Source organism: Carettochelys insculpta, chromosome 9, assembly GCF_033958435.1.
Source record: "Carettochelys insculpta isolate YL-2023 chromosome 9, ASM3395843v1, whole genome shotgun sequence".
Taxonomy (NCBI): Eukaryota; Metazoa; Chordata; order Testudines; family Carettochelyidae; genus Carettochelys; species Carettochelys insculpta.
Window position 1 is genome coordinate 62,955,149 of NC_134145.1, and position 143,325 is coordinate 63,098,473.

General features: G+C 48.2%; 2 protein-coding genes across 3 annotated transcripts in view; both read left to right on the forward strand.

The window, feature by feature from the left end:
• The first annotated feature begins 16,616 nt into the window (after positions 1-16,616).
• PRRX1 (paired related homeobox 1) lies at positions 16,617-80,078 on the forward strand. 2 transcript variants are annotated; one of them, XM_075003368.1, is made up of 5 exons: positions 16,617-17,127; positions 70,309-70,484; positions 72,255-72,436; positions 74,578-74,646; positions 79,171-79,307. In XM_075003368.1, the coding sequence occupies exons 1-4, from the start codon at positions 16,887-16,889 to the stop codon at positions 74,630-74,632; spliced, it is 654 nt and encodes a 217-aa protein (XP_074859469.1). In that variant the 5' UTR covers positions 16,617-16,886; the 3' UTR covers positions 74,633-74,646; positions 79,171-79,307. The 2 variants fall into 2 exon arrangements, with proteins under 2 accessions (XP_074859469.1, XP_074859468.1); XM_075003367.1 differs by lacking the exon at positions 74,578-74,646 and having other exon boundaries at positions 79,171-80,078.
• Positions 80,079-136,556: 56,478 nt separating this feature from the next.
• Positions 136,557-143,325, forward strand: part of LOC142017449 (flavin-containing monooxygenase 5-like) — a 9,427-nt gene continuing 2,658 nt past the window's right edge. Inside the window, exons 1-2 of the mRNA XM_075002305.1 lie at positions 136,557-136,688; positions 142,435-142,623. Of these exons, the coding sequence (XP_074858406.1) occupies positions 136,557-136,688; positions 142,435-142,623 (321 nt within the window). The remainder of the gene's footprint in view (positions 136,689-142,434; positions 142,624-143,325) is intronic.

Here is a 143,325-nt window from a genome sequence, read left to right on the forward strand (position 1 = left end):
GGGGAAAGACACAACCGGCTCCCGGCAGGACTCTCCTCTTTTATTTTAATTTTCTCCCCAGAGGAAGATTAAAAATTGCAGCCCTTGGCGGGAGGAAGGGGCACATGGCTGTGTCGTGCCGTAATACGCCGTGAGTGCTGAGAGAAATGTGGTTACATAACACCCTATTTTTTAATCCGCCTGACAGACTGTCTTGAGATTTAAGTGGCTTTTGACAGTTTTTATGCACCTGTTAATTCAAAGCTCTTAACATGTGCCAGTTAAAAGGAGCCAGGCACTAAAACATCCAGTGTTAGGATTGGAATGGGGCTCGGCGGCCGAGGCAGGCAGCTGGAGTGCAGAGACTGCATTCAAGATGGAAATCTGCTTGCCTCTACCCATCCAGAGGAATGAGCAGCGCTGACCCTCTGCACTTTCTGTATCTCTCTTCATGGTGTCTGATAGAGAAATCCACGTTTCTGCAGGATGAGCACCATGTTGTAGGACCCTAGTCCTGCCAGGGACGGCGTGATGTCTGGGCCTGAATGGAGCCAGGTGAATTTCCACAAGCCTCTTTGTGGGCACACACGGCAGTGAGCCTCTGGATTGCAGGAGCAGGGCCATATAAGTTGCAAGCCTTTTGGGGCAGAGAACATCTTCTGTGGTGCGTGTACAGAAGCTGGCATGCTGTGGCCCTGGTTGTGGATAGGTACTAACTATCAGTTGCAATTCAACCATCTGCTGGAAATGACTCTTGTGTGCTCCTGGTTAAAATTCCGCCACCTGTTTTAAGGAATGATCGGATAGTGTCTTTAACAGAGGCCCCTCCAGGTAATGCCATACTCTTGATCTTCTCTGACCAGAGGTGTCTGGGGTGTGAGGAAAGAAGGCAGGTGGCCACACCTGGTTTCAGATTCTGACCTCACTGACCACAGAGCTGAAGTGGTAGATCAAAGCCTTTGTGTGGGTGACCCCCAAGCACCTGTGGATCTGATGGGATCTATGGGGAGTCACCAGGCTTGGGAGTGGGTTCCAGGGGAGACTCCACAAGAGGGGAAGATTCTGCCACCCTTTGAAATGACTGAGGAGAACATAAGAATGGCCATACTGGAGCAAGCCCAGAACTCTCTCTCCTGACGGTAGCCAATGCCAGCTGCATCCCAGGGAATGCACTGGACAATCATTGAGTGATCTATCGCCTGTTGTTCAACCTTGGGCCATCAGAAAGGCTGGGGACACCCGGAGCACAGATCTGTGTCCCTGAGCAATTGGCTAATAGCCATTGATGGAGCTGTCTTTTGAAGACATGGAGGTGCCGGCAAACAGGAGCAGCACAGAGGGTTGCTCGGAGATGGAAGGTGGCAGACAGCCACAGAGTGAGGGGGAGGGTTTAATCAGATAAGCCACCTGCCCACAAAGCAGGTGCATGTACTTTTAGTGCAAGCTGCTCGCAACCCTCAGAGCCCGCTTGCAAGCTCTGGAGACCAGAGTGGCTGAACTGGAGGAACTAAGAAAAATGGAGCAGTACATGAAGAAACATTCAGGGTCACACGAAGTCCGACAAGTAATTCGAGACAGATTTTAGAAGTTCTTATACAAGAATGCAAGCAGTCTGAGTTGTCAGGTGGGCAGATTCGAGGGCAGATCCCTTTGTAACTCCTCAGTCAACTTTGGACTTGACTAGCTTTTACATCTGCAAATGTTGCCACCTCATTGTTCACCCTCTTTTCTAGGTCATTTATAAATATACAGAGAAGCACAGGTCCCAGTAGAGATCCTTGGGGAACATTTCTGTTTGCCTCTCTGTGTTTTTTAATATAATTTCAGCCAATTCTGCAATTATTTTCCTCTCCCAGCGAGATTATTGTAAAGGGGACAATCTTGCTTACTTTGTACTTGCCTGTTTCATTGAAGTGCGTGGACCAAACACCATTAGCAGTAGAGAAACTTGCCCCAAAGTGAGAAATATGGAGAATAGCAGGGAGCATTTTTAGCTTTATTCAGCTACTTCCAGAAAACAAACTTGCAGGAGTCCAGGACTTTCTTTTCAGACATTTTCTAATGTCTGAAAACACCACTGAAAGCAGTTAGGCGAGCTCCTCGCTCACATAGGGAAGAGAATTTTTTGCCAGTCCTGCATGGTTATGTGGCTGTTAAACTTCTAATCCCATCTCTTATATCCCACTGGTGAGAAAATTCATAAAAAAAACATGCATGCGAAGCCAAAAGACATTAATTAGTTGGGTTTTTAGAGGAATTTTCAGGGCATATAATATTTTATTTCACACTTTGCAATTTAAATGCTACAAAACTTACAGCTTTTGTGGAGGACCTCCAAAATCAAATAAAAATGGAAACCATTGGCCAGTTTACTGGAAAATGTCCTGGATCATGAAATTCTCATATTCCCTCCCCCTCCACCCTGGTACACACACACACACACACAACCATACTTGGTTTGACATTTATATCCACTACAATGTTTATGCACCTTAAGCTTTGTTTATTAAAGGATATGTAAATTGCAAAGTTGATTTTAATTAGACATGGTGGAATCTGTAAGGCACAGTACGACATTTGTTCTAATGGGCACTAAATCTCTTTAGCTCGTCTATATCAAAAACAGTCGTGTTTGGTGAGGAGGGGGCATGTGTGTGCATATAATATATTACAACAGGAAAAGCATTGCATCTGATTCTTTATTGCCCTACATTCATCATTTACATCAGTGGAAACTCTGACATCACAGTCCAAGGTCAGAGCCTCCTATAACAATCACTGAGGGATTTATCCATGTAACTGCCCCTTGAAATAGTGAGGAAAACCAAGGCAATTTTTTTTTCAAATGCTCAAGAGGCTTAGAAACCTCAGTTCCATTTTGAAAAGTGACGTAGGCTACGTGAATAGTACGAGATAAATTCATATTTACGGCAGTTAGCTCGATATTACCACATGACTGTCTTCACTATAAATACCATTAGCTCTGTTTAGGGAGCACTAATATCAATATCACAGTAGCATTGGTACCTGCTGAACGTAGCGTCAAGCTCGAATTCAAAAGTTCGATGAAAGGCCGGTGTGAAAGCACCGTGTCTTAAAATCGAATTTATGAGCCTCCAGTGGTGTCCTGTATGTAACCCACACTGCCCCTCACTGCTCCGCTCTGGCCGCTGCTGTCCAGGTGCACAGGAATTACGTAACAGGAAGTCTGTGAATTTCAAATCAGGACCAGGAAGCCTGAGGATGTGGGGTCATATTTGTATGAGAGCCTGAGAAATGTCTTTCTTTCTTTGCCATTAGTGCTGTGAATGCATCTACCCATTACAAATAGCCCCGGCAGGGAGTTCGTGGTTCTGTCTGTAGATGTGGTATTTTTTTCTGCACTGCCTGGTGCCAGCCACTGCCCTGCCGCACCATGTGGCAAAAAGGCTGTGGTGGGGGTTGTGCTCACATAAGAGGCTGACAAACTTCTTCTCAGCTGTTTACATTTGTGCGTGTCCCCCCCACCCCACAGGCACCATGCAGTCTGGGTCTTTCCCTCGTTCAGCCACATCCCATGGGTGGTCCCCGACCCAATAATGGACGTGTCTGCTGTTCGGTGCTGACCATGCTGCCAGGAAGCACCATGTCCTGGCTTGTGCAAAGTTAGGGCTCCAAGGGCGGGAAAGAATTTCAGGGGCTTGCGGCAGCTGGGGGATGTCTCCCCCTGGCCGCTAAGATTTTTGGGGGCCTGCTGCTGCATGGGGGGGACTACTTCAACTGGCCCCCCCACCAAAAATATTTTCAAGGCCTTTCTGCTACTGGGGGGAAGTCTCCCCAAGTGGCTGAGATATTTGGGGGCTTGCTGCTGCTGGGGGTTATTTGAGGGGAATACTTCAACTGACTTCCCCCCACTGAAACACCCCCACCCCAACAAGGACATGGGGGGGATGCTGCTGCCGGGGGGGGAGGGGAAGTCTCCCCTGGCAGCTAAGGTTTTCAGGGGTAGGGGAACATTTCAACCAGCTCTGCAGCCACAGACCACAGACACCCCCCCACTCCCGCCAAAAATATTTTCAGGGGCTTGCTGCCCATTGCAAGCACCTGCTGCTTTTTGCAAAATCTTTGATATTTCATTTATAAAATCTTTTTCCTAACCCTTCCTATCCTCTTTCTTCATGCTTTGGCTCCCCAGAAACACAGGGAACAGTGGGTGGAGGGCCAGCGGAGATTCCTGTTTCCATTATAAATTCAGGGTATGAGATTTCACTACTAAGATGTGTTGGAAAGACAATGTAGCAAATTCATATGGAGATATAGCTGTGTCATAGAACTAGAAGGGACCTCGAATGGGTGGGGGGTGGTCATTGAGTCCATTCCCCTGCACTCTCAACATTCCACTTCCAAGATTTTCAGGGGCCTTGCTGCCATCCCCCATGTTGGCAATTTCTGTGCAGTGAAGAGGGAAGCCACAAAGCTTTTTTTTCCCAGCCTTTTCTATCCTCTTTCTTCTAATTTCGCCCCCCTTCATGCAGGGAAGAGCAGGTGGAGGGCCAGTGGAGAATACACACTGTGGAAAGAAGCTGTATAATGAACTGGGGAGCCAAATACCCTCCCCTCAGCAACTTTCTTCTTTTCAAACCTTTATTATCAACTCTTTCTTCATGCTTTTCATTCTCCCTGTGTTATTTTCTGGGATCAGATGCAACCAAGGGAGAGGGGACACTCAGTGGATGGCTGCTTATGACACACACTTGCTGATATTTATGACATTGATAATTCAGTTGCAGAAGAAAGACATGTCTGATAACTTTGTCATCTTTGTTGATGCCCTATTTTTCCTTCCTTACAACTGGAAAAATGGATGTTTGTTTAATATGGGAGGGGAATGAAGGCAATGTGGTGCGGGAAGATGATGTCAAAGACAAGCAAATGTACCCAGAATTCTACAGGGATGAGGGAACTGTGGGAGCATGTAGGGAGGTGAGGACGGTCAAATTCGAATTTATAAAATCCAGCGTTACAAAGTTGATATTAATAAATTTGATTTTATCTTGTAGTGTAGACATAGCCTAAGACACCTAGAAGTCTGAATTCCATTTCACTGCAATGGTTCCTATGGCCCAGATTTTCAAAGGTATTTACAATCTAAATACCTTAAAAATGTGGTCCAAATTTCATTGCAAGCCAATGGGATTCAGGCTCCCAGTTGTCTAAGTCACTTTTGAAAATACTGTGCCACTTCCTAAATCCCTTATAGAAATGACTGCCACCAGCATGTAGGGTAAGGAAACGGATTATTTTCCCCATTTTTTGACAAAACTGAAAAATGTTCATTTTTTTTTCATTTTTCCAGTTTCTATTGTAAATCAAGAAATAGTCAGGTTTAAAAAGTTGCCAAAAGGTGGAGAACAAATTGTTTTCAGGTTTGGCCCTTTTACAGGACCCCAAAGCTTTTCAATGAAAAGGGAAACTGCCATCCGCAACTCATCAAAAAGCCTTTTACTAGTAGAAGGTCCCTCACTTTCCACTGAACTTCTCCTCAGTTGCCTCTGCTCTGCTCTGTACTCCAGTCAGTCGCCTTTGGAAACGTGCTAAGTTTTCAGATCAGATATCCAAGACCCCCTATTTCCCCCACCGCCGACAGATTTCTTCTTCTTCCCAATAATTTCCAGGTATAAAAATTCCCTGCAGGGGTAATGAATTCTTTGGGGGCGTGGGGAGTAGTGGAATCAGTTGCAGTGAGAATATTTGCACTTGTATGAAAGGCACTTGGAGAGAGGCAGTGAAATGAAACCTGGAAGTGCCTGATCAAGGAACTGAAAGGGGCAGCTGAATAATAAAGCACAGATTTACTCTAACAAACTCCAGCGCTTGGCAGGTTTTTTTTTTCCAGACATATGGAAGTCTAGTTAGAAAGAAAATTGCTTGCAGCAGCTAATAAAGACCTAATCCAAAGCTCATTGGAGTCAATGTTGTTGATTTCAGTGGGCTTTGAATTAGCTCCATATAGAAACCCAGGTGCCCATTCAGCATAGTACTCACGTACTAAATCAGGGTTCTCTGTCACCCCTTACTCAGTTGAATCACAGAATACCAGAACTGGAAGGGACCTCGAGAAGTCCAGTCCCCTGCGTTCATGGCAGGATAAGCACCACAGTTATCGTCCCTGTTAGACATTTATGCAACCTGTTCTTAACTCTCTCCAATGATTGAGATTCTACAACCACCCTAAGCAATTTATTCCAGTAATTAACCACCCTGACCGTCAGGAAATTTTTCCTAATGTCCAGCCTAAACCTCCCTTGCTCCCGTTGCTTCTTGTCCAAGCATGAGAGGCTAAGGAGAATACTGTTTTCCCTCCTCCTCATACCACCCTTTTAGATACTTGAAAGCTGCTACTATATCCTCTCTCAGCCTTCTCTTTTGCAAACTAAACAAACCCAACTCTTTCAATCTTCTCTTGTAGGTTATATTTTCTAGATCTTTAATCATTTTAGTTGCTCTTCTCTGGACCCTCGCCAATTTCCCCACATCTTTCCTCAACTATGGGGCCCAGAACTGGATACAGAACTTGAATTGAGGCCTAATTTGTGCAGAGCAGAGCAGAAGAATGACCCTCGTGTCTTGCTCACAACACTCCTGGTAGAGCCTCCCAGAAGCATGTTTGTCATGAGATGTCACTGTTGCCTGAGTACAGAAAACTCATCAGGAAAGGGCTGCAAGCTCTGACTCACTGCAGCCTGGACTAACAATAAAGCCCCAGCTCCTTCACAGTCTTTGGGCATCTCCCAGCACTTGCTTTCACTGCCGGTTCAGCATCGGAGCTCATGGCCCAATTCGACCCCTATTGTGACACGGATCAGCCCCTACAGCAAAGCTGCTCTCTCTCCTCCTTCCTTCCCTGTCATCCTCCCTCCCTCCTACCCATTTGGAAACTGTCTCCTTCGAGGGTGTGTCAGAGAAGCGAGTTACATCACTGTATGAACCACAGCACTTCCAGTCGCTTGGCTGCAAACCAGCTAACTAACACCTCCGGCCCCTCTGTTAAATGGAAATGTTATCTGGGTGCTCAGAGTCAAACGCAGTGTGCTAAGTGCCCCCCCTTGCCCCATGAAAAGCCTGAAAGAATGACCGCTTCTGTTCTGACAGCCAGGCTCCCTGCATGTTGCTGGCTCTAACTGCTAAACTTTCCCCAGGAAAGCTTGTGGTGCAATTGAACAGATTGGATGTGCTTATCTGGACATCAGCCCCCTGTTATTCAGTCTCTTCAGCACAGATGCTTGGCTATTGACAAACGCAGGCGACTGGGGGCTGGAGCAGACTGCTGGACTAGAGAGGCTGAACCTGTACCATAAAGTGACCACTGGATGCTTTGTACTATGTACTGTAATTGAAAGCCATATATTTGGAAACATAGAAGACAGCCACCAAAGTGAAAGGAATCTATGACTGTTTCCAATGTGATTAACACCACGAGTCATCACCATTATCTTTTCAATCTCGTGAATCATTACGATGACTTTTTTCCCCGATGATTTGACAGCCCTCGTCAATGCGCCCAGAAATGATAGAATTTCATGTGGCAGTGGGGGAAAGCTGGGTTTGCGCCTTGTAGGGAGATAGTCACAAGTGCAGAGATGGAGGCTGATGGGCAACTGGCCTTGAGAGGCAGGGGACCTGGAGTTTGTTCCAAACTTTGACACTGACTTGCTGGTTTGTCCTGGGCAAGTCACTTTCCCCATGTTTCCCTTCCTGCCCTTTCTCAGACTTGCTAATTTAGACTGTGAGGTCTTTCTGGAAGGCCTTATCTCTGACTCTGTGTGTGCATGTGCCTGTGTGTACGTGTGTGTACTGCCCCTTGCGCACCATGCTCCCACCCCAAACTTGGGTGGGATCTTTAGATGCGCCAGGAACAGCAACGTAGCTGTAATCTTCAGCATTAAGCCTTTTTCTCAGCAGTTTCCTACCTTTCCATAATGCTTGGTGTCTGATTGCTTTTTTTTTTCCCTCTGACCTCTCCGCAAATGTTGTGAAGTTTTTCCCTGCCCAGGCTGCACAAAGAGTGCGTTCATTAAAATGGAATTAAATTATCCACTTCGGAAATAAAGCGGCATGGTTTTATTTCCATTACAAAAACAAACAAGGTTGATATTTATTACACGACAAGGCAATTCAGCCAGGGTTACGTTGGAACTCTCATAAATGACTGAACAAACTTTGCAGCCGTAGCCCTAAAGATGGATTAGATTTCTGAAAGCCTGGGATACATTATTTGTTTCCTGTTTTATTATTTGAAAGATGAACCCCCAGCACTGAGCGTTGTTAAAGTTGTCAGTCCTGCTTTAACATACATTCATGCTTTTCATGTTCCTCCAGATCTGAAACAGTTAAAAGTTTCCGAATTAAAAACATACGTAATTATTAGTTAAAAAAATGGGCTGGATTTTCACCGGGCCCATTCTGATACTGCTGTTTCAGTCTCATTCAAAGCTGCCTCAAAATACAATGTGGCAGGTACTTCATCCAAATGCTGCTGCTTTTTGAAAACCACATTCACTTCCATATCAGTCAAATGTTAGCAATCTAAGGCTCTTATCCACAAAGTTTAATAAACCTTAACTTGAACCTCGTCAGTTGTCCCCTTAAGCATGGGGGGGCCGTGGGTTTAGTTGAGCAAGTTCACACATTTTCATAAATCAGGGCTTAAAATGCAGGTTTGTGCATCTGGCTCTGGGCCAGCAAAACACGCATGTGCTTAACATTAAGCACGTGCTGAAGTGTTTTCCTCGAGCATGGCCCCAGCATTTAAATATCTGCTTTCTAAAGAGCGCTAAATGCACTGGGGGGGAAAGAAAGTCCTCAATTCATTAATAGCTTGCAAATGACATCATTCATTTGCAAGATCCAAAGAAGCATTTAAAAGAGATTTTTAATTAAATTAGATGCTATTTTAATGGCCACTTACACAGGAGATTTATGGAGCAGCATAAACTCGCTCTCTGTAAGTGAAAACTGAGCTTCTAAGAATTACCTTCTTCTGTGTCCCTCCCCCGACTTGCAATATAATACCCCCAAATATTTGTAAGTTGTGACTAAACTCTGAGAGCTTAGGCCTCCATAGGAAAAAGAAAAAAAGTACTGGTGCCAATTTGTCTGCCCAGGCTCTGATTATGGGATACATTTTTTTGTCGGCAAGAGGGGTTTGGTGGGAAGGTTTCTTCCTTCAGGGTTAGCGATATCTGATATCCAGCCTGAACACCACCACCGGGCCGAGCGTTCATCTCCAACTGGGAAGGCCAGGGGAGGGGGAGAAATCCATGTGGATGAAATTCTTGGCTACATTTGCAGCTGGGTCTGTAGTTTGTGCTGAGCAATTACAGCTCTTTTAGAATTGCTGATTGTAAAGACCACTGATTTCTTTAACTATCTCGATGGCTTGGAGCAGGGGTTATGGGCCCTTATTTATTTATTTGCTTTCCCTCTCTGCTGCCCCTGTCTCCTGTCTGGAAGTGCTATCCAGTGACCCCTAGTGCTGATGAAAGTTTCTGGGTGACCCCTGAATGCTTTTGCTGTTCTGGCTGGTAATAAAACCCCTTTAAACAGGATGGGTTATCCAACTCTGCTTTCTGCTGAGGAAAGCTCCCAAGTAGTGTCAGGTCTCAGCCACCGGCACTAGGCAGAGCTGCCAGAGTGAAATAAGGACACGGGTGATTCTGCCTCAGTTTCTCACCGTGACTAGCACCTCGCTGTGGTGTCAACTCCTGGCGAAGTCGAGTACAACAACGCAAGTGAGGCTGGCAGAGTCAGGTGCTCCCAGCTCACCTGAATCAGAAATAGAAAATAAGGGTTGGAATTCGTCTCCCTTGCTAAGGTTGAGTAATAACTTACTATGGGTAAAACATCTCTAATTCGGAACGCTCTCATCCGGCAACATCCATAATCCGGCATGATTTTAGTTAGATGGGTGACCACTTATCATGAGTGTGGCCAAATTTCCAGTGGTCCCATAAAGTTTGTTTTCAGACACCAGTCCTGGCTCTCAGTGTTCTGTGCTGTCATTTAGCTGTAATTTACCCCTCAGTGTCGTCTAAGACCCCCGTAAGCAGCTAGAGTGTTAGTAATGTGCTAGAAAATATTGACTCTCCCCTTGATCCATCAAAGTCTCATGTCCTGTGCTGGTCTTGTGTAACCTGCGTCATTCTATGGGACCACTGTTCCCTGTAAGTTGAGCACTGGGGCAGCTGACCAGGAGAGATTCACGTGTCACCCATCTGAGTGACAGCGCCCACAGCCAGCAGCGTGTGTTTCTATTGGTGGTGCATATAATAAACCAGCAATTTGCAAAACCAGATGCTGCTGATTTGGTGGTGCATGAAGCCATTAGCCAAAGGACTGGGAAAGTAGGCTGGGAAATATGAGCAGAGGAGATGTGGCATGCCAGAGGGGAATGACTGAATGGAAAAGCCAGGAGAATGAGTCCTAGGTAGTGGCACAGCCAAATTTTGCAACCCAACACAGGGTGTGGTGAACACGTTCCATCAGTTCTGTAGGTATCAGACATGATAATCATAGCAGCAGTTACCGTAAAGCACAATTACTGTGCCATCAGTGTATGACATTAACAGCAATAGGGTCAAGAGAGAGAGAATGTCTCTACTTCGAAAGAGGGTACTTCAAAGTAGCACTCTAGTGTAGACATGCCATAGAGTGCCCGTTATTTCGAAAAACATTTTGAAATAATGGGCAAGTTTCATGGATATGAAGTAACTATTTTGGGATACCGAGGCATCGTGAAATAGCTCTGCCATGTAGACATAAACTGAAAGTGCGTTAGCTAAAGTCTGCAGTAACTGAAGAAATCTTTTCCAGCCAAGTGTAGGCACAGTTTTGTAGATGCACACATTTAAACACTAAGGAAGCCAGGTATTTCTAAGTGATTATCACACACCTCAGGTAGTGTCATAAAACAGGAGGGCTCACTTTTACTACTTGACAAAAGCACTGCCTGGAGTGTGTCTTATTGCTGGTGCGAAATGGAACTGATATCTATAAAAATACAGGAATTAAACCAGTCCCTGCATATGATAAACAGGCTGGCCATTAGCAAGGTCATAACAGTGAGGCAGCATGTGGTCAAAAAGTTCCAGCTGTGTGTTCCAGAACTGAGACAGACCCGTCTGACCCCATCTTCTGTAATGATATTATCATCACGCTACAAAGATTTCTACTTCCAGTCCAGCACTAGCTCCAGATCTGAAGAAGTGGGTCTGCCCCAGGAAAGCTCATCACCAAATACTTTATTTTGTTAGAATTTAAAGTGCTACAGGACTGCTTTTGTGTGTTGTGAAGATGCAGACTGGCAGGCCTGCCTCTCTGTTACAAAGATACGTAATTTAGAAAGGTGAAATCTAGTCCCTATGTTTTAAGCAGGGTAGATGGTGAGGGTGACTCAGGATGGAACAAGTATCAGAGAGATAGCTGTGTTAGTCTGTATCTTCGAGAACAAGAAGTCCTATGGCACCTTAAAGACTGACTGGGCAAAGACCCACTTCATCAGATGCAATCTGTTAGTCTATAAGGTGCTACGGGACTTCTTTTTGTTCAGGATGAAACAGTTCTTTGTGCTATAGTAACAGAGAGGGAGCTGTGCTAGTCTTATGTACTATCAAAATAAAAAGCAGTCAAGTAGCACTTTAAAGACTAGCAAAATCATTTATTAGGTGAACTTTCGTGGGACAGACCCACTTCTTCAGACCATAGCCAGACCAGAAAGACTGGTATTGAGTCTGTTCTGGTACGGCTATGGTCAGAAGAAGTGGGTCCGTCCCATGAAAGTTCACCTAATAAATTATTTTGCTAGTCTTTAAAGTGCTACTTGACTGCTTCTTCTTTGTGCTAGTTATTGATGGGCTCAGAGTTCACTCCAGGGAAGAGAGAAGGAGAGTCAGGAGCAAACTGCAGAAAAAATAAAAATAGTAAAAATACGAGCCAAGCCTCTGTGCACCTCTGATGTTTTCCATCTGGGGCAGAATATATTTATTTAAGTGCCTCTAAGCATGTGCAAATGTGCCCCACCAATAGAAATGCATGCTGCTTACTATGGGCAGCTGTGGGTGCTCTGCTAATGAGCTGGGTGGCACCTGAATCTTTTCTGGGCAGCCACCCAAGTGCCCTGCCACGTGTGACCCTTTTTGCCATGTGGCAATGCCCAGAGTGGGGAGCCAGGCTCAGCCCCATGAGACAGGAGTTGCCATTTCCAGGTGCTTGAAGGGCAGGGGGTAATGTTCGCCCTATTTTTTTATCCATGCGTGGAATACATTTTGTTATGGGCACTGGGGCATGTGTGATTGTGCACCACCAGTAGAAATGCATGCTGCTTACTCTGCTAATCATCTGGAAAGCACTTGACTCTCTCCTGGGTGGGTACCCAAACACTCAGCTTACAGGAAGCACTGAAGGGGCGCGGCCATGTGAAAATTGGTGTCTCGTGCCTCCTTTTGTCAATGGTACAATATGCTTGAAAAGCTCTGCCCCCTGTTTTAGGTGTTTTCTGGGAGAGATGGCAGCTGAGCACAAAGAGGGGAGCCATGTGTTCACCTTGAAGCAGCTAGTGATAAGTCAGTTAAGTGCTGAAGTCACAAGTTTGTGACCTAGCACGTGTTGAAACATGATATTTCTGCATGTTCTGTGTCATTGTTCAATTACACCACCTAAATCCTGTTGCATTATCCAGGGTGCAAGGGGAACAAAAGTCTTGTGGCTAAAGCGCAGGAGTCAAGCGAGCTGGAATCTGTTGCCACCTCTACTGTTTGCCCATTGATTCACTAAAGGCAAATCATCTTATTGCCCCGCCTCAGTTTCCCTCACCAGTACGGTCCAGATCCTGAAAGGTAAAAAGGCACCTAACTCCTATTGATTTTGGAATCCTGGTCCATAGTCCACTGGTGTTTTGTCCATTAATATTTGTAAAATGTGCTGATATTCTTGGGCCCAGACAGCAGCTTTATTCTGATGTGTTATGGAGAGCCTCAGCAGGATTCAATTTTGGTTTTTAAGAATTCTGACAGACAACCTTGATGTTTATTTTAAAGGGTATCTAATCCACTGTTCACAGCTCTGTGGAATTATAGATTTCAGGCTTTTTTAATTTTGTCCACTTAAATGTTCACAGTTGTGGGAAATGAGGGGAGGAGTCAGACAATGGATGAATCAGACAATTATTTAATGATTATGGAGGCAGAGATTCAAAAAGTTTAAGCTTGGACTGTTAAAACACAAACTGTCAACATCACGTATCAAAATGCTCAAAATAAATATCTTTAAATAAAACTCAAGGGGCATTTTTTTTCTTTGCTGGGCCTTAATCAATGGAACTATTTTTCTTTGATTTCCATAGGGTGGAACTGATATTTACTAATAAATAATTAATCAGCCAAAGCCTAATTATGGAGATCAATTGAGTGTTTGCTGCTGCTGTCTATTTGGTGATAATGTCTGGCAGCCCAATAGAAATCTGAGTCCCATGGTGTTACCTGCAAGAGAGAGTCCCTGCCCTAAAGAGTTTACATCTAAATAAGCAAGGCAGACTACTACTGGTCTGAAGAAGTGCGTCTGTCCCATGAAAGTTCACTTAATAAATTATTTTGCTCATCTTTAAAGTGTTACTTGACTGCTTTTGTTCTGACTACCTGTGTGATTGGTTCTGCAGGCTGAGGTTGCAAAGGTAAGGCTACCGAGCCCTCCTTAGGATCTATGGGGCCCTGCACAGTGCTGTTGAACTGGGGCCCCTGTGCCCAATGGCAGCTGGACGGGGGGGCAGGTGATTTTTTTTAGAGATGTGATTTTTACACACTTTAGCAACACACTAGTGACATATTTTAAAGCAAAGTTTAACCTCAGGCCCTGTCAATTAACACAGTAAACTCAGAAACTCATGTGCTGTACCTGGGCTTGGCAAATGCCTGTCCAAAGGCTCCATTACCACTCCAATGGCTCTTTCACAGCTTCAGTGTTGTGGGCTTTGGCACTGCTGAGATAACTGGACCCTCCCCAGAGGAAGCACGGCCACAGCACAGGGGTAGGAGGAGGTGGCTGGGTGGACATTAAGACTCAATGGTTGCCCTACACAGCTGCATATTTTGTGTATGGGTAAGGATGGCCATATAGGGCTTTGGGTGTCCCCTCCGGGCACAGAACTGGGCAGAAAGGCAGGCAGGAGTGGGGAGGAAATGGACCCAGCCCTGAAGGCAGCAAGAGCATTGGCTTCCACTTCATGCTGCACACACCCAGAAAGAAGCTGAAGCACAAATGGTTGAGCCCTGCAACCGGCGGGTGGTGAACAGGCCCCGAGAAGGAACTGGGTGAGGCTGTAGCTGCACAAATAACAAGCAGCCCTGTGGCACCACAGAGCCTAACACATTCATTGGGTCATGGGCGCCTGCGGGTAAGAACCACTTCTTCACATGAGAAAGGGGGAGGAACAGCAGAAGCCGGGTGTATATGGGGGGATTGTAAATGAAGTCCTCAACTGAAACTCTAAAGGGCGCGATCCATAGTCTGTGCAGACTGAAGGATGCCTGCTGCTGCTAGGGGGGATTCACTCACAGGCCCAGTTCATGAGGCGGGAAATCGCTCTGGTGATGGGTCAGATCTCTGTGTTCAGGCCAAGGTTAAACGTCCCCCGTTCCTAGCTGCCGTCCAGCGCAGGGCTGGGGCGGGGAGTGGAACTAGCCCCGGTGCAGCGGGGGTTCGGCCGGGTACGTGCTCCAGCGGGGCCCGGCGCTGCCCCCAGCTGCGCTGCGGGATGCCCCGGTTCTGTTCCCCGGGGCTCGGTCGGTTCCTCCCGTTAGGCTCTGAGCCGCCCGCCACGGGGAAAGGGCCGGGCGCGCCTCTCGCAGCCAGAGGGGGACATTCGCGGGGGGCCCCGCTGCAAGGCGACGGGGACATCCAGAGGGCCCGGGGACTGGGCCGTTCCCCTGCGGATCGTGGGGCATTGGACCAAGACCCCAAAGAGCAGCCCCGGCGCTCATTGCGGGCACGGGCATTTACTCTGCCCCCACCCCCGCCAGCCAAGGCTGTGCTGTGTCCGCGCCTGCAGCCGGAGGGGGGTGACCCGGGAGGTGCCAGACACGCGCGTGGGGTTGTCACAGTACCGCGGGGGGGTGATCTTGCAGGCTGGGCAGCCCGGCCCTGCACTTGACCCCCGCACGGGAGCGTGGGGGGAACCTGGGCGCGCGGGGCTGAGGCCCGAGCGGTTCGCTGGGGCTGGAGCTGGCTACCGTCCGGAGCGCTGCGCGCTGGAGACGGCGCACCGGGCCCGGGGCTCTCCGCGGAGCGCTGGGATCCATCCCACCGGCGAGGCCGGGGCAGCGCCTGGGGCCGCTCCCGCGTGGGAGGATTCGGTTCTGCGTGGCGTGGGAACTGGCTGGCTGGCTCTCAGGCCTGGGAGCGCCGCGTGGAACTGCGGAGCGGGGCGGCTCTGGGCCAGGGCGCAGGGACCGGGCAGCCGGACCATCACCGCAGAGACGATCCTGCTCCCCCTCCCCGCAGCCGCCGGCCCCCCACCCCCACGTGCGCCTCTCTGCAGCCCGCCGGATCCCTGCTGTGGAACTGCGTGGGGCAGAGCTCGGGGTGTCCCGCGTGGGGCGCTGGGGGGGTGCCCACGTACCTGGCTCCTTCCGGGCAGACTGGAGTAAGGGAGACGCAACCACTCGCCTAGCACAGGCGGGGACCCACGCGCGAAGCCCCCCGCCCCCCAAGACACCCACGCGCAACGCTAGTCACACCCGCTCCACGCGCTGGGGCACACGCTGATGTTCCCCCAGCCGGGGTTCGCCACCTGCTTCCGGACTGAGCCACGCGCGGATACCCCCCTCCGCGCTCCGGCGGGGCGCACATCTGCCCTCCAGCTGCGGGGCCCGCCTGGCCTGGAGAGCCCCCTCGCGGGAGCGCGGCCGGGCTCCGCTCCGCCCGGGGGCGCCGGCTGCCAGGGCGCGTCCTCCTTGGCCGGGCAGGGGTGGAGAGTGGCGGGGCCCTGCCGCGGCTCCGCGCTCGGAGTGCGGGGAGCGCAGGCGGGACGGGCCCGCGCCGGGCGCCCCCGGGGGAGCGAAGCGGGCAGGTGGACTCGTCCCGCGCGCCCTCCCAGGCCTCCATCCCAGCCTCCTGCCGAGAGCCCGGCCCGGCCCCGCGCTTCGCCCCGTCTCGCCGCAGCTCCCGCAGGCCCCCGCGGCTGAGCCCGCGGCGCGGAGCAGCGAAGCGACAGTCCCGCGGGCCGGGGCCGGTTCTACCCCCGCCGCCCCTCTTCGCGGAGCCTGAACTCGCCCTGCAGCCCCCGGCGCGCTGGGCCGGACCGTCCCGTCCCCCGCGCTCCAGCCGCGCCCCGTGCGCACCCACGCGCGGGCCGACCCCGTGGCTGGGCGCGGCTCCCAGGGGCTCCCCCGCGGCCGGCCGGGCCCGAGCCCGAGCCAGGGGGAGCTGGAGGGCGAAGCGAAGCCGGCCCCGCTGGCAGCGCCTCTGGCTGGGCCTGGGGGGGGGGGGGGGGGGGCTCCGAGCCAGCGCGGGGGGAGGGGCGGGGCGGGGCGGGGCGGGGGTCTGGGCAGCCTCAGGACCAGCCCCGCAGCCGCTGCCACGTAATTGCCGGCCCCGCTCGGCCTCCCCGCGCGATCCCTGCGGCGCCCCCCGCGCGCCCGGCTGCGCCCTTTGAAGTGCCAGAGCCGGAGGGGCGGGGGCGGGGGCGCCGCGCGGGGCGGGGGCCGGGGGGGGGGGGCCCTTTCCCGGCGCCTGAAAACCCTCCTCTGCCTGCCGCGCCCGGACTGCTGGCGAGTCCGCCCGCCCGGCACCAGCGCCCGGAGCGCACGGGGCGCGCACGGGAGACGCCTCCTGCCGCCGCGTGGCGGAGAGGGAGGCCGGGGCAGCCGGCGGGCAGCATGAGCTCCGGCTATGCGCACCTCCTGGAGCGCCAGGCCGCGCTCGCCGCCCGCCTGGACGGCCCCGGCAGCCTGGACACGCTGCAGGCCAAGAAGAACTTCTCGGTCAGTCACCTGCTGGATCTGGAGGAAGCCGGGGACATGGTGGCGGCGCAGGCGGACGAGGGCGTCGGGGAAGCCGGCCGGGGCTTGCTGGAGTCCCCGGGCCTCACCAGCGGCAGCGACACGCCGCAGCCGGAGAGTGAGTCGGGGCGCGGCGGGGAGGGACCGGCCTGGGGCCCAGCTCGCTCGGCAGCCGCGGGGGTCCGGCGGGGCAGCGGGGGCGGCTCGGCTCGGCCGGGCATCGCGCGGCTGCGTTGGGTACCTGGGAGCCAGCGCGGCCCCTGGGCGGCGGCCCATCGCCGGGGAGCCCGAGCGCCCGGCCCGGGGGACCCGCGCTCGCCCCGCCAGCCTCGGGCCACGTCGGGGACCAGCCTGGGGCTTCGCGGCGCTGGGCAGCCGCCTCCCTGCAGGCCGGGACTCGGGCACCGAGCGCGCTGCGCGGCGGGGCGGAGTCCGCCCCCGGCCCCGGGCGGGACCCAGCAGGGCCTCACCCCGGGGGCTTCGGGCGCGTAGACTAAGTCTTGGGGCGGCCCGACCGCGGGCTCGGGGGCTGCCGCGGGGCCCAGCCGGGTGCTTTCCGGAGGGAAGGGCACGGCCGCAGGCGGGGCCGCTCCGGGTGTGTCCGGCGCTGTACAGAGGCAGCCGCGGGGCCGGCCAGGCGTTGAGGCGGGAGAACCCGCTGGGGAGGGGGCAATAGCCCCTTCGTGCCCCCTTGGGGCACAGACCCGCTTTGCCCCGCACTCTGCTCCCCGCTGGCTCCCCGCCCCGCGGCGCGTTGGTTCTGCTGGGCCGGGGGCGGGGGGGGCGTCGCTCCTCGCTCCGGCTGGGACCTGGCACCGCGCGCCCGTTCCGCACCAGCCCCGAGTAACCGGCCCCGGTCGGCTCAGCCCGGCCAGCCCTGCGCCAGGCGCGTTTGCAGCGCGGCCCCGGCCCCGGCGCAGGGGCACAGCCGGCAGCGGGACCCAGCAGCCCGCATGGGGACGCGTGGCCGCGGCAGGCGGCCGGGAAGTCTCGGGGAGACGCGGCCGGAGAAGGCGGCTGCTCCGGGCCCGGACGGGAAAGCGGGGGGCGAAGCCGCGAGCCCCGGAGCCTCGGCCGCCGGAGGGGGCAGCTGCGTTCTTCGCCGCCCGCAGCCCCGGATCCCCGAGCCGGCCCGGGGCCCCACTCCCACGCGGGAAGGGCGGCGAAGCCCAGCTCCGGGGCCCCTCGCCGCCAGCCGGCCGCGCCTGGGGGGTCCTCATGCCCGGCCCACGGCGTCACGAAGCCGGGCGCGCCCCGGGGCCGCTCCCAGCCTGTCAGTGCCGGAGGGGCCGCAGGGCGCAGCCAGGCTCCGGCGGCAGCTCGGCGGGGAGCCGGGCCGATCCGGGCCTGGCCGCTGCGGGGCGGAGAGTCACGTACCAGCCCGGCCCCGAGCCCACGGGGGCGCAGCCCGGGGAGGACTCCGCGGTGGGTCTGCACGCGGGGCGGAGCGGGCCCGGGGGGGCCCGCGGGTCCCCCGGCGGCTCCGCAGCGGGGCTGCCGTTCCGGGGCCCCGAGCCGGCAAGCGGAGCTACCGAGTAGCCCAGCCGGTCTGCCGCCGAGCGAGCCCCGTGTGCACCAGCCCGGGAGCCCGGCGCGGGGCCGGGCCGGGGTCCTCCCTCGCCGGGCTCAGAGAGCCCCGGGAAGAGCCACCCCGGCCGGATCCATGGAGCCGCCCGCGGCGCTGCTCCGGGCAGCCCGAGGAGCGGCGAGAGCCGAGAGAAGCCCGGTCTCGCTGCGATCCGCCCGTCCTCGGGGGCTGCAGGGGGCCGGAGCTCTGGGCCAGATCCTGGGCCCAGCGGGGAGCTCCTGCCGGGCTTCCCTTCCGCGCTGCAGCCGGCCCGTGGGGTTTACCCCCAGGGGCTCCCAGTTAAACAGATCGACCTATCGGTATCTCGACCCCCCTCCTCCACCCCTTCGGCTAGCGATATATCGAGCTCTCTATCGAGAGAGCTGGCGAGTTCCCCTACCCACTCTGTTGATAGCTCTGTCGATTCCCCCACCTTCTCTATCGACAGGTTTGTCGAGTCCCCATCCCTCTCTCGAGTTCCTCCACCCTTCTATCGACAGATCTGTCGATTCCACACCCCCTCTATCGATAGCGCCAGTGAGACCCCCACGCTGCTTTCTTTCTGTCCAAGGCCTTCACTCCCTCCCAGCCTCCCGCGCCCGCCGGGCCCGTCTTTCTGCGGGGCAGGCCAGGGAGCGAAGCCCGCCGGGCACAGGGGGTCCGGCTGCGCGCCGCGCTGCCGCCTTGTCCAGCGCCGGAGCAGGGAGCTGGCCGCCCCAGCGCCAGTGGGGTTTAGCCGGGGCGCTTCGCGCGCCGGGGTCCGGCCGGCGCCTCCCGTGTGCGGGGAAGAAGCCGCGTCCCCGGGCCGGATCCCGCGGGCTCCGGAGGGGCCCCGCTGGAATCCCCCGGCCCGCCCGCAAGCTTCCCCCAGCCCGGTTAGAGGCATCCGGCGAGCCCGTCCCCGGCGGCTTTGCGCGGCCTTTAAACCGCGTCCCCAGGCGCGCGGTGCCGCGGGCCGGGCGGCTGCAGCCCCGGCTTCCCTGCAGGGGAGAGGGGACAGCGGCCAGCCCCGGGCCAGGCCCAGCCGGACGGCCAAGAGCTGCTCCCAAAGCGCGCGGGGGAAGCCGCAGCCACCCCCATCGGCTGGGGAGCCGCGGGCCGAGCTCCCGGCGGGGCTGGTAGCGGCGCAGGAGGGCGGGTGGGTTGTAGGAGAGGGAACCTCGATCTGCCCCTGCAGCGGCGAAATGATCCCGAAAGCAGCGTCCACCCCGCAGGCACGAAGCGGCCAGCGCAGAGGTGCAGAGCGCGTCAGCTGGCCGCACCGCCGATGTACAGCGGGGGGATATTCCCAGGGGTGCAGGGCCCAAGTTGCAATAGGCCGGCAAGTCCTGGCTCCCCTAGCTCAGGGCTCCCTTCAGCTCGCAAGGGGCCCAGGCCTGCCTGAGCGCATGGGGCGGGAGCTCCTGCCTGCCTTGTTTCCCTGAAGGCAGACACCCCAAGTGGGAGCAGCCAGCCTGGCTTCTCCGCAGGCTGCTGGTTTTCCGTGGAAAGCCAGAAATCGGCCAGCGGATATCCCGAGCCAGGCTGATCTTCCCCGCCCCAAGCCAAGCCAGTGCTGTTTATTTCTCAGCAGCAGGTCTCAAAAGCCAACACATAGAGACTGTCTCAGTGTTCCCCTGCCACAGGCAAGAACAAGCGCTGTGCTGCGTCACACCAGCTGGAGGGGAGGGGGATGCGGGGAAACAGGGAAAACCAGCCGTGGGGGCCTCTTCCCTTGAGGTTAAACGAACACAGCTGATAGGGACATTCTGAGCAGACCCTGGAGACCTGAGCTCACCTGCTGATGTCTCCTTGTTGGGTGTATGTGAGTGGGTGCTACTGGCTGAGGCCTGGCCTATGCCACAAAGTTAGATTGACGTGAGCCACCTTGCACTGATTGAGTTGGGCGTGTGTGTACGTTCAAATCCACCTCCCCCTACCCCCGGGGTGTGATGTAATGGGCACTGTCTCTGGGCGCTTTAGTAACACCATGTCCCTGAACTGAGTGATGTACCCTGGTTGATGCAGTAGGAGTATGGACAGTGTTATTACTTCTGCTTATCTGAACAGTCCTCCAGCTGCTGTCCCACAATGCCTGACAATGGCCACTCTGATCACAGTTGTGAACTCCACTGCCCCTGGCCACAGGGACCAGAAGGCCTTATTCCTGATTGTCCAGTTTGGGTAGCACAGCTAGCAGCTCTCCATAGCGTGAAGCTCTTCAGCCAATCATGCCAGCTCCAAGCTCCAGCCTAGACAGGAGTTATTGGCTCTCCGGAGCCTATGAGGAGAGCAAGCTGTGCAAGCACAGCAACAGACCAGCCGTCGGAACATGGACATCTGTGAGCATATCGTACAGGGGATCGACTACAACAGGGTGGTTGTGGTGCTGCATGAAAGCCAAGGAATTGTGGCAGGCATCTCCGAGGGCCTGGGAGGCAGTCAGGCTCCTGCTGAGCTGTCGACCTGCTGTTTTCACAAAGAGCCCTGGTGGTGACTCCACCACCACCACCCCATGCGCTGCCATGACTGCCTCCAAGGAGCCTGTTTCACAGGCCCCAGGCATGAAAATCGAGGATGAGGATGTGGATGAGGAAGTGGAAGAGCTCATAGGACATATGACTAGGGGGTCCAGCTGTGCCTCAAGCCAGGACTTACCTGAGATTTCAGCCCAGTCAGTCCTGGCAGCAATGCCTGGGCAAGCCAAGTGCAGAGGAAGGAACCTCCAGTATGTGTGTTGGGGTTGGACTGGGGATGAGCCAGTGAGATCTGCCACCAAGTGCTGTATGAGACCATGAACTAAGGTCCTTGAAGGTGAACATTGAAAGCTTTTTTTTGTTTTGTTACTGAATAACTTCTATTATTTGGAAAACAATGCATCTTTATTAGCTCACAACATATGCTGCAGAGTGCACAGCCGTTCTAAATGCAATCACTTCTTTGTTACTGAGCTGCGTGACACAACTCAGGATCAGTGAAAAATGCACTGTTGCACATGTGCAGCAAGCAGTGCAAAATTAATAGGCATATTCACAGATGTACTCCAGTCACCAAACAATTCCAAACAGGCTCCAGACAGCAGGGGCAGGTACAGCACAGTACATGACTGTGGTTCACTGTTAAAGTGCTCTTTCAAAGCATCCCAAAGAATATAGCTCTGCGCTGAGCTTTTGAAATAGCCCTTGTGCCTGCTTGTTCAAATTCAGCAGATTACTCTTACACCCTCCTCCATCTTAGCAGCAACCCTTCCTCCTAATGCTTCAAAAATATTATGCAGGCAGCTATAACTATTGCAGTTTTTTTTTACTGAGGTCCAGTCTTGTGAGTAAACAGCACCAACATCCCTTCAATCTACCAAAAGTGTATTAAACTGTCTTTTTGCACCTTCTGAGCCAAGAGCTGAATCACCCACCCCTTGGTGCTGTTGAGGTAGCTTGGGAAGCAAGGGGTCTGGGATCTTTGTCAGCATTTTAACATCACCAGTGGAAAGCTGCTGGTTGGCAAAGAAAGTACCTGCTTTCAGCTTTCTGAGCAGTTCCAGGTACACGTGCCTTTCAGGACCAGCCCGCACTGAGGTTAGTGATGCATTCTCTGTGATGCACCGATGCTTACTTAGCCATAGAAAACTAGCTCTTAAGGGTGACCTACTCTGCAGCAAGGTGGCCTAATGCCAAAATGAGGTATGCATACCATCCATCTATTGCTCCACCACAGTTGGCTGCTAATCTACCCACTAGGTCGGGCCCACCGCTGAACATCACAGTTCTGCATAGCAGATTATTAGTGGCTTTACATACGTGCATGACAATGGCCTCAACAGTGTAGTTTCCAACTCCAAAATTGTCACTGACAGACAGCAGTTTGGCAATGCGTGTTTCCACAGTGTGATCACCACTCATGTCTCCACCATCAGCCTAACTCTCCATTTGGTGTCCCTATCTTAGATAGCTAAGCTAAGCTTGGAATACAAGTCCAGGAATTTTGCCTTGCACATCCAAAACTTCTGCAGCTGCCGCTCCTCATCTCAAACCTGCATTACAATGCACTCCAACCAGTCAGTGCTTATTTCTGTGACCAGATGTGGTATGCCACCCTCTGCAGCTGCTCTGGGAACACACCACCACCACCACCAACCTTGAGTTGGTTCTCAAAATGTCCCACAGCAACATGGCCTCCAAGAAGCATCGTGTTCTGCGCTGCACTGGCAAGTTGTACGGCTCTGCAAATCCCCGGGGGATTGTGCACCCTGTGTTTGCAAAGTCTATGCCAATAATGCAGAACTGTGGAGGAGTCAGGCTTCTGTCAGAGTAGGGCCAAGCAGACTCATAGGGATTTTCTAAAAAGATGTGAAAATTATGGTTTAAAAATGACGTGACAGGATGGAGATGGTCACCTTCCCAGTATGCAACTCCTTGCTTCCAGTCACACTTGTGTGACTCTTTTCTGCTCCACTGTTCATTGCCAAAATGTCCCAAAGGGAAGTGCACTGAATGGTGGTGAGTTGCACACTTGGATACCCACCTATGGTGCTCCACACCGTGCAGTGACACAAGCAGTCCTGGTGAGTCTACACAGTGCTGGAGCAAGGTGCCGAGTCTGCCTGTGCTAAAGTGTTGCACCAAGCACGGCTGCTTTACGTTCCCCTAACTTGCAAAGTTTATAGCATAGACGTGGCCGGGGGCAGGGTTCGTGCATTTCACTAATGCTGGAGCATCCCCGGCTGCTGTGGTTGTCCTAGGTGCCAAACAGTGGGTCTCTTTAGGACTTTGGCAAATCCCATCTTTCAGCTCCTTGGTGTCTGACCCAGCTCCCATTTCAGTAAATGGAAAGACTGCTGGGAAAGTTGAATCAGACCCACCAAGAGGAAGGAACACGAAGGAGCAGAGGAGACCTTTCTCTCAGGGGCTGGGGCTGGGGCTGTGTCAACAGTAGAGTGAGTGAGTAATGGACTTCTTCTCTGAGACGCTGGGAATCCATGACATCTCCTCCCTAAAACATATCCCCTGACTAAAGGACACACAGAACACTTCTTCCTTCTGCAAATATGTATCTCCCTCACCCCCGCATCACAGCACCCATCACTGTTTTGCATTGATGGGGATTCTTTGTATTTCCCTCTCAAAAGACCCGGCACCTATAATTCCAATACACCAGTGATTTAATGTACAAAGTTGCAATTGCTACTGTTGCTTGGAATTTTTATTCCATCTGAGCAGGTAGTGGAACTAGAAGTGATTATGACGAATAATACAAGTAGGTTCTTTTGTTTTTGTTTCTTTAAGAAAAAAAGTGTGGTGGGTTTTGTTTCGATTGAAATCTGCCTAAGGTTTAACATTTTAAACTACAGATTGTTTTTTAATTTAGAAGGATCAAAAGAGTTAACACCATATTTTAAAAAAGCTTATTTTTAACTGCTCCAGACTTTTTTAAATAATTAAAAATATCTACTTGTAAAAATCCAGAAAATGAAATCTTTACCCTAGAAAAGACTGGGCTAAGTATGCCTACAATTAACCTCTGTTTACATTCCTAACAAACTTACTTGAACTCCACTTTAGCTGAAAAAATAAATATGCCTTAACGAGAGCATTTCTACCACGATCTCCACTGCCATAATTATTTGTATTGTCTGATAGTCATGCATGTTGCTTTGTTCAACTTGAGCAGGGCAATATGTTTCTACTGCAGCTATTTTTTGCATAAAAATGCAGATCTGAATGGATCGGAATATTTCTCAAATCTGTGTTGAAATTGCCAAATCAGTCAAAAGATACTCCACTCAGAAAAGCAAACAAACTCTGACAAAATCACAAATTTTGTTTCTTCCTTTTAATTGAAAATGTTATGCCTTTTTTGTTTGTAATTGGCCTTTTTGCTTCAAATTGAACTTCAATTATGTTTTCAAGAAGGTTTGAAAAAACAAAATGTTTTGTTTTGGAGTCAGATAAAACATTTTAGTCAACTCAAAGAAAAGCTTTCTGTTGTTTTTGCTTCTTCAAATAAAATAAACATTTCAGGTCAATCCCAAATCAATTTATTAATCTAATCTAATTTTTCAGTTTGGCCAGCACCCCAAAAATTGTTTAACACCACAGCTCTCCGTGCAACATAGCTCACTCAGAATAAGATCTACAACTTCAAAATCCATTGCTGGAAAGACACAGCGGTTTCAGTAAAATGACACTGTGGATTTGCTGGTGAAACAATAACACAGTAATAATCCAAGGCCTGATCCTTCAACCCTTACACAAATAAAGGTGGTGGGATGCTTTTTCTAACAGTTTTGCTCCAGGACGGTGGGATAGGATCCCAAAGTGGTTTATGGCCCTGTTTAATGGGGTCACCAGCTTTACTTGCTGCAGCCCAAGGCAGAAGCCCAGGACCAGGCTTCAGCACTGGGTGGTGGGACTCAGAGTAGAAATCCCATGCTTGGGGCTGAATCCCTGAGTTTCATCTTTGATGCTCTAGGCTGGTGCAGTGGGCTTGCGGCAGACTCAAGCTTTGGTTCTTCCCTCCCGGGTCATGTTGTTGTTTTCGGAGGAGGTTGCAGTGTAATGAACTTTGAGAATCCCTTCCCTGGGAATTATCTGTATTTCCTGGCTGTGTCGCACAGGAGATCAGACTAGGTCAGGAGCGTACAGATTGGTGGCGGGCCCCCTTCGAGGTCAGGGGGGAGGTGAAACTTCTTAAAGGGGGGGATGCAGTGTGATGGGTCATCCATCTCACTAAAAATATAGCAATACACGACTGTTTTACGTATGCATTCACATCTATGTACCGATTAATAAAGTGTTTACATTCTACAGACTTATTTTCTTACACATGCCGACAGTTTTTTTTTTATATGGACATAACTGAAATGTCCATCAGTCTGGATTATGTTAGACATGTTTTGGGGGGCCTGATAAAATGTTTGCAGCCCCTGGACTGTGCGATCACAATAGTCCCTACTGGCTTTAGAATCTATGAGAGAAACATCAAACAGGATATGAAATAATTATTTGTTAATAATCAATCATTAAATTCTTACAGGCTGCAGAAGCCCCTGTGGGATTGTATTTTACAAAGGTATTATTATGGCATTTTACTGGGAAAATTAGGATTAACTAGAACCTAAGCCATTATTTTCCTATTCAGATTGCATTTCAGATGAACAGTAAAAAACTATTCTGATTTGCTTCCAAAGCAAGTGCATATTGTCACATGAAGGGTAAATGGATTTGGGGTGGCAGAGAGCTCTTTTCCTATGAACTGTGCAGAAGGGAAGGTGAGAAATACCAGCTGTGTCTTTTAATTAGCCCATTCTTTCAGGGATAGATGCTTTTAGGGGAGACGACAGCAAAATGACAATCATAAACTTCCCGGGGTTGGAAGTTACTTGTCCCTGATTAGGGCTAAGCTGGAAGTGATTTTTTTCCTGGTGAAAACTATCAGCAAAAACATATATTCTTCTTGGAATTGTTTTTGGAGGGATGGAAGTTGTCAAATATCCCCCAAAACCATTTTTTCAGTTTTTTAAACACAAGCCAGATTTTGCTGTGGGTGGGGTAAAACGGAAACATTTTTGCATTTCCACTCTTTGATGAATACCCAAAATATTTTGGTGAAAATGGGCATTTTGTGTAGACATTTCTTTTCCATCAAAAAACCATATTTCATTGAAAAAAATTGAGGGAATATTTTGTTGCCTGATTGCACATTTATATATAGAAATGAATAATTAGTCTCCACTAATGTGCAAATCAGCTCCCAGTAATAGCAAGAAAACGATCATCCATCAGACCCAAAGGTATGATTCTTGCAGGGCAAGAAGCAAAAATATCATATGGTTGCTCGTAAAGGGGAATTCTTCCACAGTTCCAAATTCAGCGATCGGTTTGAAATAATAGTCCTGGGGCTGCAGACATTCCTAAAAGGTAGCAAGTATAAGTATTTTTTAGGTAAAAAAATATACTGGAGATAGAGGAAAAATCTTTTTTCTTCTCTAGAAAATAAGATCTGTTTAGAGGATTAATCTACTCTGATCGATTTTTGGCTTTGTTGTTTTATATAAATAGTACTCAGAATACCCTGGGAACGGAGGTTGCTTGTAACTCTGAACTGTTCATAACTCTGAACAAAATGTTGTTCTTCTTTCAAAAGTACTGTGTGGTGTTTACTTCTGCTTCTTTTTTGTCTCTGCTGCTGCTTGATCACATATTTTGTCCATTCAAATGAGGTGTGTGGTTGACTGGTTAATTTGTGACCCTGGTGTTTTCAGTTCTGAGGTTCTACTGTATGTTGTCTAGGGAAAGAAAGTAAGAATCACCCAGAGTTTTTTTTTTTTTTGTACTTGTTAGAAGAGATTGAAAAATGGATTTTTCCATACTGGGGCAAATTCCAGCATTTTGATGCTTACTTTAGTTCCAGAAATGAACAGAAGTTTTGATTCAGAAATGGTGAAGCATTTTTGTTTTGAGCAAAATGAAACATCTCAGCACCCTCAATCAAAATATCTTATGTGAGGCCGATAAACAGAAACAAACATTCTTTACATTTTGCGAAAGGAAAACTCCTGCTGATTTGATCTTTCCCCACAGAAAATTTTAATTCCAACAAAATGTAATTTTCCAGTAGGGAAAATGTTTCATTCAATTTTTTTTAACCCGTTCTAATAGTGTATAGAATCTGACCGAACAGTGACTTTAATCTAGTGTAGATTAGAAGAACGTCGTCATTTTAGTAAAATGTTGTTTTTTAGGGTTGTTGAGTGTCTGTCGTTCTTGGTGACTTGAGATGGAGTTGCAAATGCTCAGCAAGTCAGAAAATCAGACCCTAAAAGAATAAAAGCTGACTTAATTTATAGCCAACTGGCCCACATCAGCAGCTGAACCGGAAAGGTTTTAAAGGCCAAATTTCCTGTGACAGCAGTGGTTGTGTTTTGTCTTCATGTTCAGTTTAAGATGCTGGTGTTTCATTAGTCTCCTGCTAAAGCTAAGGAGGACATGTATGTCGATTTTCAACGGAGGCTTGACTTCTGTTCCCTAGAGTGTAACACTCCCATTAGAGAGAACCAGCCATAACCCCCCTCTCTCTGCGCTTCTTTGGGGAAGTGCTCTTGTGAAAGAAAACAGCATCAGTTCTCTTTGAATGTCGTACGTATTCTTCCTTATGAGCCCCCCTTATGGAAGTGGTATGGCTTTGCCGGGCTGGGGTCTGTAGAGGCCCTGAACTGGAGCGGTGCTGGGAGTTCAGGTATAGAGTCGATCAAGAGATGTTCAACTGAAACTTTAAAAACCTTTTTACTGTTTTTTTCTTTTTAAAATGAAAATCTGTAATATTTTGAAGAAAAATTATAAATGTAAAAAAAATCTGTTACTTGAATTTCGTGGCAGGGCAATATAATTTCCTGACCATTCCTACTCAATTTATGTGTGAATCCCTTGCATCTTAATTTATTATAGTCCTTCAGCTGGCTAAGGACTAGGGCATTGTTAGGATAGGTGGTTAGAATAGGATGTTGCAGTGGCCTAGTGATTGAAGCACGGGCCTCGGAGTCTGGAGTCCTAGTTTTTCCTGCGTCAGCTCAGCAAGTTATATAACCTCCCTGTACCTTTGTTCACATGTGTGAAAGCCATGACTATAAATAAAGGGAACAGGCAGGAACGCTGCTCTCTGCTCCTGGGTCTGGGTAAGCAGTAGTGTCTTAGGCCAGCGTTTCTCAACCTTCTTTTTATAAATTATCCCCTTTAAAAAAAAATTAAATACCCTCCAACTTCTCTCCTGTACCCCTAAGGTTACGCTTGCCACAGGCTGAGAAACATGGTCCTAAGGTAATCTGAGGTCTTGAAACAATTGCCATTCAACCTTTCCAGGTTACTGTACCCTTTGCAGGAGTCAGATTTGTTTGGCATACCACCAAGATACACCTCATCTAAAAAGTACTTACTTACAAAACCATGCAAAAATATCACGGACGACAACTACTGAAAACTTGCTGGCTTTCTACCATCTTATTATCAAATAAGTGACTTGGAATGGAAATATTGTACTTACATTTCAGCATAAGGCCTATGAAGCAGTAGAAACAAATCAGCGTCTGAATGAACTTTTAGATTGTACTGACTTTACTAGTGTTTTTATTTGCCTGGTGTAAAACTCGGCAAATATCTGGAAAATTTGATATCCCCCTTGGAAATCCTTGGTGTAGCCCCAAGGGAACACATAGAGAAACACTGTCTTAGGCTATGGTGACACTATAGTTGCAATTTTGGGATCTAAATATATCCTGACATAGCAACTCAATGGCTAAACACTGCACTCAAAATAGCAGCATTATAGGCACTTATTTCAAACTTCAGTGCTGTGTGGATGGTACCAAGTTTGAAATAAGCTACCTCAAAATCTATGACGCAATTTGCATTGCGCAAAGTGCATACGTTATTTCAAGTTACGGCTACAGCGTAGCTGTAGCCTCAGAGCTCTCCTTTTCCCCTTTTGTTGGGCCGACTACAGCCTTCACTCCTGTTCGATCACTTTACCAGCCAGCTGTAAATTAGGGCATGTCTACACAGCCCCCTTATTCCAAAATAAGCTGCTGTATTCCGGAAGAGCCATTCTGAAAGAGCTTATTTTGAAATAACGCCACTTCTCACAAAAATGCATTTTTGAAATAGCACTTAGCACTTTCAAAATATAGCATCTAGCCGTGTAGAGCATCCTTTGAAATAGAGCCATCGGATGCACTGTGGCTTATTTCAAAATAGGCACTATTCCCAGTCTTAACAGCACCTGTTTTGAAATAGCCCTTTCTAAATAGGCACCGTTCAGCGTGACATGAAGCTTATCGATTTCGAAATAAGCCAGCCACTCTTTTGAATTTATTTTGAAATAGCGGTTGCATTGTGTCAGTTCTAGGTTAGCTCTTTTGAAATAACCGCTGTTATTTTGAAACAACTTTGCTATGTAGACCTACCATTAAGCTGAGGCTTCCATGTGAAGGAACGTTGGTAAGGTTGTTTGAGATTTTCAGATCAATAGCACAAGAGTAGACATGTGGGGTGTGATTTCCAAAGGGATTTAGGTGCCGAACTCCACCTTGCCCGCAACCGCCAAGCACTCGTATTTGTGTAGACATTTCCTTCAAGACCACTTGCGTTTGAATGGGAGACAGAACACTTCATTTTATTCAAAGCTATACAGATGAAAACCTGATTGATGGATAGGGTGAGATGCATAGACAGCAGATAGAAACTACAGGGCACAGATACATCCAGAGATCCCAGGCAAGCTCTTTCTTTGAAAATGTTTATTTTAATGTTCCCAATATCAGCATTTTTCATTCTCAGAACTTAGCCTGTTTTCCCGTGAGATGTGGAGTTTGTGGACTTGGAATGGGGAAAGGGAAAAAAAAACATTGGGGAGAAAACCAACAGGAACTTCACAATGACTAGAAATAGCAGCTGTCTGTATTTCCCCCCCCCGTTCTGTGTAATCTGCAGGCAAATGGAACTCATACAGAACTAGCTGGCTGATTTACATTGACTGGTTACAGACATGTAAACGAGGCAGGCTGGTCAATGTATTTAACTCCTATATGTAAGCAGGCATCCTCCAAGGAAAGCTACCAAAATAGGAATTCAGGGTCCGACGCTCCTCCTTTGAAGTTAACGGAAAAAAAAATACTTTTCATTTTGTTAGGTTTGAACCAAAAATACTATTAAAGCATTTTCATTTCCTCTGTTACAATAGCCACAGGTGATAGATCCCACAAACTTAACTCATGGGAGTAATTGTTGTTCAGACGAGTAGTCCAGTTAGTTAACTGGGTCTTCTTGCATGAGTAACAGTTGCTCGTGTCAGCATAGGTTGTACACCAGGACGTAGATGATTAAAATGGGGAAAAAACCAATCTGTTAAAATCTGATTTGTCTTTTTTATGTTGCTTGTACAGTACTTGGTGTTTTTCTCTAAGCCCCCACTCCCGGAGTATGTGTGAATCTCAGCTTTCCTTTCATCTAAAGCAACTTTCTCACTCTCATAGCTGCAGAGGAAAGCTAGAAATGTGACCCAAGTTCAGCCAAAAGCCTCCAATACAGGAAGGCAAAGCAAAAGGCTCCAAAACGTATTATTTTAAAAAATAGTCTCATGCTTTTCTGGAGCTTGACTCCTTATTTTTGAGCACTGCCCTTACTTTGGAGAGTAAAACTAGACTTTTCTGTTCATAATCAACTTCACTTCCTGATTTGTAGTAGAGTAGTAATCAAAGTGTTAACTGCATTACGCAGAGGACAGTAGGTTGGAGCCCTGCCCCATTCCACCTGTGTGTTTTGTTCCTCCTGGTTATTATATAGCTCAGTGGTTTTCAACCAGGGGCAAGCATACCCTTAGGGGAGCCCAGAGACATTCTACGGGGGGACTCAACTCATGTGGAGATTAGCTGGTTTTACTAGAGGCCAGGTAGAAAGCTCTAGGGAAGTCAGTACAAACTAAAATTTAATTCAAGCAATGTCTTATTTATACCGCTTTATATGCTATTTATTGAAATACACGTACAATATTATATTCCAGTTGATTTATTTTAAAATTATACAGATGAGAAAGTGAGCGATTTTTCGGTGAGCATGCTGCTATGCTTTTGTATTTTTATGCCTGGTTATGTAAAACAAGGGGTTTTTAATAAGGGGGCACTTCAGGAGTACGAAAGACAAATCAGACACAAAGGAGCATAGTCATCTGGAAAAACAGAGTCACTGAGTAGCTGAATAAAGCAGCATGTTCTCTGCAGTACAGTAAGCAAAGTCAGGTTTCTGTGCACTAAGCAAATGATGGTAATCAGTTTCACTTTGGAATTCTCCTGCTGTGTTTGTAGTCCTGAATGCTTCAGCACAAAGTTTCAAACTTCTTCATTTAAAGGAAAGTTACTGAATTTTTACTTTTAAAAAAAAATGCAGCGAAACCCAGCTCTGTTAATACTAGAGTTTGAAATCAGTCGTGAAACCAAAATGTTCGCTCTAAGGTGTTTGACAGAGTGTCTTTAATGACCATCAGCATTCTGTCTTCCGCATAGAGTTTCTACTACTCGGCAGCATATTTTGTCCCATTTAGTGATTGATTGCATTCTGTGGGGAAAAATATTATTTTAAGGCTTTATTCTCACCAGTTGCTTTCAATGGGCGTGCTAATGCGCGTAAACCCTGATCAGCGAGTGCAAAGGTGGCATATTTCATTCATTAGTATTCAGAGGCTTGATTCTACAGCCAGAGCTCATGTGCATGATTCGACTGAAGACAATGAAGCTGTCCCCTTGAGTAGTGCTGCAGTATCAGGCTTAGATTGTATAATTGCTGTGTGCTCAGAGGCGTGGCAGAACTAGGCCGCTAAATGAGCAAAGATTTCTGCAATCAGTATCAGTTCTGGTTATATCAGTGGTGTTAAAGGTGCTCCCGAGCCTAGAGAAGGACATGAGCAGACAGTAGTGGAAGAGCTGGGAAAGAGTGCAGCAAAAGGTGAAGGGGCAGAGAGGATGGGATTTAAAAACCAGATCGACACAGCAAGTGCTGAATTACAGGGTAAGAACTCCTCCTGCCATGTCCCGGCCATTTGAAATGTGCTCCCCTGGCGTATGACATCACCAGAGCCTCTGGATGGAATTACAGCTAGGCTGTCCATTGAAGACTCTTGTTTGTTCTATGTTTAATTATTTGTGGTTCACATATTAAGTACACCCGAGGAGGGAGTGTGGGGTCCACATGCTTCTTCTCCTGAGTCGTGCTTCGGTTGCATAATTAAGGCCATCGTGAGTAATTTGTGGTGTGTCACGGTGTTTTATACTCTGTCCTCCCTAAGGTCTGATCTGAGCCATGGTGAGATTGAATCCCTAGTGGTGTTGTGCCTTCCCCACCTGAGACACAACCTTTAAAGGAGGTTTGGCTCCAGGGATGTCTTAGGAACAGAAAGCTGTGAGAGTTGTTGTGGCAAAGTTAGACTGCGTGGGTTTCCTACTGTCCACCCCACCTGGGTGCCTCAGTTTCCCTAGGCACAGCATCAGTGCACAATGGGGATGGGAGTGTTGGTGTGAGGACCCCTCACACACAAACAATGGCCCTCCAGGCTCTTTGTAACCTAGGCAACCAGGTAACACTTTTCTTCCCCAGGAAACAAGACAAAGGCGGGAGGAAGGGCCTGGCGGTTTGCATTAGAATTGGGCTGCTGAGTGAGGTAGTCTCCTCTGGCTGGAGAGGGAGGAAAGAGGGCCAGACCCTGGCTCAGGGGCCCCCGCTGGGCTCCCTCTCTCCAGGATGGATTGTACTGATGGCATCTGGTTTCTGGGCTGACCAGTCTGTTCTATGCTGTGGCCCTGTTGCCTGATAACCTTCTGTTCTCCCTGCTGAATGAGAGTCATGGCTGACTGCGGATGGAGGTGCAGGGCCTGGGGACCCCACCCTCTGTGACAGTTGTGCGGGGGCTATGCGTCTCAGAGGAGTAGCTATGTTAGTCTGTTTCAGCAAAGCAACAAGGAGTCCCAGGCCTCATGCCAACCTCAAAGAACAAAGGGAAAGGGGCGGGTAGGAGGGGAGTCTACCTGCACCCGACAGGCCCGGGGAAGCTGAGGTGAGCCATGGAGCCTCCACCTGCCCGGTGTTTGGTGACACAAGAGCAGCCCCTCTGCCAGACTGAAACCTGGAGCCAGGTTGGGGTCAGGGCCCTGTGGGGAACTGCAGACCTTTCACCTGCCCTCGGTGCAGGGCCTGAGGGTGGGGTCAGGAGCTGCTCTCCCAGGGGGTCCACGCTAGGCAGGTGCAGGGGGCCAGCATCCCCATGTAGGCTCCAGCCTCCAGCCTGGCTGGGAAGTGGGGCCTCAGGGAAGAGTGGGACTGGGTGGGACCACAGAGGGGACAGGGCTTCATGGCCCTCCCCCACTGTTAGAAAGACTCCCTCACCCCTGGAGCCTCATCTATTCAGGCAGGAAGAGGTGCTGCTTTTAATCCCTAAACCTGGTGCAGAAGTCTCCGCAGGGGACAAATTATGCCCAAGACCGTGTGGGGAGTTAAGGAACATGGCTGCGTCTGTGCCTCCCAAAGATTTGCAGAGACTCACTACAGACTCCTCCAGAAAAGACAGCGCTAGGGCATGGAGCAGCATTTCCTGGGGATGTTTAGCAAACCACGAAGTGCTGGATCCTCACCTGGGGCAAATCAGAGCCCTGCCCTTGAGTGCATCTTAACCTCCACCCTAAGGAACAGCACCTCAGTGGGGCACCAGGCCAGGGATTGCAATTGTGTGTGTGTTGGGGAGAGGTGGGAGGCATACGGGGCTACTCACATGAGACATCCATCCCAATAGCTTAGTTAAGGCCTCCCTCAAGTGTAGGGCTGCAGGCCTGAGTCCTCCTCCTGGGGAGAAGACTGCACTGTTGAAATCTCTGGCCGTCAGAGCTGAGCTTCTGGAGATCTTTGTGAGGAGGTGTACCAGGGCTGCCCGTTCTACCCCACAGCTCCTGCTGTGGGGTTGCTTTGTTCTCTTCCTTGTTTTCTTGACCATAAGGACACCCCCCGCCAAATTAAAATGCAGGTTGTGGAAAAGAAAAGCCAGCTGTTGCGCTGTATTGTTTGACAAACAGTAGGTGACCAGGGCGTAACTGTAATGCGCCAGCACAAAGGGAGCGGATATAAGGTCACATGTGCTTTTTGTGGCTGTCAGTTGCTCATCTGTGCAATTTTAGTGGCGTCCTATCCAAGCTTTTTTGTGTGGCATTAATCTATGTAGCGTGAGAGTAGAAGAGAGGGAGAGCGGTTGTTGGACACTGAAGGCTTCTGTTCAGCCACAGAAGAGGTACGATATCTAGCTTCCCTCATGGAGGCTGAACTCTGCGCTGGAAGCTCATTACTAGGGGTCAGAGGGCAGTGCAGTCTCCCTGGCTCCCATTCCATCCTTGGCTTCTCCATCACGATGGGCAAGCGGAGAGCTGACTGTGGGCACGTCTCCTGTGAGAAGCTGGAGAAAGGGACAGATTCAGGCCAGGCCAAATCCAAACTCAAGTTCAAAATGTCTCTAAAGTTCAGGAATACTTGACTCCTTCCTCTAATGAATGGAACCAGAACCTGGATTCAAACCCAACCATCTTCTGAAGGGGTTTCAACATCCAGATACGACTATGTGGCCCAGGTCTATTATTTCTGTAGCGGGGCAACTGAAAGAGTCCACTATTTTGTCTCTGGGGCAATGCACCTTCAAGTGGAAAGGAGTCCTTGTGTCTGATGTAGGGTAGTTGTGACCTAGACAGCTGCCATATTGTGTTCCATTGCAAATGCAGAATGTTACAGAATGCCCCCCGTGCACTCTCTGTCCGGGAGACGTTGTATGCTTTTCATCTTTTCCGTTCCCTTTAAAGTAAGGAGATGCAAATTATGAGTCATCAGCACTGCTGCAGGGTAATTTAGAGGAAGATGTTTTGTCCTTTGTCCATAGGTGAAGTTGAAAAGGCCTGTCTCAGTGTGGCCCAGTGGCTATAGCACTGAACTAGGATCCAGGCTCTATAGATGCTGTTGGCCTACTGAGCGATCTGGGGTATGACCCATCACACCTCGTGCCTCAGTTTCCTCGTATTTGAAATAGGAACACTGCCCCCCTTTTGGAGAAGCCTCTGAGATCTGATGAAGGGCTATATGACAGCTAGGTATTAATGATACAGTGAGGGCCACTGCCTGCTCCTCTGGCTTGGAATTACTGTCCGCAAGTCATAACTTTCTGACGTGTCGGTTGTTATATGCTAATTCTTTTCCTGTAGCTGAGAGATTCGGCGTCAGCAAACAATTTGCTATAACACATCTTTCTCTCTTCGCTTGCGGAAGGTGATTTCCTGGAATGTATTTGCGTTCACTCAGCATGAGCTGCGTCCATTTCATTTCTTCCCCACTGGATTGATCTGCGACAGTCCTTCCAATGTGGTATTCCCGAGCTGTGGATAGGTGTGGTCCCTTTTGTCGCACTGTGGCACAGATTTGGTCGCCAGAGTTGGTGAGAATTGCAGAGAGCTGAAGGAAGGCAATGGGGATTTGGCCTTGCAGAGCTGGTAGAATATTGTAAAACAGGAGAACTGTGACATCAGGTGGGGTTAATTGGTGTAGCTCCCTGAAGCTGTCGATCCAGTGCAGATTTCTGACATACATTTGAATTTCCAGTGGATTTGAATTTGACCAAATGAGGTTTTTTTTACAAACGTGCGCGATGGATCTTTGTTCGCGGTTTGCGGCAGGCACATGAGAACAAGGGTATTTGTGCATGAACAACAGCGGTCACCAGTGTTGCCTGTAAACTGAGTGCTTGGAAGGCCACCAGGAGAGATTTAGGTGCTGCCCAGCTGATTAGCAGAGCGCCCACAGAGGACCTCATGTGTTTCTCCTGGTGGTGCACCTCCGCACAGGCCTTGGTGTCCAGAACAAAATTTATTCTGCCCATGTCTGGAAAAATTAGAGAGAACATTGGTGGTCACTAATCAGTGCTAATTACTCATAATTTGCTTCTTGTTACACCTTAGTCTCCTTTTTTAAAGAAAAATTGAAACAGCCAAGCAGGAAACAGAACGAACATCATGCGGTTTAGATGACCAGTCACACATCACAAATAATAAAAAAAACCCCAAAACTAGCTAAGCGTGACTCGGCAATGAGAACAGTTCAGGAACATCCGGCAGGTGGAGAGTTGTTTTGTCCAATCTATTTGATGAAGTTTTAGGAAGAACACACTCATGGGTGGAAATCAGGATCCGCTCAAGAGCAATTCGCAAAGGCAGGAGGGGAAAAGCGAGGTTTTCAGAGGACTATTTAGTCACACTTCGTAATCCGATCATCTGTGCAATCTAGGCGGGGGTGCCAATTAAATAAGACTGAGGCATTTTAGAAAATGGAAAATCTCTCAGCGGCTGCACAGGTGTTGTCAGAGGCATCATTCCTAGGACAACTAGGGTTTGCTGGGAAGGCAACCGCCCACTCATAAGCCAACATAGTCTCTAATTCACCCTCACACCCCAGCCTCCAAAGGGGGAGCAAAGGAGGATGCTGAGTTATCATCGTGGCAATTTGCAAGGACTCCCCTGGTTAAAGAATGACTAATGTGCTTAACAACGTGGGCCTATTGGCTGAACTCTTCTGCGTACAGGAGCGCTGGGAGATGGCATACATAGCCTACCCTGGAGATCCATAATAATGTTCTCTGTGCCATCTCCTCTTCACAAACCCGCTCCCTTGGTCTTTGTGCAGGAAAAGAGATTGTGGGCGTTGGCTAGTGAGAGACGCTTCATTTGGATGAGCAGGGGGGTTGGAATTTCCTCCCAAACTTTGTGGTGATCAGTTTGTGATCTGATTTCCCTGAGCAAGTAGAAGGAGCATCCGTCTCCAGTTGGTGCCTCTGGTGACCAGAAAAGCCCTTTTCCCAGCAAGGGATATTTTTCTTTCCTTTTTGCGTGCAGGCAGAATGCTGCTGGGCCGGGTGAGGTCAGGCACCCAGGAGGGCATTATGTCATGGCAGAACGAGACAAAGCATGTGGAGGGGGAAAAAGGGAAAACAAATTCTTTGGGACTGAATCACTGCTGGGGAACTAGACAGCAAGTCCTTGATCCAGAATTGCGTATGTCAGGCACGGTGAATTGGGAAGGGCAGAGATTTTGCAAGATACAGACACTAAGTTGCTCAATGTCTGGTTGGTGGGCAGTTTCAAGTGGAATGCCCCAGGTATCAGTTCTGGGGCCAGTGTTGTTCAACATCTTTATTAATGACCTGGATGAGGGGATGGACCGCACCCTCAGCAAATTTGCAGATGACATTAAGCTAGGGGGTCGGGTAGATATATTAGAGAGGAGGGATAATGTCCAGAGTGACCTAGATAAATTGGAGGATTGGTACAAAAGAAACCTGATGAAGTTCAACAAGGACAAGTACCGAATCTTGCACCTGAGACGGAAGAATCCCAAGCACTGTTACAGGCTGGGGACCGGCTGGCTAAATAGCAGTGCAGCAGAAAAGGACCTGGGGATCACAGTGGATGAGAGGGTGGAGATGAGTCAACAGGGTGCCCTTGTAGCCAAGAAGGCTAATGGCATATTGGGGTGCATGAGGAGAAGCATTTCCAGCAGATCTAGAGAAGTGATTATTCCCCTCCACTCAGCACTGGTGAGTCCACATCTGGAGTATCGCATCCAGTTCTGGGCCCCACAGTATGAAAAGGACGTGGATGCATTGGAGCAGGTTCAGCAGAGGGTACGAAAATGATTAGGGGTCTGGAGCACATGATCTATGAGAAGCAGCTGAGGGATCTGGGTTTATTTAGTTTGCAGAGGAGAACACTGAGGGGCGATTTGAGAGCAGCCTTCAACTCCCTTAAGGGGAGCTCTGAACAGGATAGAGAGAGACAATTCTCGGTGGTGACAGATGGCAGAACAAGGAGCAATGGTCTGAAGTTACAGAGGGGGAGGTGTAGGTTGGATATTAGGAAAAACTGTTTCCCCGGGAGGGTGGTGAAGCACTGCAATGCGTTACCTAGGAAGGTGGTGGAATCTCCATCCCTGGAGGTTTTCCAGTCTAGTCTTGACAAAGTCCTGGCTGGGATGATTTACTTGGAGATGATCCTGCTTGAGGCAGGGGGCTGGACTCAATGACCTTCTGAGGTCTCTTCCAGCCCTAGGACTCTATGATTCTAAGAAGGAAAATCACACCCTCTTGCGATCTCCCAGGACTGGTGCTTTAGGTGGGCAATGGCTTTGTTGCTGTCTGTAGTGCCTAAAGACCGTAGCTGAGACCAACACGCAGTAAGAGACAGCCCTTACCTTGAAGAGATTGCTATTGCGATAGCCAAGAGATTCAGAGAACATTGCTATCCCCCCTGCCCATGGTAGGGAACTGTGGCTCAGAGAGGTTAAATGGTTTGCCCAAGGTCAGACATTGAGGCTGCGGCAGAGAAGGGAGCTGATCCTGAGTGCGTAATCTTAGTCATAAATCCCCGCCCCCCACCCATCCCCTGTTGTCCTATTTGTGTCCAACCCAGACAGTCTCTGTGCCAAGGGATAAATTAATACAAATCAGGCACCAAGAATGACAACACACACAACCCCATAGAGGAACATTTTAACCACCCTCCTACAAAAGAATTTTACCACAAGATTCCAGATGGAGACAAGTGAATTGTCCTTCATGTGCAAGTTCAACTCTATCTGCTTGAGCTTGAATAAAGATAATTATCATCATCATCATCATCATCACCAATAACCGCGGGCTCAGCGCCCGTTGGTGTCTGATGCCTCTCTCGCTATGTCCTTCCACCTTTCCCTGGCCAGTGTGCAGCGGCTTAGTCTCTGCAGATGAGCTCCGCACCAACCCACTATATCATCTCCCCGCTGTCTGAGGGGTCTGGCTCGCCTGTTCGAAGTATCCGTTATGCTGAATACCAGGGTCTTGACTTTTCACTCGTCGTTCATTCTGCAGAGATGCCCAAATAGCTGTAACTTCCCTTGTATAACCTTCCGCAGCAGGTTCTCTTTCGGCTGCTTCTTCCTATAGAATTCCTCACTGGTGACCTTCTGCATCCATCCTATTCTCAGAGTCTTTCTATAGCAACTCCTCTTGAATGCCAATATCCTGCTCTCCGAATATCTGAATATCTCGTTATCACCCATGTCTCACGTCCCTGGAGCATGCTGCTGAATACACACATTTTCAAGATGCTCAGCTTCGTTCCTAAGCTAATCGCTTTGCTTTTCCAGATCTTATCCATCGCCTTCCAACTTGCTCCTGCTTTTGCTATTCTAGTCGCTATTTCCTTCTTACAATCTAAACCAGCAGGTCCCAAACTATGTTCCAGCAGAACACTGGTGTTCCACAAGCAATGGCAAAGTGTTCCACCATTCTCAGGGAAAAAAATAAATTTTGGGATGGAATTTTGTTGATTTTACAGTTTTCTTGAAATGACTATATAGTAACCAAATTTTCTTAACATTGGTGCTTGTTAACAGGCAACAAGCACTTTGTTAAGTCATTGTTTGTGTCTGTTAATAGCTCAGAAGGTCTTAGACCAGCAGTGAGTAACTGTTTTTTGATATAGGGCTAATTTAAACTATTGTTATTATCTGAAGGTCCTCGTGGGCTGCAGCAACATGAAAATACATTTTTATTAAACAATTTTTGAAGAATAAAACTTATTTAAATGTTTAAAACATAGGAGAGGTAAACAAATTAGATCATTAATATTCCTCGTAGTTAGTATGATGATGTAAAAAAGAGAAAGCGTTCCGCGGAGAGTGCTGTGACATCCAAGTGTTCCATGACCGTAAGAAGATTGGGAACTGCTGGTCTAGATCATATGTCGTGTTGCTCCCCACATACATGAACTCTTCTGTGTTCTCTAGTTAGATCCCGTCAACACTGATTTTTCTTCCTATTTCCTTATCTCCAAATGCCATTGTCTTGGTTTTATCAATGTTCATATTGTAACTGGTTAATGCACTAAAAAGGCAATTGCCCTGCCTTTGATAGTCACATTTGCACATCCCATGCTGTGAATCAGGCACATCCAGCCTGACTTAATTAGCTTCATTACCACTGGTCCTACAGTTGACAGGTAACTTCTTTGGCTGATATATATGTCCCAGATTCTGTCATTTCCATGCCAGGTCATCTGATGAAATGGGTTTTATTCACACAAGCTCATGACCTAATAAATCTGTTAATCTCTAAGGTGTCCCTGGACTGCTCATTGTTTTTAAAGTTACAGACTTACATGGCTGCCCTCTGAGGTGCCTTAGAATCAGGTTTCCCTCACATACACTTCAAAATTTGCTTTCTGCCAGTATCCCTGGGTGCTTTAATATCATGGAGAACGATAAGAACAAAAAGAATTAGCTGGGAAATGAAGCCAAATTCAAATTCAAATTAGAAACAAGGCACAAAAAGTGAACAGTAAGGGGGATTAATAAACTACCTATGGAAGTAGTGGAGTTTTATGTCTTAAACCTGCAAGGCTGTCTCTCTCTGGAAGAGCTGCTTTTGTCAAATATATGTTAATGGGCTTAATACTGGAATAACTGCAGGAGGTTCTATGACCTGGATCCAGGAAACCCTTTTGGCCTTAAAAATCTATAGCTATTTTGCAACATTCACTTACAACCTGTGGTTCCAGGAACACTCCTGCCTGTAAACTTGTTCTCTTGAATAGCTGCAGAAAGTAGACACACGGGGGGCACATTTGTTTACAGGTTTGAACAAAATGCATCCCTTTTTGTGTGCTACTGACTCAGCCCTGATAATAAAGCAGGGGCAGGTATCCCAACTCTTCCCTTAATAGACTCAGACTCTGAACTCACTTATGGGACAAAACAAACAAACAAACTCATCCCAGAAGTACCTCGAACAAGCTGTCCGAAAGTCCCAGCGCTCAGCACCTGTCAGGGTTCTGCACAGTGTACCTCTCCAGTGCTTATCTGGTACCGGTTACCTCACAAGCTATAAAGAGGTTATCTACCCCAGCCTGGTAACAGGGAGGTACTTTTGTACAGCTGGGCTGTTGAGAAGCTGGTTGACTTTCCTGAGGAAATCTTTGGCAGAGCAGAACTTGGATCTGGGTCTGTAACTCTCAGGCTTCAGTCCTACCCTCTGAACTACCCTGGCTCAGCCTAGGCTGGTTGTCACAGCTGAACAAAGCATCACATGAAATTTAAGGGCTCGGAAGGAAAACGTGGCTCTCATTAGGAGGTTGAGGTTAGGTAACCCTGTCCCATAATCCTCATGGCCCTGTGTGACCAGTAAGAAGCGTACAGCTAGTTCTGGCTTGTTGGCTTGTGTGGGTGATAATGTGGGTGGGTTGCCAAACGGGGGGGCTTGTCTTTACAAACATCTCAGTTTTGCTCTGTCATAAATGGTAACTTGCTCTGTACGCCAGGGGTTCTCTTCCTCCATCGTACGTGGGCAGCTGATGTCTGAGGGAATTTTTTCACAGGGCACTAGACTGTGGCCTACGCCTACCCTTCCCTGGGTTTATCACTAGCCATCAAGAAATCCCAGCCCTCTGTCTCCTTCACTCGGTCACCGGATGCTGGCTTGTCTCTCCCTCAGGGGGCAGAAGAGCCCCCAACCATTTGGATTTGCCCTCCAAGCTCCGACCAGTCTTCAAATCCCGCTCACTTCCCCGGCCATCTTGGAGCTCCCTCCTTCCGAAAACAGGCAAATCCAGCTCCTGGCCCACGTTGTCTCGTGCAGAGTCCTCCTTGACGCACAGCCGTCAGGAGCCTTTCACTGCTGGGGCTGGAATGCAGCACGAGTTAGACTTTATGGGTCCTGCCCATGAAATGCTTAGCAAGACCGTGGTTTCCCTGAACAGACGTATACTGCACAGGACCTCGGCCAGGGAAGGCATGGTGTCTGCTGGTAAGTATAGGGCCCAGGCAGGGCTGCAATCCTGCCTCTTAGTCCCTGCTCAGCCATGGACACCCGCTGTCCTTGGGACGAGCTCAGAGAGGAGCTTTGCTGGATCCAGCCTGGAGTGCTCAGCACCTTGCAGGATTGCCACCATTGGTCCCCTTGGAGGAACGCCTGTGAAGTCCAAGGTGTTGCCACACTGCCCAGCCCGGTTAAGTGAGTGGAGTGCAAGACCCCTGTGTTTTAGTGGCCGCCCCTGGCCGGTGCTGCTTGTTCAACCTTCTGGGGCTTGTGTGACTCTGATGCACCCAACTGAGCCCCGCTGTCTGGATGAGATCAGAGGGACCAGGTGTACACATTGCAATGGCTGTGAGTCACTCTGCTCCAGCTGTGTCAGCCCAGCCCCAGCTGCTCGTTCAGCGGCGTGTGATTGAGACGATAATCCACCCGCTGAGTTGGAGCTGCCAGCTCCAGCGCTTCGTACTCATGCTAATAGTCACGGGGGAAGGGGAAGAATTAGCAACCAGGAGCTCTGCCATGGGAACAAAGGGGAGGGGCAGGTTTGACTTTCTCTCTAGCTCCTTCTGCGTGGAACTGCGAGTCCCACAAGCATGTGCTGTGGAGGGGGTGAAAGTAACTTACACTTCTTACAGGTGCTGTCTTGTTCCAAGCTGTGGGGTGGGGGCACAGGGCAGGAGGGGTGGGCAGAGTGGCCATGTGAGAGCACCTATAGGAGCTTGCAATGTCCTTCTCAGAAGGACCAGTCAGCTCGGGTAGCTGAGAAAAGAATTCGGCTCAGAGAACCCAGTACGGATGATCTGCAAAGTGTGTGTACGTAAACGTCACAAAAGAAGTCCCACACCCCCCAGCTGCCCCTGACACCCTGTAGCTGGAGTGCACTGGGGCAGAGTTAATGCCACAGGCTCCAGTGACTTCAGTGGGGATTGGGGCCGGGTCATTGTTCAGTGAGGCATTAGAGCAGTGAATGAAACCATTGCAATCAGGCACATACTCAAGTACCACACTGAATCGGGACCGCCGTCCTTGTGGTCATGTGCTTCCTATTCGTTAATACTCCAGCCCGCGTGACCTCCTTCACTCCCCTGCCATAGACTAATTAAATGCTGTTGCCAACTGAAAAGTCGGACCCAGCTTATTCCTCACAGCAACAGCAAATACACCCTCCGGTGTTAAACCCCTCCCGGGGCAACAACCGTGCTTGAGAGTTTGCTTTAGTATTTATTTAGTTTGGTTATTTTGGTAGAAAAATACAGGATTCATTGCTGAAGTGGAGGCTGAGCATGTAAGTCTGAGATGCACCCAGAGGAAAAAAAATGAACTTTTTCAGTACCCCTCCAGATGCAGGACTCGTGCAACCTATAGATAGTCAAGCCAAGAGGGAAGGTTGCTAGAATGCTGTTTGAACAGGGGAAACCACAGGATGAGAATGAGACCATTTTTATCACTTTAGCACCATCTACTGGTTCAGTTCCCTTACGGCTGGCGCTGGGCAAAATGTTTTGCGTGAACCAGTTTTTGATGAAAAATTCAGACAAGACAACACTGAAACGTTGTGTGAATTTGTATTGTTTTGGTTGAAAGGGGAAAAAAACTAAACGTCTGAAAAAAATCAAAACATTTATTGTGATATTTTGTGAAACAAAATCTTGTGATTTTTATTATTTTTTTCGTTTGAATGTCTTTTGATTTCAGCATTTTGTTTGCATTTATTTAAAAACATAAAAATTGGTCAAAATAGAAGCAGCTGATTGCCTTGTATTAGACGCATGGCAGAGTAGTGCTCATGCATCACCTCTTTCCTGAAGGGATGGGAGAGATGGATTTTGAAGAAGTGAACCTGGACTAGGCCTCTTTGGCTCAAATGAGCGGGCATAGTGTTTTCAAAGGGGAAAAGCTTAAAGAAGCCTTTAGCAAGTTTTGTGGAGGATATGGGCAAAAGGAGGGTTGGTTTTAATCAGGAAACCAAGAAAGTAGGGATGGTTTAATTGGTCTGTTTGTTTCCCGGCCCTGTTCACTCGAAAACCCCACAGTTCAGGAATGCTGAGTGTGTCTGTATGCGCAGTGTCTGCCTAGGTGAGTGAGTTTGTTGATGCAGATTAAGGGGGTATAATTCCACCCCACAGTGAGCATCAATCAGGAAGTAGTGATCAATGACTAATAGTCCGGTCGTTGTGGGAATCCCACGCTGCACAAACTGAGGACAACCAAGAGGGCTAAATTAGTCCCCCTCCTTTTGTATGTCTAGTTGGGATTTTTTTTCCACTGTGCATTACTTTGCACATATCAACATTAAATTTCATTTGCCATTTTGTAGCTCAAAATATTTACACAGATCATGTGTTTTTATTTCTTGTATCCTTCAACCTATAACCAGAGCCAGGCATTTGCAGAATTAGGCCCTAAACTCAGATCCTCAGCTAGTCTAATTTAGCTATTTACTACAGCTGTGGCTCTGTGTCCTTAATGAATGCCCAGACACCGATGAATTTTTCTAAACATAATGCAACACAGCTAATATCTCTCACCCTGATCCTACAAGAATTTCCACAGGTGCTTGAACTGTACATAACTGGGATTACTCACTCGACTTACTTGACTTAAACTCCTGTACTCTGTGTGGCGCACAGGTCATATACAAGTCTCCTCTACTTCACTCTGTCTTGGGACAGAACCTCTAGCTGCCCCAGGGGTATCCAACTTGTTATCCTTCAATCTCAGTAGATCTACTCACCTTCTTGAGGTTAAAACTATGGATAAGTCTGCAGAGTAAGGGATTAAGAACATAAGAACGCCTGCAGGGGGTCAGACCAAAGGTCCACCTATCCCAGTATCCTGTCTTCCAGCAGTGGCCAATGCCAGATGCCCCAGAGGGAGTGAACAGAACAGGTAATCGTCAAGTGATCCCTCTCCTGTCATCCATTTCCAGCCTCTGGCAAACAGAGGCCAGGGATGCCATTCCTACCCATCGCTGGCTAATAGCCATTGAAGGACTTAACCTCCATGAATTTATCTAGTTCTTTTTCGAACCCTGTTAGAATCCAGTTCTTTACAACATCCTCTGGCGAGGAGTTCCACAGACCTACACATCAATGAGCTGTGTGAAGAAAAACTTCCTTTCGTTAGTTTTAAACTTACTGCCTGCTAATTTCACTTGGTGACTAATTCAGGTGCCATGTAGAATGTGCTGGTATTTTACAATCTGTTTCAAGCAGGACCAAATAACACAATGTCCTTTATATTTTCTTGTGCAATCCCACACATTTTCCAGAGCTCTTCTAGCAGAAATGCTGCTTCAGTGCACGTTCCCCTGGCCCGGGTAGATGAGCTGCCCTTTAAAATCATTTAAAGTCGCCTGTCCCCAAAACTTCTTTTTTTCCTTCTGTTTGGAAAACCCTGTAAAGGTTTAAATATCCCACTCCAGCAGCTTAAACTAAGGGTCTTTGTCAAATAAAACTGGTCTTTACAGGTTGTTACGAGCTGCTTCCTCTGAATCAGAGCGTGGTCTCCCCCAGAGGAAGGAAACAGTAAAGTTCTCGCAGAGAGAGGAAAAAAACTGAGAGCATTTATTACTCAGGAAAAGGACTTGGTGAATGATAGGTGAAAGCTTTAATTTAACTTAGACTCAGTTCTGGTGAGTTCCTTCCAAGAGCCAATGGCAAGAGATTATTTTTGGACCAACAGTCTGTTTGGATCTCTCTTTAGCAAAACGAGCGGGAGCCAGAGCTGTGTTATTCTTGGACAAGGCCAGCACCAAATGACTGCTCGTTGATTCACTCAAACACCGACCTACCCCTTCCCTCCACCTGCAAATATCGGGAAAGTTTCAAAAGTGCTTGAAGTCTTCACAAACATAACCACCAGGTGTAAGTCTGGGATGGGGGTTGCAGAGGGGAGAGATGGTACGTTTTCCCCAGGCCCCGGAGATTTCAGTAGAGCAGGGCCCACCCTCATGCAAAATGGCCGGAGTTGTCCTGCAGGAACATCTGCCTCTTAGTTGTCCCCCCTCTCCGTGGCTGCTTTGACTCTTGCAGGAGCTATGTTGTGAACAGGTAGATCCTCCAAGGAGTGTTCAGTGGCAGACACACAACCCAGAGGAAGGTAACTTTTTATGTCCTGTCCAGCTTCCCACATGGAAACCCTCAAATGTGGCACTTCCTCTGCTCCATGCTCTCTCTCACCATCACCCCCCCTTGTAGAGCTGCAGATGCCCCATGAGAGGGCCAAGGAAGGGAAGAGAAAGTGGTGGAACTGGACATATTTGTTGCATGCAGATCTGTGGGGGATGAGCCAGGCTACAAGGACAGAGACACACGCACGTGCAGGCTCGCAGACAGACAAGGTACTTCTCATTTTAAAAACTGCAGCTCCCTCGTGTAAGGGGTGGAGGTGCCACTACACACCCCAAGGTGTGGTTCGCTCTTGCACTTATCCAGTAGCTGAAGACACTTCCCCTCTTGCCTGGTGCTTGAGGTCCCCAGAGTGCATTAGCCACAGCTTGGGCTACAGTTGTTCAGTCTGGACCTGCTGGTCTGAACAGGTGTACCTCTGCTGATCTCAGTTTTTATCCATGGAAGCTCCAGTCCTACATGGCTCCATTAAATGCAGGCAAACCACTGTGGACCAATTAGTAGCTCCTCTAAACCTTCTTCTGATGTTTACCCTAAATGAACCTTCATACCAGGTCAGGAAAGTTTGGCTAGCCTTTTCTTGATTTATTCATATTGTCCCACCCCTCCTTGCGTAACCACCCTCAGGTGGACTTGAACCTGGGAACTTTGTGCAGGAGGCTCTACAGTGTGAGGTAAAAGCCCACTGGCCCTCGGCTAAGGCTGCAGAGGAGACTTGTTCTTGCTGTCTGTGTCAGTGGTCTAGGTACTGCTACGTGGGACAGTGACCCACGCCCATTAGGTGTGTGGGTTGCACTTCCTCCAGGGAATGCCCTGAAAAAGACCTTTCTCTTGAGATTTCCAGTGCAGTTGGGTAGTCTCAGGTGCTTTAGGTTAGTTTGTGCCAGTAGGAAGGTCCTTGGTCGATAACAGTTTTTTCTCCCTTATCCCAGTATGCAAACTCCCATAACTTCAGACTGAAACTTACAGCCTCTCAGATGGTGTAAACTGGCAGAGCTCCGTTGACTTCAATTTACATCCTGTGAGAATCTAGCCCACGGGCGGCATTGGCGTTACGCTTGATTGCCACTGGTGAACTGAAATCAGAACCCAGCGTTGCCAGCATTTTAAATAAGGTACCCCCTAACCTGGCCTACCATTGCTTTGTCACCGGGGGTGACGTGACAGGTGAGCGAGAGCCAGTGACAAGAACTGGTTATCAGATCACTCATTACTTCCGCCAGGCTGTTCCAAAAGGACAGATTTAAAAGCGTACCGGCTGGCTTGTGGACTGATCCAAACACTTTGCATTGTCAGACATACAAACCGAAGGCCTGGGGATGAGGACAGCAATTTATGCAAAATCTCTGAAGAAGGGGCTCTACCCATTAGCTTCTTAATTGATCCTCTTAGATTTGCTCCCAAACATACTGTTGCAGAGAGTGGGGGCACGCACAATTTATGGTGCATAATCTACACAGCAAATTCCGTTCTTTGCAGCTGTGGATAAAGACATCTTTGAAAGGTTATATTTTCTGGTTTAACTGATGCCAGTTGCAAGTACTTTGTGCTGAGGAATAACCTCTCTGTGCCAATTAAAATACAGTGGATGTCTGAGGCTTGTTTTTCAATGTATTGTTAGTCACAATCTTCCTGACAGCACAGACTCTGTGCCAAAGAGAAATACTTGGCAGCTCCATGCCAACGTCTTGGATGTTGTTTTCTATGTGGAAAATGCTCTTCTGTTCTTCCAGCAAACACATAATGAGCTGCATTTTAAAAGCCTATTTCAGGATCAGACTGCCAGTTCTGTATTAATGGCCCTCTCCTGTCTGGATTTCAGGCCTATCAGAGTTACAGTTTAATTAATCCCCACAATGCTGCTGTGAAGCAAGCATTCTATGTCCAGTCTACAGTTGGGGAAACCGAGGCATGGGGCAGTGACGTAACTTACTCACGATCATGGAAAAAGTCAGAGGAAGGTAGGGAAGTCAAGATGGAAAAGGCCGAAGCTGTCTGACTGGGTTCTCATTAGCAGAATATTGCAAATATCCATGGATCATGATTGTGGTTTGTAAATGGAGGCGGATTCAAATTTTGTATCACATCCACGGATATGCACTTGACATCCACGGATCAGAGGTGGATACCAAGTGTTTATCTGTGAAGGCCTCTGGCACTAGAGAGAGGTAGACTCGGAGTTGGTTCTCTGCTAGCTTCTGGATTATCGTGCTCAGAAATGGGTGGAACACTGAGCAGTAACGTATGAGTCAGCTACACTGAGTTATGGTTTCTTAGGTGCAGCTCAGGGTAGCCCATGTTTCAGGGCAGGAGGCAGATTCCTTCTTCAAAGGAGAGGTCACTGATCCCAGTTAGGAAAGGGTTACAAATGCTCTAACCTGTCTCACTAGCCAGGGGTTGTTGGTCGTGGCTCAGATTTCTATGAGTGCTTCCGTGAAAGGACCAAACCCTTGGCGGGAGGACGTTGGATTGTTGGGCTTGGGCTTAGCTTGCTGAGCCTGACGTCCAGGGAGGCTGTCTGAGTATGGGGGGATTTCTGGATGCTGGGCTGGCAGTGCCTCCCAGCGGAGGGGTTGAGTTCTGGAAGTCAGCATTGCCGGGGCACCTCCTGCTGGTCCCACTGGGAATTAGCTCAGTCTGGCCTCAGAGTGAGCCCCCTCTCCTGGTGTTGTCTTGCCTGCCGTTACCTGACCTTTTGTCTCCAACTTTTTAGGCTGTGTCCTGCCTGGGCGCCAGAGCCCCTTCCCTCAGGATACTGGCCCACATCTGGGGTTTTCCCCTCCCAGGGAAGCCTGTTACCCATGCACCCTCAGTGACCTACCTCCGTTCTGCACCTGGCCCTTCTCTCGGGGCAGGCCTGCCAACAGAATGGGGCAAAGGAGGCCTGACAAATCAAAGGGACCTGGGGCTTCTGGCCACTGCTGCTGACCCCTTTAAATCGGCAGAGTCCAATACGCCTTCTGTTTGCCACGTGTGGAGAACTGGACAGCGTGATGTGGCAAATGCAGCTCGTTAGAGCCGCACGTGTGGCGCCAGCCCTGCCCCTCCGCGCACGCGCCCGCCACTTGGCGGGAGAAGTGAGGTGGCAGCAGCAGAGGCAGGTCCCCCTGCGGTTCCCTCAGGCTGCAGGACGGCTTGGGCTCGAGCAGTGAGGCTCTCCGGGCTGGGCTGGGCTGGGTGGCTCGGGAGGCACGGCGCGGCTCTTGATGCTCGGCACAGCTCGGGGCTGGGCTGGGCTGGGCTGGGCGGTGCGGCTCACATGGCTCTGGGCTGGGCGGCTCCAGTGGCAGTTCTGGTGTGTCACCGGGGGTCGGGGGGTAGGGTGGCTGGTTGTGGGGAGAGGGGGAGGGGGAATGGCGACAGGGGGTGGTGCCTGGCCAGGTGGGGGGCATGTGGCAACCGGTTCAAGTGGTTTTGGACACCACTGCTTTAAATCATGGCTGGAGCCCCACACAGTGCACTGCAGAGCCTCAGATAGCACACTCCAGTTGGTGCTGAGTCGGGCGTACAGTCCAAGCAGCGTGGAGGGCTGGCTGCCCAGGATCTGCCCCTTCCGGGAGCGGTGACCTCTCTCCAGACGGGACGGACACTGACCTCATGCTATTACATAGCCTTTTTATAGCGCCCAACCCAGCCCTGATTGGCTGCCTCATGCCCTCTTGTGATTGGCTCTTGGAATCAGCCCACTCTCAGAATTGTTTTAACCCCTTCTATACCACCCCATCACACAGGACAAAGATTGCTGGTTGGACCCGGTTCACAAATCTGGGTTAGTTCTTTGGGGTGGGGCTTAGTGAGTTACAGTGGAGAAGTATCTCTTGGTCTCCTCCTCAGCAGGAATGTAGACTGATAAAGGCCTATTTGTGCCAGTGCTGACGTCCCTTCCCTCTTCTCTGATTGAGTCCTATGAGAGCTTTGGGAATTGCTGTGAGAGGAAGAAGTGTCCATCCTGCACTGTTTGTAGCATCTCCCTAGGTCTTCTGCAAGCCTATTGGCTGAGTAGGGTTTCCCTAAGAACGTCTGGGAAAGGAGAAGGGCCCACAAGACTTTCCTGAGCCTACCCTCACAGTGGTTCCTTCTTGCCTAGACTCAGGGACAGCTTTGCCCTCCATCCGAATGAGCTGGTGATCCACAAGGCCCAGGAGGGGGAATTGTGTTGTAGGCGTGGGTCTATGTGCAACCCAAAGATGAGGCTGAGGGTGCTACTGGTTGTGCATCCTAAAGGCCATCTCTGAGAAACCAAGTTGGCCCTGAGCCTCACTGGCAGAGGCTTTGAAATGACCAGTGCTGCTCCCCACCCCAGGCAGTGACAGCAATGGCTGTCAGCAATCAGTAGAGGCCAGCACAGACACAAAATCTTTATCCACGGACTAGCCCCAGACACGGTCCGTGGACGTTGTAGGAACCAGATCCTCAAGGGAACTGCTGCAGTTCGATCATCTAACAAATGAGCTGTTAGCCTGGAAAATGGAGACTTTTAGTAACCCTTTCCACTTAGCGGGCATATCGGGCACACTCATTTTGCACATCTCCTGAATGCAGAGCTGGTACAAGCTGACATGCTCACTGCTTCCTGGGTTCTAGTCATCCTCTGCCCAGCAGGTGGCCCTTACATTATCTTTTCGTTTGCACCTCACTGGATGAAATTCATCCCTCGAGCAACTTGCACAGACGTTACACAAAGAAGTAACCAGCCTTCTGTGTTCACCTGGGTTTACGTCTCTGACTCGCTGGGTCTGCCAGATGGGCATTCAGTGGAGGTATGAAACACAGAAAAGACCCTGCCTGTCATAGTGTGTGCCGGTTGTGTGTAGTACCAACTGTTGCGTTATTGTGATGATACAGGTACTCCCTGCCTGAGTTTACCTTCTCTGTCTTTGCTTTCCCATGGAAATTTTTTTCCACAAGCCATTTCGAAAAAAAATATTAAAAAAATCACCTCATACAAGAATTATTGGCTTCTTTTGGACAGCTCTAGGAAATAAAGTGCTGTATTGTCAGCCCTGGAGGCAGGAAATCTTCTTCAGCAGAACACCTGAAGCAGACATACAGCAATGGACAGTAAACCTCTCAGCACAGCTCTGCCAACACCTCCAGACAGTCCATAGCCAACAGTGAGAGGGTAGCTTCCCCTTTGGCCCATTTAATCACTAGCTTCCCTGATGAGACAATAATACTAAGTGAGGCCATCATCTATTGTGATGCTAGCTTTATATCTGAGATCTGGATTTGTGGCTGAGATAATCCACAAGTTTGCGAGTCGACCCAGAGCAGCAGGGCTGGGGCTTTCTATCCCATGTTCTTCTAGCTGTGTGACTTTGGGAGAGGCATTCACTTTCTGCTTCAATTTACTCATCCATGTCACAGAGATGATGATGATATGTGCCTACTAGGAGCGTGGTACATTTTCTGCCTTTTTAAAGTTCTTCGAGGTCCTTAGATTAAGGTTCAACAGAAGAGCAAAGCACTGTTACGGATCTGGACCAAATTTAAAGCTTCTCATAGGGTGTTGCATTCTACAGTTCATCCTTACCAGTCACTTGAATTATGCAGTCTTCCAGATTGGGGTGTTTGATAGTTGTGAGTGATTTAGGGCAGCAGCGGCCAATTATTTGATAACATATTCGTCACAGGGAAGTAAAGGTTATTATGCAATGTTGTATGATCTACAGTCCAATGTATCACTCATTTCCCTCCCACTCTCTAATGCGCTGATAATCATTACTTTGCCTCTTCTACTGGGAATTTATAGGTTCCATTTCTCATAATTTTGATTTCAAGGCTCTAGAGAGCTGTTAGCCTTTGGCAGAGGACCATTTCAAATACATGCCAAGTATTCATCATGCCAGAAGGTTAAGAGACATAAGATGGAGCAATTTATCAGCTAATGTAAAATGCGCTCAGTGTATATAATAGGCTAAGTATACAAGTTGGGTCAGACTCAAATCTTTGTTTACTCTGTTATAAATCAAGAGAATTCCAAAGAAGATGAGAACAGGGTCCCTCTGGATTTACACCATTATAGACCAGCTCTGAATCTGGCCCAGAGCCTTGCTAATTCTGCACAATCTTTCTGTTTTGTATGAATTGCAAGCGGTAGCTAAGAAAACACCAATTCTTCCTTTCTTCAGCAATATTATCTTTCAGCTAGAACCTGCTAAAAGCAGTCAACTGGCATTGGCGAAAAGAATGTGGAACAAAGTTAGGTTTTAAAATAGCTCTAAACTCTTTAATCCCATGGACTCTAACAATGTTAGATAGAAAGGTCTTTATTCAGCATCCATGAAATGCAGTGCCTCTCTGGATGGCCCATTCTTGGAAGAGGCCTGTACCTTTAGAAGCCAATAACCAGGCTCAAGTTCTGTTGTTTCTGGATCTCCTAGGCCATTGTTTTTCCAGGCCTGAACAGGAGGGACCCATAAAGTGCATTAGTGGTTTCGATCTTGGTTTCTAAATGAAAAATCTGTTAATGGTTCCAAGATGCACAAGTTACTCAGGGAAAGACTGTAACTGGGTCAAAACACATTTGGATAGTCATGAAAGGAAAACGTCACATTTGGAGATCTGACCAAGGTGGTCGTCTTCCCATTCGTTTGCTTCTTGTTATATTTTTCCCATAACATCTTGTCAGTGCCATGAATTGCAGTGCCATTGAGCCACTCTGTCTCGGTAACGAGAACAAACATCATTTGGCACAGTCGGTTATCTATAGCTGATGTCCTCTGGCTATGTGAGGGCTGCATGTTAAAATTATAAACAGATGAAATATCCAGTGCAAATACCAATTCTATTTACTGGAGAGGCCAGCTGGCATTGATATCATACGGGCCTTTGCCCATGTGCCCTACGTACAAAATAACACGTCAAAGTGAATTTCCAGTGACAGATGGGACAATGCTGTGTAGCAATGACACTTTTCAGCAGCAGAGTTGGTCACTGTAGGACTCAAACAAGCAAAGATATATTCATGAATCAAATAGGAGTGAGCAAATCATTACCAGTGCAGGCGCAGGGAGTTCCAGGTGGCATTGTGATTGGCACAGAGTTTGGAAAAGGCCATGGGTTAGGAAATCGCAAGCTGCCAAACAATTGGTTTGCAATCTGTTTTTTTTTTCTTTTAATTCTCCTTGCAAAACTATTTTTCAGTTGCCCTTTTCAAAATGTCTTTTGTTTTCCGTTCTTCCCATTTGAAACCCGCCTGGAGTTTTTGCAGGTTTTTTTGGTGCACAAAGTAAGAACAAGTGAACCCACATGTGTTCCCAGCCCTGGATTGGCCTGTCTGAGAGAGAAGCTGGAAGGCATGATGGGGCAGTGATCTTGTTAGAGGCCAGTCAATACCATGGTATAAATGAATAAGAATAATGAGGACAATGGTTGAGAGTCGGCACAACATGGTACTCGCAGTCCAGAGGGTGCAGTTGAAGCCGAATTTAAAATACCTTTGTACCTGCTCAATCCTGCTCTTGAGAGCATCCCTGTATCATAAAGGACCGCCCTTTGGGCTGCCGTGTTCCCAGGAGTCTTCAGGTTGCTACATGTTCCGATCCCACCTCTGACACATCCCTCTCAGCACCAGCGTTCCCTGTAAGCGGAGCAGTTGGACAGCCACTCAGGACAAATTCAAGTGCCACACAGCTAGTTAGCAGAACATCCACAGACTCCCACAGCTGACAGCATGTGTTTCTCTGGATGGTGCACATCTGTGCATGCCTAGGTGCACATAACAAAATTCATTCCACCAATGGATGGAAAAAATTAGAGGGAACACAGGCTATGAGTCAAGTGTCTTTCTTGTAGGCAAGAAGGCTAATGGCATATTGGGGTGCGTTAGGAGGAGCATTTCCAGCAGATCTAGAGAAGTTATTATTCCCTTTTATTTGGCACTGGTGAGACCACATCCAGAGTATTCTGTTCAGTTCAGGGCCCCCCAATATAGGAAGGATGTGGATGCACTGGAGCAGGTGCAGCAGAAGGCAATGAAAATGTTTAGGAGGCTGGAGCACATGACCTCCGAGGAGAGGCTGAGAGATCTGGGCTTATTTAGTTTGCAGAAGAGAAGAGTGAGGGGGAACTTGATAGCAATCTTCAACTTCCTGAAAGGGGCTGGGCAGCTGGGGGGGGATCTAACAAGGATTGAAAGAAGCTGTTCTCTGTAGTGAGGGATGGCAAAACAAGGAGCAATGGTCTCAAGTTTCAGTGGGGGAGGTCTAGATTGGACGTTAGGAAAAACTATTTCCCCAGGAGGGTGGTGAAGCATTGGAATGTGTTGCCTAGAGAGGTGGTAGAATCTCCATCCCTAGAGGTTTTTAAGTCCCGGCTTGACAAAGCCCTGGCTGGGATGATTTAGTTGGGCTTGATCTTGCTTTAGGTAGGGGGCTGGACTAGATGACCTCCTGAGGTCCCTTCCCACCCTGGAATTCTATCACTATATGAACACTGCTCAGTACCCTCCTCATCTTGCTCCTACACCAGAGCTTGCAAGAGAGTCCTCTGCCAGCTGCATTACCACGCTCTCTTGCAATGTCTATGGCCAAGACAGAAAAGGGGCTTTAACAGGGGCTTCACGTTGTCCCAGCTCCTTTACATGATACACAAGGCCAGGAAGAGGGGTGAGGATTTTGAATAATAAACTGTAAACCCCCCCCCCCCCCCCACCATATTTAGTTGTACTGGGCAAATGGAGATGACGTGTTCTGCTTTTTGTAGGACCTGTACAAAGATGATGAGTTAAATTCTGCCTTAATATGCATCACATGCAATCCATTAACTTCAACAGGGTCAGTGACAATTGAAGAGGTCAGAGAGTGGTCTGACTTTTTGCCAGATGGGGCTGGTTTTCCCCAGGGGTACAAATTAAAACCAGACAATTAAGCTGAGTGCTTGGGGGGCTGCCCAGGAGAGATTCAGGCACCACCCAGCTGATTAGCAGAGAGCACATGTGATTCTATTGGTGGTGCACACACCCATGCCTTGGTGCACATAGGGAAAGTTAAGAGCATAAGCTTTCATGGGCAAAGACCCACTTGTCAGATGCTGGCCACAGGACCCCTCGTTGCTTTTGCAGATCCTGACTAACACGGCTACCCCTCTGATAGCAAAAGTTATTCCACCTGTGGTTGGAAAAAAATTAGAGGGAACCCTGTTCTCCTCCTTCAGAGGTCATGTACACAGTAGGCTTTGGAGAAGGAGATTGCTGAGAATTCACCAAGCCAGAGAGAAGTCACCTATTTCCAGCCTGTTTACGATGACTCCAGGAGTTCTGGGAGATTTTGCCACCCAACATGGCTTCTTCACCAAACTTTGAGAGCTGTACTCTGCCAGGCGAGTGGATACAAAATAACATCTCCAAAGTTGGTTTTATTAGAGCTTTATTCTCCTGATGCTCTTAAAAAAAAATTACAGACAGCAGTTTGGTCCCTGGAATGCCAGAGGTCCATAGAACACTGTGTTGGTCTGCTGATTTCTTTTTACCCTATGACTTATCAAGAGTCTCAGGTGGCTTTAAACCTGTGCACAGCTGCAAGGCATTTGTGGGTTTTGTCCAATTAGAGTGATCAGCCAGGCACTCCTCACTCTTGCTCAATGCAAGGAGAAAGGTGTTCAATTAAAGGGGCAGTGACTGTAAAAAAGATACATGGAAAATACTTTTTGATGCATGGTAAAATTCCCCTGTGGCACTTACTGCTTCCGGAGACTAATGACGTAAGCTGATTAGCAAACTCCCCTTACGAGTGGAGTATTTCCTAATTGCCTGTTCCATGGTATTTTCTCCTTCTTTTGAAGCAGCTGGTGCTGGACACTGCTAGAGATGAGTTGCCCAGACTAGAGACCAGTTGTCCTCAGTGATGTGGAGGGCTCTGGGGGTAGCAAGCGACATATCTGAAGAGATGGCTGGAAATGCAGAGATTGGAAGCCTGGCTGTAAAGTGAGCAAAGATTTATTCCTAGGCTTATATGAACAGTGCTGTAGACTGTATTGTTAAATGTGTGTGTAAGTTTTGGTAGGGTCAGGGTCTTATGAATGTGAGGTGAGCAATGGATTCCAATGTTTCTCTGTGTAAGGGAGGGGTTGGTGTCTTTGTAGGAGTAGTGCTGGCTTTGGAATGGTTGTGCATAGCTTTATAGTGTGTTCTTTAAGAGATATGTCAACACGGAGTGGTGGGCTGGAGTGTGTAAGTGTTGAGCAGTTGCAAACACAGCCTAGGGTATGTCTACATTGCAATCTGTTGTGCGATTGCAGCTTGGCTTGAAATATCCCTGCTAGTTGTACCACTGGTAGCATGACTGAGAATAGCGCTGGCGATGTGGGACCAGCAGCTTCAGCAGTGCGAACCGACACCCAGGCTGCCTGGTGAACTTGTACGTGTGCTGAAGCCTACCCAGCCAAGTCTTCACTACTTGCCAGATTGACAGGCAGGGATTGATCCAGAGGGGGTTGATTTATCACGGCTAGCACAGACCTGATGAATCAAGTGCTGAGCACTTTCCTGTCGACTCTGCTACTGCAGCAAGCCGACTCAGTGGGAGCGTGCCAGCTTATCACGGTGAAAACGTGTAGATCTAAGTACCTCGACTTCCGCTACATCATTCACATAGCTAAAGTTGCATAAGTGAGATCAAAGGCCTGGGGTAGTGTAGACAGGCCTTACCCTGCTATACAAGCACATCCACTGCAGCAAGGGCGGCAGGTCTAAAAGGCACAGGAAGGCAATGCCTTCCCACATTGCCTTCTCTGGCACCACCCCTACTCCACCCTTAGCTCCGCCTCCTTCAGCACTGCACCCTCAGTTCCTGGGGCTGCCTGGGCTTCAGTCCTTCAGGACGAGCTCTCCCTGTGTTCCTGAGCTGGGGAGGCTGGGATGGTGGGGTGTCTGTCTGCCTGCCCTTCTCGTGCTCAAGGAGGGCCAAGGCTGCCTGTTCTTTGGGAGGCAGGCATTGGTGGCAGGGGAGAGTCTGGGCTGTGGGCCACCCATGCTTGGGTGGAGGGCCACCTATGCTCTAGGGCAGCCAGGAAAGCTGTGGGATGCCCATGCTTGAAGGGAGGGGGGCTTCCTGTGCTTGGGGGGACTCCGCCTACAGTGTGGGGGCTTGGTTTCCAGGGGGGCCACGGATGGCAGGGGCAGGGTCATGGGTGGAAGGGATGGGACTGAGGGCTTGTCTTCCCCAGCTTTAGGGTCACCCACCACCCATGCCCTGGAGACGCAACCACACCTCTGATTGCGACGTCAACATGCCATGGATTCATAGTTTATAGAGCCAGCGGGCTGCTGTGACCGTTTCGTCTGCCCTCTCTTAATTTGCCATTGGCAAGCCTGTTACAAACGTCTGTTTTTCGATTCATTTCCCAAGGACCTGTGTGATAAGTCACATAAAAATTACAACGTAAAATAAAGTGTGAAACGCATGAGGAATTCCAAACACATGCCTTGGAGCCGACGTGATCCATGCAGGACTGACTTGATTGTGGGAACCATCTGACCTGGAGACCTGGTGGGAAACCCTGCCACGAAAGGAGACCTAAACCCTTCTCCTTAGTAATGGTTGCAGGACACAAAGCGCTGTGTGCATTTGTGGGAGCGGGTGGGTAACAAATCCCAACCAAATTACTCTCAGATGAAAGGAGCCAGTTACAGTTAGCCTAGACTGCAGGATCTAACACAATACATAATGGCTTTATGTCAAAGTATAAAGATGATCACAGTGTGTTTTATTTCCTCCCCCTGCCCCACAGTAAATAAGTTTTTTTAACAATTTTCATCTGGAGACCTTTCAGCGTGTAACCACCCTGATCATTAGGAAGTTTTCCCTCATGTCCAGCATAAATCTTCCCTTGCTACATTGCTTCTTAGAATTATCGCACCCTAGAACTGGAAGGGACCTCGAGAGATCATGAAGTCCAGTCCCCTGCCCTCATGGCAGGACCAAGCACCATCTGGATTATCCCTGTTTGACAGGTACCTACCCTGTTCTTAAATAGCTCCAATGAAGGAGGTTCTACGACCTCCCAGAATTCTTGATTTTTGTCTTAATCACGCCACTGATTGCAATATAAACATAACCTTCCTCATGTGAGTCTGTGCCGTCACTAGAGATCAGGTAGCTGTACCCCTGTTCGCTCTGATCAAGCTAGTATGCTAAAAACAGAAAAGTAGGCCTGGGGGGTGGGGGTCAGCTCTGTTTTCTCAGAAAATAATACATATGCATAAAGTTTCTTTTACACTCCAAGCAGGATTCAATCTCTGTTTTGAATGAAAAATGCAACACGGGCTTTCCAAACTTACCACCTTCACTCTTTAGAGTACAGGTGAATTTTCGGACAATTCATGAATAAATCTGATTTTTTTTTTAGTTTAAGTTAAATTAATTATAAACCAGGTCCTCTAAGACATTTAGCATCTGATCCAGTCTTTTCTTTGCCCCAAATGGCTTTAACAGTCATATAATGTAATTCAAAGCTCATGCACAGGCTATATTTGTGGGGGACGGGGAATCAATTTGTAAGAAAGCTTTGTAATTAACTATGATAGTTTGCCATGAGCAGGAGAAATGTGAAAAAAAATCTGGGGTATTTTAAAAATCAGTACAACCTAATCTTCAATCATAACTATTCAATTGCCTCAATTAGAGAGAGAAGGTGGGTAAACTAATACGTTTTACTGGATCAACTTCTGTTGGTGGAAACTTATCTTGCTCATCAGAATAGTACCAGACAGGTAGGCGTGTTAGTCTGTACTCCAACAAAACAAAACAAAACAGCAGAAATGTAGCACCTTAAAGACTAACAAAATGATTTATTTGGTGATGAGCTTTAGTGGGACAGACCCACTTCTTCAGATCAATTTCGTTTCCCATACAGATTGACATATATAAGTGCAGAGGACCGAAAAGAAAAAAAAATGCATTAAAAATGGACAAATCAAGTAGGATAAAAGGAAGGGGGTAGAGGAGGGGGGATGTTAATTGTCCTGAGATAGTTGATCTAGTGAAAGATACAAACTTGCCCAGCTTATCTTGCTTCACCGACACACTTGTTGTTAGGGCATTTAGTGTATGGGTTAGTAGTAGGCATGCTTCAGTCTGCATAGACTATGGATCGCGCCCTTTATAGTTTCAATTGAGGGCTTCATTTACAGTGTCTACTGTGACTAAAGAGTGACAGTCCTTGCTGCATCTCTTGCAGATGTGGTGGGTGTCTGGCAAGTCCTTAGTGTGCTTTCTGTGCGCTCGCTTCTCCTCTGCTAGCTGTCTGATCCTCATCTCGCCCTTCTGAAGGCCCTTGTGTAACCCCTGCCTCCATCTGCTGCGGTCGTCTGCTAGTTCTTCCCAGTTGTCCAGCTCGATGTCTACCTCTCTGAGGTCTCTCTTGCAGACATCTTTGTAGCGCAACTGGGGGTGTCTGGGAGGTCTTTTGCCAGAGGCTAGCTCACCATACAGGATGTCTTTTGGAATCCTTCCAGCATTCATCCTGTGGACGTGGCGTAGAGAACGAGCGCCAGGGGTTGCCTTCGACGGTGGGCGAGATCCTCGCATCTCACTGGACAGTGTATGGGATAATAAGACATACCACATGTTTTGATAAGCACTAATAGGATCTTGAAAAGTGTGTTACTGGAAATATGTCTGCATGTTTTGCATCTGTTGTTTGAGCAGGATCTGGTGCTGCTTTGAGTTTTGTGTGCTTTGGTCTGTGTGGAGCTTGCCTCTGATGAAGGTGGGGAATTGTTTAAAGGACAGAACAATTGCTTTAGGAGTTACTTCTGTCAGCTTGTGTGTCCCACTGAGTATGGTTGTAAATGTTTAATGATATCCCCTAAGGGTTCCAATGTGCAGTCAGGTGGCATTGGGATTTTAAATTATAATCGTGTGGTGATTGCAGAGTTAAGTTTGTGTGGGTCACTTAATTAGGTATTTCTTATCTTCACAAATTGATTTTTACGCACAACTTTAACTCTTGGTTTCCTGAGTTTGCAATACTTGGTTTGGCACGACTGCAACCGCTCTGCAATGATTTTTACCCTTGAGATATGAGTACGTGAAGTTAATTCTATGATAATGTCTTTTTTTGTCCGGGAATTTTTGTATGGGGTAAAAAGAAGGGGGTTGGAACAATGTTCCCTCTACCCTTTTCCGTCCTTGTGCAGATTTTTTCCACCCAGAGGTGGAATAATTTTTTACATGCCCTGAGGAATGTGTGAATGTGCATCATCAGTAGAAACAAAACATAGCGGTGGGCACTCTGCTAATCAGCTGGGTGGCATTTGAATCCCTCCCGAGCAGCTGAATAAGCAGCCAGAGGAAACAGTGGTTTGGAACATAAAAGGACTGTTCAGAAAAAATATTTTTGTGGACTGTGGAGAGCAAACCCTTATGTGCTGGGTCTCTTCTTCTCCCCCTTCCCTCCGAGTTCACACCTGTCTGCTGCCCTTCCAGTTTCAATTTTACCACTGCTGATCCTGGTAAATAGACTCTTGCAGAGTGTTAGGAGAACAAAAGACTGATGTCAGCGTGAGACACAGAATGCAAGTGACCCTCACCAAAGCAGTGATGAAATGCTGTCCAAAGTACAAAATAAGATTTTTTTTTACACTCTACTCCCTTTCCATTGGAATAGATTTTAGGGGTTGCTGCTAGCAATAAAAGATAGGAATTCCCAGGCGGAAAAGTGATCTTGAGGTTGACACAGTCCCTTGAAGGTCGAAATGGAAGGTTTAGCTTTGGCATTTCCTGACCAATGGACGTATGAAGGTGTTCTCTTAAAGTGCCTTTTGGCCATACTGTGTATAAATTCACACAAGGATTTTTTTTTTCCAGTGTTACTGACTCATAGAGCAGTTCAGAAACATATGCACTCTGTTCACAAAACTGTCACACTGTCTCCAGAATTTGTCCGTGTTAATAGTTTTTGCCATCAGCACCTTGTAATGGGAAAAGTAACTTCTGTTGATAATTTGGGGTTGCATAGATGTCTGTTGTGCTGGAAGGGTGGCTTTCATTACAGCTGTATTAATTTCTTTCCATAAACAAACCCAGCAATATTTCTATTCTGAGCCCTTTCTCCCTCTAAGATCCCTGTTATGTAGTGTGTAAAACTTAAGCCTAAAGTGTTGGAGGGATTTTTTTAATGTTTTTTTCAAATATAAAAATGTCACTAGGGCAAAGCGAGCTAAGTATTGTGACCACACGCAAAGTGAATTTGGCACGGAATATCCCAGAACTCCTACAAGTAGGTTGTTCAAAGCTTTTTTTCTTCAAAACTATTTTTTTAGGTCTAGAAAATATGGAGTTTGAGTAAATGAAAATTTCCATGGAAATGGTTTTCATGGAAAGTGTTAGCTTTTCCATTGGAAAATACCAAGTCCTGAATTTTTTTGGCTTTCAGCAGATAACGTTCAGATTTTCTTTTTTCTACCAAAAGTCAAAATTTTCCATCAAACAAACCCCTGCCCATTTTCCTACCAACTCTAGTGAGTCGGACTGAATATTGGGTCATAATCCAGCATTTTCAGGCCTGAGAAATACTGCAGTGCCCTTGTTTTCTTGCTGGAATTACTCATTCAGCTTCCAGCTTACACAAGTGATGTGAAAAATCTTTCCTGGCGTTTCTTACGTTTTTTGACTCAATGTCTCTGGCTGAAAGTCTTGTTCTCTCTTGGACCAAATCGACCTGTTAAGTTTCAATGTGGATTTGATTATTGTGTTTATCATAATCAGCACTTAGTCACTAAGTAACTCCCCTTTTGCCTCAATTTCTCATGTGAAGCACCCCACAGAGGACAGACGCCCATTGTGCATGACGTTGTAAAAAGATATAGACACTGGCAGGCAGGACTAATGGTAGGAGCTTGGGATCCAGGAGTGGATGCCGGGGACCAGAGTTGGTGTCAGAGTCAAGTTGAGGGTCAAACCCAGAGTGCAAGTCGGGGGCAAGACTCAGGGGCAGAGACAGAGTCAGGAAGCGGGCTAGGGGGTCAATAATATGTGTCAGTGTCTCAGTGTTGGAACTGAGGGGGTCAATCAAGAGGCAGGATCCAAGTCAGAGCTAAGATCAGTCCTGGGAGTTCAAAGGCAGAGAAGCAGGGTTGCCATGGCAGCTAGCCGGGGATCCACATTGTGACTGGGACACTTCCTGGTGTGCCCCATGGGCTTTTAAAGGATCCAGGAGCCAATCAGCGGTCACTAAACAACTGCCAGTCAGCTCACTGAAGGCGGAACTTCTGGTGGTGTGCAGGCTCTGTGCACTGTGCCTCAGGGAGTGGTCAGATTGCAGCTGCTGCCCAGTTGTAGTGTGGGGATGTTGGTAGCAGGATAGGCCTCTAGGCTTGCATTTGAGTCCGGCCAATCTTTCCCCAGCAATGTAAATAACAGCAAACATGACAACACCAGTGCAGTAAACCCGCGATTTACACAGAGATTGCGCCCTGGGCAACCGCCACGGAAATCAAAATTTGCGTAAATTGGGGCAGGAGGTTGGGGAGATCCCCGGAATTCCCCTGGCTGGGGGAAAGGGCAGCCATGTGGCCTTGGCTTCTTCCGGGGGAGGCGGGGGTGCACACAGCTGCTTGCGGCACGGTTTCTTCCGGCCGAGGGAGGCGCACGCTGCACAGGCAGCGCTAATGCGAGTTAAGTGCAAATCAAAATCACGCTTCTCAAGGGTTTAGTGTATTGTGTCCTATCATAGCGCTTCTGTCTCCTCTTCACTCTCCATTTCCTCATCTCAGGCTTTCTCTCCCGGTATTTATACAGCCCCTAGCTCCACGGTGTCTGAAACCTCCCAGCCCCTCCGTGAGACAGGACATTGCTATTGTCTCCACTGGGGAATAGGTGCTTATAATGATCAGGCCCAGCCCACATGGGTTGAGCATGGTGGACCAGGGACCCTACCCTATGGGGTATGTCTGAATCTTCCTCCCTCTTTGAGCTTGTGCTGAGTACCTGGACAGCAAAGTGTGCTAGGCCCTGTGCTGCCCATTAGATCTGGGCAGATGGCTAGCTTGAAGCGTTCTCGCATTGCCTGCTGGGAGATTGTCACTGGATGCAGTACAGAGATGGGGGTTGCGGGCATTTGGGGAGCTGGGCAAGGAATGGGTGTGCTAGGGGGTTGGGCCTTGGAGCATAGGAACCAAACCACATCATGGTACATTTCCTGTATCTGAAGTACCAGAGCACAGTGTTCAGAGACTGTTTTTGATCCTTCTCTGCTACTCAGCACATGTTGGAAGCGGTGAAGCATCCGAAGAGATATACATCTGCGAGGGTGTTCCCAGCAACGGAGTGGGAAACCCAGAAATCAAGGTGCTGAGCGTGGTTGAGATTTTTCAAAGCTGCCTAAGGGATTTAGCCACTCCACTCTCATTGATATTGCTGGGTGTTGTGTGTCAACACCCACAGGATGTCTGTCCCTGTAACTAACCCATGCCTGGGGTCCAGGGAAATCACCAGGCTTCACTGACTTACAAATCTGTGTCCAGATACTTCCCGTAATGGGGTGAGTCACATTCACGCTCCATGCCAATTGATGGCCGAGGTTAATTGGCTGGGGGTGACCTTGATATGAGTCACTGGCACTTAACGATTGCTCATAATTTTCCATTTGGTGCCTGGGCTGAGTCACCTTTTACTCATCTTTTGTTTTTTTGGATTCTGTCTGTTATGAGTGTGCGGTGAATCACTGGCATGTCCCCTTGCTCCAGGAAGAACCAAGTCAATGGCAAGGATGCTTTTGGGGTTGTTGGCAGGATGAACGCTTATTCACTGGCGTGCCTTCAGGCCTTCTCCTTTGTTCTCCCACTCCCCACGACTTTGAACTTGTGGCACTCACAGTCACACAAATGTAGCAGACCCATGGATCAGACCCATTGTCTGCCTAGTCCAACATCCTGTTTCTGACAGTGGTTAGTACCAGATGCCTCAGAAGATGAGGTATGAAACCCCAAGAGAGCCTCAAGGAGCTGGCTTCTTTCAGAGAAACATTTGGGAAATGAGAAAACCATGATCCAAAGGTCCAGCTCTTCAAAGGTATTGAAGCGTCTAACTCTTCTGAAAACAGTATGTTCAGCAGCTGAGGACTGGTCTAGATGCAGTTTGGGCTCTGGTTTGTGACCCTTTAGTATGAACATAAGAACAGCCACAGTGGGTCAGACCAAAGGTCCATCTAGCCCAGCGTCTTGTCTTCCGACAGAGGCCAGTGCCTGATGTCCCAGAGGCAGTGAACAGACGAGGGAATCACCAAAGCGGTCCCCCTCCTGACATCCATTTCCAAACTCTGACAAGCAGAGGCCAGGCAGCACCACTCCTTCCTATCCTGGCTAATATCCATTGATGGCCCATGAATTTATCTAGTTCTTTTTCGAACCCTATTAAAGTCTTGGTCTTCACAACCTCCTCTGACAAGGAGTTCCACTCCCAACTGTGCGCTGTGTGAAGAAAATCTTTGTTTTGTTTTAAACCTGCTACCCATTAATTTCATTTAGTGACCCTTAGTTATGGGAACAAGTAAATAACTTTTCCTTGTTCATTTTTTCCACACCAGTCATGAGTTTATGTACCTGTATCAGACCACCCCCCCGCAACCCCCATAGTCTCCTTTTTTTCCAAGATGAAACGTCCCAGTCTTCCTTTACATGGCACCTATTCCAAACCCCTCAGCATTTTTGTTGCCCTCTTCTGAACCTTTGCCAATGCCCGTGTGTCTTTTTTGAGACAAGGTGACCACATCTGTATGCAGTATTCAAAATGTGGGTGTACCAGGGATTTATACAGGGGCAATAAGATATTCTCTGCCTTATTCTCTATCCCTTTCAATGATTCCTAACATTCTGTTTGCATTTTTTGACTGCTGCAGCACATTGAGAAGGTGTTTTCAGAAATCTATCCACAATGAGTCTGTCTTGAGTGGTGATAGCTTAATTAGTCCCGTCATTTTGTATGTGTCATTGAGGTTATTTTTTACAATATGCATTACTTCACGTTTATCAATGTTAAAATTCATTTGCCATTTTGTTGCCCAAAGACTTAGTTTTGTGAGACCTTTTTGAAGCGCTACATGGTGTGCTTTGCTCTTAACTATCTTGAGCAGTTTAGTGTCATCTGCAAATTTTGCCACCTCGCAGTTTACCCTTATTTCCAGATAATTTATAAGTAAGTTGAAGAGTGAGGGGCACCACTAGTTACCACTCTCCATTCTGAAAACTTGAATCTGATTACAAAAGGCCGTGTGGGATGGTGTGGTGGACAGAGTCCTGGACTGTCATGCAGGAGAACTGACTTGGGTTCCATTCCCAGCTCTGCCACTGCCTACAGGGTGATCTTTGGCAGGTGAGGGCATCTCTGTGCCTCAGTTTCCCCCTCTGTAAAATGATACTGACTCTCTTTTGTAAAGCATGTTGAAATCTCTGTTGAGAAGCAGAGCTGAGCCAAATTAAGAGTCCCCACACCCAGGTTTGGACTGATTTAGCCTTCATCAGTCGTGTTTCTAGCTAACGCATATTCTCAGCAGAATTAAGAGACGCCAAGGGTTTCCCTCTCATCGGCACTGATGTAAATTGGGATTATTACCTCTGTGAAGGCACAGGAGTGTAAAATTCCTGAAAGCATAAGAGAAATAGGTCCCCGGTGTTTTGAAATGAACAACCAAGAAAGAAATAAGGTGACTCTACACTGCAGTGTCACAGGGAACCAATGATCCACTGTACAGCATTGGACCAATGGGCCACCTAATTCTGGATCCTGCATCCAGGCCTGGCTGGAAACTGGTGCTTCAAAGGCAAGTGAAGAGAAATGCTGTACACTGGGGAGCGTGGGAGGTTTTCTAGACTCATTTTCGTTGCTTTTCTCTAGACCCCCCTCCAATTACCCCACTGCTTTCCTAAAACGTGGTGCCCAGCAGCGGACACAGTAGTGGAACTGAGACCTAATCAGTGCAGCGCAGAGCAGAAGAATGAGTTTGTGTAGCTTGCTCTCAACACTCCTGTTAATGTCAATGGAAGGGGGCTCCCTGATTTGGCCTTCTTGTCCTCCGCTGGCCTTGTATTAATAGAGACTGTCATTCAGATTTTAGAGGAAGCCGTAAGTCGATACCTGCCGCAAAAGCCAAGTCTCTCAGACTTTGTATTGGCGCCATACAATTTGCATGAACTTTTTTAAAGCCTCCAGAAACCAGGTGTGTGTGGCCTGCAAACCTCAGCAATGTCAGAACTCTCTGCTGTTTCACTGAGCACCCATTTGCAATGCTTTTCGCTGTCCATATGGTAAGAGTTACTGCACCTGAATGCCTAAAATCGGGGGCTGGCAACCAAAATAGCCAGAAGAGGCATTTTTTCCAATTCGGTAAAAGACAATAATTCAAGAGCTGCAATGCACATGGGGAATACAAGATGGTGCTTAATAAATAACGTCAAACCAGACTTTTTGTCACACCTCTTTTAAGAACAGCGCACATGCAGTGATTTGTGGTGCGATACCAGGTTACTGCACGATGTTCACACATTTTTACATATTCTGTTTCCTCACACTTTATGTGTTGTTCTACCACTGTCTTCCTGACTTTGACTCCTAAACCCTCTCTCTGGCTACGTCGACACTATGAGATAAATTCGATTTTTAATAAATTCAATTTTTAACCTTGTTCTTATGAATGTAACTTTGTGTCCACGAACCTTCTTGAAATTTGACCCATCGTTTTTCCGTGTCATGTTTCCACATCCCCCTTGCCCTATGCATGTTTGACAGCATGAGCAGTGCCTTGTGGGTTCCTACCCCACAGTGCCTTAGCCCCAGTTGCTTGCGGGTGTTTCAGGTTAGAATCCCAGAATGCAAAGCACTGTCCCAGCATTCAGAGCACCCAGTAACGGAATTCAGACCTCCCCCAAACCCGCCCAGATTCCCTGTACTGCATATCTGCTGCGGACGTTGGCATAGCGGCAGGCAGCTGTGCTATCAGCCCTGTCCACCCACGCCCGGCTCCATCAGCTGCAGGTACGGACCTTTATATTTGCAGGCCTGGGTGCTGCAGAATTCCAATCTGAATTCTAATTCAATCAAAAATTCGCAGGCTTCCTGTCACCTTCTTCCTGTGCACCTTAATGGGGAGCAGTGGAGAAGGAAGAGGCCCTACATGGAGGGTCACCACATAGCTTTGTGGGATACATACGGGACACTTCTGGAGGCTAATAAATTTGAATTAAAGACTTCCACACTAGCCGTTATTTGAAATGGATGCTGTACCCATCCTGTAATAGTGACAGTTTGTTATCAGTATTAAGGCTCATTAATTCGAGCTAAAGGTATTTACAGTGAAGACAGTAACATTTTAAATTAGATTTTGTCTCCTAGTATAGGCTCAGCCTCTCTCTGGAGGACACTAAGGGGAGTTATCTCATATCGTTTGCTATTTAGATATGAGTTGTTCATTTTGGGGCTTTTAAACGTTCACTGTTTATCAAAAATAATCAGGAGAGGTTTTTTATTTTGCAATTATAGCATCGGGAGCCACAAAAAGGTCCTTAAAGAGCTGCATGTGTCTCCAGAGCCGCAGGTTGCAGACCCCTGGCCTAAAACCCATCCAACTGAGAATAAAGGGACATTGCATTCCATTAAAATGGGGTTTTCAGACTCCAAATGGTTTACAGACGTCTTCTGCCCTCCTCGACAGACAGGCAATCCCCAGATAGAGTCCTTCCCGGGCTGGGAATGCCAGGATACAAGCAAGCCCATGATTTCCTTGTATCTGAGAGGAAGTGTTTGCAGAATAGTTTTAAACAGGGGGTTGAAATCTTTAAGCTGGGATGGAAAGGCAGGAATGTGCTAGAAAAGCAAACATTATAGTCCGGCTACGTGTGATGACAGTGGATCACCCTGTAGGGAGGTGAGTGTGGGTGAGAATAGAATTAATACTTGTGCTGAGTGTGGCATTGGCATTTCTGGTTACATTTCCCCTGGGTTTATTTCAGCCAGTTGTGGGGTTGATGGCAAACAAAGGAGGTGATGCGCTACAGCTTTCCCCCTCGTGTAATCACCAAAACTGGTGTGAAAAGAGAGGAGGATGCGAGCGGTCAAGTAATCAGAGTGTTTTTTCTTATGCAGAAGAGGAGAGAGAAATACTGAAAACCTCCCAAACTCCGATTTCCTGCTAACTCTCTTCCTGACTTTCCCCTGCCCCCAAAACATTCTCTCATTGCTTCCCTGAGAGAAGCAACCACTCAATGAGTTCTTCAAGCAGTCTCCCTGTTAGAGCAGGTTAGCTCTTCCAACCTGGTGACAATAGAAACCAAACCATGTGAGTTAGGTTCCTAATCACACAGGGCGACTTACTGGCTCGGGAATAATGTAGGGTAACTGACACTTTGTGAGCAAGGCCTGAGCTGAAATTGGCTCATGATTGGGACTGATCAAACAGTCGTGATAAGTAAACAAATATGTACAAAGTGCCCCCTGTCTGTGGACAGTTCGCAACCCAGGGCTAAGTCAATAAACAATTTGGGGGTGAATTGTTCATCCCGACCTAGGTCAATATCACAAAAGACTGGGCATGGCTTTAATTAGCTATGCTGTGACGGGACAGAGGGTAAGCAGATCGGTTACCATTGTGTGTACCCCTGTGCCATCCCTTCTGTATCCTGGGCACAGGAAATGTGTATTTTTGGGCACAGGATTTTTGGGCACAGAAATTTTGGGCACAGGAAATGTGCTGAGAAAAAAAAAATAGAATGTAGAAATCCTGCGTTGATCATGGGTATTCCGATAGCGTCTGGCAGTCCCACCTGAGGGGAGAGCCTGAATGAGTTAATCGCTATACAGACACATGCTAAGAACTTGTTCCTGACTCAAAGAAGGGGTAGAAGGAGGAAGGAGGTGTTACCCCTGCTTAGCATCTGAGGTTGTGTGGCTTGCCCAAAGTCACAGAAAAAGTCCAGGTCAGACCAGGTCTCCTAACTGCTATGCCAGGGCCCCTTCATCCCAAGGCTGCTTTACCTGCACAGAAAAGTCCATAGATCATAACCTAATGGGGTGGAAAGAGGAATTAATGTCATAGCAGAAGAGGCGAGGAAGATGGCTGTCTAAATCGGGTAGAGTTCAAAGGGCTTTGCGGAATCCCAGTCCAGGCCCCATGGACTTTGACCGTTTGCTGTACACCATAATTTCCCTGCACCGAGCATCCAACACACGGACGTGAACACTCCAACAGTGGAGGTTTGTTGATTTATACTAGGTAGAGATCTCGTGCCTTGACTTCAGTGGAGCTAAGCCAGTGTGTAGCAGATGCGGTTCTGACTCTCTGAGTATGTCAACACAGCAACGTTATTCCAGAATAGTTTATTCCGGAGTTATTATTCCAAAATAAGCTGTTCCACAACAATGCATCTACACTACAGGAAGCCCTGGAGTTAGCAAACCTCATTCCGAAATAGCGTGTCCACACACAATAGAGCCTATTTCAAAATAGAGCCATTGGATGCACTAGGGGTTATTTTGACGTAGGCTGTATTCTCTGTCTACACAGTCCCTGTTTTGAACTACCTATTTCAAAACAGGCGCTATTCCTTGTACAACAAGGTTTACCTATTTTGAAATAAGGCAGCTGCTATTTTGAAATTATTTTGAAATAGTGGTTGCATTGTGTAGAAGCTAGCAAAGTTATTTCAAAATAACTTTGCTGTATAGCCATACCCTATGTCTGCATTAAGTTGCCCACTCTGTAGGGCTTCTACTAGCACTGGACAGAGGGAAGCATTCAGTCAAGTCTCCTTTTCCCTCAACACATTTCTGACCCAAATGTTGGAAGGTTTTCATTGGTTTGCTCCCCTCGGCAATGTGAAAGGGGACAAATAGATGCAGAAAGGCACATGACGCCTTATGCCCAGACTTCCAGAATTGATGCTGAACCTCTTTCTGAAAGGTCTGGTCTCGCTCAGCCAGAAGTTACAGGTTTTAATACAAGAATTACTGGGGGATGCATTCTGGCCAGCATTCCACAGAAGGTCAGACTAGATGGCAAGGTGTGCCTATTCTTGCCAGAGAGTTTGAATTATTTTACGTGTATTTATGGAATATGTGTCTCTCAACTTTGATCCAAGGGGCCAGGATCTTGGTTTTTTAATCTCTGATCTGAAAGATGCAGAGATGTCGATTAGCTGTGTTTAAAAAAGAAAAAATGGAAGCGCTGTTGTATCAGAAATGCAAATAATCTAGTTCCAGCACTTCACCTGTCCGATTCTCTCCCACTCTAGATGATCAGCTGAATTCTGAAGAAAAGAAGAAAAGAAAGCAGAGAAGAAACAGGACCACCTTCAACAGCAGCCAGCTCCAAGCGTTGGAGAGAGTCTTTGAGAGGACACATTACCCCGATGCCTTTGTACGAGAAGACCTCGCACGCAGAGTCAACCTCACTGAAGCCAGAGTGCAGGTAAATAATGCTATAAGAAGTCAGTCTTCCATTCATCTCCTCTAGGTACTGCCAGCAAGCCATGGCTTTAGTATTCACTCAGACAGCAGGATGCCTGCAGAGATACAGCATTGTGACAAAGCATGGGCCTTAAAATCATGACAAGAGTAGAGGTCTTATTGACATCTCAAAAAGACATGCCATAGAGATCCTTCATAAATGTTCTGTCCTATTTAAGAGGGTGAAACATTAGGGTTTTATAGAAACTAAATGGAATAACAATAATAATAATATCACAGTAGAGCCCATGGATTCAGTCTGGGATCAAGGCCCTGTTGCGTTAGGTGTTGTACAAAAATAAGGGCCAACATTTTCAGAAGTCACTCAGAAGTTGCTTTTCAAAAGTCTCGCTGAAAGTCAGTGGGACTTAAGCTCTTGGGAGCATGTTACTTTTGAAAATGGTAGCTCCTGTGTCACTTGGCTATTCATCCATAGTTCCTGCCCCAAACCTATGTGAAAAATCCAAGAATTTAATAGAGAATAGGACCCTTTACACAGAACTTTTCAGGCAACTCTGGGAATTCTGCGGCAGGGAGAGAATTCCATGTTGACTTCTATGGAAGCAACACGGCTGCAAACCTTATGTGCTTTGTCAGTCAGAGATGACTCAGCAAGGCTTGAAAGTGGTGTCCACTTCCACAAGGGACTAATATGTTTGAGGAGGCACAGGATCACTGTAACAATGTGCCATGGTGCTGAGAGCTGGTTATGTACCCAGGGAGTCTCATTGAACCACCAGAGTGCCACCAATCATCCATACCGGAGCTAAATAGCCCCTCAACTTGATCTGAACCTCAGGAGACTTTTCCAAAGGCTTCCTGCTTCTGCTCAGGCTGCAAATGCCCTGTGAGTGACCTTTCTCCCCAGCCTTGCCTGAGTCCAGAAACAGAGAACCGCGTGTATCTGAATGTTACAAGGAAACAAATTGCTCATAGCCTTATCCCAGGGGCAGAGACTTGGGTTCACCCAGAGGTTCTGATGAAGGATGGGGTTAGACTTTATTTAACCAGAATAGATCACCCCTGCCCTGTGAGCAGCTGGGCCTGGAATGGCATCACAGGGGACAAGCTACAACCCAAATCATAGAATCATAGAATATTTAAAACTGGAAGGAACCTCAAGAGGTCATCAAGTCCAGTCCCCTGCCCTCCCAGCAGGACCAAGCGCCATCTGTATCATCCCTGTTAAATATTTATCCAACCAATTCTTAAATAGTTTTAACGATGGAGATTCTACAACTACCCTAGGCAATTTATCCCAGTAATTAACCACCCTTATGGGAAGATTTTTCTAATGTCCAATTTAAACTTCCCTTGCTGCAATTTAAGCCAATCTCTATGCATCAGTCATCACCAGAATTATAACGGCATGCACTCTCCCTTGTTCTTACATGTTTTGGTTCTTCCGAGCAGGGTCTCCCCCAGACATGCAGAGGGAGAGCAGCTTGAGTTTGAAAGCACAAGCATAGGACGGGCCAGGGAATGAACGAAATCTGTCTTTAGGATTCTGACGGATTCTGGGACTGCAAAGAGCTTGTGTGTTCGTACGGGTGCTTGTGAAATAAGCAGCAAACGTATGCGTTGTGTTTTAGGGCAGGGCACAAGCATGAGGCGTAGTCAGGGAAAGAGATCGCCACCCCTTAGCTCAGCAGGGCAAGGGAAAAACAGCAGCCTTTTCGACTGCTCAGAGGCAAGGTTATGATCTCTGGCCTGTCTGCTTCCCCCTTCCCAGGTGTGGTTTCAGAACCGAAGAGCAAAGTTCCGCCGGAACGAGAGAGCCATGCTGGCCAACAAGAACGCCTCCCTTCTGAAATCCTATTCAGGGGACGTGACTGCGGTGGAGCAGCCCATAGTACCTCGCCCAGCTCCGAGACCCACTGACTATCTCTCCTGGGGAACTGCCTCGCCTTACAGGTGAATGCCTAACCCATCTCTAGTAATCAGCCTCCTCAGGTCTTGTCCAGCCACCACCTTCAAAGCTGCTTCTTCATCTGAGAGTGGTGCTCACTGGGAGCACCCTGTGAGAGCCACATCTTGGGCCAGAGTTCTTGTTGCTCCTTTCCCATGCCCAGGCTTGAAGCCACGTTTGTACCTCTGACCTGGGAGTCTTCCTGGCACAATTTAGAACAGCCCCAGACCTACTGTAAATTGTGTTAGCTTTTAACAGTGCCCTAAAGACTTTACACAGCTGGAGCACACAGCATTCTGGCCACACCATCCTGCCCCTGGTCCATCCTGCAAACACCCATGTCTGGGGCTTTAAGTAGGGCCAGCCAAGAGTCTCTTTGGAGGCCAGTTTCTTGTCCCTCAGAGGTCTTTTATGCAGTTCAGCCAGCTTAAAGGAGCTATGGAGAGGAGAAAGGAGAGGCGGAGCCATTACGTTCTGTGAGTGTGCTTAAATAAAGAATCAAATTTAACATGCCTATTTTCCGGCTGGCTTCATTTGAGCTACAGCATCTAGATTCAACAGGGTCTCCACAGGAATACCCACGTTGGTCTAAGGGGACGCTGATAGAGTGGTAGCCTCTTCTGAGCATGGAAAGGACCTGGATGTTTTCGTTGTTGAAAAAGCCTAGAACTGCTGTGCCCTGGGGTGGCTAGCAGGAGTGAGAGGGAATTCTGTCTTTCGTCTGGAGGCAGCTGGCTTAAATTCCAGGCGGGGATGACACCAGCCAATGCAAGATGTTGCCTTCTGGTGGCAGATGTGAGACTAGTGAGTGATTTCTCTCGTTCCTAGTGCACAGATGTGTTGACTTGATGTTGTACGTCCTGGCAAAGAGGCAAGAACTGAGGTCATTCTTCCATCCCTCGACAGGTTACGGTGGGGGAAGTTCTGGGAACTTCCCGTACTCTAGCCTAGCAATAGGCCCTGCTGGATTGTCCTGGCATTGTCCTGTCAGCTGTGGGTCGCAGGGCGGGTAAGGAGATAAGAAGATTCAGATGTCGGCCCCCCCAAACGCTGGCCTGAACCTGCTCTGTTCTGGGTCTTGGAAGCAGGTGGGCTCTAGAAATCAAGAAGGAGAGTAAGCCAAAGGGAAAACATGACCAGGTGTGGTTCATTTCTGTGGTGGAAAAGGTTTTTCCTGGCACTGTTGCTCTGGTAGCTCTGGTTGCTCACAGTCTGTGAGACTTTCACTCACACCCTGCCAGTCTTGGAAATACCAGAACCGAGTAGCAAAATGGGCCTAGCTCTCCTCTCGGTGGAGCCACATTGTAGAGGGAGCTTTCTGGAGAGGCAGTGGGAGTAAGTGGTGCTACGTGTGGGGCACAGAGAAGCAGGGGTGGTCAGGCAGCCTGGTAGCGTGTTCTAGGAAGCACTGAGAGGCTGCCAGCGTGAAATCAGAAGGGGAAAATCTCCTTAGCGTCTGCACTTTGGACAATTCACAGCCCTCACTTTTCTCCTCGGGGCAGTCCCCAGCCAGAGGGAGCCTGTTCTCCTGGGGATGGAAGGTACCCAGGCTGTGTGGTCGGCAACAGGGGGACGGTTCAGCATCACGGCTGGAATTGAAAGGAAGGGCTCTAGGCTGTTGATCTTTGCTCTGTCCTGTCACAGCCCAGGGAAGCCGCACCCCACCAGTCAGGCCTCAGGGAGCAGCAGCCATAAAGTCTCAGGTGCTCAACATCAGTCAGGCTTGGTACTCCCAGCACTTGACAGACACTGGCCGCTATACTCCATGGTCCTCAGCCACGCCCACACCCTGACCTCATGTTCAAAGGAAGGAAAGGGTCAGGAGCCCTTGTCCACACAGACAAGGGGCCTGGGCATTACACGAGATGAAGTGAAACCCCTTTTTTGCCCCATATACCAGAGCCAGGTCTTGTTCTCTGGATTTCACCCACCTGCCTGGCAAAGCCCCACCCCATAGGGGTGAGCTCCAGCATGTGTCCCAGTGTGTGGGGCTTTGCCCGCAGGGCTGCTTACTGGGGAGGAGTGGGGCGGGAGACGATCCAGGCGAGATGAGCTCAGACGGCCGCTCCCGTCCCACCCCCTCACGGTACCGGGCACCTGCCGATCTCTCGTGGCTCATTTCTACCTCTCACACTTTTAAAAATAGATCCTCGTCCCTCCCAAGATGTTGTTTACACGAGGGGCGGCCTAACGGAGTCTAGAAGACACTGCCAAGGTAACTTCCAGGGGGCATTTTGTCTGGGGTGGAGGCAGCGTGCCCGCTGGACAGGCTAGGAGGAGACAGACAGCTGCCTAGGCTGGGCTGGGCTGCCGTGGAGAAAGCCTGGCATGGGCTCGAGAACTAGGGGAGGGAGACAGCTGGTTTAGGACCATGGGTTTGGTGGGTGGCCTAGGCTAGGTGCTGTGCTCCGCCCTCCAGTGTTTGGGAGGGGTCTGTCCCTTCCAGGCCACAGTTTATAAGTGTTCTCCCACCCCACACAGCTCAGAGGGGTTCCCCCCTCCCTCCACATTGCAGTTTAGAAGTGTTCCCCTTTCGCTTGTGGTTTCTACACAGCCTCTTAAGCGGCGGGGTCCAGGAGTACCTGGCAAGCATGTGGCCTGCTGAGGGCTCTGTGATTTCAGGGTCCGGCTGTGTCAGCATCCCCTCCTCACCCACATCCTCCAGCTTCCTGCTGTGAGCCCCCAGATGGTCGTGACATGGAGAATTGGGCTCCCAAGTTCATCTTTCAAAGACAAGCAGCCCTCCCCCCCGCACCTCCATTACCGAGGCTCTGCTTCTCCACCAGTGACCAACCTCCTCTGAAGCTGCTTGGGCTGCTGAAGCCTGCGTGTCTTAGTCGCCACAGCAGCCTGCAGAATACAGAGCTATGGCCTTTGTGCTCCAGGGCCATCCCAGTTCTGCAGGCTCCAGAGCTCTGCTGGGCTGAGTACACGCCTGGGGTAGAGCAGGGGAAGCCGGAGGTCTCGCTGCTCACACCTGCGGGCAGCAGCACTGGGCAGACGAAAGGCAGGAGCCCCGCAGAGATGGTCTGCTTTCCTGGCTGCCGTCCTACCCTGCCTCCGCCCGTCACTAGCAGTGGCGCCCACGAGACAAAGGCTGGGATGAGCACAAGCAGACCCTACGAGGAGCTTGCTTTGCTGTCCCTTCAGTGGGTCTTGGAATCACCCGTCTGTGTCTCATACATCCTTGTTGCAACCCTATCATGAGGCGTAAGGGAGGTCAACGGGAAAGTTTCTCCGTCGACCACCCGCAGTGAGGACGGGCAGGTAAGTCGATTGTAGATAAGTTGATTCCAGCCGTGCAATTGCCGTAACTGTAATCGCATATCTACAATCGACTTGAATGTCTAGTGTAGACCTGGCTTTAGAATAAGATGTGACAAGTACAGTACAGCCCAGCAGGTGCTTTCCTGGACCACAGGGTACCACAATGAAAACAACCACTAGAGGGCGCTCGGCACTCAGAGCCAGCACAAGGACAGGTGGTGGGGCAGAAAGGTTGGAGAGGGAGGAGGTATTGAGACTCAGCATGGGGCAGGCAGGGCAGCAGCTGGCTCCTGGCTGGGAAGGAGGAGCCTGGAGATCCTACCACTTCCCAGACCATCCCAGCCCCTCCAGGTCCCACGTCCTGCTCCCAGCCCATCCTGGTTGCTGTTCCAGCTTGTCCAGGTCCCCTCTGTCACTCCCCCCAGCAGCGTATAAATATATATGAGAGCAGAACTCCCATCGTATTTCCACTGCAGGGATGCTAGTCTCCTGCCCCAACCTCGATGCGTCTAAATATCGTATAACATTTATTTGAAGGACATAAGTGGTGCATGGCCTTGTGCTCAGGTGCGTAGGCCACCTTGTTAGCATGCATTACGTCAAAGCATGTAGGTACAGCTAAAAAAATCACAGAAAACGGTGGTCAAAGTCCCACGCTGAACTGATTTCCTAATACTTCTCAGTTGTCTATGGTACCCTCCAGAAATGCAGCCAGTCAAACTACTAGGATTCTTGTTTAAATTGCGTCACTCGTTCAATCCATTTTATTTCCTCTGGGGCCTTTAAACCAGCCTCAGGCATTTGTTGTGAGTTCACCTCTTGTGCCTGAAAGACTGCTCAGGAGACCTCACGGGAACAAGGAATGTCTATGTTTGTTCTGGAAAGGTAGACCCTGCGTTAATATTAAATATGGTTCACACAAGGTATGTCTAGATTGCAGTCCTGGGGTGTGATTGCAGCTCGAGTGGATGTAGCTGCATTTGTCTAATCTGGCTAGTTTAGGTCCTGAAGCAGTGAAGTTGCACCAGTGTGGAATAGCTGATCCCATCTGGTATCTGGGGACATTGCTTCCAGAGATTCCCTGTGCTGCCTCCCTCTCCTGGGACCTGAGCTAGCCAAACTGAAGCTAATTTGGCTGCTGGCCCTGCATTCGCACCTCTGTGCAGTGTAGACATATCTTTAGATTGCAAACCCTGTGAGACAGAGACTGTCCTTTTGTTCTGTGTGTGTACAGCACCTAGCATAACTGAGAATGGTCAGCGTTCCCTGTAAACTGACTGCTTGTTTGGCAGCTCAGGAGAGAGTCAAATGCTGCCCAGGTAATTAGCAGAGCACCCGCAGCCAGGTTTGTATTTCTCCTGGTGGTGCACATTTGCACCTGACTCAGTGCATACGCAAAAATTTATTCTGCCCGTGGATGGAAAAAATCCACACATGGGTGGAAAAAATTAGAGGGAACATTTGGGATGGTCAGTGGTTGCAGTTCTTAGGTGCCATCACAATACCAATAAATATTAATAAGTTTTAACCAAATAGTTTTGAGCCTGGGGAAAGCTTCAGGGGAAAAGGTTTACCTTTGCCATACCGGACGAAGGTGCTGGTGGGTTTGTATTTTATCCAAGGCTGTCCATCCTTAATGCTGTTTCAACCTCTTTCCCACGTGATTTCCCTGCATTATGCAGTGTATCTTTCCTGTCCACAAAGCTAATCTTTGCAAAGAAAGACAGTTTGGCTTACGAACTGCTGCAAAGGCCATTGGAAGTCAGTAGGTTTCAGATCAATCCCTGTGAGGGACGACTGGTGGGTCATGTATGTGCTGTCCATTGAGCCAGGAGCACCCGCAGTTTGATGATGATTAGCGGCAACTCTTGTGCATTCGTTCTCCAATTGGCGCTAGACGTCTCTGGTTACAGCTATACAGTGGCTGTAAGAGGATGTGGCACATCCATGTTCACAGTTACCTATCAGCTGGTAAGCCAGCAAAGGGGCAAAAGAGATAATGGAGCTGCGGAGGGGCAGTGAAGTGTCCTAACAGGAATACCACCGAGGTTTTATCTGGTGGAAAAAAGTCCTCCTTATCCCACAGCCCCACCAAAAGGTAAAGGAAGTTTTTTTTCCCCTAAACACGCCTGACTAGATGAGCTGAGGCAAATCCTTCCTGTAGTCTAGGAGATGGAGTTCTCCCAAGTCACGCTTGGCACAGCTCCTGTGCCAGCATCTAGTTCACAGTCTGTTCTTGCTGGTTCTCAGTGGCGGTTGGTGAGAAGCTCAGTTTTCTCTCCTGGTGGTGGAGCTATATTTGCTAGGGACTGACAAAACTTGGCTGGGACACAACTGACAGAAAAGCGCTGGCCGTTCCATTCAAGAAGAAGCAGCTTGATCCGTTTGGGTCTTTGGGGCTCTTATGGACTTCCCTGCATTTGCTACCCTGTGAAATGGGTCAGGTAGCTGCTTGGCCTGGCCTAGAGTCTAGTCTGGATCATGGGCATGTTGCGGTCTCAAGCAACGGACCTCGCTGAACTGCATGTGACATTTGAAGGGTCCAGCCCTGACTCGCACAACCGTTGTCAGCACCATCATTCACCATTCGGAATGTATGCAACACGCTGGCAAAATCGGTGTGTCCTTACCCCAAATCTTCCTAAGGCAGATCTGCCACTAGGGAGACTTTCCATCCTAGGATTCAGAAGTGGAGAAGGACTGTGTCTCATCTGTCTGCCTGGTGATGCAGCCACGGTCCTTACCTTCTAGAGCAGGGGTCATCAACCTGTCGCAGGCAGAGTGCCGAAATTTCATCTTTTGACTTCTATGTAGTGCCGGTGATACTTTTTTAAAGTCACTAATAGTCTTACTTGCAACAGCGTCATTCATAAATGCATTAAGATGCGGAGCTTTGCCATTTAGGGGGTGGTTGATCTCATTAACTGGTCTTTTGTTAATCCACAGGCGGCCTGGCTTTGAGCTAGCTTCCAGCTGCATGGGGAAGGAGGGCCAGGGCTGAGCTCATGCCTTGCGTGCTGATTAAAACTGGCTCGCATGCCACTCTTGGCACCCATGCTGGGGGTTGCTGACCCGTAGTCTACAGCCAGAAGCTCAGACTCGAACACCTTTGAACTTTCACAAAGCTGGGCTCCAGGTCTGAACGGTGCCTCTGGTGACTATTTGCAATACGGTCTCGTGTACTTTGGTCAATAAACTGACCCTTGGGGGCCTGCTTCTAAACTCTTTGTCTTCAGCTGGCTTTGGATCAGGCGGTTGCCTTGTCGATAGGGAAATCCACCAGCACGCTAAAAAGTGGTTACTAAAATGTCCAGGCGCGGTAAGGAACATTTCTGCTGGAAAGCGAACTGCACATCATGACGCGTGCCTGTGCCAGCACCTCCTCGCCTCGCAACCATTTGCCGAGTTCAGTGCAGCCCTGATTTTTATTCTGATTTTGTTTCTCTTTCTTTTCTCCTCTCTACCCCAACAGCGCCATGGCTACCTATTCCGCTCCGTGTACCAATGCTAGCCCTGCCCAGGGCATGAACATGGCCAACAGCATTGCCAACCTGAGACTGAAAGCAAAAGAATATAGTTTACAGAGGAACCAAGTGCCGACAGTCAATTAAAGATTGTCTCACCGAAAGGGGGAAACCAAAACAGCACCCATCCTGCTTAGCAGTTTACTCATGCTGAAAAAATAAACCCTGAGGTAACTGCTGGGACAGAAGCAGGAGAAAAATGAACTGCAAGCTGGTTACGATGTTCCTCTTTCCTTGTGGGATAATGCCACCACTTTGTGTCAGGTTGATCGCTTCTGCTCAGTATACTAGGAGCTTCTTCAGTTTAGGACAATTCCATCCTTGTTGTTTATGTTATACATGACTGCCAAAGAAACCCTACCAATCCAGCCTTTGAACATCTCCCGCAGACTGTCCTGAGGGTCAGCGCGGGCCCCTCACCTCCTATGCCCTACTCAGCATTTTTCCAAAGCCAGAGCCCAGCCTGTTGTATCCATATGAGACTGAAACATCCTTCCATCGTGCCAGACCAAAGCTGCAGCCTCTGAGGCGGCTTTTAGAGCAATGCGTTGGGTTTCTCTAGTCCAGTTGCCTGGAGTGGATCAGAGTTTCATGCACAGACACCTGGAGTTTAGAACTGACACACAGCTTTCTGGTTATTTCTGGGCTCAGTCTCTTGGAAAAGCCAAAGAAGAGGGATCCATCTCAAGCCAGAGTACGTTTCGGTGAGCAGCAGGGAGATTTCTGGGGAGTTCAAAGAGTAGGACTTTGCCCTACGCTTTTTTCTATGCCTTATGTTTTGTGCCACAAGTAAAGGTGGTGTCCAAACGCGTTTGTTTTATATATACTGTTTATATTTATATATATAAGGTATACACGCAAGCTTGGTGTTTTTTATTAAACAAAATAAAATACATTGAAAAAGTTCCAGATGTCTGTGCTTCAGACAAGTTCTTGTAGATACGTATCGGAGTGCCAGCCTCCCATGTAAGGTCATAGGCTGCCCTTGATCACAGTAATAATGAACAGCTTAGGCTTCGAGGAATGTTGTTCTCATGAAAGGCCAAAGCCTCTCACGAGCTAGAGGCCAAGTACCCTTGTTGTTATTCAGGCAAAACTCAGGATCTAGCTGATCCAGATGCCCCCGTAACTCAGTGTGTGGGACTGAACATCTCTTCCAAAACTCATCAGAGCAGAGCCTGGTGGTTGAACTATTGCGAGTGGCGGGAGTAGGGTTTGCATCTCCAGAGTACTGATGGCTCTGGCCAACCAGCGCTTCCGATCCAGCCAGATCCTGAGTAATCTGCTGAAGACACAAGACCATCCACTGGGCACTGTGCCAGGCAGCAGGTGGGTGTTTCCCAGCACAGAGGGATTCCACATTATAGTAAGACAGCTGGGGTCAGCATGGCTTTTTCCCATGAAATGCCTATGCTCTGGTGGGACTCAAATAGGGACAAGATCCCCATCAGACCCTCCCACTCTGCATAGGCATCATGAGGGCTGCAATGGGCTGACTTGCATGAGGCGAGGAGATGAACTCCCCCTTGCCCCAAGCACATGGGATTTGGATATGTAAAGGGTAGTGCTTCCATGCACTCCCACAGAGAAGTCATGGGTAGGTTCAGAACTGAACCCAGGGGACGACCACCTCCTGTGGAGTCACCAACACCAGGGGATAGCTGTGATGCCCTACCCTACCAGAAGGTCCATTTAGGAGTCCATGTGCCATTCAGGGCAAATAGACTTCCCTTCCCTTCCTCCGCCTCCAGTAGAATTTGTCCTTCAAAACAGCTCAACTTTGTAAGCAGACTGGCCTACCCTTCTAGTTCTCTGTCTGACCCAGCTTAGCTTCTCAGCTCTGTCTAGAAGGGTGCAGTTGTGGGAGTCTCTGAGAATTTGGTGCATGGCACGAGGATGTATGAATTCAGCCAGTCATGTTCTAGCCGGCACCAGCACGCTGCGTCTGATTTCCCATCATTGCACCAAGACTGCTGAGCCTGGTGATTTCATTGGGACACTGAGGTGGGTATCCGAAAGCCACAGTTCCTGGAGTCATGGGATTTCAAGAAAATCCCAAATTTCCTTTAACGTCCCCTGCCATGCCCCCCTCCCTTTGTGGTTGTGGAGAAGAGCTAGACAGTGTCAGCTAGGGCTGAGAAGGTAGAAAACAGAAAAATGACCCAATATTAGAAGAGCCAACACATTCAAGAGCAGGTGTGGCAGGAGGACGATGCCGATGACTTCTTGGAGTCCCTTCTAGTTTTGTATTTCTATGAATTGTTATTTTAAGATGGTCTTATGATGGGGGAGGGGGCCAACATGATTTTTGACCACCTGGGGCTCACACCATCAGTCTGGTGCAATAGTTCTGTTGTTGCCACAACAATCAACAACTCTGGTTGTTGAAATTGCTGTGTGGCATACCCAGTGGTTAATACGACTATGAATGTTCCTCTCTCCTTGTGGGATAAAACCTGACTCTGACTGGCCTAGACCCAACTTCTTCTGCTGTTGGTGGTAGACCGGGGAGAAATGTAAAGGAAAAATGTTACCATCGACATGACCAAAGGGACATAGATTTGTGCTAGGACAAAGATATTCTCCTTATCCACCCTTTCCAGCACAAGACTCCAAAACCATTCCTGAAGGGGATAGGAGTAAACTGACAAGTGTAAATATTGGAAAGCATTGAATATCATCTGCAGCTTTTATAGGTGCATTGTGTTGTCTAGCAGGGTAGTGTTGCTGTGTCCGCCACTAGCTCACTGTGTGACCTTGGTCATGTTACTTCACCTCTCAGAGTCTGGCTGTCCTACACAAGTGACATGGGGAGACGAGTACTTACCTATTTTCTGGTGGTGGTGTAAGGCTTCATTTATGGAGAAGGTCAGATGAAAGGAGAAAGCGCTGCAGAAAACAATGTGCTCAGAGCTGCATTTTCCAAGCAGAAAGAAATTGCTTCCAGCTGGATAACAGAGTTTCTGCATTGGGGTTAAGGAGCGTGGTGGTTCGTCTTCACAGAACTCTTGAGATCAGCCTCAGTGTGGAGCATTCCAGTTGGCATGGAGACCTTCTAGGAAAAGGCGTAAGGACCCTCCATGTCCCTTTCATTCAAGGCTTTTAAATTGTTACCTGGGGTACTTTCAGCTCACCCAGTCTTGTGCCAAGCAGAGCAGGGAACTTGTATCCAAATCAGAGTCAAGAGACATATCTTCAATGATTGTACGTTGGCTTTGCTTGGAGGAAGTTACTCGTGGACAGATGCTAGCTGAAAATCTGGACCAATGTTTTCAGTCAACGAATGCTGGTACTCTTCCCCACTTTCTGATACACCAAGAGACAGAAGTCACCTTGAGCCTCAGCAAAGGCTGCCACCGTGGCTTTAAAAACAAAGGAACCAGTGCTCACACTGGTTGGAAAATGGCATAGAGAGGACAAATGTGCAAACTCCTGGGACCAAAGTAGCTCAGTTTGGGTTCCCTGCAGTAGTGGTGTTGTCTGTAAATACCATAACCTAACTAAGGCCCTGATCCTGCAAATACTTAGACACTCATGACAGTAATTGCATTGACTATGTGGGAATAAAGATACACACATGTACTAAGTATATGAAGCAGTGGAGCCTCATTATTCAGGTTGTGATGGCTTTATTTTTGGCAAAGTTGTCCCTTCTGCTGGATTTTCACCCTCCAGTTGGTAAACCTTCAGTGTGGAAATATCCCCACAAGAGACAGATGCAAAACCATCACATCCAAAAAACACACCCAGCACCCACCATCCTCGATGAACATAATCCATGGAGAAAGTTGATCTACTGCATAGTCACAGAGAGGTCGCCATGTTAGTCTGAATCTTCACAAAACGAAAAAGCAGTCCTGTAGCACTTCAAAGCCTAACCAAACAATTTATGAGCTGATGCGCTAAGGTGACAATGAAATGGGTCTGTCCCATGAAAGCTCATCACCTCATAAATTATTCTGTTAGTCTTTAAAGTGCTACAGGATTGCTTCTTTGTTTTCTGACCTACTGCAGGTTTTTGTTGCCGATGACTTCAACCCACAAGCAATTTTCTTTTCATCTACACAGCAAAAACACTACAGTGGGATCCTGTCTGTTTATTCCATATTTTATAAATATACCTGCAAATTAGGGGCCTGATTGTGAAGCCAGGAAAGTCTCCAAAGCTTTAGTAGAAGTTCCAGCTGCAGCGTGTCCAGCCGTTGGCTATTGCTTAGTTAACCCTTGTTGTCACAAAGTCTGGGCACCTTAAGGCAGAACATGTTCATGAGGTATATCCCCCTCCGACGCTCATGGGCGAATACTGGTGAAAAAATCTCCATCCTTGCTCTGTCCAGTAATAAGCTGGTGTTGGAAGCTGATGCACTTGGCTGCAAATACCATGGAGGGGTTTGGAGATCTTGTGGGAATATATTCTGCACGTTATATATTTCTTTGTGATGTAAAATATATTCTTTTTGCACCAGAAGAGAAACAATAATTTTCAATAAATGGAACCCCGCCTCCACACCCCTCCCATTTGTTGTCCTGCATTTGTGTCTGCTGCACTGGTCTGGAGAGAGCCCCAGGGACGGGACACCGGTGGCATCGCCGTCCAACCAGAGCCTCGTGATGCTTTTCTTCCCACTGCCTGTTGTTGGTTACCAAGGCCTGGTCTACATTTAAAAGCTAGACTGACCTAAATACGTTGGTCAGGGCTGTGAAAATTGTCATACCTAAGTGCTGCTGTAAATGGGGTTAGGTCAACAGAAGAACTTCCATAGACCTGGCTTCTGCCTCTTGGAAAGGTGGATGTACTAGGTCAAGAGAAAAAGCCCTTTCTGTCAACTGTAGAAGGCATCATGTGACGGGGCTGGCTGGCCCTTGGAGGCAAACTGGGCTCTGCTGCGCCCCTGCCTTAGCAGCCGGCCCTGAGCCACCGAGGAGCTGGCTAATTAGTGATCCCAGCTGAGTGTGGTGAGGCCTCGTTAGAAAGACTGACCCAGCTGTGGTGGGGCAGCAGGGTGAGTTCTACTTAAACAGAGTGGGGAAGTCAGCAGAGGGGCAGAGCCTGAGGAAGCAGGGGTGCCTTGCCCATGGGGTGCATGGAGTTACAGCCTGTGGCAGGAGAGGGAGACCCACAGAGAGCACAGCTGGGGGTGGCAGGTTTGTATCATTTTTGGTGGTGCTCAGAATGATGCCAAGTCCCACCTGCCTCCTCCCTTGTAAGTTGATCTGTATGTTTTTAAAATAATGTAAAAGTGTACTGGACTTTCCCCTCCTGCCAGTACACAGCTGCAGGGCTCCCTTACACTCAGGTCCTTTCCCCACCTGGGCTGGGCTGGGGCTCTAGCAGCAGCTGTGTTCTTCTCTCTTTCCTTGTGCACCCTCTGAGCAGCCACTCGGTGTCAGGGTGAGCAGCAATGCCAGCTGCTTTGTGCATCCAGGAGGGGCAGTTTTCCCACGTGGTTGCTGCAGTTGGGTGCTGGAGGTGTGAGAGGCCTGAGAGAAGGGGTACATTGCAAGGGTTGGGGCATGAGGGAGGGGCAGGCCTTAACAGGGAAGGAAGCACAGTGCAAGGGGGGATGGGAGTGTGGGGAGCCTATGGGGGCCAGGGGCACCAAAATGCAAGCTTGCCCAGGGTGCCATTTTCTCTAAGGCTGGCCCTGTGCCAGACACTGACCTGAGAACCCTCCTTGGCTGCAAGGTCTATCCTACAGCAAACCCCACCCACCTGTCTTCACTCCTCGGGGAGCTGGTCATGTCACATCCATCTGCTGCACAGGTAGAGAGACCAGGGATCACCTGCTGCCTCAGGCACTTTCATTGACAGGTCCTTTGCAGCTCCACAGGAGGCAGCCTTCACCCTCTGACACATCTGGCACTGAGCATGCAGCAGTGGCACCAGCAGCTTCTGGGGGTGGGGACCTCTGATTTAGGCCCTGTGGAAGAAGCTGGGAGCTCACCAGGGACCCCAGCAGTTTAGTCCTGGGGAAGGGAATCAGCCGGGGAATCCTGCTGGGGATGAAGGATAGTATGACACGGTCCCACACCAAAGGCTTTTATGTAAATTAGGTGGTCATGGGATAGGAGGAAAGGTCCTTTCATGGATCGGGAATTGGTTAAAAGACAGAAAACAAAGGGTGGGAATAAATGGTAAATTTTCACAATGGAGGGGGGTAACTAGTGGTGTTCCCCAGGGCTCAGTCCTGGGACCGATCCTGTTCAACTTGTTCATCAATGATCTGGAAAATGAGGTAAGCAGTGAGGTGGCAAAGTTTGCAGATGACACCAAGTTGTTCAGGACAGTCAAAACCAAAAGGGATTGTGAAGAACTACAAAAAGATCTCAGCAAACTGAGTGATTGGGCAGCAAAATGGCAAATGAAATTTAATGTGGGTAAGTGTAAGGTAATGCATGTTGGAAAAAATAACCCAAATTACACGTACTACATGATGGGGTCAAATTTAGCTACGACAGATCAGGAAAGGGATCTTGGAGTTATAGTGGATAGTTCTCTGAAGACATCCACGCAGTGTGCAGCGGCAGTTAGTAAGGCAAATAGGATGTTAGGAATTATTAAAAAAGGGATCGATAATAAGACAAAAGATATCATACTTCCCCTATATAAAACTATGGTACGCCCACATCTCGAGTACTGCGTGCAGATGTGGTCTCCTCACCTCAAAAAAGATATATTGGCATTAGAAAAGGTTCAGAAAAGGGCGACTAAGATGATTAGGGGCTTGGAAAGGGTCCCATATGGGGAGAGGCTAGAGAGACTGGGACTTTTCAGTTTGGAAAAGAGGCGATTGAGGGGCGATATGATAGAGGTATATAAAATCATGAATGGTGTGGAGAAAGTGAATATAGAAAAATTATTTACCTTTTCCCATAATACAAGAACTAGGGGACACCAAATGAAATTGATGGGTAGTGGGTTCAAAACTAATAAAAGGAAATTTTTCTTCACACAGCGCACAGTCAACCTGTGGAACTCCTTGCCCGAGGCGGCTGTGAAGGCCAGGACTCTATTAGGGTTTAAAAAAGAGCTTGATAAATTTTTGCAGGTCAGGTCCATAAATGGCTATTAGCCAGGGATAAAGTATGGTGCCCTAGCCTTCATAACAAGGGCAGGAGATGGATGGCAGGAGATAAATCACTTGTCTTCTGTTCTCCTTCTCTGGGGCGCCTGGCATTGGCCACCGTCGGCAGATGGGATGCTGGGCTTGATGGACCTTTGGTCTGACCCAGTATGGCCATTCTTATGTTCTTATGTTCTTATGTGAAACACTACTGGGGCCAAGAAGCAGAGCCACATGTGGCATCTGAGAGGGACACAGTTACTGTGAGCTTGGGCATGTGTTGGGGCCCTAGCAACTTCATGGCCCTGAAAAAGGCCTTGCAGGTCATGAAAGAAGCTGCTCCCTGTAATCCCTGATGTCTTCTTGTACCTAGGAGTGCTCCATCAAAGGGGGCTTTGTAGCTCGAACTGGTCAGTGGAGGGACAGGGCATTTTCATCTCTTGCGTAGCTGCTGGGGGTGAGGTGAGACCAGACAGGTCCACCTCCAGGTGGCTCCCCTCCTGCAGGACCTGGCTTTTTTTGGTCTATAAAATGTTAACTAGCTCTACAAAGCATGACTTGCAAAGCACTTTTTTATATCTGCCTTTCTCCTCCCAGCCTGGGAGCCCATTTGAGTTAGGTGCTCAAAGCTGGTTGGCTTAGAGGGGATCTCTGCCTCCCGTAGGCAACCTTTAAACCGTGTAAGCTGGGCGCTTGGGCAACCACTTTGAAGAGATTTCAATGCCACCCAGCTGACTAGCAGAGCACCCTCAACTGTTCTGGTGTTTCTGGGGCTGGTGCATGTTCATACATGCCTCAGTGCAGAGGACACAAATTTATTCCACAGGTGGATGGAAGAAGTTAGAGGGGCCCTTGCCTTGAAAAGCCTTCAGCCAAGAAAATCAAGTGTGGATAGATGAGTCCAATGCCAATGAGATGCTGCCGGTGCAGACAGAGTTAATCTAGTGGCATAAGAGCTCCATGCAGGAGTAAATCCAGACCTTTGCCGCCAGCCGTAGCAGGCGTCGGATTTGTTTTCGATGGGAAAGCTTTAATGGGAAACACATGTACCGGGAGGCAGCAACAGGAGGCTTCTTGATGAAGTGGTCTCCAGCCAGTAAGAGAACCTGCCAGTCCCAGCAACACTACAAAGAGACTCGCGATTAGCCAAATGAAAGGGGATCCCTCCCGGGGGCAATGTGTTCTGATGGTGCGAATAACGCCTATGCCATGCAATGGGCAGGGGGAGCTGCTACACAACAGTGCAGACTGGCTCTTCTGCTCTGAGCTGTGGTCCTTTCAACCAGCGTGTCCGTCCAGCGTCAGCCCTAGAGCCTTTGGCTGGTACTGGAAAGGGGCAAAAGAGCTCAGGAGACTAAACCTTTCTGGCACAGATCTAGTGTTACGGTCAATGGCCTCAGCTTTTCAGAAAGCCAAGAGGCAACATTAGTAGGGACTACAGGGGTCTCAACCTCATGGCCCCTAGACCCTCAGCAGCTCCACAACGTGGATGGCATATGAGCCCCTGGGGATGTCTGTTCTCTTTCCCAAGCCCACCCCCTGCTCCCCGCTCATGGCACACCTTGCATTCTGGCTGGCAAACAGGACAAGCACAGCTGACAGAGACTGTCCACAGGGCTGTCAGACAGCCACTGCTTCTCCTTCTGGCCTCGTCTTAGGCCTGGAATGCCTGGGAAGAATGGGAACAGACCCTTTCCAAACTCAGAGGAGGTTTGGAGGGTTGCTGAGGTTTGGAATGGTGGCTGTCAGGATCCATGCCAGCCTACAGAAAAAACAGTGCCTTGACTCAGTGCTGGTGGGAAAGCGTAACGCTTTGAGAACAGCAATAAAGTAGCCATGAAGTTCTCTTATCTTAGGAAAACACTGAACAAACATGCCCAATATAGCCTGATGGGTGGCCTTCACATGCTGTTTGTTGAGCAGCTGCCGCAGACTGTTCTACCACATTATCTCCCACTGTGGAACATGGAGGCGGCATCTGCCTCAGCTGACTTGCAGAAGGCATTGTCTGCACGCTCAGCAGGAGCTGAATCCAGGCCTTTTTTGAAAGCTACTTTGGGTCTGCCACAGAGTTGCTGGGGCCCTTAGGAGAGAGGTTTGGCCCTGAACCTCGCTTGCCTCCCCAGGTTGAGAAAAGGAGCCAAGTCACATGACAAGGATGTCGGTTGGCTAAACCAGGCCTTCAGGTGTGGAGGTAAGGCAGAGGCTTGTGGAGCGCGAAGGGAGTTGTCAGGCCAGAAGCCCTGGGGGTTGCTGCTCAAGAGGAGCTGAGGACAGGATGCTCTCAGAAGAAAGAGGCTAGGCCGAGCTTGGACTGCTCTGTGATTGTTTCAGGTGCAGATAGCGAGAAGGTTGGCCTTGAATGCGTCCGGCAGAGACTCTCATATCTTCAGTGTGTCTTGTCAAGTGGGCTGGATTGCAGGCTCCAGCCTTTATTGGTGCCCTCTCTGGAAGGTCTGTGTGGAGCCCGTTTGCTTTGGACATGGGCGCAAGCCCTACCTACTGCAGCCCAGGTATGGAGTTCTGACCATTCACCATCCTGAGTTCCATGGCAATGTCACTGCACCACTGATTTGAGTGGAATCTGCTCCTGGGTAAAAGGGCGCAGTTGTCCTTGGAGTCTTTATACAGAACAACATGAATGATGGACCCAGCTGAATAACTTTTTTTTGGTACTTTCAAAGACCAAGAGATACTGTTGTTGTAACTGAAGAGCATATAAATTTCTAAGGGTTCTGACCAAGGTATTACGTTCAACTGAAAACCAAACTCTTGGCTTCTTTTTGGGTGCATTTCACATTTTTAAAATATTAAGTTTTGAAATGACAGGTCCTGTTGAAATGGCTGACAAATAGTTTTGGCCCAAAAAAATAGCATTTGTTTAGATAAAGTCAAAACAATCTGTGAATCATTTCAGTGCCCTGAAGAATGCACTTTTCAGCAAAGGCGTTTGGTCTCCAAAAAGAAGAAGAATTTGCCACCTCTGTGATAAATACCAAGGACCCAAGCCACATAACCTAAAACCACCCTAATACACTGCATGGACTTGGTAGTGGGAGAGGAATCTGGAGACCTTTTGAGGTTTGCAAGTTTGTTAAAACCCAACCACCTCCCTGAGCTCTGAAGATGGACTCCCAGAGTGATAGACCTTCTGAGGCCGTGGTTTGGAAGTGAACATAGCCCTTGTTGTGCAGATTTGGTGGTGGTGCAGGGGGTGAATTCTTCAATTAATATTAATTTCTTCCCATTTATTAAAGGTTTTGTTTACCCTCAAGCATTGACTTACCTCTTCTCCTAATCTAACAGAGCTTTTCTTGGGCCATGTCTACGTTACCAGGAAGATCGACACCCCCAGCAAAATCTCTCAGCTCCCATTGGCAGGTATGAAAGTGGCCCTGCAGCAAATCTCTGTTCTCACTGATCAGCCAATCAGATATGAAAATTTTTGCTGGGGCGGGGGCAGGGGTGCAGGGAGGCCTGAAACCAGCCAATGGGACCTGAGAGACACTGCTAGGAACAGACCAGGACAATAGCTCAGCTCCCATTGGCCAGTTTTTGAGCCTGGTGAACAGATCAAGGCAGGTCCCAGACCTCATGCCCCATCTGTAGAGCAGTGCAGCCCTTGACCATTTGCCAAAATCTTGGTGTGCCTACCCTGTGCTCGTGTGTGCCCTTGCATATTGATTCTATTACCCAGGAAGCTCTGAGCTACAATCCCCCTCCCCTAAGAGCACTCCTTGCCACCCCAAACCTGCTGCTTTACGGGGGACCCCAATGTTCACTCTTGTGTCTTGCCAGGGAGGTTCCCATCTCCAGACAATGGCCACTTCAAACAGAAAAAGAATCTCTCTCGTTTCCCTTGCTTGCTTTTTCTTAAAGTGACAAACTTGATCCACTTCCAAAGCTCTGGAGGAGAAGCAGCTGCTGATTGGGAGCCGGGAGGTGCCGGGGCAGTTTATTGTTCTAATCATGGCGTAAGCGAAAGTGACAGCACAAAGCTGAGCTGTCTGCTGAAGGGTCGTCAGGACTCCACGTTGCTCCACTTAGCTTAATGCTCATTAGGAGTGTGTTTTTGTTGGACTCGAAGGAGCGTAATTCCAGCCCACGCCTTGCTCTGTTACTTTTGAACCCAGCTTGGGCAGTGGTAACGTAATTGGGTTCTTAATTTCCCTGGTGCCACCCTGGTAGGAGCTGAGAGATTTTGCTGGGGGGCGGGGGGAGGTGGGAGGGAGGCACAGAACCGGCCAATGGCAGCCAAGAGCCTTTTGCTTGCAGAAGAGCAGTTCAGCATAATTTCTCAGTTCCCCCTAGCTGGTTTGGGAACCTAGTGGGCAGATCCCAGCCCCCTCTATAGAGAGGTGTGGCCCTTGACCACTTACCCAAAACCCAGTAGCCCTATACTAATGTGTGCCCTTGCATATGGATTCTGTTACCCATGAAGTTCTGAGCTCTGGTGCAGCCCAAGTCCACCTTGGGTGTGCCTGAAATGGCAGTTCGTGGAGGCAGACAGGGTCTAGAGCAATGGCTCAGCCCATCAGCTTCCCTCTTCTCCTCTTTAGAAATGGACGTGTGAGACAGGCAGGGTTCTGCTTGTGCTAGGAGCAAATGAAGGTCGGGGTGACACTGGCCTAATCTGCCGCAGAGCTGTAACTCTGCTAGTGATTCCCTGCTTACCTTGCGCCAGGCTCCTCTTTGTGCCTTGGCAAGACAGACCTCACACAGCGCTGTAACTCCCTGGCTGCAGCGTCTCGCGCAAAGAGCACCTTTGAAACCTAACTAACAAGTTCTGTTTTTGAAAACACGTCCTTGCAAACGATCTCTCTCCAATGTGTTTAAAGTGCCACATCATCCCCCCCAGGGCCTTCTAACACCATAAATGTTGGGGAGAACAGTGAAAAATAGCTGCATGCGTGTGCCTGAAAAAATGTTCTCATGTGTTACTCTGGCTTTGGCCACTGTTGTGAAACAAAATATTTCCCAGCGAGAGTTGTTAGCATTCGTGTGGATCAGCATGCTATCTGTTACACTAGAAATGAGTATCCACCATGGAAGAGAGAAGTCAGCACTGTGATTATTTTTCTAATGAAAAGAAAATATACGTGAATATCAATCTTGCCCATCCATTGTGCTGGCATCAAAGCATGTGTTGAGTTTGCATTCATTCGAGTAAATTGGCTCCTAATTTAACAAACCAGAGCTTAATGCCCCCACACACAATTGCATGCAGAGACACACAGACACCAGTACTCAAAAAAATTGCATGCATATTCATAGGTTGGGTCTACATGGTGTGGCTGTCCTGGCAGATTTATGCTAATGAGCAGCCTCAATTGCAAATGGCTGCTCATTAGCATGGCCCTGCAGCTCATTAGCATAGCTACACAAGAGCTTGGTCTCGGCAGAGGTGGGCGCCAGCAGTAAAGAGGCCATGTGGACATGCCCCTGCCGGAAAAAGCCCCTGTGTCACCAGACCCTTATGCCTCTCATGCCTCCCGCAACCATGCGGGAAAACTGGAAAAAAATTCAGGTATAAGGGTGTGGTGACAGGGGCTTTTTGCCAGCAGGGGCACATCCACATGGCCTCTCTGTTGCTGGCAGTCCCTGTCTGCTGAGATCAAGATCCTGGGCAGCTATGCTGATGAGTGGTGGGACCATGCTAATGAGCAGCCATTTGCAATTTTTGAGGCAACCTTTGCGTGTATGCTTAACTTTCAACATATGTTAGTCTCATTAAACCAGAGCATGTGCAGGGGTCAGCATCCTTTCCGAGGCGGAGTGCTAAAATTTGACCTCTACGTACGGTCCAACTACCACTGATACTTTTTTTAAGTCACTAATCGTCCTACTGATAAGAGCTTCATTAATAAATAAATAAAGGGGTGGAGTGTTGCCATTTAGGTGGTGGTTGGTAGCATTTGTTGGTCTTTTGTTAATCTACAGGTGGCCTGGCTTTGAGCAAGGTCCCAGCTGCATGGGGGAGGAGGAGCGGGTCTGAGCTCCTGCCTCACGTGCAGGTGAAAATCAGCTCACGTGCCACTCAGGGTTCCCATGCAAGGGGGTGCAGAGCCCTGTAATAGTTAAACATGGATTTATGTTCTTCCCTAAGCAGTGATGGACTTAAGTATATGCTTAAGTTCTTTTGTGTGTTATGGCCGCCTTCTGTAAGTGCAACAGTCAGAACAAAGTAATAGAACTCTGTTTAGTTGCACAAACCTCTGTCCATGCAAAAACGGGTACGGCTTTCAAAAGCACTTTAGTCACTTTTGAAAATGGGCCTTCAGTACTTAGGCGCAGAGCTGGCAAAAAAAAATTCAGCCAACCTTATTTTTTGACTGAAAAATACAGATTTGGTCATGCCAAACATTTTGTGGATTTGTGTTTGTTTCACTAAATCATTTTAGCTAGAAAAAAATCACCTCCAGAAAAAAAATCACAATATTTGACTTATGTTTGGGCGTGAGGTGGCTTTCTCTTTTCCTACAATTCTAGGAGGTTTTGAAGCAATCAGAAATGTTTCCAAATGGACCATGCCACAATAGCTACGTCTACACATGAATGCTACATGTAGCAACATCGAAATAAGCTATTTCGATGAATAATGTCTACACGTCCTCCAGGGTTGGTGCCGTCGACGTTGGGCAGCACTACATTGAAGTAGGCGCTGCAGGGGAGCATCTACACACCAAAGCAGCCCACATCGAAATAAGGGTGCCAGGAACAGCTGCAAACAGGGTCACAGGGCGGACTCAACAGCAAGCTGCTCCCTTAAAGGGCCCCTCCCAGACACACTTGCACTAAACAGCACAAGATCCTCAGAGCCAACAACTGGTTGCAGACCTTGTGCACGCAGCATGGATCCCCAGCTGCACCAGCAGCAGCCAGAAGCCCTGGGCTAAGGGCTGCTGCACACGGTGACCACAGAGCCCCACAGGGGCTGGAGAGAGCATCTCTCAACCCCTCAGCTGATGGCCGCCAGGGCGGACCCCGCTATTTCGATGTTGCGGGACGCGGATCGGCTACACATGCCCTACTTCAACGTTCAATGTCGAAGTAGGGCGCTATTCCCATCTCCTCATGAAGATAGTGACTTTGACATCTCGCCGCCTTATGTCAATTTCAACTTTGAAATAGCGCTCACCACGTGTAGACGTGGTGAGCGCTATTTCGAAGTTGGCGTGGCTACTTCGAAGTAGCCGGCACGTGTAGATGCGGCTAATGAAACATTGAGATTTTTGTCACAACAAAAGGATTCGTTCACCCCAAAGTTATTTTTTAATTTGCGATTCACTGAAGGTTTGACTCACAATTTTTTCACCTGCTCCCACGTTCAATTTTTCTAGCAAACCCAAAAAAATCCATTGTTTGTCTGGATAGGGGATGTCAGAGAGAAGCTAAGCCTCTGAAGTGATTAGGTGCCCAGGTACCTCTGACAGCTCCATGAGCAGAAACAAAACAGCTCAGGTGATGTGAAATAAGTTACCTCCAATGCAGTTAATGAGGCAGGGAAGAACCTGGGCCTCATCAAAGGCTAAGGGCCTCTGTTATAGGGGAAACTCCTGAGGAGAGCTCTCAGAGAGGCAGAGGCAGGATCCCTCCAGCAGACTAGGTGAAAAGCCCCTGCTCCGAAGAGGGAGAAGCAGAGGAGGAAGCTGGGGAAACAGAGGAGGACCAATAAAAGATCACTCAGGGAAGAATCCCTGCATCCAAATAGTCACCCAGGGAGCAGCAAGGGGCCGTGGGCGATTTGGTTCTGCGTTCTGAACAAGGAACCCAGCTCCCTTTCAATGTTTCTCCCTCCTTGTCCCACGTGATTCCTGTTACTTCCAGAGTGCAGCCATTGTTCACCACGGAAACCCACAGAGTCCTAAACCTTCCAAATTTGGTGCACCTGCTCCATGCATTTCCTGTTGTTTAGGACTTACAATAGAACAAGAGACGTTTTCCACAGGTAACTCTAAACGAATGGGTCGAGTACAATCTGGGGAGAAGGGCAGATGCTCACAGTGGAACTTGCTGCTGGCGGATGTTGAGGAGGCCAAAACTAGAAAGCAGTTTAGGAAGGAATTGGAGAAGTTCATGGAGGATAGGGCCATCTGTGGCCATTAGGCAAGGTGGTCAGGAGTGTCCTGTCCAATGCTTTTAGATGTCCTGTTTGACAGAAGCTGAGAGGATGGCGGTACATTGATCACTCACCTGTTCTGTTTAGTCCCTTTGAAACACCTGGCACCAGCTTCTGTTGGAAGCCAGGATACCAGGCTAGGTGGACCTTTGATCTTCAAGCATGGACCACTGGGGTGAAAACACATGGCTTGGAGTCCAATTCTGCCTGCGCAGCTGCTGGCAGAAAAGGTCGGGATGGGGTGGACCCAAATATAGGACAATTAGGCCCTTTTAAAAAATAAATCAGGGTTCCTTTTTCGCATCCTAAATACAGGACTGTCCCACCTAATACAGGGTGGACGGTCACCCTAAAGCCCAGTGGAATTTTTTTGCAGAACCTGGCCGGCTCTACTTGTAGACAATACAAAACAGCCTGGCTTGGACTGGCATTTTTTAAGGGAGGAGGGGAATGGGTGGGAGGTGGAAAGCGTGCCACAGGCAGCAGATGCAGGAATAAGAAAGAGTCAGACTCCAAATGAGGAGAGAGTGCTGGGGAGGGAATGCGCATCGCTATTGTCACAGCAGAGGGGGAGAGAGGGAGAAACATACAGAGCGATGAGACTGCAGGTGGGTGTGTTGGCTGTAAAAGGAATTATAAGAGAAGAGAGAGAAGTTTTGTATTGGATTCCAAATGGGCCGAGCTGGCTGTTGAAGGTCGAGCAATCCTTTTCCTCACTTTTGGAGGCAATTCATGTTTTCTTCAGAAAGTTTCATTTTGATTGACGTTTTCAATGCTTTAATCAGAAGATTCAGTCTGGGTGTATTTTCCTTCCTCTCACTTTTTTATTCAGCTTCTCCCCTTTTTCCAAAGGAAAATGACTCTCAGAAGTGAGCGAGTGACTCTCCCCCTCTGCGTATGAAAAGAAATCTTGCACTGCAAATGTGAAAACTTGCAAAGAAATGGGGTGGGGATACCCATTTTTCTTCATTAAGTGCATATGCCTCTTTTCCACCAGCTCTAATCATGAGTTTTATTCTATACTGTGCAAATGTGTACAGTTGATTCATCACAGTGAGGCTTGCGGTTATGTGTCATTAGGGAAATGCTTCAAAGTACAGTCATTCACCTCGCCCTGTTAATTAGTAACATGCAGACCTTCCCACCACAGTGTGATTTAATATTATCCCCTTCGGCTGTCAGGCTGGCATGAGAAGCAGAGTCATCTGAAATCGGCTACACTCTGCTGCTTTACAAACCGCGGAGTCCTGGCATTAGCGCCAGGTTCAAGAGCACATGATTCAGTTCCCAAATCTTGTGCTTCACTGACGTGGATACTGGATCAGGCACTAGTTTGATGCAATGGCTTGAGGCTACCAGAGGATTAGCCTGTGGATACACTTCATTTTTCAGACTTTGGGCCAGATCCTCAGCTGAAGTTCAGCATTGCTGTGTCTCACCCCAGCTGGAAGGCTGACCTGTGTTCACACAACGTACGAAGGGTATGCCTACACTCAAGGCACGACGAACCCAGCTGCGGATGATCTTCTGGAGAGCAATTTGAGCATGCCTAGTGGTGATGTGCTAAACTGAACTAACAGGACAGCCCCATCAACTGCGCTGCTCCAGTCCCCCATTTAGAGTAAGGGAAGTCAACGGGAGCGCAGGCTCCCATCCGCTTCTCTTAGCGGAAACAACACAGAAGCCCAAATGAAGGCACGGTGACTCCAGCGATGTAATTAACAGAGCTGGAATTGCGTATCTTAATTCAGCCTCCCCCTGTAGCGCAGAGCTGCCTAAAGCTTTTTCTTCTACCACTACAGACCTTTCCTGACACATCCTGGGGGTTCCGATGGTTCAGAAGTGTCTATGCTACAAAAATTTCGAAGTAATCTTGCCTATGTCACTGCTGAGGGGATATTTGAAGCAAGAGGTGTGTCTGATTTCCTGCTTTAATCAGTCTGGGTAAAATACGATGTTTAAAGTACATGTTGAACCTCCCTCATCCAGCACCTTTGGGATCTGACCACTGCCAGGCAAGAGAGTTTCCTGGATCGTGGGAGGTTCATATTGTCTAGCACGTTACCAACACTTGCACATCTTACTGGGCTCTTAGAAGACATTTAGGGTGAATTAGAGCTAAATAACAGCACAGAACACTGGGTGCCAGGACTGGTGGCTGTAAACAAACTTTATGGGGCTGTGGGAAACTTGGCCACACCCATGATAAAGTGGTCATCTGGCTAATTAAAATAATGCCAGATTACAGATGTTGCCGGCCCTCTAGCACAGAAAGGATGTGGATGTATTGGAAAGGGTCTAGTAGGGGGTGGAGCACATGACCTATGAGGACAGACTGAGGGATTTGGGCTTATTTAGTTTGCAGAAGAGAAGAGTGAGAGACAATTTGGTATCAGCTTTCAACTTCCTGAAGGGGGGGGGGGCTCTAAAGGTGATGGACAGAGGCTGTTCTCAATAGTCACTGATGTCAGAACAAGGAAAAGTTGTCTCAAGTTACAGAGGAAGAAGTGTAGGCTGGATATCAGGAAAAACTATTTCCCCAGGAGGGTGGTGAAACACTGGAATGTGTTACGGAGAGAGGTGGTGGAATCTGGTTTTTAAATCCCATCTTAATTTAGTCATAGCTTTGGATTATTTAGTCGGCGTTGATCCTGCTTTAGGCAGGTGGCTGCGCACAATGACCTCCTGAGGACCCTTCCAGCCCTAGGATTCTATGATTAAACAAGCTTTATGGGACCACAGGAAATCTGGGCACACGCATAATAAGTGGTCATCCAGCTAACTAAAATCATAACAGATTATAGATGTTGCGGGATGAGAGCTTTCCAGATTAGAGAGGTTCAGTTTGTACATATGACTGTGAAAGGAGAAATAGCCTAGCACGTTTTTTTTTGGACGTCATGAACAAAATATCCTGGTTGTAACCATAAATGTTGAACTCATTTCCCTCAAACATTGAGTGTTCTTTTCAGTGTCTGTGAAGCATGTCTGATTTGCCATTTCTAGCTTCAATGGCATTTGTGTTAGGTCAGCATAAAACATTTGCCTAGGGTAATTGTTTTCCTCCTGCATTTTAGGAAAATCAAAATAGAACCCATTTTGCTCAAATTAAAATACATAGCATGTAGATGATTCTTCACCCCTAGGCTGAGACCAAGCATGGAAAATTCCAGTCTAAAAGAAGTCTGGCTGAATGTTACAACATCTGACAAATAGAGAAATAGAGCCGGTGTTGGAATTCTGCCAGAAACACGAGGCTTTGTCTGTGTGGCTGTAACACTTTTCTGCAGTGGTTTCCAACTTCTCTTCACTTGTGAACTCTCAAAAAAAATTTCATCTGGATTTGTGGATCGCTTTGGAAATCTTAAACGTAGTCTGTGGACCTTCTGGGGTCCTAGAACACAGGTTGAAAGTAATTGCTTAATGGTTATAGCAGCCTTTTGGACCTCTTAGTGATTGTCTCTGGACCCCAGGACGGCATGAACCACAAGTCGAAAGCCACTGCTTTATTGCATTGCTGTGTTGAGAGTGACTGATTCAGCCACATGTGGAGAAAACTAGAGGAGGGTGTTACTGGGTTTCCCCATCTAACTACAATCCCCCTTCTGCTCATTATAGCTTTAGGGATTTCTTTGGCTCAATTTCTAGGGATAAATGTCAGGCAGAGAAATGCCAGGAATTGTCTAGGACTCTAAAGACAGCGTTCAAATGCTCCAAAATGGAGATGCTCAAAGAACCTGTTGTGGAAGTTGGAAGGAGCTTCAGAACTTATGGTGGTGGAATCTCCATCCCTAGAAGTTTTCCAGCCCCGACTTGACCTGGTCACGGCTGAGATGATTTAGTTGGGGTTGGTCCTGCTTTGGGCAGGGGTTGGACTAGATGACCTCCTGAGGTCCCTTCAAGCCCTAGGATTCTATGATCCTATGAAAGGAGGACAGTGAGCACACTTACAACATTTTGTGGCCAGAATCCTAAGGGAAAGCAAAAGATATTAGCTGTGACTCCCTTGCTAAGGCTGGGCTGAGCTGAGCTGTAAAACCACCTATAAAGCTAAAGTTATGAACCTTTGCTACAAAAGCTCATGTCAAACTAACCTGCTTTGAAATTGAATTGCTGTGAATTGGAACGTTTGGTTAAGAGACGTGCTTCTCAAACGCGGCCACCAGGGACTGTATCTGCATCCACAGCCTTCTGAGCAGTAACGGGGGACAGCAAAGCAGCAGCTTCCTACCTCAAGGCCACTAGCTGTGGCTGGGCCTACCTGCCTCTGAAGACATGAAAGCTGGAGACAGCCAATGAGTTCCCCATCTTCCCAGGGCCAGCGGGATCAGACGTCTGCCCAAAGGTAACAGGTGGCTTCAGGTTGTTTCCCTAGCCACTGAGTGTTAGGCTCCAGCTCCTACTTCATCACCACCACCTCCTAGCCCTTGTCTCTCGCTGCCTCCAGGCTCACCTCCCCATCCAGGGCTTCATTTGTCCCCAGGCTTGCCAGAGCAGAGTAAGTTTGCTGTGGTAAGTGATATTTCTGTTTGTTAATATTCCTTTCTCACCAGCCTTAGTAACTAGCAGCTATTTTAAAAAAGAAGCCCAGAGAGCAAAAGACACCAGAAAAAGCACAATGTGCAGAGCACAGTATTTGTGTTTTTCTTCTGTTTCAGCCCAGTAAAGAACAGAGACAGCGGCACCTTATTTTTATTACTGAATCTGCAAAAAACAACAACAAAAAACAAACAAAAAAACCCCCAAAACCCAGAAACGAAAACAAAAGCCGTCTCCATAGATGGCAATGATTGGGCCATGGATCTGTATGTAACTCGCTTGTAGGAAAACAAATATTTTATGAAAAATGGTCACAGCGGCCACCAGCAAAAGTTCCTGGCCCCTGAACATTTGTGGTGTAGAGCAGCTTTTTGAGTCCCCGGTGAGGAACGAACAAGAGAGCTTTCCTTTTCCATCTGGAGAAAAGCAAGTAACTAGTGTTCCCTCTAATTTTTCCATCCAGGGCTGGAATATATTTTGTTCTGTTCCCAGAGCTACGCGTGGATGGACACCACCAATAGAAACACGTGCTACTGTCTGTGGGAGCTCTGCTAATCAGCTGGGTGCACCTGAATTTCTCCTGGGTGGCTGCCCCAGCGCTCCGCTCAGAGGGACTATTGGCTGTAATGTGGTTGGAAGGGATCAGATGGCGCTTTCACAGACCTAAGTCTGCTGAGCGTTGCTATTTCTCTATCAATCTTTTTCTTTCTTTCTTTCTTTCTTTCTTTCTTTCTTTCTGTTTTCAGGTGTCGCTGTGGCTTGGGGATGTTCCCACGTGAGCCAAACGGCACTGGCTTCACCTGGGTGTGGAAACAATGCAGCTGAGGATCTCTTATCACCCAAGCCAAGCAACAGAGATGGTGGGAGAAATGTCCAGAGAGGTAAGTCCTGTGCCCTGCATCCCCCCAGATCCCTGCAGCCCACACAAGGCCCCAAACGCAGCATGATCATCCACTGTCACGGGAAAGCTGATTTCAGGATGGGAGGTACCTCCTTCTGTGTACTACAGAGCAGAGCTCCACCTGCCCCCAGCCGGCCATAAGGAGGGTGGAGCTGTTTGGGGTCAGTTCAAAGCTGGGACCAGCCACTCTGCGGCTGTTGAACTCTGCTCTCCAAATGCCTCACAGGCACTCCGCAGCCCAGAAGCTGCAGTGTCATCCACAGAGCAGCTGAGCCGCCACTGCTCACCTTGGCTTTGACCCCATGTGTTGTCCCAGTGATGTCAGTAAGACCATGCATCTGCTTAATGCACATGCTGAGGTGCTTTGCTAGATCGGGGCCTAAATGCTCTGCATTGTCAGGCACCCAACCCCTAGCAGGAGATGTCTTGCTCTTAGGGCAAAACGTGCCCCCTTGCCACAAATCAGCCCTGGCATGAGATTAGAAGGGTCACCTTTATCCTATGTGTGCACCAAACCCAACAGACAAAATGGCTGCTTGGCAAACACTGCTTTTTCCATGGGGGAATAGTAGCCCTGGAAGAGACTTCAAGAGGTCATTCGGTCCAATCCCCTGCTCTTCTGGCAGGGCCAGGCACCGTCTAGATTGCCCCGTAGATGTTTATCTAACCGACTCTCTTAAATATCTCCAGCAATGGAGATTCCACAGTCTCTCTAGGCAATTTATTCCAGTGTTTAACCACCCTGACAGTTAGGAAGTTTTTCCTAATGCCCAACCTAAACCTCCCTTCTTTCAGTTTAAGCCCATTGCTTCCTGTTCCTGTCAAGAATAGCTTTTCTCCTGCCTCGTTGTATTGCCATTTTAGGTATTTGAATATGGGCATCACGTCGCCTCTATCTTCTCTTTTCCAAACTCAGCAAACCTAATTCTTTCAACGGCCCCTCATTGGCCGTCTTTTCTAGATTTTTGACAATTTTTGTTGTTCTTTTCTGGATCCTCTCCAATTTCTCCACATCTATCTTAAAATGTGGTGCCCAGAACAAGACACACAACTCAACTGAGGCCTAATCAGTGCCGAGCAGAGCAGGAGAATGACTTCTCGTGTCTTGCTCACAACACTCCTGTTAATGAATCCCAGAATCATGTCTGCTTTTTCTTTCCAGCAGTGTTACACCATTGACTAGCTTGTGGTCCACTAAGACCCCTTTCTGTAGAACTCCTTCCTCAGCTGAAGAAGACTACAGCACTCTATGAAGGAGGTCTGGAGCACAGTCGATTCTACCCCACATAGTGAGCTGTGGTAACGCTCAGGAAGTCCACTGCCACCCTTATGCCCATGCAAAAATAAATAATTGCTAAATGGGGTGCTCCCTCCCTGCACCTCCTCTCTCTGTGGGCACCGCTCGCCTCTGCTTCCCCACACCATCTCCTCCTTCTCTTTCTGCTCACTATCAAAACAGCTAAATAGAAACAGAAGTGATGGTAGCACGTTACAAAGCCAAGCCCCTATTTCAGCCCTTCTGTTTATTTTTATTAATGAAAAAATATGTTAGCAAGGCTAAAATGCACCAGCACGCAATCCCCCCAGAGGACAGCCAGCCAGCAATAACAAACTGTTCTCCCAGTGTCTCTCAGGCAGCGTCTCCTGTAACTCTACCTCCGATGGGCTGTATAAATCGGCCTTGGATTGCTGAGCACACATAAATCTGGTTGCAACCGCGCTGCTTACCAAATGTTATTGCATTAGGGAGACATAAATCCCACATCAGCTCAGGGAAATGTCTGCGGCTGTCGAGTTAAATGAGTCAAGATAGCTACTCGAACGAGTCCCAACCATCAGTTGATTAAAGCGTAGACAAGAAGCACACGAGTAGCGCACATAGGGGATGGGCTATGAACAGCTGTTTGTTTGCACAAGCGGGTGATGACGCTTGGTTCTGCTTTGGGTTCCAGGGAGCCAGAGATGCTTCAGATGTTGGCAGGGAAGAGGAAACTTTGAAGGTGCCATTGTGCTGTCCATGTCAACTTTCAGCTGCTGGCCCTGCTATAATGCAATTAGCACCTTCCCAATGAGAAGTCGGCATGGCCCAGTGACCAGCACAAGCAGATGGACATAACTCTGGAAACTCTAAGAACTTGTGGTCCCCAAAGTCATGAGACATGGTGGAAAACTTCACTGCCACATTTAGTTTATGTTGTCCCACGAAAGCTCATCACCGAATAAATTATTCTGTTAGGCTTTAAAGTGCTACTTTGCTGCTGCTTTGTTTGGTTGTAGTACAGACTAACACGGCGACCTCTCTTATGCTAGATAGTGAGCAGTCTTCTGTAAACTGACCTTTTCAAATTCTCAGCACATCTCCTTCCCACGCCGTGCTTTAGGCCTCTCAATTCACAAGCAGGTCAGTTTCCGCGGTCAAAGCCAAAGGGAAGGGGGCGAATAACAGAGCTTAGAAATGAAGCTACCCTCAGTCTATGGAGCTGTGACTGCCACACATAAACTGCCTCATGTCACCTCTCCTTGAACATCTGCAGCCTTGCAGCCTCAGTCACCGCCCCGGGAGTCTGTTCTCTTTCCTAGTTTTTTTAATTTTGAGAATGTTTATTCGTAACTTCAACCTTTCTTTCGTTAGCTCCAGGCCGTTGTCCAAAGACCTATCATCTCCAGACTCTGCCTTCCTTGCAGATCTTCCTAGACGGTGATCACGTCTGCTTAGAAGATGCTCTTCTCTGCATACAAATGAGAGAGCCTCACTGTGAAACGGGCCAATCAGAGTCCCTTTCCCAGCTGGACTCTAACTCATTGGCCTTGCCAACTGGAACAATCTAATTGTGTTCCATGTTACGGAGGGAGTGGGAGAGGTTTAAAATTCCTTTGCTCTGCCCTGCTACATCTTATGAATGGGACCTTAATCCGGACAACTGATTCATTCTTATAGGGTAAGAAATATTAGCAATTTTCAGAATGTGTTCTAGTTGGCAGCAGTGGTCGTCCGTGAATCGATGAGGACTGAACTAAGCACCCAAATGTTTGAGTTGTACCCAAAGTTTATCTAAACTCTATGAATCCCTTATGCCTGTAGAACTGAGGTGTAAATCTCCCAAGAATAGGATCTCATCATGCTTTGGATATTTTCTTTTTCAACTCACTTTGGATGAACAGTGAAAGAGTCGATCTACCTGTCTGTCTATCCATCTATATAGCTATCTAGCTCATCATTTCTGAGTCCCTAATCTTCACAAGGGATTCAGAGGCCAGGTCTACACTAGGCATTAAAGTCAATTGTAGATAAGCAATTGATCTATGGCAGTTGCCTAGCTAGACTCAGCTTATCTGCAATCAACTTACCTAGCTGTCCTCACAGAAGTCAGTTGGAGAAACTCACTAATTAAGCTGGAAGAGGTACAGCTCCTAACGGTCCTCTGCTCCAGGCCCCTCTCTGGAGGCATGTACCATGAATGGTAGAGCAGGCAAGTGCATAGATCTTCAGTGACCACAGGAAGGGTGTCCCTTTTCTTCAGACACAAGACACCAGTGTCCAAACCTTCTGGGTAAAAGCATTTACATGCTTGTCATTGGTCCATTCACATTCTTGAACGGGATCATCTGACAGTTCAGACCCTTGAGCTCCTCTAATGTCCAGGCTTTTCAGCCAGGCCCCAGGCATGCCATCCCCTTCAGCCAAAAGCATTAACCCTGTTCAGGGGTCAGCAACCAAAGTAGCTAAAGAAGAGCCGTTTTTTTCAAATTTGGTAAAATACTCAATAATTCAAGAGCCACGGTGCATGTGAATGCAAGGGGGTCCTTACTGAATAACGGCAAACCATGCTTTTTAGCAATCCCTCTTTTAAGAACAGCACACACAGTGATTTGCAATGTGATACGTGTTCACTGCAGGGTGGTCACAGACTTTTCACACTTCTATTTCTTCACACTTTACAGGTGTGTGTTTGTGCCACTCTCTCCCTGACTGTCATTCCCAAACCTACTTTAATTGTGCCAGTTTTACTTCATGTTTAATTTCCGTTTTCTTTCTTAAGATGCGCGTTGCCCTTCGCAGCAGGAACGCCGCAAGCCTCCTTTTCCTTGTCAAAATCAAGACTTTATTAGCAACACGGTCAAAACACAGATCCTATCCCACAATGCCCTGCACATATTAAAGGGGGAGTTATTCAGCATTTTGAGATCACAAATGAATTGCTATTTAGATATGCGTTGTTCATTGTTGGGCCTTTAGACATTCACTGTTTATGGAAAATAACCAGGAGGGTGTGGTTTTCTTTCTTTCTTTTTTTTTTAAACTTTGCAATTATAGCATTAGAAGCCACCAAGAAGTCCTTAAAGAGCCGCATACAGCTGCAGTGCTACAGGTTGCCCACTGAGGAGCGCACTTTGACTGCTGGGCTACAACAACTCCAGATCAGGATAGATCCCTGGTACTAAAGCCGGGCACCATGAAGACCCAGTGGGAAAGGCTGATGGCTCGTCGAAGAGGGCCAGTACTGCCAATACTTGGAATACATGAGCTCAACATCCAAGTAAGTATTGCATGAGTGAAATTAACTTGCTTCAATAGCCCTGCTTTGTGGGCAGTTCCTATTTAAAATTGCCACCTAGAGAAACCTGGAGCAAAAGCAGAGACCTGTTTATTCCAACCAGTGTTCCCTCTAATTATTTTCCACCCATGCGCAGAATAAATTTTATGTGCCCCAAAATACGTGCAGATGTACAGCACCAATAGAAACACATCCAGCCCGAGCGTGGCAGCTCTGGGCTCTCTGCTAATCTGAATCTCTCCTGGGCGGCTGCCCGAGCTCTCAGCTTACAGGGAACACTGATTCCTGCCAAGCAGAGTGGTTTTAACCACAAATACAAGATTTGGGGACTCAGCTGCTCCTCTGAGTCCCCTGAGAGATGCCCTTGGCAACACAAAGAGATAGAGGGGGTGTTACACACATGCAGCAGGCAAAAACCAGAGACAGGAGTAAAGCCTGGGAGAGAAAACTGTGAGATTTTGGCATCATGCAATGAAGCACAGCAAGGAATGGAAATTTCTCCTGCCAAATGGGATGTTTTGTCTTTATCAAGATGCCCTGGGGATCAGCATTAGAAGATCCCTGTAGTTTTCAGATTCATGTCTCAAGTCCTGTTAAAGGCAAGTGTACGAGTGACCCAAGGTTAGGAACGTTGCTGTTCTCTGCAGGGAGGCTGGGAATATTTACACAAACATTGTAGGGCCAATGTGCAGTGGGTCTGCACCATGAGATACCACAAAAGGAGATGAAAGCTGCGGTAAAGCTAGAATCGGAAGAGAGAAGGGGATTGATTTAAGGCCTGGTTTGCACTGCTCACTAGATCATAGAAACCTTTTTGAGTGTTATAAATCATCCTTGTCTAACAAGAACTGAGGCCAGGTCTACACTAGCAGGTAAAATCAAGTTTTATGTACACAAATCCAGCTGCGAGAATTGAGAAACTGGAGTTGATGTATTTAAAATTGATTTTTGTCACCATCCATACAGCAGGAGGTCGACAGGAGAAACCCTCCCTTCGACTTCCCTTACTTCTCACAATTTCCAGGAGTAGCGGGGGTCGACGGGGACGCCAGGACAGTTTGATTTCGTGCATCCCCACTAGGTGCACTAAATCGAATTCCGGAACATAGACTGCTGGAAAGTCGACCTTCCCGTAAGTGTGGATGTACAAACAGGTTTGGTTCTGGCTAGTGGAAGGTGTTCTGGAGATCGACCATTTCCATTTTATTGTCCAGGGGTAGAGCTGTGTCCAAAAAAAAAAGGCCCAAACTTTGCCACCCAGACAACAGGAGCATGGAGAGTCTAGGTCAACAAACAGTTTCCCGCTCAGAATAATCTGGCCTGCAGGAATTTGCAGTCTCTACAGCAGCCAAGAGAAGACTTACCTCCCCTGTGACCATGGCTTGGGGTTCTGTTCACCACCTCTCATTTGGCCTCACCAACGGTCTTCTGAGGCAGGCTTTGTGGGACCCACCATTGGCCTTGAAGGAACTTCAGGAAGTTGTGCCTTGGCTAGTGGGTGGCTGTATTTTTCTCAGCTATCCATCAGCACCCAGATCTGATGCTGGGCTGTCTCCCCCTCTGTGACACTCTGAACACTGGTCATATACTCCACCCCTATGCCTACCCCAGGCTGAAGATCACATTGGGATGTTTTCTTCCTGTGCCTTTAATAAGGCTTCTTTAAAATACTGCCAGTTCTCCTGAACTCCTTTCCCCTTCATATTTGCTCCCAAGGGGATCCTGCCCATCATTCTGTCAGAGAGTCGAAGTCTGCTCTTGTGAAAACAAGGATCTGTATTCTAGTGCTCACCTTTCTTCCTTTTTCCTTTTTGCCATGATCCAGAAATCTACCATCTCATGATCACTGCAGCCCGGGTTGCCACCCACTTCTATTTCTCCTTTTTGGTCTTCCATTTGTGAGCAGCAGCTCAAGCTGCACACAGCTCCTGGTTGGTTTCTTCAGCGCTTGTACCAGGAAGTGATCCCCAACATTCTCCAGAAAAGTCCTGGATTGTCTGAGTGCTGCTTCATTGATCTCCTAACAAATGTCTGGGTGATGAAAGTCTCCCATGAGAACCAGGGCCTGTGATTTGGAAGTTTCTCTTAGTTGTCTGAAAAAATGCTCATCTAGCTCATCTGGTGGTCTATAGCAGACATCAACCACAACATCACCTCTTGTTTTCGCCTCTAAGCTTAACCCAAAGACACTCAACTTTATTTTCTCCCTCCATATACTGGAGCTCTGAGCATCATACTGCTCCTTCTCTCACAGCACCACTCCTCCTCCTTTTTTCCCCGACTGTCCTTCCTGAACAGTTTATACCCTTCCATGACCGTGCTCCAGTTATAGGAGTCATCCCACCGAGTGTCTGTTATTCCAGTCACCTCATACTCCTTTGGCTGTGACAGGGCCTCTAATTCTTCCTGTTTGTTCTCCAGGCATCTTGTGTTTGTATACAAACACCTTAGATAATGAGCTGAATGGACCTACCTTCTCCTTTCCAATCAGGGCCCCTCCTTGGTTGTAACCTCTTCCTTCCCCACCAGCCTCAGGGCTTGTGTCTCTTCCCCTGACGAATCTAGTTTAAAGGCCTCCTCACTAGGTTTGCAAGCCTGCCCGCAAAGATGCTTTTCCCTCTCTTCGTTAAGTGGATTCCGTCTCTTCTTAGCAATCCTTGTTCCTGAAACAGCATCCCATGGTCAAGGAAACCAAATCCCTCTCTCTGACACCACCTGTGCAACCCTGCATTTACCTCCACGATTTGATGATCTCTACCTTGTCCCCTTCCTTCAACAGGGAGGATGGACAAGAGCACCCCTTGTGCTCCATCTTCCTTGATCTTTCTCCCCAGAGTTACATGAACTGTGGTGATTTGCTCAAGGTCGTTCTTTGCTGTGTCATTGGTTCCTACATGGAGAGGTAGGAAGGGGTAATAATCCACAGGTCTGATGACTTTTGGAAGACTCTGTTACATCCTGGATTCTAGCACCTGGTAAGCAGCAAACTTCTGGAGATTTCAGGTCTGGATGGCATACGGATGACTCCATCCCTCTTAGGAGGGAGTCCCTGATCACCATCACCCATATTCTTCGCTGAGGGGTGACGGTTGTAGCACCCCCATCCCAAGGACTACACATCCCAGGCCTTCCAGTCAGAGGTGTCTTCTGATCCTGTCCGAGTGAGGTCTCTGCCACAGCATTCTCCACTGTAGTACCCGTGCAGACAGCCTGAGAGCAGTCACTTACCTCCACTGGAATTGGAGATACCTGAATTGGCTTTCTTCTTCTGGAGGCTACGTGCTTCCAATTTTCTTCACGTCATGTCCCTCCTCAGTCTTCTCCTCTGCAGCCTGAACAAACCCATTTGTTTCAACCTTCCCACACTGATCACATTTTCTAGACCTTCAATCATTTTTTTTTTTTGGGTCTTCTCTGCACTTTCTCCAACAAGCTGTGGGCAAACTTCCTGGGGACACACTTTCGGTCCATTCACATACTTTGCATAGCTCTAACAGTATGAAATAGGTGCTTGCCAGATAGTTAATGCTACGGACATCAGAACAGGGAGCAAAGGTCTGAAGTTACAGAGGGGGAGGTGTAAGCTGGACATTAGGAAAAACTCTTTCCCCAGCAGTGGGGTGAAGCACTGGGATGTGTTACCCAGAGAGGTGGTGGAATCTCCTTCCCTAGAGGTTTTTAAGTCCCAGCTTCACATGGTCCTGGCTGGGATGATTTAGTTGGGGTTGATCCTGCTTTAGGCAGGGGGCTGGACTTGATGACCTGCTGAGGTCCCTTCTCACCCCAGGCGTCTTTGATTCTAGACTGGAACACTATCGTCTGGCAACATCCGTAACTGGCACTAGGAAAAAAACACTGTAGAAAGCCATTTGGTTAAAGCTAGTTTCAGATAATGTATGAAGCTGCCTTTGACTCTACCAGGCAGGCTATAAAGAGATGGCTGTGAGGGCATAGTGGTGGAGTCACGCCTTCTGAAGAGGGATGGTCTGGTGACTAGGGCGGTGATTTGGGACCTGGGCAGCCTGTAGTCAAATCCCTGCTGTCTCACAGTTTCCTGTGTAGCCTTTTGTGAGGTGCTTGGCCCCTATGTGCCTCCCTTAGTTTAACTGGGCTAGTGACACCACCCTTGCTCACAGAGGTGTGAGCATAAATACACTAGAGTGTGAGGAACCCAGAGACCCCGGCAATGGGAGGCCCTAAGATAAAACGGTTGGAAAGAATTCTGTTCTGACTCGGCCATTGTGCAAAAGACTTTGAGGAGACCACAATGCCATCTTGTGGTCAAGAACACAACAAATCAAAGGAAAATCATGACAAGCAGGAAGAATAATCAGCTTTTGAATGGCTATTGAAGAGAGTACAGAGCCATTGCAAAAATGGCTTGAAGGGAAAGTTTAAAGGAGAGAGCTCCTGGAAACAAATGAAGGATGGAAGAAGAAAAATGCGTTGAAGAAAGCTAAATGGGGAGAGAATCATAGAATAGAGTCGTATGATTGAACGGGCTCCCGGCAGGGCTAAGTAGGGTGTAGATCATCCCAAAAAGGTGAGTTGAGATATTTAAAAGCAGATATTTAGTTTATTTGACAGAGATTCCACAAACGCTGAGAAATTTATTCTGGTGCTTAACACCCCTGAGAGTTAAGACATTTTTGCTACAGTCTAACCTAAACCAACATTGCCACAACTTACTCCCACTGATTCTTGTCCTAGTCTCAGAGATTAAGGAGAATAATTTTTCTCTTGTCACCCTGGTACAATCTTTTAAGTACTTGAAAGCTGTCATCATGTCTCCTCTTAGTTTTCTCTCCTCCAGACTAAATAAACCAATTTGTTCCAGTCTTCCCGCCTCGGTCACATTCTCTAGACCTTTAACCTACACAACACCAAAAAGAAAATCAGTAGAAAAAGGCAATGAAATGATTTGAAACTGTGTGCTCAGGTCTTCAGAGGACACCAAGGAATTAAAGTTGTTCAGCAAAGGATGACAATGATTGGGAGAATCTTCCGTATGAAGAAAAAACTAAAAATATTGTCACTGTTTAGCTCAGAGTGGAGTAAAGAAGAGGAATCATGAAAAATGTATACACTAGAACTGGAAGGGACCTCAAGAGGTCATCAATCTGCTCCCCTGCCCTCATGGCAGGACCAAGAGCCACCTATATCATTTCTATTAGATATTTATCCAAGATGTTCTTAAATATCTCCAATGATGGAGATTCTACAACCACCCTAAGCAATTTATTCCAGTATCTAAACATCCTGACAGTGAGGAAATATCTCCTTACGTTCAGTCTAAGTCCCTCTTGCTGCAATTTAAGCTCGTTGCTTCTTGTTCTGTCATCAGAGGCTAAGGAGAATAATTTTTCTCCCTCCTCTTCGAAACAACCTTTAAAGTACTTGAAAGCTGTTACCATGTCTGCTGATATCATGTCCCCACAACAAACCCAGTTCTCTTAATCTTTTCTCATAGGTCATGTTTTCTAGACCTTTAATCATTTTAGTTACTGTTCTCCAGACTTTCCACTTTCTTCACATCTTTACTAAAATGTGGGGCCCAGAACTGGACACAGTACTCCAATTAAGGCTTAATCACTGCAGAGTGGAGCAGAAAAATGACTTTGCGTGTCTTATTCACAACGCTCCTGTTAACACATCCCAGAATCATGTTTGCTTTTTTTGACACAATGTCACACTGTTGATTCATACTCAACTTGTGGTCCCCTATGACCCCTAGATCCCTTTCTGCCATACTCCATCCTAGGGAGTCACTTCCCGTTTTGTATGTGTGAAACTGATTGTTCCTTATTGAACTCAATCTGATTTTCCTCAGACCACGTTTCTGGTTTGTCCCGCTCATTCTGAATTCTGACTCTATCCTTCAAAGCACTTGCAACCCCTCCCAGCTTGGTATTAAATGCAAACTTGATAAGCATACTCTCTACACCATTATGTAAATCATTGATGAAGATATTGAAAAGAACTGGCTCCCTAAACCGACCCCTCTGGAATTCCACTTATTATTCTCTTCCTGCATGGCTGTGAACCATTCATAACTATTATCTGTGAATGATTTTCCATACAGATTTGTACCCACCTTATATTAGCCCCATCTATGTTGCATTTCCCTCGTTTACCGATAAGGTCATATGATATTGTATCAAATGTTTTACTAAAGTCTAGGTATACTGCCACATCCCACCACTTCCCCTTTATCCACAAGGCTTGTTATCCTATCAAAGAAATCTGTTGGACTGGTTTGACATGAATTGTTCTTGACAAATCCTTGCTGACCATTACCTATCAACTTATCTTCCAGATGTTTGCAGACAAGTTCCTTAATTATTTGCTCCATTGTCTTTCCATGCTCCTATTTATCTATTCTTCATAACAGAAAAATAAGAGACTACTTGATGGAACTGGAAGGTGGCAACTGTTAAATCTTCTCCAAAAATGCTTGTTTTATGCTGAGCATAATTAGCTGGTAGAACTTGCTACCACCAGATGTCTGAGGCCAATATCTTAAGAGGATTGAAAAAGGCTTCAACATCTATCTACTTGGACCATGAGAACAACCATGTTAGATTAGACAAGATGATTAGCTCTCTTCCTCTGGGACACGCTAAGAACAGCCACACGGGGTGAGCCCAAAAACCCATCTAGCTCAGTGTCCTGTCTGCTGACAGTGGCCAATGTCTGATGCCCCAGAGGGAGCGAACAGAAGAGGTGTAATCATCAAGTGATCTCTCTCCTGACATCCATTTCCAGCTTCTGAAAAACAGAGGCCAGGGATACCATTCCTACCCATCCCAGCTAATAGCCATTGATGGCCCATGAGTTTTTCTAGCTCTTTTTTTGAACCCTATTAAAGTCTTGGTCTTCACAACATCCTCTGGCAAGGAGTTCCACAAGTTGACCATGTGCTGCGTGAGCAAAATCTTCCTTTTGCTGGTTTTAAACCTGCTACTCCTTTAATTTCATTTGATGACCCCTAGTTCTTGTGTTTAAAGTAAAAGAATGACTCTGTAAAACAAAAGAGGGGGCAGCGAGGAGAAACTGAAGGAAAAAGAATTAGAAGAGAACAGCAAAGAAGGGGAAAAAATGAAGGAAGAGGGTGTGAGTTAAAATTAATGTGAAGGCCTGGGTGGAGTAAGAATTAGGGTTAGGAACTTCTGGGCCAAACAAGTGTAAAGTTACCTTCATTTTCTCTCTCCATTTTTTTAAGAGGACAGACAGAGGAGGTAGAAAGGGGCATGGCCTGTGCCATAAAAGGGATAGAAGAGTTGAAGGAGAGCAGGAGGATGCATGAGGGGAAGAGGGAGGTCGACAAACGTAAAGGGAGGGCAGAAGGATTATGGTAAAACAAGGCAGAGAGGGGATAGTGGACAATGGGAGAACTATGAGGGGTGTCATTACCCAGGTTGTGACCAATAGAGTGCTGGACCTATCCCACCACACCTGCAGGGGCCTGCTCCTGCTGGGGTTGGGATTTACAAGGGAGCCCTCCGGCTCCAGGAGAGGCAGCAGGAGAGGAGGCCAGGCCTCGCTTGAGAGTGCCTGAGTAAGGCCCCAGCACGAGTCCTTACTGCAAGGAATAGGCCAGCAAGTGGAGCCAACCGAGGCCTGAGGGAAGAGACTCAGATGAGAGGTGCTGTGGAGGTTTTTCTTGGATTGAGAGATGCCTGGGAGATGGAGCCCTTTGCTGGGTGTTAGGCAGGCTGCAATGCCCAGAAGCCCTGGTTGGAGCCTGTGTGGCAGGCAGGGGCAGTAAAAGCCAGGAACTTTGGTGAGTGGGAAGCTGGGGTAACCAGCAAAGAAGCCCCAAGGTCCCACTGGGCTGAAGATACAGCTGTGTTGGCTTTCTTCTGCTGGGCTTTAAGAGAAGGGCGTTGAGGCCTTGCGTGCAGATGAGTGGTCAGACGTGGCCCAGGGCAGCAGTCTCTGAACATTCCAGAGAAGTTGATGCTACCTCTTAGCGCCTGGGCTGGAGACCTAGGGAGTGTGTTTGTAAAGCAGCACCCCCACCTTGGCGCTAGGGGAGAGACCGACCCTGTGAGCCCTGAGTCGGGGCATGCCGGGGGATGAAGTTGGCCTGAAGGGCCTTTCCACCACTGGGATGTTAGATGGGCTGTGCTGCCCCAGAAGGACCCAGCCAGTGATCAGTCACAAGCTGATGTCTGTAAAAGGGACACCCCCCACCATGCACGCAGCCAATGGAGTGACTGCTGGCAAAACCCCTCAGTGCTGGCAGGGAGCGGGGACCCAGAAACCTGCCCTGCCTGTCACAAGGAGGAAGAGCAGCGACGCATGAGGCAGATGTAAAAGGTTTGGGTGAGGGGTGGACAAGAGAAGTTGCTAATAGGAAGGCAATGGAAAGGATTAGGTCTCCCCCTCTCTTAGGAACTGCTGTTTCAGGGAGATGGGGGGACCCTCATCCTGTGCAGGGGATGGCTTCCTCCTGCTCTATCAGCAGCTACAATTTTTCACCCCTTGCACACAACATAGCACACACCTGATACTGTTCAGCATGGTGTGTCTCAGGGATGGTGTTCTACCTACAGCTCTTCCATGCATTTGGAAAGAAGTGGTTTTTCTGGAAAGCTGTCTGGGTCTCCCTATCCTATGGGCTGCACAGACGTGCCTTTCGGAGGTCTATAATCCACAGAAACTGAGCTGGTGCCATGGCTCCCTCACTCTGAGATGTGGAGCTGCCAAAAAAAACATCTGGCCATACTTGGGTCCTTGATGTCTTGCATTATAGCTCCCAGCTTCACTCCCTGGCCAGCCCCTACTCCCAAGGCAGATGTGTACTTCTCAGTATCCATGAGAAACATCCTTTTTGTGGTATTTCCAAAAGGAAAATATGTACTTTGGCTTTTGTAAACAGCACAGAGAAATCTTTTCTCATGGTCTTCTGGCTAGAACTGGTGACATCCACCACTGAAGCTGAGAGGGCTCGTAAGCCAGACTCAGTGCAGAATCACTCTTCAAGCTCCAGTGCACAGCAATTCCTTCCCATGTGCTCGTTAATGTTAGGGTAAGACTTAAAGGCCCCACCTGAAAGTAGAGTCCCGTTGTGCCAGGCACTGTACATGGTTTTTGCTGGTGGCTGCATAGGTTACAGAGCCATATGATGAATCTGTGTACTAAACCTCTCATTCAGGCTAAAGGGTATAACCGTTAAATGCCCCTTTGTTGGGGTAGCAGAAGCCCAGGGATCAGTTATTCTGCCTAAGGGACTTTCATGGAGGTTGGTGATAAATTGCACTGATAAATGCAGCAGCCAAAAAGCCCAGGATAGACAGGACAAGCACAGGGCATATGGCCTTAAGAAATGCCAAGAGCAAACTTTTGTCCAAAGTGCTGATTAGGAGGGGGTTTGGAACTGGGCGGAACGCAGCCCTCTCTTGTTGTGTGATTCCTCCTGTGTTCAGGAAACCAGGACGTTGGGCATTGTTTGGAAACGTACAGAACTGCATCCCCAGAAGCAACTCCAGCACCAATTTCTCCTCTGCACTGGACGCTGTTGGCATCCTGCCAGTATAACTACATGGTAAGAGACAAAGAGCTCACAGACCACATGGCCTAAGGACGGGTTATCTTCACAGCTTTCCAGCCAGGAGGTTGGGGCACAAGAGAGGTGAGTGGGGGACTCCTTAAAAGGTTTAAGAACAGCAAGAAGTCTTGTGGCACCTTATAGACTAACAGATATTTGGGAGCATGAGCTCTCGTGGGCAAAGACCCGATACATGAGAAGCACAAGTGCTGTAGAAAGTCAGCATCCTTCTAACTCACCTAGAAATTCACCCGAAGTCTCAGTTCCCAAGCTTTGTGAATGTCTATAGCAGCAGTAGGAGGCCCCCAGGCACGTCCTTGTCCTCTAGGCTAGGGTGCCTCCCCCCATGATTGCCTCTTGGCCAAGGAATCTTGTCACCACAAGGGAGAAGGACATGCACGGCTGGCAGATATAAGGACGGCCATAACCTATGGCTGGCTGTGCTACTCCCCTGACTCCAGGTGAGGTTGCACAGGGTTCAGTGAAGGCAGAATGTGCTCCAGACGCACTCCTGTGTGATGGCAATGGAGCAGTGTTGCTGTTGTCCCATTGTGAAACTGGAAAAAAGACTTGGCTTGTGATCACGCTTGGATCTGGCCCTGGCTGCTGGTTGAGGCTTTGCCTCGCCGCCCCCGCCAGCTCCCTTACCTCGGCCTGGGTCCCCTAGCCCTCAGTCCCAGAGCCACAGTCCTGGTCATGGCTCTGGGAGGTGGCAGAGCACAGATGGGGGTCAAGGCATGTCCCGAGGTAAAACATTTGGGGACCCGTGATGTGTGTAGCTGCATGGCCACATGCACTGGTAGGATAGCACCTCTGCTGCAGCCAAGCAGCTTAAAGTACATTACAGGCTTTAACAACTGTACAGGTGTGAACATGTGGCTGTACGTAGGCACCTGTAGCAATACACATCTCTGGGCCTAGAATTGGCATGTACAGGTGCAGCCCTAAACATAAAGCGTTCATGCTTTCCATAGAGCCCTCAGCATTTTCAAGCTTATGTTTATCACCATTGGCTTGCTGCTCTTATGCTCGCTTACTAACCAGTGGGTATATACCCAGCCACAGGTATGTACCCCCATGTGCTATAGACAGGCAGAAGCACACACACAGAGATGCCCACATTTCTGCCCACACAAGCTGTGTTGGGTGGGTTTCTCGTGTCTGAGGCAAACCTGCAATTCAATTCCAAGCTGATGCACAGAGAAACCTGGCCAGAGCAGAAGTTAGGGCATTTCCCACATGGAAATAAGTCCTTATATAGGAAGATCTGCTCCTAAGTACATTGACTCACTGTCTTCCTCACCATCAGGCCAGGGCTGTGAAAGCCAGACCGGGCCCATGGAAATTTCGGCCCTTAAGTCAAACATTGTTTCTTAGTTAATGACAAACGAACTCTATTTTTGCAGAGGTCTTGTTTAAAATATTTCCCCTTTGTGCTCTGGAAATGGCCATAATTGAAAACAGGGCTTTGAAATGCCAGCGCGTGCTTCTCTTGTTGCAGTCTGCGCCGTCTGTTTGCAGTTACCCAGCTTATGAGAAACAGGCCAGTGCCCAAGTCGATGGGGACTGAAATAAGAAAACATTTCCCTTTCGAGGCATCGGCTGAGCCAATGAGCTTTAATCGCTACAGAAATTGCTTCTTAAGATTTATTTCCCATTGAAGGGCCTGCTCGAATCCAGCCTGGCCCAGATGACTTATGATGAGAGGCTGAGGAATTTAGGCTTATTTGGTCTACAGAAGGGAAGAGTGAGGGGGAATCGGATAGCAGCCTTCAACTACCTGAAGTGGGATTCCGAAGAGGATGGAGAGAGGCTCTTCTCAGTGGTGACAGATGACAGAACAAAGAGCAATGGTCTCAAGTTGCAGTGGGAGAGGTTTAGGTTGGATATTAGAGCAAACTATTTCCCCAGGAGGGAGGTGAAGCACTGGAATGTGTTACCTAGAGAGGTGGTGGAATCTCCATCCTAGAGGTTTTTAAGTCCTGGCTTGACAAGGCTCTGGCTGGGATAATTTAGTTGGGGTTGATCCTGCTTTAGGTAGGGGGCTGGACTCGATGACCTCCTGAGGTCCCTTCCAGCCCTGGAATTCTAAGATAGAGAAGCTACGGTGAGTAGGGGAAGAGAATGACTCAGTCTTCTCTTCAGGCACTGAGAAGAGACTAAAAGGACTTCTCGTCATTTTTGCAAACACAGACTAGCAGGGCCACCTCTCTGGTACTTCTCTTCAGGCACTACGTCAGAGGAGAGCCCAGAGCCATGGTAGCTTTGCTGAGGGAATTGAGCATGAAGATAAGGCTGTATGCCTCAATGCTTCCCTAGAGCTGGCATGTGCGTGCGCGCACGCGCGTGCACACACACACACACACACACACACACACACACACAGAGGGAGGAAAGGGGTGCACATACTGTCCCTACTCAGCTCTGATTTCCCATGGGAAACGTTCCCTCTAATCTTTTCCATCCATGTGCGGATTATCTCCATCCACATGTGGAATAAACTTTTAGGTGCACCAAGGCCTGAGTGAATGTGCACCACCCCTAGAAACAAAAAAAAAAAAAACCTGCCGGCGGGCACTGTGCTAATCAGCTAGACAACACTGGACTCTCTCCTGAGCAGCTGCCCAAATGCACAGCTTACAGGGAGCACTGTTTATGGGCCTAGGAAAATAATAGATGCAGATAAGGAAGACGGCTGAAACAGTTTGGGGGAACAGTTTGCGTCTGGGGAAAACCTGTTCCTTTAAGAGCCTGAGACCAGGAGCCTTATGGTGGGCGGGGGCAGGAAAATGCGCCTCTCCTTCCTAGCCTATCAGGACAAGCATTGGGAAGGAAGGTTGTATATATATTCTGCCTCCTCCCTTAGAACAAGAGAAAACAGTAGGGGAAGGTGGTTACCTGTCAGGCTCTGCCCATGTTGGGAGTAAGCAGGTTAGCTGGGAAGGGCGCAGTGGTCCTGAGGATGGGCTGTAATTGCACAGTAACACCTTGGGTGTCGGGGAGTGTACTTACGGATTAGGCTTTGGCTCCTGCTGCTTGGTTATTGTGGTGGTGTTCTGGATTATGACAAAATAGCTTCTGGTTGCTGCTCTCAAGCAAAAAATATTTGTCTTTAACTTCTGTGTGGGCTGTGAACCTCAGTGGCGAGCGCATCTCCTTGCAAATGAAGTAGGGCTGGGTGTGCTCTTGTGGGGTCAAGCGCATGGGATTTTATTGAACCCTGTGCTCTGCTTTGTTCCTGAGCTGCTTCTAGCTCAACTCCGTGTGCCCTGTCTTGCATTGCCGGTGTGCTATCTGGCCCTGTGGGAGACGGGGCCCATGGGCATCAGAATGCATCCTCCCCATTTAACAAACACAAAACTGGGCACCTGATGCCCATCCACACTACCCTGTGTCCCACACAGAGCTCAGTTGGAGTCTGGTCTTCACCACTGACTCAGCTGATTGCATGGTCTTTGAGCTCCAACAGCCCCTTTCACAGATGACCATCCTGGGAGTGATCCAGCTGTCTTTGCTAAGCCAGGGGTCTGCATGAGCTATCTGTTGCCACCTATTTGTAAACTGGGGAACAAGGCCTCAGGTGCAAACTGTTCACACAGCAGCACCCGACAGGCTGGCAGACAGATGTGCTTTGCTACCGTGAGCTGTTGCGAGTCAAGTTCTAGGCTGGGGGGTAGCTGGTTGTTATCCTTATTGCATGACCCATGAGTAGCCAAAGTACTTCATATACTGCTGGCAGGGGGCTGCCAAATCCAGGTGAAATCAGAGGGGGCGTGTGGTGTGATTCAATGCATCCCTGTATTCATACCCTGTGCCTTTACAGCTACCCACAGGCAGTCTCAAACCTGGGACCGCTGGAGCTTAGGGCAGGCACCTGAGCTAAGGGTCAGCTGGCACTCAGCTCTGGCTGTAGAGGACACTTACTCTTGCTCTGTGACGTGGTCTTGGTATCACTACATAAGACAGTTAACCACAGCGAGGTGTGTGGCTTACACGTTACCATAGTAATCTGCAGGCAAGGCATGCCTTGTAAGGGATCACTTGGAAACCCATCCCTTGCCCGTCAGTATTATCCTTGTAAAACATGTGGCAACACAGTGCGTGAAGTTATGATTCCCCTGTCTGCTATTAACACGTTTCACGCCCCACAACAATTCCCTACACCACTTGTGGGGGACCTATGGCCCAGGGACTGCATCTAGTCCCTGGCTTGCTTTGATCTTGTCCATGGTGGTGATCAGGATTCCACCCACAGGGTGGTGGGGGGGTAGGGGGCCTGGTACTTCTGCTCTAGCCTCATAGCAAATCTCCAACCCTCAGTGCCCCCGCTTCTGAACGCCAACTCACCTCACTGTGGGGGGAGCTCTGACACTCAGAGCCCTCTGGCAGGACTGGAACGCGAGTGGAGCCCCCTCACCCTTGGTAGTGAGGTAAGTGTCTCTCTGGTTTTCGTTTCAGTTTGTTGCTTCTCACCTGGGTATGGCCCTGAGTGATTTTTCTGTGGGTCAATCTCCCCCAACTGAAAATTGTTCCCCACCCCATCTCAAACAGAGGGAGGAACGAATACCTGCCTTACTTTGCATTTAAGCTGCATATCGGCAACACCTAGGCAGGGAAAGCCCAGGAAATTCAAACAGGTGAAAAACAGACAACAGGGAATATCCTTCCACATCCTTTGTCTCCTGGGTCTCAGCTGGAAACGTTTGCCAAGATTGGGGAACTGAAATACTCTCCTCTCACCCCACCCCACCCCATTCCCAGCTCCTGAAAAGAAAAAAGGAATTGTTGTGGGCCTTTGGGGGAGGTGACCTGACCAGAGATATTCCCTACGCTAAGGAAACCAACCTAAAGGAGAGCTGAAATGATTTCACTTTCGAATTGCACACTTTTTAGTCACCAGTTGCGGCTCTGGGTGAATTAATAAATGGTTGATTAATAATAAGCAAGGAAGAGGTAGAAGGGATATATGTGCACGGGAAAGAATTAACAACTTGAGGTTCCCGGATGATATAGTTGTTATTGAGGAAGATGAGGAGAAGCTAGCGAAAACGGTGCAGGTGTTAAATGAAGAAGGGAAGCGGTACGGACTGATTATGAACATCGATAAAACAAACCAATGGTATGTGGAGATAAGGAAATAGGAAGGAAGATCAGTGTGGATGGTATTGAACTAGAAAATGTAGAAAAGTTCACATATCTGGGGAGCAACATAATGTATGAGCTAGACTGTAAGAAGGAAACAGCGACTTGAATAGCGAAAGCAAGAGTGAGTTTGAAGGTGATGGATAAGATCTGGAAAAGTAAAGCAGTTAGCTTAAGAACGAAGCTGGGCGTCTTGAAAACGTGTTTATTCAGCACCATGTTGTATGGATGTGAGATGTGGGTGATAACGAAAGATTCGAAAAGAAGAATATTGGTGTTCGAAAGGAGTTGTTATAGAAAGATTCTGAGAATAAGATGGATGCAGAAGGTCACCAGTGAGGAATTATGTAGGAAGATACAGCTGAAAGAGAACCTACTGCAGAAGGTTATAAAACAGAAGCTACGACTATTTGGATATATTTGCAGAATGAACAATGAACGAAAAATCAAGACCCTGGTATTCAGCATAAGGGATGGTTCGAATAGTAGAGGCAGACCCCACAGAGAACGGATAGATGATATAGTAGATTGGTGCGGAGCTAGTCTATAAGAAACTAAGCCACTCTGCACTGGATAGGGAAAGATGGAAGGAAATAGTGAGAGAGGCATCAGACACCAATGGGTGCTGAGCCCACGGTTATTGGTGATGATGAATAATAAGCAAGCAAACAAATGGTGAGGAATGCTGCAGTGCGTTAAAGATTAACAGCTTGATTTGGATATAAGCTTTTGAGAGCAAAACCTGACCTCATTAGAGACAGCAAAGGCAACCCAAAAGTGTTTCTTGAATCACAACAAGTTGATCTGAACAACACCCAGCCTTAAAACCATAAGCTAAGGTTCCCTAGAGCTCGGGTCCGCTGTTGGGTTCCATCCCCTATTAGCTCTTAATCTGACAAACCAGTTTTGCTTGTTTGCAGCTTTTAAATCAAACTGGGCTTCTCAGCAAAATCATAAAAACTCACCACCACCATCTTTCATATTTACACCAACCAGCAACAGAGCCTGTCAAAATGTCTCCCACTGCGGTGGGGGGGCGGAATATTTCCATTTTGAACTTTTTAAAAAAAGTTTTTGCTTCATGTGTTTTTATTGGCTTTTTGACCTTCTGTACTCTTAGTCCATTATTTGGGGTGGCCTTTCCCTGCACCCTTGCCCTGCAGGTATCTGCCTTGGACACACAGCCTTAGGGTGAATGATCCGTTGAAGCAGTTATTTAACAATCATTTCAGTTACTCAGAGGTGCTTGCCTTCAACAGTGGTCCAGATTGGTTCCCCTGAAGGCCTGGAACCTGTCTGGAAGTGGATTAGCTTCTGAGAAGCTTTGCCTACTCTAAACAAAATCAGCTTCTGCTTTGCTTTGCTGTTCTTTCCCTACAAAAAGCATATGGCAGTGTAAGAGCACAGACACAATTTGCTTAGAGCTAGCAGTTCTCAGGAGCCGGCGTGCTGCATAGCATGCTGAACCAGGAGTTTGCAGGAAACAAACGCCGTGGTAGCAGCAGTCTTCTGTTAAGAAGAGAGGGTTTTAAGGAACTATGAACTAACTCGGACAGCAGCTGGGGACAGAGACCCGCAGAGCTAAATTCAATTTGTTTTGTAGTGGGTCTTTTTCACTGAGGTGCAAATTGGCACACTCATCATGTTGCAGAAGATGGTGTGAGGTCGGGCTCTCACCAGCATGCTTTGCGCTGTCACCCTTATGCATGGTCTCCGTTGCACAGGCTCCTTGTCCCAGGTTAAAAAGTTTCTCTGCTCATCTTTCCCGTGTTAGTACCTCACTGCCTCTCCTCTCAGAGGGCTTCTTCAGCCCTGCTTTCCAGAACACATTCCCAGGCAGCTCTTCCCAGTGGAGGGGTCTCTGACCCTTTATATTCCCACGTTTAGCCTCACGCCTCAGTGGGCCCAACGGGGAGCCTCTGTTCTGGCCCAGGGGATCTGGACCTGCTACGGTTGGAGAGCCCAGTCCCTCTGGGGCATATCTCCCACCCCTCTCCAAAAAGAACCATACTTCTTTCCCAGGCGCCTTCTGCCCCGCGGGGGGGGGGCTGCTGTCACTCCACCCCCAAACCAGAACACCTACATATAAACTCATGCAGTCAGCATCCTTTCATCCCAAACACCAGCTTCAAAACTCGGACCCTTGCCAGGGCATGGTCCCTTCACTTCCTCCTCCCCAGGGTTTTGAGGTCTCTGCAGGCGGAGTCTCTAGTTCTCCCTCACGTTTGCTGACCAGAGGATCAGGCAACCTCACTTCCTGCATGTCCTCCTGTTCCCCAGCCAGATCCTTTTTCTCACGGAATCAGCTGTCTCTTATGCTCTGTGGGCAGCTCCCCAGCCCTCGTTGTGAAACCTGGGAAATGGACCTTCAGCAGTCTTCCTGCAGAGGACCACAGCTTTTGCCCCTGGACCTGGTTCACCAGGGTTAGCCCTGTCAAGCTGCTGGACACTTTATTTACCTGCATACCCACAGGTACAGCTGCTCACAGCTGCTATTGGCTGTGTTTTCCCATTTCTAGCCAGCAGGAGCTGTGAGCAGCTGTACCAGAGGCCACACAGGGAGACCCATCTCCTGTGGCCCACCAACAGCTAAGCCTGGCCAGTCCGGGCCACGGGCTGCTTACTGCCCACCCCTAGCTAAGGTGAGGCTCAATATTTAGGGGTTCCTCTTAAGAGAAGTGCCTCATGCCCCCACCGGGAAATCTGGGGAAACTAAACCCCACCCAGGTGCATCTAAAGAGGCCAGTCTTCCCCATTCCCGGGCATGACCAGGTGGCTAAGAGGAGAGCTTGTATTAAAAGGAAGGAGGACATGACATTAATGTGGGAAAACGCCACAGCTGGGACTCAAAAGGACGCTAGCAATAAGTAATTCACCTGCCCCTGTCCTCCTGCCATTTCCAAGGCAGTGGTCCCCTGCCTCAGCGTCCCACCTTGCAGTGTGAAAGTCTAACAAAGTGCCTTTAACAACATGCCACACCACTTCTTCCCCTGCTGTGCCCTCCCCATGGGGGATAGTCAGAGGTCACCAGAGTCTGGGGTGGGGGTGGGGAGTTCTCCTCCTGCCCAGGGGAGGTGAGTAAGAGTGGCTGTGGCTGCTTACCGCTGACCCCTTTCATTGCACCATGATCTGGGGTTCCACCCTTCATGATCTCATGGGGGCACCAGGAACCTCACTGCTGGTGTCTCTTCCGCACTGCAACCGCAGCACGGTCCCCAGCCCCGATGTCAGGCGCCAACCCTAGGCCAGCACATCAGTAACTTCAGCGCTGCTGGTGGCTGCGCAGACACAGGGACTCTCAGCTGTGTCTGGTCCTCCGCCTTAGAACATGAAGAGGAGGGAGCCACATCTTATCAGGGATGTTGCATCCATCACTGGAGATGTCTCAGAGCAGATTAGACAGACGCCGATCAGGGATGGTCTAGACAATGCTTGGTGCTGCCGGGAGGGTGGGGGACTGGGCTCAGTGCTCTCTCAAGGTCCCTTCCGGTCCTAGTGTTCTATCATTTTGTGTCAGCAGGAGTGCCCCATGAGTTGTGGGTCCCACCACAGGAAACCTCTGGAGAATACCTTCTCAGACACACACAGGCTGCATGTTGCATTGTAGGTTTCTCTATTACCTGTAACCTGAGGTTTTCCAGGCCTCTCTACCGGTTTTGCTTTAACCCTTTCTTGCACTCTGTTAGATAAGTGCCTGGGGCGTGTTGCGACTGACCAAAAGACAGGGTAGGAAACTGGGGTTTGCTAATTACTAGCCTGCCTGAGAGCCCAGACCCACGGATGGGGAGAGTTTCACCAGCTGGGCATGCCGGGCTCCCTCCCATGGCCAGCAGGGAGGACCAGTTCACCCCAGACACCCACCAAAAGAGGCCAGATCGCAACTACCAGCCTTTAAACACAGGCCACCCACCCTCATAAGAACACTTGTCCTCACCTGTCAGACTGTGGCTTGGATTTAGCCTTGCTACCCCCTTTGGCAAGTGAGGTTAACCTTAGGGAGACAGACAGTGCGGCTTCTCAGCCCCGGGAGGCACCTCACCCTCTGCCCTGGGCACGAGGGAGTCTTGTCTGTGCCTGTTAGGGGTTGGCTCCCTGAAGCCACCAGCCTCTGGCAACACAGGCACTGCCAGCCAGGCCTCCCATGCTCCATAGGGCTAGCTAGAGGCAAGTACTAACCCCTCCATCCTCTGGACAGCCTTCTGTCATGCCCAGCCTCTGATCTGCTGCATGCTCCCAGACCTCTTGGTTTTCCTGTTCCCCAAGGACTGGCACACACCAGCTTCAGGGTCACGGCACTGCTTAACCTGTGCTGCCTCTATGTACAGTGAAAACAATGTTTTTTTTTTTAAAAATAGAGATTCAGATAGGCTTGCTTGAGACTTAATTCGTCTCACAAGGCACTACCCTACCTCCTGCAAAGGCTAGCTTACTCAGGCTCATCCCCTAGCATTGTCGGCCATGATGATCTCTCCCACAAACACACACTTTCATAAACTCCACCCTGTTGGTTGCTTGTCCTCACCCACTGCATAATACCTGAGGGGTTCTTTTGTACTCCAGATGTACCAGACGAGCCTACCGATGCTCAGCTGAAAGCAGGGTTCTCTGCTCACTGGTAAGTCTCAGGGGGATGGCTGTGTTAGCCTGTATCCGCAAGAACAATGAGAAGTCCTGTGGCATTTTAGAGACTAACAGATTCTTTGGATAGTAACAGAGAGGTAGCCGTGTTAGGTAGATCTGAAGAAGTGACTCCGTCCCACGAAAGCTCATCACCTAATAAATTATTTTATTAAAGTGCTACATGACTGCCGATTTTTTGGAGCCTAAACTTTCATGGACAAAGACCCACTTCATTAGACATGCATCTGGTGAAGCAGGTCTTTGCCCGTGAAAGCTTAGGCTCCAAAAGATCTGTTAGTCTATTTAAGGTGCCACAGAACTTGTCATTGTTCTTGCTCACTGTAAGATCTCTTCCTGTTCATTGTCTTCTGAAGCCACTGCAAACTCTTTGCTAGGTTTTCACTCAGTACGCTAGCAGACTTCTATTGTAAGATGCACAATGGGCCATCAGGATACTAAGTGTTCCGCAACTCCTGTTTGGAGAAGTTACTCCCAAAATACACAGCCTTTGAGTGACCTATGTTTAACCCCAAAGCCTAGACAACCTACTACTTAACAGGTATATAGACAGCTCTTCACAAAGTGCGTGAGATGTACGGATGGAAGACATGATGGTAACACTTAGTTACTCCTGTACCCAGGGCTTAGGTTAATTTTAATCCAATTTTCCATATTTTAAAAAGTTTGTTCATGGATTCAGTTTGGAAGCAGTTTGCCTCCGAGTTTTGATAGTGAAAGAACCTGTGTGCACTTCTCCAGTTTTCCAGTCATGGTGACAGTTTTGTAATTGCTCATTGTGGTCATGAACTTGAGCAAGCGTGAGCATGAGACGTGTGATGGGTAAGGAACTATCTTACTCAGTCACAGGACCATGGGTCATGAATTATGAGCTAGCAAAATACTAGGCCCTACTAGTCAAGAAGCCATTTCAGAGCCTTGACTGTTCACCCAAATAAGGGAGGTTGAGATTGTTTGGGTGGCCGCATGACTTGCTGTTATTCCCCTAATATTGCTTGCTTGGAAACAAACCATGGACTTGTGAACGTGACAAAGCACCAGTATTCTAGGAAGTCAGATGGACCTCACTCGACCAGGATTGGTTGACACAGTTGGGGTGCGAAACCTGTGAGCCCTTGATTCGGTAAAAAGATGACCAGGGAGGTCTTGTGGGATGATACCAACCTGAGTTTTATCCATAAAAGACCCAGTAAATGAGGAAACAAGTATGCTCCTCCTGAGGTTATCCAGATGGCGGCTGCTCCTCATTTCCCTCCCATGGAAAGCAGAGACAGAGACCTCATAGGCTGGCCACTTGACTGGAGGAGGATGCTCTCTGTCACAATGGTACCTCGGCCAGGAGACATCACCTAGAACGTGGTTTCTGACCAACTCTGAAGAGCCTCACACCAAGATAAACCTTTTTCTAAGTAACTTCTCTTTGTTTCCTTGACAGGACCTTTGCATACCCGGGTAGGGTTGCAGATAAGGAAAGAATTGTCCTAAACTTTTAGGGGGAGGGGCATGCACAGATGTGTGTGGCACCAAAAATAGTGTTTGCACATAAATCCATATAAAGGTTGCTCTTTGACCCTGATTAAGCTAGGTTGGAAGCAAACCTTGCCACAGCTCACTAAAGGTTCAATCCTTAACCCTTTGTTTCCAAGTATAACCTTCCAAGTAAACTGCGTAGAGGTAGACTAAATAAGCTATTCAATCCTTGGAACTTGTTAATGTTGTGATTCGATTACTGATGCCTGTCATGTAATGCTGTGACCAATTGTTGGTCTCAAATAGTGCTTTTTTCTGGCTGACCAATTCTAATTTGTACTGTTAACTCCTTCAGCTGAGTCCCTTGATTTATGTAAAAGCAACGAGGGGTCCTGTGGCACCTTATAGATCCAGACTAACACGGCTACCCCTCTGATACTTGATTTATGTAGTAGTGTCAATGAATTTCCGTCATGTCTAGTACTTCAAAGAAGAGTATAAAATTTAGTTAACCTTACAGTTGTTTATGCTCTTGAATAAAAGTTATAAAAATAACCCAAATTGGCTTTCTCTGCTCAAATGTTAACTGGGTAAGAATAAACTTAACTAAAGGGACTTTTAAAATTAAATAATAAACTATTCAACTCAAGTCCTGAAAATCCTATTAATATTACAGACCCCCACTGGCAATCCGGCGTAAGGTGATATGCAGAGCTGGCACAGATGATGATACAGAGGATGAACTACAGGAAATAGACTCCACAACAACTGTAAAAGAGCAGAGAAGTTTCTTGGCATCTCATCGTGAATTCTTGGAAATTGTTTAGCAGCTTTGTAGCCTGGAGAACAAAGATACACCCTGCAGTTGTGGGCAAGAACTGGAAGATGCAGAGATGGAGTTTAAAAGAAAAATATATCCCAGGCTTGCCTGGCACATCGCAAGAGAGGGACACACTTTCCTACCAAAGTGGATCCCACTAACAGCTGTTGGTGCTGCACAGTATTGGAAGCATGAAACCGAAGAGAGAGGGGTCACTAATGCCAGGAAGAATACCTGTGTAGTCCAGAGGATGTGTTTGGATTATGAGACGCTTGCTGCAGCCTGGGCTGTCCAACTTTTTTCAGGGGAAATATGTGTCAGCATCTCCAGTACTGCCTCTCCTGTGAGGCTGAAACCTCTCCTAGGGTCCAGTGAGACAGGCCCATCTCAGCAGTGCACTCGGGAGGTGGCAGGTCTGTCCTTTGCAGAGAGAAGGGGGTGGAGACAGCCAAGGGTTTTCACGTTTCATTGGTGGCTGGCCAAGGACAGGGATTAGGGCAGGCTTGCTCCACACCACACGGCACACCAGGGTCGCAGCACTAATGATACTAGAATTAGGAGCTCCATCCTGGGCCCATGGCCACCCCTCCAGAACCAACTGGCAAGGAGCTCTGAAAGCCTGGGAGCAGCAACGCAAGATCTGAGAGGGGGAGTAACTAATTCCCCACCCATGCCAGAGCAAATGATGCCTCTGGGTATGTCGGAGGACAACAAATTGTGGGAGAGCCCTGTTGGATTTCTGGGTAGGCGTGAGACAGAGTGGAAAGGTTTCCAGGCATCTCACTGGAAGCTGGGCCTTAGCCCTTGGAACCCTGCTTCACCAGAAACAAGAAACTGCTAGCAGCACAGGGGTTAGCTGAAGTTCATGGCTGCAGAGCAGACCCTCGGAGGAGAGGAAGTAACCCCCACATCTGAACTGCCTGCACTGCTGACCAGACACTTCTGTTCTGATAAGGAATGCGTGAGAAGTTCCCCATGGCTCATAGAGAAAATTGTTCCTACCCAGCCTGGTGGTGAAGCAGCTGCATGAGTAGGCCTGGTCTGGGCAAATCAGGACACCATGCCGGATTCTGGTACATGCTGGGCCAGCTGACGGATCAGCCTGCCGTGGTAGCTGAAGTTCTGCTTTCACTGCAGCTCATTGCAAATCATCTCCTTAACAGCCTGTTTGTCTGCACTAATTCACCCACCCGAGACAGAACTTTTTAGCATAATTAGCTGATTGGAGAAAGTGTGAAGTGCAAAGGGCTCATGGCCAGGAAGTTATACAGGTGGAGTTAATACAGTTGTACCCCGAGATACACCCATTCAGGTTACGAGAATTCAACTTTACGAGGAGTTTCATTTAATACCCCTACTTCAGCTTAGGAGGCATTTCTTCACATTTACAAGGACCGATTTGGAGGCTGGCAGCTCTGGTAGGCAAGCACTGAGGGGATGGAGTTGGCCGCATTGGTCTCGATGAAGAGACCGTGCAGGGGGGTGGCGGCGGCCTGCGAGAGGGCGGCAGTCTGGTGTGGGGAGGTAGACTTGTCCGAGTCCCAGCAGCAGATCACGCCACTCTGCGAGACGTGGATGCTGGGCGTGCAGCCCATCCCGGCCCCACTGCTGCCGCTCACCCCCTGGGTGGCTAGGGGGCCACCGCTGCCCACCCTGTGCAGCTGTGCCTCAGGTGCTGCTCGCTGCCTGTGGCGCTCCCTCCCATTTAGCACCTGGCATGCCTGCCACTGCCGCCTTGGCTGCCGCCGGTGGGGCCTCTCTGCTGCGCAGCCCTGCACGAGCGAGGCATTGCCCCTCGCCAGCCACGGGCCCCCTGTGCCTGCCTAGCTCCCCATGAGGCCAGCCCCTGGCAGCGCCCCCTCCCCACTTAACCTAAGCTGTGCTCAGGCCAGGCTGCCTCTCCGTACCCTGCCCGCCCCCTTGCACCGCATTTAATGGGATTTGGTGTTGTTTTAGCATAAACGGGTGTAAATTTTGGGGCTCAGGAACGCATTAAATTTTTTCCCATTGAAATTAATGGTAATTACGTTTTCGACTTACGAGAATTCGCCCTAAGAGGGTTTTTTCAGGAACGAATTAACTGCATAAGGCGGGGGGAGACTGTAAAGACCAAGAGACGTTTAATGCAAAAAGCTGCGTCCTGGGGACTGTCATTCTGATGTGCAGGGTTTGGATTAACGAGGAAATAATCCATCTGAGAAACTATAGAAGCAACTGACCCTGTGCCAGCCTGATTCGTACTGGACAAGCTGGTGTCACCTTCCCGTGAAAACCCAGCAAAGCTGAGTGGGAGGCGCACAGACCATTCTTGGTGGCATCCTTTCTAAACTGGCTGCCAAAGACGACTACGTCCAGAATTCCTTGTCTTTCGTACACAACATCTTGATGTCCGTGCAAAGTCCAACCCATTCAGCCTTTGCTTTTGCTCTTGATGGAAGTGTCTTTCGATCGTCAGATGACAGAAAACAAGCATGGGATGGTGTAGGATGACATTGCTGAAGTTGTGTCAGCTATTCACTTGTGACTAATAACTTCATATTCAAGTGTTAGGCTAGCTGCTAGTTTAAGAGTGAGAAATTAATCCATTTGAAATACTAATGGAGTGTGTTTGAAGTTTATCTTTGTGCAGGAGGCCTCTGATATAATGAAGAATTGTCAGTATCGCCTCCTTATTCCACCAATGAAGGTGGGGTGAAGATGTAGATCAGACAGGCCGATGGTAAGACAGACATTAGGTATAAATTTTGCCACATTTTTAATAAGTTTCTTTTAATAGATTTAGCAAGTAGTTTTGAAGCTGTTTGGCTTTAAACTTCAATAGAGAGAACCAACCTTTCATGCAGTTCCCACAGTTTTCCAGGCAGGGTGATAGTTCCGTAATTTTCTTACTGTGGTCATGAAGTCTCATAGGCCTTGAGAAAAATATGAACATGAGAAGTGTGAATGGGTAGGGAACAGCCCTTCTAAGCTAAAGGCCAATGGGTCATAAGTTTATGACCAGGAAAAGGTCAGACCCTAACAGTAAAGAAGCCATTTAGAAGGCTTGAGTGTGGGCCAATATGAGAGGGGTATGAGGTTGCTTTGGAGTCATGACCTCCTCTGAGTCCCCTAAGATTGCTTGCTTGACAAAAACACCCAGATTGTGGACGTGACAAAGAACCAGTACACTAGGAGGGAGGGTCTCAAGAGTGGACCACAAGTCAGACTGACATCACTGGATCAGGATTGGACGACGCAGTTCTGGTGTGACACCTGTGATCCCCTGATTCGAGGAGAAGACCACGAGAAGGGTCCTGTGGGACGATACCAGCTGGTGTTTCATCTATAAAATACTCGACGCACAAGGAAGAAAGTGTGATCCTCTCGAGGGCACCGCAACAACACCCAGGCAGTTGATGCACCTACTTTCTATCTCCAGGGCAGGACAAAGACATTGCAGGCAGTTGTCCAGGAGACGGAGTCTGACGGTACCTCAGCCAGACAACCTCACTTCATTCCTACACCGCAGTTGCTGACTGGTTCTGAGACTCCCAGACCAAGCAGGCTGATGACCAGCTCAGTTTTCTCTTTCTAAGTAAATCTCTTCTTTTGGTTTCTTTAGCAGATTGTTTGAATTCCTGTGCGGAGATACCTGACAAGAAAGAGTGTTTCTGAGTGCAAGGGGGGCAGTAATAGCTTATTCACAAGCTGCCATTGGTGTAAGTTGCCACTGGGAATTAATTCAGCTAGGTTCAAAGCAAACCTTGCCATGGCTCATTAAAGTTCATGGGGGAAAGAGGTTGTAAACCAAACCTTAACCTGTAATTTCCACAAAGGAAAGTAGGAGTAGATAGACTGAATGTGGGTCTGCAGTTGCCGCAGTGTATAGAGTACAGATATTGCAACCTGCTCCTCCCTTGTATGGGTATACAGGGCAGGGTAGACAGAGAGGGGCTGCTTCGTACAGAGATGCTGAAATCCTAGTGCGTGGGCCCTACTTGGCTTTTCTCACGCCCAAGCAACACCAGCCATATCTGCATGGCTACTTTTAGGCTTTCACGGCAGCTTGTCAACCATGCACTGTGTCTTAGGAAGCTACCTGTAGCCCATATGCCACTGCAAGCTTATACAAGGCCTAGCTGCCCGTTTTTCATTGGTGCATCTTAATTTTGTGAATTGAATACTGAATGTGCTCCTGGGCTTGGTCTGGGGACCCCTTATTGAGACAGGCAGGTGAGGGCCCTGGATGTTACTAGCTAAACAAACAACCTTCCAGATGTCCACAGGCCCCCCGCTGGAACATCTTGGATTGTAAGCATCTAAATAGCCAGTATGTAGCTGTGATTTATACTTTATATTAAGGATGCATGCAGTGCCCACTTTCTAGCCATTCTGACAATAATCTGGGACCCCATTGAATAATGTGTGGGGCATATATCCCTTCTACCCTCTGATAGCTTCAGAGTTCTGCTCATGCAAAGATTTGACCAATTGCTGGTGTTAAATTGTTCTCTTTAGTCAAGTAGCTCTTATTTCTATTATTCTTAACTCCTTGATTTGACAAATGTGATTTATCTTGTAATTTCAATCTAATTTTCATATTGTTCAGTATATCAGGGAGGTATAAGAAAGTAGCTAACCTTCTAGTTGTTTATATTCTCAAATAAAAGTTATAAAACCACCACAAATTGGTTTTCTCTTCCGAAATGGTGATGAGGCAAAAACCACCTTAGTTAAAGGGACTTTTTAATTGAGTAGTAATAAAACATATGACTCATGTTGTGGAAACCCTAATATTACAAATTGCCTTAGATGACAGGATATGGTGTGGCAGTCATCAAAGTGCATAATGGTGTCTCTGGCCAGCGTACCTGTGACCTCTCTATGGTGTGGTAAAGAGTTAATAAGGTCCGGAATGAAGGTTGGTCACTGAGGGAGAAAAGAAGAAGTTGCCTTCTGATCACTGTGTTCCGAACGCTCACCCAGTAAGGAAGTGAAACCTCCTGGTGAGAGTATTGGAAGGGGGCAGGAGCTCACTTTTCACTCAAACCAGACACAAATCTGGAATAGAGGATTCCCTAAGAGTTTGGATAAAGCTGTGAGATGAAAAACTTTCTGATGTATTTTGCATTTGCCTGTAGAAAGGCTGCTGTTTCAGGTTGTGGAGAAGCTGAGCTGCCTCCCCTGCCTATCAGAGGAAGTCCTGTCACCGGAAGCCACAGTGGGAGAAAGAAGGCCTCTGGTCTCCACATCTCGAAGAATCAAACTGTGAGTGAAGTCTCTTTCAGTTGTCCTTCTTCCTTGGGTTCTCTATCCAAAACCACATTGTGATCAAGCAAATGACTTCCAGCTCCTCAAGGTGAGTCCATCAATTCATTTGGAGCATGAGGCTGAGGTAACTTTCTACCATCTAGGCCATGTACCAAGGGGGAAGGTTGACATGACACAAAGGGAACGACAGTATTTCAGTCAACTGCAAGAGGGCCTCAACCAAATCCTTAAAGACGTTGTGGCATGCACTGTATTTTAGGAATATTGCACTGTGTCTTAGGAATATTGTATGCTAGAATATTGTCTGTGGTTACACCCAGCTGAACAGAGAAAAGAAAAGTCAAAGAAAAGAAATGTTAAACTCTGAGAAGGAAAAAGCTTGAGGCCTAGTGAAAGATGTAGACAGTCTACAGGTAGGAATAGACAAAGTGGCCAAGAAGGGACAAAAGATAGGATGGATAGTCAAACTGTGGCAGGTAGAACAGTGGGTGATAAAAACCAGGAGTTGTTTTCAGAAAGGGGTGCTCTTAAGTGGAGGTTAGAAAGATCTTTTGACAGTGCCTAGACTCCCCAGTGTCCTGCAGGTTCCTGAGGTAGGGAGAACCTTTTCTGAAAATGGGCAACCTGTACCGTCCACTCTGGATAAATATGAGTTGTTTGAGAACCTATCCCCCCTCAGAAGGGAGCCTGACTTCACGAGCATATTACTTTAGTTAAAACTTCCCTAGCAAATGTCAAAGGAGTTTCAGAAAATGAAAGAGTGATGTTTCTCTAGAGGACTTTAACTGCAAACCCCAGAATCTGGTTGGAACCCTTATCTCCAGACATCTACCAGAATTTTATAACATCCCTTCCTTCAGCTAATCAATGATTATGCAGTTTGATGAGCCCCACCATTTTGATTTACAAGCCTAGGTTGCATAAGGATGACCCCCCCCACCTTCCCCTAAGTCCTTGGGTTTGCTTCAAAGCTAGTAGAGCTGTGGTTCTGGACTAGCACTTCCATCTGAGGTGATTTATACCTTTGGAATAGTTGCCAGCCTACATCATAGAAAGAATAGAATGGATTATACAGCCAGGTAAACCCCCCAGGGGGCAAATTGTCATGCCAGTCCAGAAGGTATGGGTGGCTGGAGGCGTGACCCAGGGAGGCAGAGAAAAGACCTCTGATTTGTCAGGAAAGACAGGTCAGGGAGTGAAGAGGCTTCTTTTAATGTCTCTTAGCAATTTCACCCACTGGATTGAGACCCTGAAATCACCTCTACTGAGAATTCAGTCCGGGGATGTTACCTCCTGCTGAGAAATTTCACCCCGTAGCAATATGTCTCCCTGCTCAGCCTGTAACTGGCTATCCAATTGTTTGTGCACTTGGTGTTCCTACAATTGGGATGTCTCCAGAAATGACGGAAAGTGTAGAAACTTGGGAAAGGCCACCCAGGCATACTCCTTCATGGTCCTAGTCCTCTGGAACCCACTTAGGAAGATACAACCATAAAGTAACAAGCAGTGACGTGAGCAGGGGTGGCCTGGTGATTTCAGGGAAATATGGCTTAGTCCCCCTCCTCCCATACACACACAACCATGCATATGTTTGAAAATCAATGCAATGCAAAAGAAGGCAGCAATGCACCCTTGCCCTTTGAACAATCAGTAAGGGAAAAGGTACAAGTGGCATAGGTGCTAGCCAATGATTGGCTGCAAAGGACTCCTGTGATTGCAGAGAAACAGGCCTCCAGGAAGTTGATTGCCACTGAACCAGGAACACCTCCTGGTTGCATAAGGTGGTACAGAACACCAGTGGCCATTTGTGAATATACACAAGATATTAGATACACCCATATATTATTGTCCTTTCCAACCATGCAGTTCTAGTCCAGGCTGGCCTACTGCAAAACCCATAGGGACTTGGGAGGTCATGGTAGATTCTAGCCAGCTTAATTAGTGAGCATCATTATCCCAGTGACCAGCGGAGAAAGCTTTTGTCTCCAAGGCAAAACCTCTGCTCTGAATATATCAAAAGGGTTTTAGATGCTAAAAGCGGATCCAGGTGATCAATAAATATCGTTTTTTTCATTCAGTCACCAAGAGTTCACCTGGAAGAGGTGCACCCTTGAGTACCTTCATCTCCCTGCAATGCCAGATGCTGATACCCAAGGAAACCGGTTATCCATAGATGACACACTGGTCTAGAGCACCTCCTGAGAAAAACATTGCAAAGGCTCAGAGGGGTGGCCCTGTTAGTCTCTTTCAGCAAAAACAAAGGGGAGGCCTCTGGCACCTTACAGAGAAACATGAGAGCTTATGCCCAGATACATTTGTTAGTTTTTAGTGTGCCGTGGTACTCCTTTTTATTGCAAACAATGAAAATACCTGTTACCTCATGACAGGCTGGGGCTAAGACTTTGTTTCCTACAAACAAAGACGGAGGAAGAGGGTGTGACACCTAGGACTATGTTTAAGTCCAGGAGGTATTTGGCCACAAGTCAACAGGGATGTAGACAATTCCTTATCAACTCTGCACTGATTAGGCCTCCATTGGCATATGATGTCCAGGTCTGGGAACCATGTTTTAGGACAGATGTGGAGAAACTGGAGAAAGTCCAGAGAAGAACCACGAAAATGATTGTCTAGAAAATATGACTTAGAAGAGAAGATTAAAAGAACTGGATTTGTTTAGTCTGGGAAACAGAAGGCTGAGAGGGGACATGACAGCTGCTTTCAAGTACTTAGAAGGGTGTTACAAGAAGGAGGGAGAAAGATTACTCTTCTTGGCCTCCGAAGAGAGGACAAAAACCAATGGGCTTAAATGCAGCCAGGGTGGTTTAGGCTGTACATTTGGAAAGTTTCCTAATTATCAGGCTGATTTAAGCACCTAGGGTGGCTGTGGAATCTCCATCACTGGAAATATTAAGAGCAGCTTGGATACATATTTAACAGGAAAGGGCTAGGTAGTGCTTGGTCCTGCCATGAGGGACCTCTCAATGACCCCTCGAGGTCCCTTCCAGTTCTGGTATTCTGTGATTCTAATTCAGGAAATAAAATCCCCCAGCACCTTTCACAGAACTCAGATGTATTTTGGGCATCTTGTTTAGAATCATAGAATCACAGAATACTAGGACTGGAAGGGACCTCAAGAGGCCATCGAGTCCAGCCCCCTTCTCCAATGGCAGGACCAAGTACTGTCTAAACCATCCCTGATAGACATCTATCTCACCTGTTCTTAAATATCTCCAGCGATGGAGATTCCACAACCTCCCTAGGCGATTTATTCCACTGTTTGACCACCCTGACGGTTAGGAACTTTTTCCTAGTGTCCAACCTAAACCTCCCTTGCTGCAGTTTAAGTCCATTGCCTCTTGTTCTATCCTCAGAAGCCAAAAAGAACAAGTTTTCTCCCTTCTCCTTATGACACCCTTTTAGATGAGTACTTGGAAATTGTTCAGCTTTGTCTCAGCCTGTTGCAGAAAGACATGCTGTGGGCTTGGGGATGAGAACAGGACAGAGTTCAAGAGAAGGATATCCCTGGCTCAGAGGAGTTGCCAGCCTCGCCAGCCCCTTGCGCTAGGTGTGAGTGGGGGGCTGACTCCACCTCCGGGAAGGGGCGGGCTGAGGGCAGCCAGCTGTCAAAGCTGCTTGGACCACATCATATCCCCCCAGTCCTCAGTGCTGCCCAGAGCATGTCACTCTGGTGGCAACTTAAAGGGACCCTTTTGAATCACGGGATCCCAGGACATTTGCCTCTTTTGTTCCCCAGCCCGTGGCCTGCCCTGGCTCCATGCCTAGCTTACCCCAAGAGAGGGGCACATCTTTCCCATTGACGTGAGTCCCACTAACTAGTGCAGCAGGAAAATCACAGCGTTGACGACAGAGCGAGCGTTTAACTCGGCAGAAGCTTCAGTGAAGGGGAAGTAATCCCATCAGGAGATGGCTTTGCTTGCTGCTGTTGGTGCTGTCCAAAATTTTCAGGAACGCATTGGTGGCAAAAGAGTTCTGGCTGTGACTTTCCAGCAGCCCACAAGATTTCTGGGTCATGATACATTGGCATGGAAAGGTTTCCAGAACCTGGCTTGTAACTTGGAGGTTTGCATGGTAGGGAATGCTCTGAGCAAGCCTGCTGCACCAGAAGCAAGAAACTGCTAGCTGCACTGGGGCTTGGAACATTGACAGCAGCAAAGCCAACCCCCAGAGGAGAGGAAGTAACCCTCATGTCTCAAGTGCTGGCACTGCTGACCAGACACTTCTGTTATGATAAAGAATGTGAGGGATGTCCCCCATGGCTTGTATAGGTGGCTGTCCATACTAGGCCCAGTTGCAGCAAGCACTAGGCTGGTGCCCTCCCCGATTCTCAGTACATGCTAGGCCAACAGGCCTGCTAGCATGCAGAGGTGGCTGGAGTTCTCATTCTGTTGCAAGTCGCCTTAACCAGCCCATTTTCTATGCTGATTGTACGTGCTTAAGGCTGACTTTAATGGCAAGAGCATGTGCATGTAAGCCCATAATAGAAGGTACCCCAGGGTCAAAGCAACCCTTGCCACAGGCCCGTGGGTGAACTTTCATGACACAGGAAGCTCAAACCCTTAACTGATTTTTTTCCAACAAAGGAACATATAGACTGCTAGGTAAACTGCACAGAGATGGAAAGAGCAGGTAAGCCGTGCAGTCACTGGTATATGTTAACTTTTGGATTTGAATACTGGTTGCATTCATGCAATGCTTTGACCAATTGCTGCTCTCCGTTATTCTCCTTTGAAAGCACTTCTGACTTGTATTATAATTAACTTCTCAAATTGGCTAGCTTGGTTTACATTAGAGAGTCAACGTGGGAAAAGTAATATCCTTTACTGGATCAACTTTTATTGGCCGAGACAAACAAGCTTTCAAGATACCCCAAACTCTTGGAATGGTGCTCAATGTGTCACACCAAAATACCAAATTGAACATTGTGATTTCAATCTCACGGTCACGTTGTTTAATATGTCAGAGATGCATAAGCAATAAATTAACTTTCTAGCTGCTTGTGCTGTTGAATAAAAGTTACAACAACACCCCAAATTGGTTTTGTCTGCTCAGATGGTGAGGTGGTAAAAACAACTTTAATTAAAGGGACTTTAATTAAATACTAATTAAAATATTTGACTGAAGGCCCGAAAAGCCAGTTGCTACAGCACCCTGTTGGTGAACTCAGGTGAGGCAGGGTAAAGAATGGGCTTGGAAGACAGGAATGGAGGCTGACCTACTAGGGGTAGTTTGACTCTGCCTTATCTTCTCCAGCACAGAAAGCCATGGCTAAAAGAGTGGCTGTTATTGGCGCAGGAGCCAGCGGCCTCACAGCCCTTAAATGCTGTTTAGATGAAGGCCTCCAGGCAACCTGCTTTGAGAAAAGTGAAGACATGGGAGGATTGTGGCGGTTCCAGGTAAGTTATTTGTCTCTGGGGTCTTACAGTAGAGAGGGCATATGAAGCAGTGTGGACTCAAAGACTCCAGCTCTTCCTGCACAACTAAGCATGGCACTTCTCAAACAGAAACAAGCAGAGAGCTTGCTGACCATTCTGGGAAAGGCCTGTTTCCCCTGGTTTTTAAATCTTTCTGCAAGAGTCACCTCTCCTCTGGATTCCCTCCCATTTGGACATGTTTTTTCCTAAAATGTGGTGCCCAGCAGTGGACACATTGCTACAACTGAGGCCTCACCTGAGTGCCAAGTAGAATGAGACAGTTACCTCCCATGCCTTACCTATGACACTCCTGTTAATACATTCCAGAATATTGGAATCATAGCATCCTTGGGCTGGAAGGGACCTCAGGAGCTCATTGAGTTCAGCCCCCTGCCCAAGGCAGCATCAACCCCAACTAAATCATCCCAGCCAGGACCTTGTCAAGACGGGACTTAAAAATCTCCAGGGATGGAGATTCCACCACCTCTCTCGATAGCGCATTCCAGTGCTTCACTACCCTCCTGGGGAAATAATCTTTCCTGATATCCAACCTAGACCTCCCTCACTGCAACTTGAGACCATTGTTCCTTGTTCTGCCTTCCATCACTACTGAGAACTGCCTCTCTCCATCCCCTTTACAGCCCCCCTTCAGGAAATTGAAGGCTGATATCAAATCTCCTGTCACTCTTCTCTGCAAACTAAATAAGCCCAAGTCCCTCAGCCTCTCCTTATAGGTCATGTGCTCCAGCCTCCTAATCATTTTGGTTGTCCTCTGCTGGACCCTCTCCAACGCATCCACATTCTTTCCGTACTGGGGGGCCCAGAACTGGACACAATACTCCAGATGTGGCCTCACCAGTTCCAAGTAAAGGGGAACAATAATTTCTCTAGATCTTCTGGAAATGCTCCTCTTAATGCACCCCAATCTGCTATTAGCCTTCTTGGCTACAAGGGCACACTGTTGACACACATTTAGTTTGTCAACCTTGAATCCTTTTCAACTGTATGACCACCTAGCCATTTAATCTCCATTTCATCCTTGTCAAGTATCAGAGGGGTAGCCATGTTAGTCTGGATCTGTAGCAGCAACGAAGGGTCCTGTGGCACCTTATAGACTAACAGAAAAGTTTAGAGCATGAGCTTTCGTGAGTTAACTCACTTCTTCAGATGCTGGTCCTGGAAATCTGCAAGGCCAGGTATAAATAGGCCAGAGCAAGGCTGGGGATAACAAGGTTAGCTCAGTCAGGAAGGCTGAGTTGTATTGTCATCAGTAGATCTGGAGGTGTGAACTCCAAGAGAGGGGAAGCTGCTTTTGTATTTAGCCAGCCATTCACAGTCTTTGTTTAATCCTGAGCTGAGGGTATTGAATTTGCAGATGAATTGTAGCTCAGCAATTTCTCTTTGGAGTCTGGTCTTGAAATTTCTTTGCTGCAGGATAGCTACTTTTAAATCTGCTACTGTGTGTCCTGGGAGATTGAAGTGCTCTCCTATGGGTTTTTGTATATTGCCATTTCTGATGTTTGATTTGTGTGTATTTATTCTTTTACGTAGAGACTGTCCAGTTTGTCTGATGTATATGGCAGAGGGGCATTGCTGGCACATGATGGCATAAATTACATTGGTAGATGTGCAGCTGAATGAACCCACGATGGTGTGGCTGATCCGGTTAGGTCCTGTAATGATGTTGCTGGTGTGTATATGTGGGCAGAGCTGGCAACGAGGTTTGTTGCATGGATGAGTCCCTGAGATAGAGTGACTGTGGTGCGGTGCATAGTTGCTTGTTAGGATTTGTTTTAGGTTGGCAGGTTGTCTGTGAGCAATGATAGGTCTGCCTCCCAAGATGATGCGCTGTAGAGGTTTTAGCTGAGGACTGTAGGTGATGGCTAGTGGTGTTCTGCTGGTTTCTCTCTTGGGCTTGTCCTGTAGCAGGAGGCTTCGTGGCACACATCTGGCTCTGTTGATTTGTTTTCTCACTTCCTCAGGTGGGTATTGCAGTCTCAAGAATGCTTGGTGCAGATCCTGTAGGTGTTTGTCTCTGTCAGAGGGGTTGGAACAAATGCGGTTGTATCTAAGTGCTTGGCTGTAAACGATGGATCGTGTGGTGTGTCTGGGATGGAATCTGGAGGCATGAAGGTAGGCGTAGCGGTCAGTGGGTTTACGGTACAGGGTGGTACTGATGTGTCCATTGTGTATAAGCACAGTAGTGTCAAGGAAGTGGATCTCCTGTGTAGATTGGTCCAGGCTGAGCTTGATGTTGGGGTGGAAGTTGTTGAAGTCCCGGTGGAATTCCTCCAGAGTCTCCTTCCCATGGGTCCAGATGATGAAGATGTCATCAATGTAGCATAAATAGAGCCGGGGTGTTAGTGGAAGAGAGTTGAGGAAGCGTTGTTCTAGGTCAGCCATGACAATATTGGCATATTGAGGGGCCATGCGGGTACCCATAGCTGTGCCGCTGATTTGAAGGTATATATTGTCATCGACTCTGAAATAGTTGTGTGTGAGTATAAAGTTGCAGAGCTCAGCCGCCAGATGTGCTGTAGCATCATCAGGGATACTGTTCCGGACAGCATTTATTCCATCTTTGTGTGGGATGTTGGTATACAGAGCCTCTACACCCATGGTTGCTAGGATAGTGTTTTCTGGTAGGTCACCAACGTATTGCAGTCTTCTCAGGAAGTCAGTGGTGTCGCGGAGGTAGCTGGGGGTGTTGGTGACATAGGGTCTGAGGAGAGAGTCCACATAACCAGACAGTCCTTCAGTGAGGGTGCCAATACCGGAGATGATGGGGCGTCCAGGATTTCCAGGCTTGTGGATCTTGGGTAGTAAGTAGAATAGCCCTGGACGGGGCTCTAGAGGTGTGTTGGTGTAGATATGTTCTTGTGCTTGTGTAGGGAGTGTCCTGAGCAGACGGTGTAGTTTTTTAGTGTATTCCTCGGTGGGGTCTGAGGAAAGTAGCCTGTAAAATTTGGTATTGCAGAGTTGTCTGGAAGCCTCCTTCTGGTAGTCAGACCTGTCCATGATGACAGTAGCTCCTCCTTTATCTGCCTCTTTGATTATAATGTCAGGGTTGCTTCTGAGGCTGTGGATGGCATTGCGTTCCGCACGACTGAGGTTGTGAGGCAAACGATGTTGTTTCTCCACAATTTCTGTCTGTGCGCGTCGGCGGAAGCATTCTATGTATAGGTCCAGACTGTTATTTCTGCCCTCGTGAGGAGTCCACGTGGAGTTATTCTTCTTGTGCTGCTGGGAGGTTGTCTGTGTAATGGTGTGTTGGTCAGTGTTGTGTTGAAAGTATTCTTTGAGTCTGAGACGGCGAAAGTAGGTTTCCAGATCACCACAGAACTGTATCATGTTTGTGCGTGTGGTGGGGCAAAAAGAGAGTCCCTGAGAAAGGGCAGACTCTTCTGCTGAGCTGAGTGTGTAGCTGGACAGATTGATGATATTGCTGGCTGAGTTAGTGGTACCACTGCTGTGGCTCTGTGTGGCAGGCAGGAGTTTAGAAAGTTTGCAGTCCTTTTTCTTCTGTATAGTAGTGAAGTGTCTAGTGTAAATCTCTTGTCTTATTTTAGTAAAGTTCAGCGGCGTGGAAGTGTGTGTTGAAGGTTGGTTATTGATGAGAGACTCCAGATTGGAGAGCTCTTTTTTGATGTTCTCCTGTTTGTTGTACAGGAGGCTGATCAGGTTTCATCCTTGTGAATATGGTATTTATTTCCTAAATGAAGTACTTTGTACTTATCTTTATTTACTTGCATCTTATTAATTTCAGGTCAATGTTCCAATTTGTCAAGGTGGTCTTGAATTCTGTTCATTTCCTTCAAAGTACTTACACCACTCCCAGCTTGGTGACATCTGCAAATTTCCCCACTTAATTACTGAAGTCCATGAAAGAAAATATTGAGCAGTATCAAAACTAGGACAGACCCCCTGCAAGCCCCACTGGGGGCTATATTGCCCAGTTTGACACCAAACTATTGATAAATTCTCTTTCAAATAACTGACACCCAATTCATAGCAATTTAAGTTAGATCAGGTTTCCCTATGCATCTAACAAAGCGGGTCTTTGCCCATGAAAGCTCATGATCCAAAATATCTGTTAGTCTATAAGGTGACACAGGACTGCTTGTTGCTTTTGCAAATTTCCCTACTTTGCTTATGAGAATGTCATGTGGGACTGTATCAAAAGCCTTGCTGAAATCAAAATATGTCACCTCTGTGGTTTTCCCCTTATCTACTTGGCCAGTCACCATGCTAAATGCAAAAATACATTTGGTTTGATGTGATTTGCTCTCAACAAATCCATGCTGGCTGTTTCCTGTAATCCTGTTGGCCTCTGCTTACAAATTGATTGTTTAAATATTTCTTCTGGTAAAAAAGTAGGCTGACAGTCTATAATTCCCAAGGTCCTCTTTGTTTTCCTTTTCAAAGAAAGGTACTTCATTTGCCCTTCTCCAGTCCTCTGGGACCTGACCTAGCCTTCATGAGTTGATCCTTGCCCCTTGAGGATTATAATTATTTTGAGTCTCTGGTCACCATTAACCTTTTTAGCAAAGACTGAAGCAAGACAGGCATTGCACATTGCAACCATCTTGATGACATCAGCTATTAACAATCTTTCCCCACTAAGTAGAGGACCTCCATTTTCCTGCATCTTTCTCTTGCTCCCAGTATAGTTAAAGAATCTCTCCTTATTGCCTTCTGTCCCTGGCTGTATGGAACTCACATTGTGCCTTTTTTTCATTTTGTCACTTCACTTTTGCGCTATTCTTTTATACTGCTCCTTCACAGTGAAGGCAATATTGCTAGACCCTCTAGGAGTGATATTAGGTTTCATATTGTTGGTCATAAATCACTGAAATCCTTGAATGGATCATGCCACAGAAGTGAAAAGCTGGGAATGTCCACATCCTGTCAATATACCCCAGGGGACAGACCTCATTTCAGGCCATGGAGCTCATTCACCTCTTAAAGCATGAACAAGGACAGCCATAACGAAGTATGTCATTTATATCCAGAGATATTGATTGCCACTAAGCAGTGATCCTTTCTCCATTTTCCTCTGCTTTTGGAGAGCTGCAAATGACTTTTACAAATAACAAGCAGTCCTGCAGCACCATAAAGAATAACACATTTATTAGGTCATGAGCGTTCGTGGGTAAAACCCACCACTTACCTACTCCAATCATCTGAAGACGTGGGTCTTGCCCACGAAAGCTCATGACCAAATAAATTTGTTGGTCTTTAAGGTTTTGCAGGACTGCTTGCTATTTTTGTCAGGGATGATACAAAGGAATTTTCAGAATTCAGTTTGAATGGCAGGGTGGGTGCATGAATAAATGGCTGTTCAGCTATTCTGCAAATTACTCTAATTTTTCCGTCTATTGTAAAAATGTGGCCTCCACCACCTTGACTGAAATCTTCAGGTTTCACTCCATTCCCGAGGGTAGCATTCACAGTGAAAGGTGAACAGTGTCCATTAAGGGAACAGTCCCGTTGCCTCTAAAACGTCACCCAAAGACAGATGATGCTGAAGCCACTCCAGGCAGGTTTAGAAATGTTCAGTAATTCTTTTCTGTGTTGCCTCTTCCACGCTGTTTATCAGTTGGACAGCATTTGAATCTCTCCTGGATGGCCACCCAAGGACTCATCTTACAGATAATACTGATGCTGAACTGAACCCTTTTTGTATTGCCCTGGGAAAACCTTGTACTGGTTTGGTTGTTTCTTTCAGGAGTGTGATTCGGATTGGAAGGCCAGTATTTATAAATCTGTCACCATTAACACTTCCAAGGAGATGATGGGTTACAGTGACTTCCCCATCCCAGAGGACTTCCCTAACTACATGCACAACAGCAAAGTCATGGAATACTTCAGGATGTATACCAAGCACTTCGATCTTCTCCGACACATACGCTTCCAGGTAAGAAATGATGCCTCTGGGGGAGGTGCGGCAGTCACGTGCTGCACTGGGTGGCTAACCACATCCCCAATCCAATAAAATACCACCCATTTGATCACATTGCATGGAAGACTGTGATATTATTGCCTATGATGTTACAGCAGACCCCCAAGTTACATGAGGGTTGTGCTCCTGTGCAACCTTGCATAACTCAAATTTCACACAAGTCAGGGGGAGCCAGGAATCAGGCAGTGCCTGGCTCCCCTGGGCTTGTGGGAGCTGGGAAACTGACCAGCACGCTGGTCAGTTTTCTGGCTCCAACCGTGGCAGGGAGCCAGGGAGAAGCTGCAGTGGTGTGGTTGTCTGTGCTCTGGCTTCCCCAGGAGCTGGGGGCTGGAGCGGGGAGTTGGCAGAGGAGCTGCACACCCAGCAGCCCCGGGCACCCCAGGATTCCAACTCACATTAACACAAGTTAAGCACAAGTTGAAATAGCGCACATCAGGGGTTTACTGCGCACGGCAGTCACCAAGCGGCACCCTGGTGGTGACATTTCAGCACAGCTTAATGATATCAGCTGTCCTGGAAGGATGGATAAGTACTAGAGCCACCCACGGAGATTCTCCTGCCCTGCAGTGGTTCTAGACATAGATGTCACCCACCACGTACCAAGTGTCTGTTCTTCATCTGAAGAAGTAGGCTTTCCGCGTGAAAGCTCATGAGCTA

Excerpts from the sequence above, each read along its gene's own strand:
- PRRX1 (XM_075003367.1), top strand. The coding sequence starts at position 16,887 with ATGAGCTCCGGCTATGCGCACCTCCTGGAGCGCCAGGCCGCGCTCGCC. Across the intron at positions 70,485-72,254 it reads TCACTGAAGCCAGAGTGCAG|GTGTGGTTTCAGAACCGAAG; the intron begins GTAAATAATGCT and ends CCCCCTTCCCAG. Across the intron at positions 72,437-79,170 it reads GGAACTGCCTCGCCTTACAG|CGCCATGGCTACCTATTCCG; the intron begins GTGAATGCCTAA and ends CTACCCCAACAG.